The sequence below is a fragment of the Vigna umbellata genome, chromosome 4 (genome assembly GCF_029865625.1).
Source record: "Vigna umbellata cultivar VRB3 chromosome 4, Vumbellata_1.0, whole genome shotgun sequence".
NCBI classification, from domain to species: Eukaryota; Viridiplantae; Streptophyta; class Magnoliopsida; order Fabales; family Fabaceae; genus Vigna; species Vigna umbellata.
Window position 1 is genome coordinate 29406590 of NC_142168.1, and position 144179 is coordinate 29550768.

The window sequence follows — 144179 nt, forward strand, 5'->3', positions numbered from 1 at the left end:
GAAACTATTTGCAGGTATACAATGCAGTGAGTGTACACTATTTAAATAACCTCAGATTGTTCAAGTCCATTGCATTCTCCTAACAAATCAACACAATTCAAAACAGAACACATTTAAGATGGGAAACACAGAGTGAAACAACTACAACTACAAAAACAGCAGAATGCAATTGTCTGACCTAAAAACTCACCTTTGTTTGAGCTCAAATAAAGTCAAACCATAAAAGGGGACAAATCATACAAATCCCATAAATGCACACATGCAAAACCACCTTCCCCAAATATTTCAGCTTCTGGGTTTTGATCAAGATCCATTTTAACATGAAAACATGGTAAAAGAAAAATCAGATCTTTGAAGTAAAAACCAAGCAGATCAACAAAATCTAAGTTTAAAATGGAAGTGGAAAAATGGGTGAAAAAAGAGATTTTGATGTGAACCCATGCAATGATTTAAAGAAAAAATAAGAGGGCAAGAGAATGTATGAGCAGGGAGAAGGGAGCAGCACCTGTTAGGGTTCTTGGCCTCTACGAATGGAAAATGAAGAGAGCAAAGGAACAAAAATGTCTGCACGCCATCTTAAAATCTAATCTTAACATTAAAAAAAACATTTATGAGATTCTAATATTAAAGTAATATTTAAAATATTGTATTCAAATGCAAAATGTGCAAATTGCTTAGACCAATACTTAGTCAGCGCAGCATAAATAATTATTCACTTAGTTCCTCTTTCCTCTTCCTCTGCCAATTGCCCCATTTTAAATGTGTTTTTATTTCTTTTTCCATTTTAGTATACCAGACACTGTAGACATGATCATGATAACTCAATTTTCCATTTTATTTTAGTACTATGAAAATTACTGAAAAATATAATTGTAATCTGCAAGTTGTACATTTGTTACTAATTAATGAAAATTATTAACTTTAGTTACCTGTTAATATTGAGTTGTAATTCTAAGGCAACAGGAACATATATAGCATATTCTTGCAACAAATGTTTAATTTTATATCAATTTGACAAAATTGGAAGTGTAAAAAGAAGTAAACTAATGGGATTAAAAATTTAATGACTTTTTTGTGGAGTATTTAATGAATGTGAATATTTGATTATTTTATGACATGTTCAGGATGGTTATCTGTCTCTTGATATTTGATTTTCAAAAACAAATTTTAAAATAAAACATGGTTTTTAAGGAATAGTAAAATATGTTAAGAGAACGAAGTTTCAATAGTTTTTAACTTTGTTCTAAAATGCTTTTACATTCATTGTTGTATGATATATACTAATCTCTATGTATGCTCATTAAACTTTCTAAATTGATTGTTTAAATTGGAGGAGATTTGGAAGTGTTCATTAGATTTAACTAATTAAATAAGTTAGTAAGTATTTTAATAGAATTAAATCATAATTAGATTGACTTAATGAAAATCCAATGAAAAATTTATAAATACAGATCCAAAATATAATTCTTGAGAATTTTATAACACATTTAAGTACTGAATTAACTTTAATAGACATACCTGATTGGTTAAAAGAACACAGAGTAAGAAAATAAAATTGAAAAGTGAAGAAAATTGAATGAAGTAAAAAACTTGACCATACACATATTACAATAATAAAATATAAAACAATTATGAATATAATTTTTAATTTTAAAAATTGTCAACTTATTACTTTAACAATGATTTTTATTTTTCATTACTAACAAATCTATATTTATTTATATAATTTTATCATTATACTAATTATTGTCGCCTTCTTTCATATCTCCAAGCTGAGTATCGTTTATATATTGTTATGAGTAGAATTAGTATTATACTATCACAATAATATTTTTTTAGTATATTTCAACTGGATTTATTTTTAAATAAATTAATGAAAAAATATATTTTATAGCTGAAAATAAAAAAATACACATCTTTGAATATAAATTATATTTTAAATCTATAATAAATATTAATTGTCAGGACAGTTATTATACTACTTCTGTTGAGATAACTTTTATGAAAATATATATCATCCAACTCTTGTTATATATATATATATATATATAAGTAATGAACAAAATGAAGAGAAAAAATATATATTTTTTATTGAATTTATAAAGCTTTATTAATAATTTAAAATATATTGGGGATTATTGTGTGTAAATTGAACTACAAACTTCAACTTTCAAATGTCTGGAACGATGGTAAATGTTTTCATTGTGTAAATTGAACTACAAATGAACATTTGATTCTATTTTATTATTATAGTTTTAAATGTATTTTATTTTATAAGATTATTGGCATTTTATGTATCTGAAGAAAATTACATTGATAAGTGACCCACTGGCAACAGGCTGGGCTGGTTACAGCATTGGGTTGGGCTACTAACCTCATTGAATATTTCACATTTAATTCTTCTAAGTTCACAAAATATATAAAGTAAAAAATAAAAAGAAAACTGAGTTATACGTTAATTTTTATGATAATTATCTTCAAATTATTTTATAATATTTTTTTACCAAATAATAATACAGATAAACATATTAATACTATATAACCATCAAAGCATAAAAAACATGTAAAAGAATATAAATAAAACTTATTATTATATTATTTTTAGTACAAGAATTGCTCTAACGTTTTGTTTAGATGCTACAGTAAAAGCACTACAAAAAGAAATAAGAAAAATAGGAATAATAAAATAGATTCTTATATGATTTAAATTGAGATAATAAAATAAATAAGCACTGGACATAAGAAACTCCAGTGCTTATATTATTTTAGATTTTTTTTATGATAGTACCTCTGTGAGAAAAATGTAAAGAAATTATCACGTGATCATTTTGGTCTTTAACTGTTTTTATATGAATTGTATTATTATTTTATTTTTGTAAATTCATTTATGATTTTGATTTAAAAATTAAATCACTGTGTTTTAGAGATTCTCAAATTCCTACCAATCTTCTCATTTTCACTCTGTAAGACTTTGGGCTTTGGCCCAATACCCTTTTCTTTTGTTTGAATGTAGACTTTCTTTTCCCTTTTCATAATATAACTTTTTCTATTTCTACCTTTCAACCTTTTTCCTCAACAAATTATATAACAGTTTTACTCAAACTTAAAAATGAAAAATATTTCAAAAATAATGATATGAGTCTAACAATGTTATTTATATAAACTTAGTCATTTAATATGATTGGTTTGGACTTAAGAAACATTATTTACAATAATGTCTTCGGATGTTTTAGCAATTAATGTGAATTTATCTCATAATTCAGGTGTATTAGCTATGTTTTTATCTTAAACAACTTGTATTTATATATTTTAAAATGAATTTTGAATGAACGAGGACCTAATTACAATCCAACGTCTTAAACTAATCTGTAGAAATAATTTTTCTTTTGATTAGTAGTTCGGTCTCTTATCACAGCCACTGAGTCATGTTCATGGCATGACAGATAGATTGTAAGATCGATCAATCTAATATGATCGGACAGGATACAATTATTAAATAATATGAATACTTTTTTTTCTATAAAATTATTACTACTATAATGTTTTACAACTCATATTACAGTATCACTCTGCCTAATTAAAAGTTAAATAATTTTTTTGTATTTTAAAATAACATTTGAAAGCTGAGTCCTGTTCCAGTCAACATATTTTAAGCATCGAAGGCAAAGTTTGAGGTGAATTTTTCTGGATAAACAACAATCTCCCAATAGTTGATTTGTGGGCTTTATTGATCTATGTTATACAATTATTTAAACTTGAGATATGTGATTCATTATTATTCTAAGATTTTGCTTTAAACTAATCTCAACTTGAAAGTAAGTAAAGTTTAGTGAAGGATTGTGTATAAAAAAAGAGAGTAAAGTATGGTTTGAACGCTAATTATCAAAGAAAAAACACACCTTACAGTATGACATTATACCGACTAATGATAAAAGTTTATAACATTAGTGCTAAATCATTTTTATCAACTTCAGCTTCTTTTATGCTTGAGTTGGCATTGCAAGGTCAAGAATTGATAGAGAGTAGCGAAAGTGATAATTTAAATAATACAATGATATATTTTCATAGATTTTTTTATAACATTTTAACACATGTATAATTTTTTTCGTTAAATTTAAATTATGTCACCGTAATAACAAATAAATAATGAATCAATAAAAAAAATACACGTGTATTGTATAAAATTATTGTCAAAATATTTTTTCTATTTAAATAATATTTTTTTATCAGGAATTAAGTAAAGAGAATTGAATTTACAAAGTAAGATGTAAAAAAAAAAAATAAACATGAGAGCAGAATTAATAGTTGTCCTGTAGAGATTCGTGAAGCCCTGAGGATCTTATTACATACATGACTTACAACAATGATAAGGCAATGTTTGCAGACTGTGCCAGAGAAGGTGTTTGATTCTGTAAGCATAATCAAAGACTACAGTTCTGCCTTTTCCAACCAAAATGAGTCAAATGTCCCGCAACAACAGAACACTTTCGTACTTGTTTTCCTTTTTCACATGAATATGTTATTTTTCTGGAAATTAAGTTAATACTCTATAATTAGAATATTAAATTAAGAGATTGTTGTTCAACCTTTTTATAATTACTATCCAAATATATTATACTTAATCAAACATCGTTCATATCTAATATATATGCTATTTATTCTTAGCACTCACTCTTGTTTAAGTTCTGATAACACACATGGTCAAAATATGAATCAACTAAACTCTCACAAACTCTAAACACCTTTATTTTTATGTGTGTGTTCTTGAGGCTGTCTGCTTAAAATATGAGTTAAGTCAAGTTTAGGGTTAGATGCATGCAACGAATCGGTAAAATACGTTAAGCACATGCACACATGCTATTGAACCATGACAAAACATGATTTTTAATGCAAAATGAGACATAAACATGAACCACAAAACATTGTTGATTTTTTTATTGAAGACAGTGTATGTCCAAGTGAAAGGTTTCTAGATTAGAACTCTAACTTTTTTTGTGTCATCAACATCAAACAAATGATAAGGTAGAAAGAAAGCTTTGACTATATATATATATATATATATATATACCTCATACTATAAACATGGAATAAAGTGATATTGTGTTTGATTAACTTATCCTAGCCAAGAGTGACATACACTGTTGTATATTTTAATTACTCACCTACTAATTAAAAATAGAAACATAACCCAAGGTAGTTTGTCAATTTATAAACTAAAACATATCTAATATTAATTTCCTAGTAAGGAAATTTAAGGCATTCCAAATAAGCACTAATCGTAACAATGTTTTTGTTTTTCTCTAATTTCTAATTAGCACAATCTAAAAAGGTTCGAGTAATTAAGGGTATTTGAAAAAAGGCCTTACTTCACTTTCACATTTAAAGTAGGGTTTGGTAAATGGATGGAAATGAAAAAAAAAAGCATTTTCTTTCGTTCTATTTTATTTCCTTTCATTCTTTTTAATTAGCATAAAACAAAATGTATCATTGTTTTATCTCATATATTCTTTTTCATTCATCCTTTTTGAAATCATAGTAAATTCTAAAACGCACTAGTACACTAAGAGGATATGACACATGTTACTTTTGCTTATAGGCAACATTTCTACCACCGAGGCATATACCGACGAAGTAAAAAAGGGTAGGTTTTATGCCTCGGTTGTGAACTGAGTTAAAAAGGATAGGATTTATGACTCGATTTTTAGGTAACCGAGGTAGTAACGTGTTTGTTTTTTAATTTTTTCAACCTTTAGGATGTTCTTGATGTATGTTCTTATGCATAAGCAGACACCCATCTTCCACTGCCACCATCATCATTTCACCTTCCTACTTTCAGAGCTACCAACACAATAACTCAATTCTGCATTTTTAGTGAAACAAGAAGGATTCTCCATCAGCGTCTGTTCCTGGAGCTCTCAGCTCTGCCGCCACTCACCCCACCGCCCCTTCCACCCCCGGATATTCCTTCTTCTCCCGACATTCCTTTCTTCAATGAGTATCCAGCGGGGCAGCCACTGCCAGTTCATAACCTACCTCCGGTTACATCCTCCGACACCGTGATCGCGAACCCCGACGACAACACAACCGATAATACAACCAGTCATTCTTAAGATAAAATTGAACATAAGTTTGACAAAAAGAAGAAATTGAACAGGGAACAAGCAGAAACTCCATTCAGAAACCCAAAAATTGAAATAAAAAACCTATTTGATTGTCACGCCCTTGCCCTCCCGCACCCTGCCGTAAGAAAAGGAACGACCATTGCGCCCTTGTGCCTTCACAGCGCCTCCGTCTTTGGCTTGCGCGAGACCGCTGGTGGTGCTTCCCTAAAGTTGGGTCTCTCCGTGAGAAGATAATCTCGCCCCATTGTGCGCAGATCTAAATAAGGAAGAAGGTTCCTTTTTGGTTCAACAAAGAAGAGGATGAGGATGAACACCCCTTTTTGGATCTAAACAAGAAATAAGGGCCGAACCCTTTTCGGATCTAAACAAAGAAGGGGATGAGGATGAACTTTAAATCAGAAAATAAAAAAGAAAAAACCGATTTGTGTTGTGGAGGAAGAAGAAAGCTTGTGGAGGAGGAAGAAGAAATCCCTATTCGCTAGAGGAGGAAGAAAAAGACGAAGCAGCAACGCGAAGAAGAAGAACCGAAGAAGCAATGGACGGCAGCGACGACGGACGAAGCGAAGCGGCAATGCTGGTGGAGGCAGCCTTTGGGAGAACAGCGGCGACGCGAAGAGAAAGAAGAAGAAGCACAGTGCGAGAAGAAATGAACAAACTCTAGAATTTAAAGCTAATAAACGATACTACCTCGGTTGTCCAGAATAACCGAGGCAGTATAACTCTACATTATCGGTCATGAAGAAAAACCGATGCTTAAAATGAAGTCTAGATGCTTCGGTTAGGAAAGCATCGAAGCCTAAGACAGTTTTGACACCGGGTCCGTGTTCACCGAGGTGGTAGCTCAGGCTTTATGCCTCGGTTCTGTATGAAACCGAGGTAGTATCACCTGCTCAGAAATTTGTCAGCCAAAAAGCCTGAGCTCGTATCACCTTTTCAGAAAGTTGTCACTTTTTAGGCACCATTTCGGCTTCGGTTCTGCATGCAACCGAGGTCGTATCTGTGTTCTGCACCGGTTTCACATGCAACCGAGGCCTATAAGGTACGATTTATTATGAAACTGCCACCGCCTTGTGATAGGCAGCAGTTTGGTTTAAAATGGGGTATATAGTGTGAGTTTAAAAGGAAAATTTGTACTAGTGACGGGAGTTTGAATAGAGTTAAAAAAAATTTTTGCAATGAAGTGCTAGACATTATTTGTAGAGATTAAACGGTCCGTATATGACACTTAAAGTTTTTTATAAAACCTTTAGAAAAATTGATAAACATATAAGAAGGAAGAAAATTTGTTTTTATATTGATTCACTCAAACTTAGTTAAGTTCAGTTCTTCTTTAAATACTTTTAAAGAGTTTCATTAATCTTTGAAAAAATTACAAGTTTAAACATTTCTAATTTAAAAAGAATATAATCACTCCTGGTATTAAATAGTCCAATTGACTATATTGTTTAACTCCTTTTGAGTTAAACAAACAAGTATTTTAAATCACTTCTGATCATACAAAAACAACAAAGTGTTTTTATGAAAACAAGTATAAATAAAAACTCTCTTAAAGAGGATATATATTTGAGCAATGCAAGATTTATTTGAAATACTTATTACAAAGATTTTATTTTTTCTAAAGAGCTTAGACGATGTAGATGAAAGAGAGTTTTGACAGCATAAGAGCGTATGCAATTCTTGTTATCTTTCTCTTCATGCAATGTTCTTTAAATAGACATCTTCGGAAAAAAATTGTTACTCAGAAGCATTAACTTTGGCATAGGTGTATAGCCTTTTGTAATAAGTCAAATGCTATGTTGCTTTTGGAGAGGCTACTACGTTGTTTGTACGGAATGAACGGACAAAAAGACATTGAGGAAACATTCTCATAGTGTCTTCTTATCTCTTAACGTTTTTTTAAAATTAATATAAAACTTTTAAATAAAGCTTTGTCATTTGTGATATTCACGGATAAAGAGAAACAGTACAACAGATAAAGAAGTATTATTTGCACATTGCATTTAAAACGTTAAACATTCTTTAACGTTTAAGATGATACACATACTAGCGTTTATGCGATGTTTATAGTAAAGTATAGAGTTTAGGATTTGTTAACAAATATATTATGTTTATGCTATACTCTTCTCTTTAGCGTTTAGAATAGACATAGCGTTCAAGATATTATTTAATAATATTTAACATTTAACTCATTATTCTTGACCGTTCTTTTTATATATGTTATTTCGTTAAACATTTTTCTTATTAAACTTCAAAATAAAGATTCCTAAATAATCTTGTCTTTTCAACACTTTTTTCTAAAATACACATATAAATCACTAACTTAACCATGAACTTAACCATGAGACACTCTTAGCCACATTAGATATTCAAATTCTTTAATTTTGGTGATGAATTATTTAATTGCATGACTATGAATTATTATGAAGCAGAATGGCATAACAATTTCTCTAGCATCATCACCTACAAGCTTACAGCAAAGCATGTGTTCCGAAGAAGTACTTAGAGATATAACGAGGAAGAGAATAACGTAGTTTAATGCATAATAAGGAAGATGTTTAAGGTAGAAGCGACACTGGGATAATATTATAATTCCATTAATCTGAGTGAAGAAGAAAAACCTTGTAGGTTCATGAACTTGGATTTGGAAATAGTTTGACCATATTACAGTTGAAACATGGAAGAGGGTTAATGGTGGTAGACAAGGAAATATTCGTACCATGCTTGTCCCTAAAGCTTCCCTAGAAGCTAGAGTTAGCAGGGTTATCTCATTAAGAGACAGTGCTATAATTTATAATATATACATGTATGTTTAAAACAACTTGTAACGTTATCACATGTCAATCACAACTTGTAACTTTGTCAAAAAATAAACAGTGCTGCTATCTTGACATCCAAAATTAGTATAACATCATTTGATACTGATGTTTCGCTTGTAGCAAGCCCTTGTGTTCTGTTCATCTTCATCTTTTGCTTTTATTTGTACATTTAGAGTGACTTGTGTGCTGTGGTTTATTATAATTTCTTTTTTTATAGAGATATGATGATAAAAATATTCATGTTAGTAAGTTTTAATGAATAAAATTCACTATAAATAATTGACATCCATAAATATTGATTTTTGGTGATTAATAGCAGTGAATATTTCAATATTCGTTTATTTTAATACGGTATTATACTAGTATTTGCTAGTATCCATTACTTAAAAAATTTAAAATTAAAATTTAATTTTTATTTTATTAAATTTAATTTAACTAAAATTAAATTTTAATTTTAATTTATATGTTTTATAATTTTTATAATTATTTTTAAAAATTCATAATAAAATATTTCTTTTAAATACTCACGTGTATCTACGAATATCCGTAAACGTAAATTTTAAAATTCTATGAATATTTTTCAAACGGATATTTGATAAATAAACACTATTTTTACTTGTTCCAATCCGATGTACTTATATAGTGGTTAGACACTTTCAATATTATTAAGTAATTGTACTTAAAAGAGTATCACGTATTCTCACAATAGTTATTTTATATATAACTTTTGCAGCATGCAAAATTGACAAATTATACATGCAAATTGGACAAATTATACTTATTTCATCCATGTCATCAATTTCTCCAAACAGATAATTGCATTCTATTTCCAATCCAACAACATATTTTATTTCAAGGACATGTATGTAGGTGTCAAACTCGATTCAGATGCGAGTCAAATTGACTCATTACAAATTCAAGTCAATTTATTTTCAAAAAGATACAATTTTTTAAAAGGTGGGTTAAATCAAATTTGTTTCACTAACTCTAAATTAAACGAGTTTGAAGGTTTAGAAGTAGGTTGACTTATAATTATCAACAATATAAGCCTTCATTAATTTTTATTTATTTTTTATGATAATTTTTTACTATATAATTATATATATTAACAATTTTAATTTTTTAACACTATAATGTTATGTTATTTAATAATAAATTAGAAGTTTAATTTATTTGTTTATCTATTTATATAAATATACATTTTTATTTTTTTCTTACTATTTCATAATATAATACATTGTAAAATAAATTAACATTTTTATTATATTTCTATAAATAAACGTGTCAAACCAATCCATTTTAATAATAATTAAAGTGTAATAAATATATAAAATAAGTGAGTTAGTTCACTTTAAGTCACCAATGTGAAGTGACTAGAATAGAACCATATTACAAAATTTTTAACTTATATATAATGAACCAACCTTTCTAAACCTAGTTAACTCAAATTGACAATCCTACTAAAAAACAATTATTCTAAGCTTACTTAAAACCTACTAAAAAACTCATCTTAAGTTAAAATTCAACATATTTTGTAAACTATAAGAAAAAAGTTTATGAAGAGAAATTCCTTGACCACAAAAGTTGTAAGATTGTACAATTCTGAAGATAGAAAATGAAATAAAACATTGAAGAAACAATTATTATACCTTCAGCTTTTCCATCAAACTTTTGCATAAATTACAACCATGTACCAAAATTTACAACATAATTAAAAAGCAGTGAATCATTATTTCTACCACAATCATCGTAGCAAATTAGAGCAGCTTTTTTTTTTTCCCTTTCTCTGCAAGCCACAAGTTGAAACCACCCTTTTAACTTTTTCTTTTGCAACCCTTGTTACTTGTACATGTTTCGATATTTCAATTTGCAACTTGTATATTTTTTGTGATTTATTACAATTGCAACCATTGAAAGACAGAGAGACATATATGTATTAAATATAGATTTTTGTTGGAAGTCCTGAGCCAGCCGACTAAAAGTATGATGATTTCATATTTTATAAAATGAGTGTTAATTTTATCTTATAGACTGGTTTTATAAATAAATGTGCGTTAATGTCTATACTAACGAGCTTTCTTGTTTGTTTGACATATTTTGTCAGTCGTTATCGAGATATTTATTATTTGTTGAACATATTGTTTCATTATATCATATCGTTATCAGATCATCTATTAATATTTAGTTTTACACATATATAAATATTGCTAACCTGACCTTAAAAGTATACAATTGATTGTAAATCTTATTTTATAAACATATAAAACAATAAATTTCATCTTATAAATTAGTTTTATAAAGTTGAGATAAATTTAAAGTTGAGTTTTTAATAATTTTTGTAATAAAATTAAGAAGAAAGTTTAATTAGATATTGTTGTGAAGAAGTGAGAATGAATAATTGGTTGCAGCCTTAACGAAAAGAGCGAAACAGAGGAAGGTGATTGTGCAGAAAAGTGGGATCTAACTATGAGTAGGTTTGTGGGTGTTGTTGTGTACTGTAGGAAAGGTCACATAGTACAGTGACTGCACACTGAATGGAGAAAACGAAACAAAGCAGTTTGCTTCCTAAAAGACATTGAAACATTATAATTATTTTCCGACACATCAAGTGAATTTCATCCTTTGCACTCTCAATTTCCGACCCACCTATTATATTATTCACTCCACACTTCTCTACCTATTCCCCATCCCCACTCCATTCCTTCTATCACCATATCAATACTTTCACGAATAATAAATTTTTACACTCGTTTTATCTCATCTTTTATCACTTTTTACTTTTTTTCTTTTACAAATAAGTAAATTAACTTTTTTTATGACTATTTTAGTCTTACCATCACTGTCAAATGATTCTTGTACTTTTGTCAGTTTCTTTTTCTAATCAAAATTAAGTTTAAATCTTTACTTTTAACTTTACAGAATGTTATTTGTCGTTCATTTTTAAATTTAATTTAACTTTATAAAACTATTATTATTTAATGGCATGCCTTCATTGAGTTAAGGTGGTTTCGATTTTTCAATCAATCGGAAGGACATTGTATTTTTTAAGGTTTAATAACATTTTTTTCTATTTTTTCTATTTATTTTTTATTTAATGTGGTTTTTATGTAGTTTAAAACAATTCAATATAGTTTTTATATTAACTTTGTTTAAATAATTATGAACTGACATTTGCTAATACAATTTGTTTCAGGTATGAAGTTGAGGTGTATTATTAGTGTCTTAAAGGTCCAAATGCTTGTCCTAATATTATCATTTTTTATATGTTTGTCGGATCAAATTTGGATGTTACATGTAAAAGATGCTCTGATACCAAAATTAGTAAATATTTGACTGTTCAAGTAATTAATGAATATTAAATGTCATTATCTAACTCTTTTTCTCATATTTATAAATTTCAGAATGAGCTTTGGATTAACAACAATTTAATTACGACCCAATTGATTATAATAATATTTTATCTTAGATTTATTTTAGAAGTAATTTTTTTATAAACTAACCGTTCGACCTCTTATTGCAGCCACTCAGTCTTAGACTTATACACCATCATATTTGTGGTATAATTGATCCGTTTAGACCGATCGGTCAAATATGACCAAATAATTTATTAAAATGGGAAGAATTTAGTCTTAATGCTGATCTACCAAAAAGAACCACATCAAGTTTTTTAAACAAAATAAAAAGGCAATTAATTAAAAAATAAATAGAGAAAAAACATTGCACATTGATGGAGAGAGGAGGTATACTATTAAACTTTTTCTGAACAATGCATCAATGTGAGAAAGTATTGTTTTGTGAAGGAGAAGAATGGGAAGAAGGAAATTGTTAATGAATTAATGTGTTGAAAGTGCAGATAAAATGATGATAGTGGAGATCTTGATATGTAATTGAGATGTATGGGCAATTTTTGACTCTTTGGAGGGTCTAAGATGGGGCATCTATCCAATCTGTCACCCAATATATACTGATATTGATAAACACAACACAACAACAAAATTCCATAACTATAACCACCATCATGTGCATCCCTCTGCGCATCTTTTATACCCACTCTCATTCATCACGCGTCCTTTTCCCACCTTTTCCATTCATCAAAACTTTCACTTTTCATTACTTTCAACTCAATATTTACCATTCAAATTTACATTTTACATATATTTTAATTATACCATCATAAAATTTAATATTTATACAAGTTACATCCAATACGTCATTTCAATATGCATGAGATATAATACCATATAAAGTGTGTGTGAGATATAATATAATAATAATAAGAAGAAGAAAAGTTGTGGCTGAGGAGCGAAGAGCAGGATTTTATAATTTGCAAACAAACAAAATGAACACGTTTCTGGAAATGAATAGTATTTGATTGCAATTTGTGGTGAATTTGTGATGGTTGATGTGTCTGTTGATAAGGGTTTATCGGCTATTTTTGTAAAAGTAGCAAATTCAAATTTAAATTATAGGTTTGGATTACATTAGAGTTTGTCTCTAATGCTTAGGAACACAACGATGTGAAGAGGTCTTATATTAGAAAAACATATGTTTTGTCATATATTGGATATTTGTTTATGAATATGACGAATTCGTTTATATTCATAAATATTTTTATTTTTTTAAATGTTTAAATAAGACTATATTAAATTTTTTTAAATATAAACTCAAATATTATTTATTTTAAAATAAAAATTTAAATAAAATTGATTTGTAAACTATTGATACAAATGAAATTAATATTTTTAAAAATAAATTTAAACAAATTTGATACCAAAGTACGTTGATTATTAACTTATACAAATAGTCACTTAAATAGTAGCATCATGGTTTAACCAACTTATCTTTTCATGTTTACATATATCTATATATATATATATATATATATATATATATATATATATATATATATATATATATATATATATATATATATATATATATATATATATATATATATATATATATATATATATATATATATATATGTGTATGTATGTATGTATGTATATGTATGTGAGATATGAGATATGTATGTGTTATTAATTAGTGATTGAAATGCATATTTAATGAGTAAATGTGATGTGATAAACCATAATAACATTATATATTATGTAGGTACTTATGAAAGTAATTGTAGTCAATTATGATTATATAGTTTGAGTACAAAAATAAAATTATACAAATTAAAGCTAATAAAAAATATAGGTTAGATGAAAGAGTATTTCAAATTTAAATATTAAGTAGATAATAATAATTTGAATAATTTATATATATATATATATATATATATATATATATATATATATATATATATTAAATGTGGTTGATCACTATATTTTATTAACCAATTTTTATAAAATGATTTATTTGTAGCGGAAGACATATATGTTATAAAAAATTGATTGTATAGAGATTATAAATAATATTTTATTTTGTTGAATGAATCAAATTAAAATATTAAAACTTAATCTATAAAAAGTCATAATTCTGTACGTTTATTTTTTTTTCTTTCTCTTCATCTCGTTAGAAAAAAATCAAATATCAATATATTGTCCATTAATTATTTTCATTGTATAATTTTCAATTCTCACAGTAGGAACTTAGGTTAGGAAAAAAAAAGTGCAACTTTGATAATAATTCTAGCAGACTTATTTTCTGGAATTTAAATATGATTGCTTCTGATATAAAATACACGTAATTTCCACATATTTTGCAAGCAACAAATGTATTTTTTGAGGAACATATTTACCGTAACAATTTTATTAAATTTCTCTACCAGAATTCATTCACATAATGAATTTTCTGGTTTCAAAAGTGAATTATTTGGCCCACACCGTTAACGGGGCCACTGGGTTTTCTTCTTATTTTGTTGGACAAAAAGGCCCCTGTCAGTGATTGAAAATGACGATTAGGGGACTCACTTAGGGGTTACAATAAGTGAACAAGCATTCACACAAACACTGCTTTCTCTTACAAAACCAAATATATATGTTTGTGATTTTGGTAATTTGAATGACCATTTGATTCCTTAGTAGATGCATGCATGTGTCTCAAACATCTTTCAAACTCTCATTCTATTATACAAACACATGCAAATTTAATTCATTAAAATTAACAAAAAAATATTTAATTAATTAGTAATGTCATAAAACTTCTATTATTAAAATACTTATAGCATTTTAGGGGATCTTTTTAGTGATTATATTTAAGGTATTTACAATTTAATTTTTTTTTCATACTCTTGTATCTACAAAATATTGCAATAAATTTCATAAAAGAAAATTAACATTACTATATCCAAAAAAAACTGTCTCTTCTAATTAAAAAAAAAATACATTTATTTGTAGACAAAACTTAGATGTATTTCTACAATTGCCTTTGTTGTTCTTCAACACTAAAAATTCTTAATATAAATAGCCCAAACTTACAAATACTTCCTAATTACACTAAAAGTATTATTTACAGATTAGAAATTGAATTACCTACATAGATGAACTTGAATTTTTCTTTTTTTTTTTTATTTGTATCCTTATGTTCCCTACACCAATGTACCCTAATTTTGAAGGGAAGTTTTTGAACATTTTCCTTTGTTGTTTTTTTACTTTAACTAGATGTAATGTTATCTTTGAGTACATATTGTCCTATGGAAAGCTTTATGTAGATGTTGGACACATTATGGAGATGTTGCCTAGTTGTATAGGACGCTAGCATGTCCACACAACGGGGAACACTGTAAATATTCTCTCCAACCATGTCCATTCATGTCATTCTCCCACCACCTTCTCTTCGTCTGCAAATAAATACTCAACCTTCCATCCTTTCACACACACCAACAACATGGAAAACTCTTCATCATCTTCATCTTCAAACTCTATATATCGAGAGTGTCTCCGCAACCATGCAGCGAGTCTCGGTAGCTACGCTACCGATGGTTGCGGAGAATTCACTCTCGATATCGACGTCTCCTCTTCCTCCCTCCAGTGTGCAGCATGCGGTTGTCACCGCAACTTCCATCGCAAAGTGACGTGTCCCGGTGCGATGGAAGGTCTGCAGGTTGGAGGAAGCGGGGATATAATGGAATATTCTGGAGGAGACGTCGGAAGAATGGAGATGGGAGAGAGGAGCAGCAGGAAGAGGTTCAGGACTAAGTTCAGTGCTGAGCAGAAGGAGAAGATGTTGGCGTTTGCAGAGAAGCTGGGGTGGAAGCTGCAGAGGAGAGAGGTGGATGATGAGATAGAGAGGTTTTGTAAAAGTGTTGGAGTTACAAGACAGGTTTTCAAGGTGTGGATGCATAACCATAAGAACAACTCTAACTCATCTAATTCTTCTGCTAATCTTTCTTCCCTCACTCAGTGAAACTTCTTTCTGTAGTTGACACCATAGCTAGGGCTTTTGACTCTGCATTATTATGAACTCAGAATCTTCACAAGTTTGGATCCTTTGAAGGGTTGTTTTTCAATGTTATTTTCAGAAATTGATGAGTGGTAGAAGGAAGAAGATAATGAGGTAGCTGAGAGATGAGAGAGGACTGTTGTTTTATTTATTTATTTTGTTTAAGGTTTGGATGTAATAATTTTGTAATTTATATATGTTGTTGCATGTGTTAGTATAAATTTGTTTGTTTTTTTTTGGGAGTTTTTTTAGTTGAAGAAGGAGAAGATTCATGTATGGGAAGTAATATAGAGAAAAATAGAATGAAATAGCAGGTATAAAATAAATAAGACTTTTGATTACGTGAACATTTATCACTTTATTCTGTTAATTGACTGTGTCAGATAGGTAATAAAATATTGGATGTATATTATTTGAGTTAGATTTGTTTTTCAGATTTTTATGTTTGATTTATATATAAGTATGTAAATTGAATTTTACCAAAAAGAGAAATATTCTGAAATTGATTTTTATGTGTGTCTTCTCTTTAATAATACAAATTTTGTTTCTCAAAAAATTGATTTATATATAAGAAATTTGAAAAAAAAAATGTAATAAACACTGTTTATTAATATTTAAACACAGAATTCTATACAAATTACTTAACCCTTCCAGCAGTAAATTAAATTTACTTGGTTTTAACTATTTACTTACTTTTCTTTTTCTCATATTTTGCAACTAAATTCAACCCTGCATAGTAAATAATGATTTTTTTTTTTAATTCTTTACATAGTTGGCAAGAAGAATTAAATTTAAGATTTCTTTTAATTCTAAATTTAGGAAATTGTCTACTTGAAGTCCTATTTATTTTATCGTGAAAAGATGTATTAAAAAACTGAAAGATAAAAATATATTTAAACACATGATGTTATATAAATATCCAAATAACTAAGAAGATCTTCATCAATATTTTCACTTAAGATACATTATTAAAAAACGATTTTAATGTGTATAAAATGTTAATATATAAAATATTTAGTTTTTTCATCATCTCTACTCAATATAAAATTGAAATTGACATTTTAATTTTTAACATATTCACATTAAAAAAATAATTTTAGAACATAAATAAAAGTTTTTAAACAACTAACTAATCAAAATCGTCTAGATATAATATTATTTGTAAAGTAATTATGAAACAAATACTCTTATATATTTCTGTGAATGAAAAATGTATGAATTGATGCTAAGATAAATACTTTTTGCACATTGCAATGAGTACTCTGTACTTACTCATTTTGATTCTTCATACATATATGTGAAAAAAATTGAAGAGAAAGAGAGAAAGAAAGAAAGAAAAAAAGAGATTGAAGTTTTGGAGATTGAAGGAAGAAATTGAAGAGGAATGATTGAAGATGTTAACTGTTGCATTGTGTGTTGATGGCATTATTAGAATGAAGGGTGTAGGGCTTAAAATGTCAGAAGAATAGGTGGTGGTAAAGAATCTTCTACACAACTTTCATGGACCACATTCTCACCCTCTTGGATTCAATTTTTACCTTCGTTTCTACGCAAATATTTCCAAAATCAAATTCAAAGGGATGTTCATGTCCCTTTTTAAACGTACTTTATAATAACATTTAAATTATTTATCCAGTTTAACATATTTTTACTTCAATGTTAATTGATAAATACATTTAAAACATCAAATAAATTTAATAAAATTATATTAAAAGAATTAAATTCAAATAGTTTAAAAAATGAAGAATGAATTGATCTAAAATTTTGAATGAAAAATTATTACTTATTTTTGTATTGAAAGTTAAAGAGATTAAAAATATATTTAACTGGTAAAATAATTCAAATACCCTTAAAAAAATTGAGATTGAGGTTATTTTGGAGTTGATGATGAGATTGTAAAAGGCAAAAGGTATGAATGAAAATGAAATAGAAGAAGGGCATATAGAGAAGAGGAGAGTTTAGGTGAAAGGAGCTGGCATGTTGGGAGTAGTGAGGTTGTGGTGTTGTAATTAGACAGCACATGCACTTCCAAATTGCAACCTAACCACAACATCTTCAGACCTTAATTCTCACTGCATATAACCCAACTTCCATTACTGCCGCATATTGAGTAAACAAAAGAAACTCTTTATGGTGTAGTGACATGAAGAAGCCAAACTTTAATTTTGAAATACATCACTTATCATCTTTTTATCTAAAACTATTTTTCCCTCGATAAACTAGTATCCCAAGATATCATCATCATAGGATGACTCAACTTACACCTCAATTCTCACTCAAACTTGTTTCACCTACAACATATTACTGCCATTTTCTTAACCTCAACTATCGCTTTAACAACTCATTCTTTATTTTAAAGTTAAACCAATTTAATTATCTATTTCTTGATCGATTCACGTTCTCAAACTTTTAAACATCCTTTAATTAATCAAAATATTAAAATTAAATAAGTGACTTAATTAATAATCTTTTAATACATTCTAATAAAATATATTAAGAGTGCGCCAAAATATACTAAATTGAACTGTTTATGGTTTTAAATTCAGGAAAAGAAACTATGCTGAACTAATACAATCAAAATAATAATCCTAAAGAACTACACTATTTGATCGTGAAATTTAATTGAGTTGAATTTGATAAGTTTAATTGACTATTTCTATATTAAATAATTAAACTAAATTTAATATATTTATGACTTATGATAAACTAGTAAAAGTAGTTATCAATTAATTTGATTATAACTTCAAGTTTTTTTATGAAGATTAAATAACTCAGTTGAGAATCAACACTGTAAATATATAATCACAATGTTCGAAAGAAATTAAACTCCAATATAAATAAAGCTAATAAAAAATTATTTAAACGTTAAATATTATAATATATGTAGGAGCATGTGGAAACCCACAACCATTGTGCTGCACTTCCAATTCAAATTGTAAAACAGTTCAAATGCGGCACTAATCTCTCTGACTATTAGAATAGCTTGAAAACAGTATATTAGCTAAACTATGTTGAGTACAACTTGAAAAGAAAAAAAACAGCTCACTTTAGCATAGTTCAGATGCCAACTTAGTTTACAATAGTTGTGAACACTCGGAATTTATTATGCTTTCATCAATCACTTTAAATACATCAGTCCACTTAAAAACATGGTGAGGGGGTAAAAAAAGCACGTCGCCAACTCTTTCATCGTCAAATTCCTGTATAGGACATGATTCAGTGGAAAGCTTTTGACGAGTGAGTATTCATAAAAATGAAGATAGGAAGCAACCAAGCAAGCGGTAAATTTACAATTATGAGCTGAAAATGAGATAGATATTATTGTCGATTGTATAAATGAGAAAGTATAAAATTTACATCCACTTTAAAATTTGGCGTGTATAAAGGTGAGTGACTGACTGACAATGGCTCTCTCAGCTTTATGCAAAAAAGGCATAGACATAAGCGGAGAGCCTAAATGGTTGGTTACACGAGTACAAAATTCGTAACAAAACTTGGCTATATCCGCACAAACAGAAGGAGATTGTAAGAAGAGTTATGTATGTCTAGGCTTAGCTCTCATGTTTTGCCTCCACAGCTAAGGCCGCAGCTCTGAACCAAGTCGCTGCAGCCATAGCACCAGGATCAGGAACTGTTGAAAGAATCTCTCCAGAAATGTACGTTGAACGACCGGCCTGCATATGCATTGCTACCCATCAGATCCACTAATAATCACAACACCACCAACACATTAAAACATCCACAATCATTTTCATACCATTTGGATTCATACTCTGGGAAAAATGTGTCTACTCTACAGCTATGTCATATTGTACTTGATTTAATATTACAGTGATGTAAATTTACAACCATGGAGGGATCTTCGTTCCTTAAGGGCTGACTTATAACATGACACTTTAGTTGTTTATAGTCAAAAATATTTAACTCCGTATAAAAGCTTCAGTTACTACACTACAAAAGGTGGAACTCTCTGCACTCTCCCTAATAGCATAAAATATAAATAGATTAAATATAACTCTTAATTATAACGAAGAAGCTACACCACAAAAGTTCTCTCTCTTAAACCATTAATAGGCAGTCACCTGTGCTTGCATGTCTACAGTTGACTGAGCCCCAGCTAATGCAGCTTCAGAGGAGAGAATAAAAGCGGTGCATGGATCATCACCAGAATTTAATTTCTGTAATGCCAAATCCTTGTAAGTAACAGTAAACAAGATCATGAAAAAAGGGAAATGAATAGATATTACCTCTTCAAGAACCAACGATGCTGGAATAAGGGCATCTAACAATGTTCTATAACCAGCACTAGCACCCCCATATTTACTTACAGCAGCAATGGAAGCTTTAAGTGCTTCAGCCCCTGAATCAACAAAATACTCATGAGGAATGGAAACTCCAATTAAAAAGGTTTAAAAGGGGATTATTGTAATGTTCTAGCTGAAAGTAGCTTGACTTGGAGAATGTTCTCACATTGTTTTGATGTGACACCAGAATGGGAACTTGCCTTCAAATGTGAATGTGCTGCCTTAAAAAATATTGTATAACTGAAAAAATAAAATAGTGAGTGACAATAGTCAGATAGCATAAATGATTTAACTGAAGAGGCATAGGAATGGCATATTACATGATCCCACTTGTTCCTCCCATGGATCTTCCAATTGATGAACCAATTTCACCGAGAGTGTCAGCAGCATCATTTAGAGGGTAACTGAACATAGAATAGCAGTTTAGGTCAGACTGCTAAAAACCAAATAGACGTTTTTTAAGCAGCCACGTTTGCAGTTCCTCAAGAACATAAATACTTAAAATCCAATTAAGAATAACATTACAAATAGCGCATTAATCAAATGGGAGGGTTAAAAGAAACTAAACAAGAAAAACAAAAAAAATAGGCAATGCAGATCATAAACTTACTTTTTGATGTCCTCAAGAATTGCTTTTGCACCTCTAGACATCTGCAGAAGAAAAACCATACACCAAGTAAGCACATAATACATCAAAAATGAAAAATAAATAAGTAAAAGATTTATGAATAAGACTCACAGTGGATCCACAGTCACCATCACCAACTTTACCATCCCATTCGTTTAGATTGTCTTTCAGATTTATAATTGCATTTGCAGCAGCTTCAATAGCTATTTCAAGAATTTGGCCTTGCTCATTTAATTGTTGTGGTTTACTTTGTGGCTAACATAAAGCAAATTCGAATATAGATTTTATAAATTACACTAAGCCACAAGGAAACTGAATGAAAAATACAGCAAAACTAACTCATAGTACTCAATTCCCTTCAAGAGAAACAAGATATCAATTGCCATGAAGTTAAGGTCGCTTTAAGGCTCATTGTTTATGATCATAATAACAAACATCATGTTATGAAACGGGAAAAAAATTGCTATAACATGAATCAATAAAATCAACTAAACTAATAATTTGATTGGATGCTAATACTATAGTCTTGCTTCTCGGCAGATATGACTGGGCTCAACTTATTTCTTCTAGAATAAACTGGCAGTTATTGCTGACCACTATAAAACCCTTGATACCAGACTTAAATTTTGAGTTCTATCATGTTATACAAGTTTAGCTCCAATTATATGCACTTAACTATTGTAAGGTGTGTAAATAAGAACAATTATTAAACCAACAAATAGATGAAGTGCAGCTAAGCACACAGCACTAACCAAGCTAGTTTGAAATGTAACAATTAAATGCTAGTCCAAGTTCAACAGCTAAAATATCAAATCTACCAGATAATGTCATCAGGAATTTATATGATAATTTTTCATACGCTTGTTATTATTTATACCTATCTAGTCTCTTACTTATAGATCAAAGGTCACAGAACAGAAATGACATCTAAATTCCATGGATATACCTCATCAGTCTTGGCCGATCGTGATCCCGAGATTGGAACAGGAATTTTAGCAGGTGGGTGATTACCTTAAAAAAGCAAATTCAAAAGTTTAGTCAAGGAACAAATTAATTTGCTTCAATCACATTTTGAAAATGAATTTTGAAGGTAGGTAAAACCTTGTTAGTAAAAAAGTATAGATATAGTTGAAATTTTTCCATGAAATAAAATTGATTGATAAAAACAAATAAAGCAAATTACCAACCATCAGCAGCAACAGGCCAATAAGGAGCTTTAGTCGGAGCATCTAATCTCTGAAGAATGGCAGGATCAGCTTTCATGATAGAAATTGAGAAACCTATAAAAATGAAATGATGATAATCAGAATTGCTTAATGAATCACAAAAAGCTGGTCTTCATTGGCTGTGGTAACAAACCTGCCATATCAAGAGAAGTCATAAATGACCCTGTATAAACTCTATCAACAGCCAGTCCATGCTCCAGCTGCAGTTTTGGAACTGCCTTTCCAGCTGTAATCATTAGTTCCATGGTAGGAGAGCCACCTAACCTGCATATGAAGAATCATCTAAAATGTAAATAAAAATTATACTTAAAAAGGAAAAATATCTGGTAAAAAAATCCCAAACATAAAAACATCAATAAAATGATTGAAAGTATTTTCAGATATGTATTTGAAATTCCAGATTATGGTGAATGTCTGAAAATATTTAAAAAGAAAAATAATACTACAAAAACATGCATATTTTAAATATAAAGTATAAGAATTTACAAAAGCAAAAGACATTGATGATTGAAGGAGGGAGCTTAACAACCTTCAAAGAATGCACAAGAAAAAGTTAAAATTATAGAAGAATTGCTAATGCTACCTAAATAAAAGGCAATGCATTTTCAATTTGAAATACATCAAGGTTAGACAACTTTTTCAAATAAACCTCTTCGTGATAAGCAAAATCTGTTTACTTTTTTCTAAATTCTATAACGAGATCTATGGTACATACAACTTTAGTTCTCAGGCAAAGATAATATTCGTGAACCTACCCATTGACCATGAGAACCACTCTTTCTCCTCGAGTTATTGGAACAAAGTTTGTTTCCTGCAAACATTACCAAGAAAAAGGATAGTGACCCACTTCACTGGAATGATAACATCCCCAACAAGGATACAAACAGTTATTGACTTAAAACAGACCCATCGAAGAAAAAGTAAATGGATAATATGCAATTTTGTGATCAATCTGTATTATTCCCACCCAATTTCTGTCCTTTATAAGATATTGTTCTTATATTTTAACATGCAAAATAGTCCATTTTGAATCTTTATGCTACTTAGGGAATGGGTCTTTAATGGGTTTTCTGGGTTCAATATTTGTAGGGTCAGAAGCTCCAATTTTAATATATTTTCCAATTTAATTTTAATTTCTCAGTATTACTTTTGACTAAAATCAGAGAAAAGAAATGTTAAAATAATGTATTGTCCTTTTCACTCTCCTATTTATATTCTAATCTATACCAACATAACTTCACAAAATATTTGTTGGATCTCTACAGTGCCTCAATATATAAATGAACCTTACACTAAAGCTTAGACGTTAACATTAGCAGGTGACTTTTATTGAATTAGAATATTGGAAAATTTGGATACATCACCGGGACATTTTCTATATGAATACAAACGAGAAAAAAAGAACTGAAAACAGTAAAATTTATCAGTCTCAGTTGAGTGACACAAATAGAATTCTCCTTGAACAGTCAAAGGATGGGTATCAAAAGTTAGTTCGTCACACATGCCAACTCCTTTGATTTTGCAATGTGCTTGTAAAGTACATGTTAGAAGGGCGTTTTGTTCCCTATTAAGCATCATAATCCATCAAAAGATTTCCATGCAATTTCAATGCATACCGTTGACAATATTTGTTGCAGAACATGAGAAACCACCACATTTACAGGCTGAATATCAACCACCGCTGCACCAGGTTCCCCATGCTGTAAAAAGAAAAATGAGCTATCTCAAGTGCAGTGGGATGAATGCCCAAGTTAAATAACAACGCCAGAGCTTATTTCATGTTAAACATAGATTGACAGATCCACAGTACTGCAAAAAATATTCCGAGAGATTTATATATATTATTGTTGAGGGGGTATTGAACTAAAGACACTTACAATTCCAAGACCAAGTTCCATTTTTCCAGGCCCCAGACGATCTGATGCCACTTGACCAGGAATTGTGCAAACACTCAAAGCAACACCCATTGTTCCCACTATTTCAGATGCATGCTTAGCTTCGGCAGCAACATCATTAAGAGAAAGACCAGCAGCAGCAGCCGCTCCTGCAACCTGGCTCAGTCAAAACAAATTATCATTAAAGGTGTACATATATAACAACTAGGAACCATAACATAAAAATAAAGTACAAAATTGTTATGCTATAAGTAAAATTATAATGATGAATTCAAGAAATGAAATTTACTTTAATACACAGGCCAGACAGTCTCATCATGTGTTTGTATGAAAAGGTGTGGTCAGAGCCTTTATATGAATTGGCAACAAAAAGAATGCAGAAAGAAAAGTGACTTCATGTATTATTAACCTTATGAACCAGAATAGTCCCAGCCAAACCTCTTCTTCCAGCGATCCCTCGTGGCGGAGGAAGCGCACAATCATCCCCAACAATAACAGTCTACATAGAAAAATACACGTCATACTTTACCAGCATATTAAATGTTTAATTATTGGAAGTGCAATGAGAAATCAGTAGCCAGCTAGACATACCTCTACTTTATAACCTTCAGATTTTGCTAGCTCAGCAGCCAAACCAAAGTTCAAACGATCACCAGTATAGTTCTATCAACACCCAAATTCGAACACTATGAATCCAGAAACAAAAGCAAATCCTAATGACTCATCATGAACTGACCATACTAGTGCAAAGCCACACTATCTTATACGTTGATTTCATAAGAGGTAAAGTATTTTAAAAAAATGGACACATGATGCCAAGTATTATAATAAAAAGAAACGTTAATTATACTTTTATCACTACTTATTATCTAAACCACAGCAGAAAACATTTTCCATACATGCGACTCTAATATGCAAACTGACCTCAAAGACCAATGCAAAAAATCCTATATTTAGGATGGCAGAATGATAAAGAAAAAATAATAATACCTTTACAATCAACAGACATCCCTTAGGACCAGTTACAGCTCGTATTCCCTAAATTTCAGATCATAATAATAGGAGCATTAGAAGTAGAAAAAACAGTATGCTTATAACTGAAAGAGTGATATACATTTCAATTATAATACTATGAAGTAAGCATACAGCTAGAATTGAATCAACGGGTGGAGAAGAAAATATATCTCCACAAATTGCTGCTGTAAGCATTCCTTCTCCCACAAATCCAGAATGGGCAGGCTCATGCCCACTTCCTCCCCCTGTAAGGCAAATATAGATAGATGTACACAATTTTCTCAGTAAAACTTATGCAATTATTGAACAAATAAAGCTGCAAAACCATCCTAGGAAATTTCATTTTACATGTTTTCTAGGTTGAAAACTTCTATTTCCACCCACCATTTTCTGTACCCTCGGGCAACTTCATTTATCAAACCGATTTCCTAAATTAGCATAACAATGCCTACAAGCTTTGAGTAGAAAACTAATGACAGACCTCCTGAAAGAATGAACTGTAAGGCGATACAAAGCATCCAATGGATGGTCACACACCTGATATAACTGCAACCTTATCATATGTTGCGGCGGAAACATCTGCCCGTAGCACAACCTTTACCTACATTTAGAAAAAACACCAAAAGAACACTTTAAGCAACTATCACACTAATACACAAGCTATGGATGCTCTGCTCGAGGTCGTGTGATCACCTGAGGAAAGCCATCTAAATACTGCAGTCCAGGATAAGTCTCCACAAGACCTTCAATGAACTCAGTCACAACATCTGCAATCACATTTAAAATATATACATATATATTCAGTTTCCAAGACAAGATTACTACACATTTCCTGTCATATAGATAATACACGCATACATAAAAACATACACATATATATAGTCTAGATAATGTAAAATCTCGAAGAGGAAATACTACACAATCATAAATGTAGTGCTACTAAGATAAAAATACAAAAAGAAATAAAACCTAAATCGGAATACAACTCTCGAACTCGTACAGCTAGATTAGCAGAAAATCACCATAATAAAGTCTACAACGTTTCGCATCAAATTTTATGACAGAGGCAGCGATTTCTGTGAGTCAAAGACTAATGTTAAAACATTCGAGGTCCAAATAGGAAAAAAAAGTCAACACAGTGCAAAGAACACAAACAGTTAAAAACAATCGAGAGAACGATTCCGAAGGGAACCACATAAAGAACATTGAGAGCGCAACAATTTTCGATGGCGAGAGTTAAAGAGAGCGAAGATTAGCGGTGAATTTGGCAGAGAGTGGAAAATTGAGCGGGGCAAGAGGAGAGGGAGTGGGAGGAGGGGAGAGGGACGCGCACGCACCGTTAGGGTCGTCGATGAGCTTCTTCGTCGGAAATGCCATGGCTAAGCGGTCCGGAGGAGGGGAATTGAAGGGGAGAATGACGGAAACGGCAAACCCTAGAAATGGTTTTGCATGAAACAGTGGAGAGAAGAGAGAGAAAGAGAGAGGGGGGAAGAAGAGTTGTTGTTGGCTTGTTGGTTTGATGGTGGTGTGGGAGTGCCTCTTTATATACTACACAAGAGAAGGAAGGCGAGGGAGTTGATAGTTGGCTTCTTCCTGCACGGAAAATTAAAAAATTACATTAAATAATAACAAAAAAATATCTTCCTTTATCCAAATCTCCAAATCCAAATACCTTTCATTCACTGTAATAATTAGCATCTCAATTTTACATTTTTTATTTTACTAATTTTTATTAAAATATGAAGGTTAAATAATTTTAATTATTAATATAAAGTATCATAGTTGTGTAAAGTAAATAGCTTTTCTCAATCTCATTTTTTCTCTCTAAAAGAATCGACTTCAGCATCGTTTCAAACTTCACCATGTGATTATGAAATTATGAATGTTAATATATTTATTTTAAATGCATAATTTGTGATTTAGTGGGAATATAAATTATTTTGTATTATTATATAATATTTTTATTTTTCATTTTTAATTGTCAATTACATTTTTAGTGGGAAATGGTTGTAACTGAAAAAGATATTAGAATAAGCAAATTAGAAGATTGGCTTGTCAATGAAAACAAGCAAATGTCAATAGGTAAAATGATGGGTTAACAAACAACTCAATTAAAGTATAAAAAATATAATTAAATTCTAAAATTGGAAAGTTCAATAAATACAATTAAACTTACACATCAAGCCTTTTGGATTACATTTTTCTTCTAAAATAATAATAAATTATCAAAAAATATTATAATAAAAATTAATCATCATGTTGACTCGTCTACATGTAAGTAGGCTCAATTTCTCACCCAATATTTTTTGTCATCTTTAAAGAGGTTCTTAAATAAGTCAATTAAAGTTATTATTAGAAATTAAACTATTTTAGAAATAATATTAACATATTTGTTTTGATCGATAGTAAAACTCCTAGCTCTAATAAGTAATAAATATAGACATTTATTTATATTTCAAACTTAAAGTCATTAGCTAAACTTAAATGGTCTTACATTTGATCAATCCACATTTTATTAATCTCTGTAAGAATTTATGATTACTATTAGATTTAGCTGTTATTAGATTTAGCTGTCATCTAGTCGTGTAAGAAAACTTAACCTTTAAGTTTTATTTAAAACAAAAAAAATAGTTATTGTACATATTATTTTAAATTTATTTTAATCCAATAAATTTTAGATATTATAGAGGCTAAAAGGTACATGTAAAAATATAATTAATTATAAAAACTATAAATATTTCGCACTACTCTGCTCTATCTGTAACCTAACCAATAAACGAGTCAACCATAATACTTATCTAATGTAAGTGTGTTACATTTCGTTTTAAAAAGTACTCTTCTGATTTATTCATGATTTACCCTAATCATGAATACTAATCTAATGAGCCTAATCTTTTTAACATATTTTATATTTTGGAAATTTATTTTTTCTTAATTTAATAAATAACCAGGTCGAATTAATTAGTATATTTTTGCCCTAAATTGTACTTTTCACTTAGTATTACCAGTCTTTTTTGTTCCACTCACCGGCCATGGAATCCGAGTCTCTGCAACGACGCCGTTCAAGCAGTGCCACCTGCAACAATGCACCTGTCGGAGAGAAGAGGCCGAAACGCAGCGAGGTGCGTCGTTTCAGCTCTCACTCGCTTCCTCAGTTTTTTTTTTTAACGAATCCTAGAGCGTTGTTACTTACCTGGTTCCATTTTTCAGGTACTTGCCAAGAAGAAAACAGTTGAAGAACTCATCAAAGCCGCCCGTGCACAAAAGGACCACCTCGCTCCTTTTCCAGAGTTTTGCCATTTCCACGCAAAGGGTAAAGTTTCGAATTTGTTAGATTTTTGTTTAATCAAGTCAATTAGGTTAATTTGTCCAGGAGTTAGTTGCCAAGAAAATTACGAGTCACGGCTAAGGTAAAATGGTTCCTAAAAGTGTAATACTGAGTCACACTACTTGAGAGAAACCAATGAAATTTAAAATATGACTATAGACTTAATTATATATAATCATTTTAATATTTAAAATAAATATATATTATCATTTAATTTAAAAACTTTACGAAAAAACAGTGATTGACAAATTGCACTATTACTGTTTTGAATTTTCTTGTTTTCAGGATTAATGTGATAACATTGTACATTGTACATTTTTATCACCCAAATGGTGTTTTAGTCTTTCATTCATACAACAAAAGACTACATGTCGTTACCTCAAATTTTTTGTTTCCTCTTTTTCTTAATTTGTTGCATTAGTTATAGTACAAATTTCATTTCTCGAGAATTATTGGAAGGGTAAAAGTTGTATTCACAACAAACTGTAACTAGCTAAACAAGTTTTCCAACAATTTTAATGCATGTTTGGATTAATTTGTTTGATGTTCTTACAATGTACTATCTTCCCCCGAAATTTAAGCTAGATTGAACTAGCATTGATTATATAATGAGTCAATGAAAAGAGGTATTAGTGTGTGTTTGATTTTCAGTTAGAAAATTAAGTTGTGATGAAGTGGACTGGAGTAGAACAAAAATAACTATTTCAGCTTTTAAGTCAACTGGAGTTTAAGATGAATTTTGCTTCTAACTGAATCTGAAAAAGAATGTCAAACTTGTTGGCACAGTGTTCAATAGAAATTTAATGTTGGTTTAGGTGTTTCAACTTGAATCCAAAAACCTTTAGTTGATGATAACTCTTGAGATGTAAATTTGTAATTCTCAACATGGGAATTTGACAATGTTGATTCTTGGGTTTGAATATTTTTGTTGTTGTTCTAAGTGCCTATTTTAACCTGATTTATAGGTCTCTCTTTGTGTTTGAAGTCAGGACATGGCAATAAACTTTCCTCAACTGTTAAGACTTATATTCAGAGTCTCCTTAAGGTAGAAAGAATACTAAAAATTTAGAATGTGTGTTTATACCATAATGCAAAGGAGAATCTGTCATTTTTCCCTTTTGTTCAGGTGGCTTTTGTTCTGTTACAAAATGCACCTAGCCAATTCAGTGAAATAGAGAGAATATTAGTTTATTAAAACTCTGAATTTTATTTCTGTTTGTTTATGTTGTCATTCATTGATGTGGTATGCTATGAAAATCTGTCTTTTTTTTGTTATCTAGTTGAAATGAATGATCTTGTGAAAATGCTGATTTGTATATTCCCCAAACTGCAGCTAAACATGGAAGGACCGTATGGATCTGAGTGGCCAGAGGAAGAAAAGGTGAAGCGCAGAGAAATGGTTGATCATGAAGCACATTATGTATTTGTGCATGAGGTTGCCAATTCAAATGCTGATGAGATGACAACAATGCTTACTGCAGCAAAGACTTCAACTTGCTGTCTGAAGAATAGTGGTCCCTTGGTTGGATTTGTACAGTACCGCTTCGTGTTAGAAGAAGAGATACCAGTGCTTTATGTGTATGAATTACAGCTTGAGCCTCGTGTTCAGGGGAAGGGACTGGGGAAGTTTTTAATGCAACTTCTAGAGTTTATGGCGCAAAAGGTAATCCGAGTTTTTTTTCACCTCTTTCATTAATGAAAATTGAGAATCGGTGGGCCACTGCAGAGGAAACAGCTCTTAAGCTGGGAAAAGATGGTGGACTGTTGAACATTATGATCTTTCAGGGAACAATTTATTTACATTTATTATTAATGTACAGTGTCCACATTTCCATTTTGAAAGTCCCTATAGCCCTCAGTTGGATGTCTTGACAAGTGCACGACTTTTATGTTCATTGAACATGGTCTCTTATCTAATATTTTCTGTGCTAATGTCTCTTGTAGAACTGTATGGGTGCTGTCATGCTGACTGTTCAAAAGGCAAATGTATTAGCCGTGGATTTCTATATAAGTAAGCTTAGGTAACATTTTCACTTGGTATCCTGCTTTCATCAAATTATTTTCTGTTAAAAAGACGAAAATGTTAAGTTTGATAGGGATGAAAGGGAAGAAAGAATTTCCCTATCACCATTTGCTCCTGTTCTGCTACCCTTACTAATTGTATGTCAACATAAGACATTGATTCCGTGGTAAACGTAAGACATTTAACTGATAATGCATGAACGTATCTTGAAAAGAGTTATCTGAGAGCCTGAACCTCATATGTTAAAGAAAGTGAGTCATCAATTCAAAATTATTAGATATTTGCTTATAACTATGTTTCTTGCGCACATTATATAAGCCTGGTTAGAATATACTTTTCAACGTGCACTTGTAGAAAAAGAAAATAAAATTAATCAAAGCTTTCTCATTAGTTAAATTCAACTTTTGTAACCTCTTCTTGTTTAGAATCTCCCTCATTTGTTTTCTTAATATGTTGATGGATAAATTAGTTTTAATGTCTCTATTTTATGCCTTTTGAACTATCACCTTACATGGTTTTATCCCATGTTATCAATGTAAGGTGACATCCCAATTACTTTCTACGTTTTGCTAATAATATATTTCCTTTTCCCTCCCTTTTGGTTTTTGTTTTGTTGAATAATGAAACATTTACAGATACATCATATCAGCCACTTCACCTTCAAAAGTCAACCCAATGGTATATAAATTTTTCTTTCCCCTTTTCCTGTTATCTCGTGAAAACGTTCTGCTATTAAGTCCTGCTTTCCCCTTAAATGCAGATGAACAAGAGTTATGAAATTCTTTGCAAAGTATTTAATGATGAAGCCAAAACTATTTTTGGAGGTAACGCGCCAACTCAGGGCTCTGTCTGATTGATTTTCCGAAAATATGCCACTAGTCGTCACATAACACCTTTCTTTATGAGCAATTTTCTAAATCAATCGGGTTTAAGGTTTTTAACATCATACATTTTGCACTGAATTTCGTAAATCACCTTCTGCCCTTCCCCATTTATCTGCATATCTATATTAGTTATGTTCTTAAAATTCTATAATTTGAAGTTATAAGCTTTTTTTACAAATTTCTAGAATTTCAATTTCTTTAAACAAAATTATTCAAAAAATATATTTTATATATAGTAAGCATTTTAAAGTTCTCCGTAAAAATGAAATAGTATCTAAAAATTCTCTATACAAACTAACTGTTTTTTATCGCCATGACATTTTTATGCTTCACATTCTACACCCTCTGCATGATCTCAGAAGAACTGTGTTTTTTAACATGTGTCTGTTCAAGGTCTTGCCATATTTGTGCCAATGATGGTTGCTGCTAAACTAGAGCGTTTTTTTTTCTCTTGGAAGGGAGGGGATTTGCCTATATTAGTTGAACTGAAATATCTGATTGCATACTATCTTGGAGCCTGTGCTACATTTAGTTGGCGATACCATGATAAACTATTAATTGCTAGCAGAAGCTGTTCTTGAAATACAATACTTAGCATGCTGTTCTTTCTCTCCAAAAGAAAGATAGGCTGAGATTAGTGCTCCCATTCTCCCTTTATCCTTACTTTTCTCTAACCTTCACTTTGCTGAAACAGACATTAACCTCCTTTTTTTTCTTTCTTTTTTGTTTTCATCATCTTTACTTACACAGCCTCCCTTGTTTTGTTTACAGATAGAGAAGATGAATAGGTGCGCAGTTAGAGAAGGATGGCTGAAGTTGTTAGTCCCATTCTCTTTACTGGACCAATTGAGTGGCCTTCTTTATTGGGTTCTTTTGTTTTTTTGTTTTTTGTCTTTCTTCTTCTCTTCTCTGTCCATTTAGAAGAATTTTCTTTTGCCCCATTGTACACACCAGCCCCTAAAAATTTAAAAAAATAAATTTCTCAGGAAGGATGGGTTTCTACAAAACGAAAATAAGAAGAAAAATCAATGAAAAAAACCTTCCTATACGATAAAATTAATTTAAACACCAACATTTGAAAAGTTAATAGGAAAAAAACTTCAATAATTGTTAGTATATTTAGTCTATGAAAAAGAAAAGCATGTTACTTTCTTAAAAGTAGTTTTAGATAAATTTATCCTGTTGGACTCAATGGAGCCTGACTAATCCATGCCCAAATGTTGATGATTAACATAAGCTTGTTGAAACACAAATCTTCATCATTCAAAGTATGTCAGAAATTAAGCCAAAGTAAGGACGTGTGCTGACAACAGTTTTATTGGTAAATAATAGCCAAATGGTGTATGACAGGGCTGCTGCTTGTTATGTCAGAGGAAAAAACATGATTCTGTTGGATAATGTTCTTTTTATCTTAGATACTTTTTCTAGTACTTTTGGTTGTATGTGGCAGATTATATTAGTGGGAATGTAACACGACAGAATCCATTCATCACGAATGTCAGGCACTTTGCTTCTGCTTTGTGCATTGTACATTTCATCGCAAATCTCAGCTCTTAAACACTGTAATAGAAAATTTAGGAGCCCTTTAATGTGCCAGACCTTTTCATGCGAGCTAAGATGCATTGTATATTTGATGCCCCACTTTTCACATGGAAACGTTATCCAGTGTTCTACTGCATCTTCAGTTAGCGCATCTTCAATGCTCTTCGTATAAGCAATCCACTTAATGTTCTACTTGGATTATACTCTAATGTTAGCTTTTATTAACAAGTTACCTAACTTACAAATAATATACTTTTCTTCAACATTTCATATTCTTTCATAATTAACACAATACTCAATAACTTACGGAGAATAATTATTTATATAAAAAATTCTAACAAACTTTAAACACTTTAAAATAATATATGCCACAAAAATATATTAAATTTCTATTCTTGGAAAGTACTCTAAAATTTCTATTCTTGGAAAGTAATCTTAAATTGTTTTTTTTATGTAGTTTACTTCCAACTGAACAACTTTTAAAAAATAATTATGAACTCGGATGAGTTGTGTTAGATTGGTAGTATTTTATTATAAAGAAGTTGTATTTAACTGATATAATTTTCTGATTAAAAAGATAAAGTTGTGTTACTTTAATTCAAATTAATTAAAGCAAAAATTGTGTCGACTTTATGATTTTTTCAAAATGAAGTCGTCTTATCTTAACATACTTAAACTCATTTTTTTAAAACATTGTCTTCCATTTAAATAAAGTTGAAAGTAGATTGCACAGTAAAATAATCATCTTTAATTATATTAACGAAATTAAAATTAATTTTTCATCACCTATATTTAGTTGTGTAAAGTAAAAAATCTAAATTTTGACTCATAACAGTTTTAAATGTCAATTTAACAAAAAAACCACATTGAATTTATTTAAAAAGAAATGAACCAATTAAATAAAAATAAATATAAAAATTAAAACTAATCAATGATAAGAAAAAAACCAAATTTCTAATTAAACACGTTAATGATTCCATTTTAAAACCGTAGCTACAGAGACCAGACGACGTCGTCCTACGGGTTTCTCCTCCCTCCATAGTTTGAAACGCAAGCTCGCGGACTAAAGTGTTATGGTTCGAAGGAAGTCTCGTCCCGAGCCAAAAATGAAGACAGCGTTACGGCTATCTTCCTTCACGCGCCAGCTTCACTCGCGTTCTCCCCCACGCGCTGCCGCGTTCAACCGAGTCCTCGCCTCCTTTGCCAGGGCGAAGTGCTTCCCCGCCGCGATTTCTCTCTGCGCCCAAACGGAGTCCCGCGGCGACGTTATCCCTTGCCACGTCACCCTCACCATCCTCATCAACTGCTTTTGCCACGTCGGCAAAGTTGCTCTCGCCTTCTCCGTCTTCGGAAAGCTCCTCAAGCGCGGCCTCCCCTATGACGCTGTCACGCTCAACACCTTAATCAAAGGCCTCTGCCTTGACGGCGCCGTTTCTTCGGCGCTCAAGTTCTATCAGGAAATGGCGGCGGAGGGGTTTGAGTTCACCGAAGTCACCTACGGAACGTTAATTAACGGACTCTGCGATGTAGGGAAAACAGAAGCGGCTATTAGATTGTTGAGAATGATGCAAGCTTGCGATCCTAATGTTAAGCCTAATGTGATTATGTATAGTAGAATTATAGAGGGTTTGTGTAAGGAAGGACTTGTCAATGAGGCGTGTGAGTGGTGTTATGAAATGGTTGGTAACAATGTTGAGCCTAATGTGTTCACTTACAGGCCTCTTGTGAGAGCGTTGTGTGTCGCGGGACGGTTAGACGAGGCGGTTCGGATGGTGGAGGGGATGATTACGAAGGGTGTGTACATTGATATTTATGTGTTTAGTGTTTTGATAGATGCGTTGTGTAAGAAAGGAATGGTGGTGGAAGCGCAGGAGGTGTTTGATCAAATGATTAAGAGAGGTGTTGAGGTTAATGTTGTTGTGTGCACGGCCTTGATGGCGGGCTATTGTTTGAAGAACGAAGTGGATGAGGCAAGGAGGTTGTTTGATGCAGTTGTGAGACGGCCGGATGTTTGGAGTTATAATGTTTTGATGAATGGGTATTGCAAGGTTAGGAGATTGGATGATGCAATGATGTTATTGAATGAAATGTGTGGGAAGGGTGTGATTCCGAATCTTGTGACTTATAATTTGTTGGTTGATGGTTTTTGTAAATGTGGGATGGTGGCGTATGCTTGGCAAATTGTTAAGGCAATGTGTGAGAGTGGTGTCACGCCGGATGTTGTTACTCACAGTATCTTGTTGGATGGTTTGTGCAAGAGGCAACGTCTTGATCTGGCGGTTGTGATGTTTAACCAGATGCTGAAGAGGGGTGTGGCACCTGATGTTTGGAGTTATAGTATATTGATTGATGGTTGTTGCAAGAATCAGAGGATAGGTGAGGCCATGAATTTCTTGAAAGAAATGCATTTTAGGAATTTGGTTCCTCATATTGTGACTTACACTTCTCTTATTGATGGACTGTGCCAATCTGGGAGATTGTTGTCTGCGTGGAGGCTTCTGAATGAGTTGCACCATAATGGTCTACCCCCTGATATTATTGCTTACAGTACCTTGTTGAATTCTTTATGCAAAAGTGAACGTCTTGATAAAGCAATTATTTTGTTTAACCAAATGATTAGGAGGGGTTTGGCACCTGATGTTTGCAGCTATACCATCTTGATTAATGGACTATGCAAGAGTGAAAGGATAGATGAAGCCGTTAATCTCTTAAAAGAAATGCATGTAAAAAATTTGGTTCCTGATACCATAACTTATATTTCTCTTGTTGATGGCTTGTGCAGATCTGGGAGAATCTCGTATGCGTGGCAGCTTCTTAGTGAGATACATGGCAATGCTCCACCCCCTGATGTTGTCAATTACATCGATGCACTTTGCCCGCGCATGCATCTTCACAGCAAATGCCATGCTTCAACTTACTGTTGACAGAAGAGCTGGTTGTTATGTTCTTGCATAACTATACTTACCGATGGTTTGTATGAAATTGTAACGCTATATACTGCACAGAAATTTCCAAGTATCTTTTGATTAAAGGATGTTGTTCACGTGTCCAAAAATATACCACTGTGATGAATGGGCTTTGTCTGAAGAGAAAATGTTGGATGAATGGTGAACTTGCTTTAAAAGCTGGGAAAATTCTTGCTCTTCTGAAAAACAACATTAAATCAATGGAAGAGAAACTTTTACATGAAGTGGTCAATGGATGGAGGCCTTGTAAGATGATACAATAAGGTCAGTTACTCTAGTTTTTATTTGAATTATACTTAATAATGTTGAATTTGTTTGAATATTTGAGAAATGCCTGTATCGTTTTGGCCAGAGAAATAGAAACACTACAGTAAAATGTTGTTTTTCTTTAAAAATGTGTTTTAACTTCTAATGCGTTCTTATCACTAGACGATAACAATTTTTATGTTGATATGACTTTGATCCTTCCTCATTTCCGTTGTATTCTTGATATACCCGCAGACAGTGTTTATGCAACCTGAATGGTTTGTGAATAACCTATATAATAATGCAACAATTAATGTAAAACTTGACATTGTTGCATGTTGTTATTGCCAATCTAATATTTTTTTTTTGTTTATATTCTTACCAAAAATATTTTATGTTTTCTCCATACTTCCTGGAAATAAGTTAAAGAAGTCAATATCTTGATTGCATAATGGGTGTATTCCTGTATTAAAATATCCAATGTGAATTCTTATAACCTACATTATTGGCTCTAGCCATGCTGTCAGATTTGACTCTTCAAAGCCGATTGGCTACAGACCCCAAGACCCTCCAATGATTCTATCGAAGTAGTTCCAGCCACAGTATACTTATCACACAGGGAAGAAGCTCAAAAGCAGTAAGGTTAGAAAAACCATTCAATCATTTACACATTTTTTATTCACTTCATGTTTGCAGTTTGTGAACAAAATCAAGTTTCGTTTTGCAGGCGGTAATCAATAAGTAAGCCTTTGAATAACTAGTCAAAGTAGCATGTATGTAGTGACAAAGACCAGCTCTCTTCTTTCCCCACCTTCACAATTTCCACAGAAATTATACCTGTTTTGGAGTGAGAGAGATGCTAATGACGTTATTAATATGAAGATGGGAGAACACATGTGTTGCTATCAGATGTCTCAACTCAAGAAAATGGAAGAAAGATGTTGCAATGTGGATATTGTAGCTTACAGAACAATTAAATGCAATCTCTGGGAGGATAGCAAGGTATGTTAGGCTTGCAATTTGTGGTTGGAAATGACTTGTAAAGCCATTCAACCAAACCTATAGCTTATCATGGTAATAGTCTATTGTCTGTTCTGAAAGGCATCTGTGGAGAGGAAGTGTTTGGAAATCCCATCTCGTTTGCCTCGGTACTTGAGGTACGGGTTATATATTTGTTGGGCAACTTCATTTTGCTAATTGATTTTAAGATGCATTTTGACACTTTTTATGGTGTCTTTCATCAAATTTTGCGAACATTGAACCCTAATAATTGATGTAGAAGATGCAAAAATCAGGGTCCACCCCCTATGAACCATGAAACCTAGTTGTGCTTTTTGCCATAGAAAGCAGATCCTCTATGAAAAATCTGTCAACTATGGCACTAAAAGTTTGCACATCTGGCATGATTCCCTTTCTGAAAACGTTAACCAATAGAGTTGCAGCAAAATTAACCTTAAAACTAATTGACATAAAGCAAAATTGCTCAACAAGTATATTAACTCGCACCCTGAGAATTAAGGTAGATGTGAAGTTTCCAACAAAAAGTATTTCATTTAATGATTTACAAGGGCTGCTCACCAAATGTTGTAACTTACAATTCATTAATCCATTTCTTGGATGGCATGATTAATACTGGACTAAATCCTGATGTCGTCACTTGAATAACTCTTATTGGGGGTACGAAGGTGGGAAACCAGTAGCTGTAAAAAAATTTTGTACAATGCACAAGCATGAGCAACTTCCTGATCTCCAAATTTATGCCATTATATTGGATGGCCATTTAAGTGCCATTTTTAGCTGAGGCTGCATCATTGTTTAGGAAAATGGAGAAGATGAATTTGGATCTTAATATTTGTAACTTATGTTATGCTCATAGAATGCAGCCTTGGAAAGCTAAGTGATGCAATGGAACTCTTTTCTTCTCTGCCTGCTAAAGGTTTGAAAATTGATGTTACCTATAAGATAATGATTAATGATTATGTAAAAGAGGACTATTCAATGCTCCTGAAGACTTATTGATGATAGCGCACTTGTAATGTCTTTGTCCAGGGCTTGCTGGAAAATCTTGATATTTCAATATCAATAAATAACTTCAAGTGATGAAAGGCAAAGAATTTTGTGCAAATGCTACCACCAAAAAACTTGTTTATCATCTCTTTCTCGAACAATAAAGGAATTTGTTTGAACATAACCGTGTATATTCAAAATCGTGTGGCCAGCCTGTTAGTAGAGTCTGGCTCTATACACTGGGGTTTGATACAAGTTTTTTTCTTTCTCATGCCAATTACGATTATTGTTATAATATATAGTTCTTAAAGTTACTATCTCTTTGATTCCTATTTTTTCCCATGCTTGGATGGGAGTAACATCCCTCAAACTCCCAATTTCAATATCAAGGTTTCTGTCTTAAGCTAGGTCTAGAGATGCAATTGTTAGTGACTCTTCTACCATGTTTTGCATTTTATTGTTAATTGTTAATAATTACTGCTTTAGTTTCATATTTTACATGAATTTGAATGCTCAAGTATTGTTAGACAGTGAGGGAGGCAAGACAAATGACGCCTAATTTTCCTTTTATGTTGTAAGTTTTTGTCATTCAATAATTTATGCAGTTTCATCAAATGGCTTAATCTTGATGTATTCGGAAATAATTAACCGATGGGGTTTTGGGGTTGGGTGAATTTTAAATATATAACATCGGAATATTGAATTTAAAATCTTAATACCAGTTTCTTGTATGAGGTAAAATTACAACCATGGCAAATTACTATGCTTTGCATCAGCTGGTCCCCCTTTTCTCCCTCCAAAAAAATAGAGAGCAACTCTTTCTCAGGCCTCTTATGTATTCTCTAACACAAAAAGTAGGCCAAAAATAAACCAAAAATTATCAAGTCTCACAATTCACCTACCACACGCATGTCTTGGGATCCTAAAGGGTAGACCTCATTTGAGAAATGGCATAATTAGAACTGAAATCTATTGGACGAAATGCTTTTGTTATAACATTTTGAATCATGTTCAATTCACTGCCACCTTGATGTCTGCTGTGAACATTGCTCGTACAGGTCTATGATCAGAGAGTCTTGACTCACTCCTGTTGTATTGGATTTGCCTCATTCCCTTCCCAAACCATATTATTCTATCACACCTGCAATACCATCGTGTTGTTAGAGTATCCCATGCTTGCTAATAGATCATATAAAGGCATTTGAAGTGTGGCTGGCTTTGAGTGATCGCCTTGTCCTAAAGAACATGTCAATGCCATGGCATGTAAAAGTAGTAACATGGCCCACTAAAGGAAGTTTGTCTTTTATTTCTAGTGCACCATCGTGTTCTTAAGGGACCTGAGAATCTACCAAATTATTTAATGTATGCTTACCATGCTGGAGAACGCCCCCTTTTGCTTGTATGCTGCTCATCACAACCTAGATAATCTTTAGAATTTGGCCGGTATTTGTATGTAGGTGGAAACTCTATAGCTCCTTCATGCCAACCTTGGAACACATTGCCCTCCATGAGCTCCAGCTTGAGCTATACATAATTTGCGTTCAGTTTAAAAGCTTGAACTCAAAACAGTACAGTGACTAATTAATAAAAACCGTTACCTTAAACTGTTTTGAATTTGAACTCAGAAACAGTGGTAACTTTCAATTCGAAATTGGACTTAAGACCTAAGTAAACCCTAAATTTTGCAAAATTGATTTATAAAATGAGGAGTGTTGTTTTATATTTTGTGGTTTTGGACCATCAACTAGAATTATGATCAATATATAACTCTTTTACCAACATAAAATTTGGGATTAATTTCACAAAACTAACCTCTAAGTAAGGAGTATATGGTTACATTGATATGAAACTTCTGTATTAGTTTATCCAAAATATTGTCATGCAAGTAGTGAGATGAGCATTACCTGATCATATTTCAACAAGGTTTCCCACTCTCTTTTCTTGATCAGTGACTGTGTTGTAGAGCTTGGCATATAAATCCTGTAGTTCAAGTCTCCTAGCCAAACTATTCGGCTGCATGGGACCAGGTACCAATTTTAGATGAAGTTCTGTTGAATGTGTTCTACTTATATAAACTGATTATACCCCGACTACACAGGATACTTTGAATAGTGTAATGGATTACGTAAATGTTCCTCAATCAAAACCAAAGTTCGAGGAACTGGAAACAGTTACATATCTCATATAGAATGATAATATATCTGTGGTCTTAAAAAAAGTGTAAAATTTACACAATCTAGTATGCACTTACTCATGATCAATAATCTTTTGAGGCCTATCTTGCAGAGGCCCAGAGGGGAAGATTGTCCTGGACAAAATATCTGTTGCATTAAAGTTTCTTTGTCTTCGGTCTGATTCTTTTCCACCAGATGCTAGATGACTACATACAAAGCAGAAACTTGTTTCATGCAAGTAAAATCTGATTGATACCGAACCCTGTATTTTAAGATCAATAAAAGAACTAAGAATTCATATAATGTTTCAAAACTGCCATCTGCATTCTCAAACAGCTATTTATTTAGTTAAAGAAAACAAAAACATGCATTCTATTCTCTGTAACATGTCAAAACAAACCTTGTTTCCGAAGTAGCCCATGATTCCACAGCCAACAGATGAAACACTCAAGTGCCTGATTGTTTGATAGAGGTCACATCGAGCCCATATGGTTATGAACATTCCCACCATCTGCCTGCTTATGATGCACTGAAAATCTTGTTGATGTTCTCCCTCTGCACAAATATGTTCCTTCAAAGGATATATCTTCTGTGATTCAGCTATTTTATCTCCTTCAACCACCTTTGTTGGTGTTCTATTGTTAAGGGCTGCTCCAATTAGAGAATTCCATTTCGTACAAACTTTTCTGTTTTGGGGACCTAGTACATTTGCTGCATTTAGAGGTACAATTTCTTGGAACCTAGTATATCACACATGATGAAATGATAGGAATCCAGCAGTTTAGTTTCTATGCAGTTGACTCTCACGTATAATTTTAATTATCAAAAGAAAATTATTACCCCAGAACATAAATATCTGCTGAATTATTTTCTGTGTCAAGCCAGTCTTCCATATCCAAGTTCTTGGGTGGTGTAATGCCTCCAATATTCCAGGAACCAACAAAGATCCTTGTGCAAGTTAATATCCAAAATCAGAGTTGCATCAAAGGTGATATATAGCTAGAAAAGGATTAAAGTGCCATAGAAAAATCTGTTCAAGAATTTATACTACTATGACCTCATACTTTTTGGTTTGCTGATAAAAACGTTTTCTTGAGTATGCAGATGCTTGATTCAAACTAGGAGTTTCCTTTCTGGCCTCTGATGAATTCTGGTTTTCTCCTTTGAAGCTATCAATGCTTAATATCTTTCTCATAATCGTACTCTCCTTCAGCTTCAAGCCCTGCATGATCTTTGGACGAAACATATTATACACTCATCAAGCATACAAAGAAGCAAAATAGAGAGAGGGAAGAGACACTGAAAGCAACATTGGAAGAGAAATACCTTATATGATATTCTTGCCAATGGTCTTTTACTACAATTCTAGCAAAATATTGAAGTGGCATATCAACCCAGAGAAAAGAAAGAAGCCGCATCAATCATCAAGAGAAGGGTTTAGTATGGGTGGAAGAAGGGGATTTATAAGCATGCAGCTTAATCAAATTGATTAAAAAATTGGTTATGGAAAACTTCTAGCCATATGGGGACAGCAGAAAAAACCTGAGGTACCTCTCATACACAGAATTTACACTTTACATTCATTTTTATACAGACATAACATGTTTCTCTGTGTTTCTTAATATTTGATTAGGTATGTTTATGTATTCCCCCTCCCCATCCCTTACCATAACTTTTTTATGAACTTTTATTTAACTGATATTTTCTAGGAATCAATGAAATTGAAACTCTTGCATTTCTTAAACAAGTGAGATTATGAAAAATAGAAAATGTTAATTATTGTAAGGTCATGAAGTCAAACAAAAACAGTTCTTCTTTCACCACTTTCACTTTCTTTGCTAAAGGTGGTGGTAGAAATTTGTTTGTAAGTTTTTTTAAGAAGGAAAACAACTTTATAAATCAAGAAAAATAAGCATATGCAAAATTAATTTGTATAAGTTAATTTCCAGTAATTGTTCTAAAATGTTGTTTTTGACTTGGACATAAACTGGTTTTATTTTTCCTTTTAGAAATGCTTGATGAATTTCTTTCCACATATCTTAAACCAATCATACAATAAACTAAACATGATAAAATCCGTGGATAGAAATGTCCTTTGTTGGATGATTATTATTACACCTAAGGCTAGATGCATGAATAGGTTTTTGACACAACATGCATAAACGAACTATAAAATGACCTATGTTTATGTTTGGCATATGAGTATAATTGTTGGTCATTTTCATTGCACTCCTTTCAACTCTGCCCATGTGCAAACATAAACATCCTATCCTTCATTTTAAGGGACAATACCCTTTCAATCATACCTATCATATAGACTTAGTTAAAGTTATGGTTTGTTATGCCCAAAATTATCATATATTAGGCTTTTTATTTTACTGTCTAACAATCACACAACGGTGCATGCATCATAATTGATAAAAAAATTTAATTAAAGCACAATGGAAGGAATAATTGATTCCTTTATCTGCACACACAGTATAAAATTTGTATAAATATGTTTTTGAACAAACTTCTTTATAATCTTTCTTAAAAAAAATACGTAAATTAAGTTTCTTCGTAAGCTAAAACTATTTCATATACAAGTTAAAAATATAAAGTTGAAAGAAATTATACATAGAAACTTTTATAATTTAATGTGTATATATTAGTTTTGATTATAATAAAATTTAATTAATTTTTCTTAATTTTTTAGAAAAACTCATAATGATGACATTTTAAGTATGAGTTTCGTCTTACATTAAGCATAAATGAGTTTGAATAATAATATATAAGAATATCAACACATCACATTGAATATAAATGTATCCGGAGAGTAGAAATAGAGAGAGATATACAGAGTATATGTTTTAGTATTTTGATTTTTTAATTTCTAGAATTTAAAAGAACAAAATTCTATTTGATTTTCGTAGCTCAAGAATTATAAGGTTCTTATGTGGTAACTCATTTTGATTTTAGATTCTTATTGTGAAATACTCTATTATATTCTTTTTTCTTTCTGTCAAAGTATTTCTTTTAATATTATTTACACATAACACATTTAGACAGAAAGACTTTAACATGTGTTTTTTTTATTATAAGACTGTCAAAATCAAGTTTAATTGGAAAAAAAAAAGTAAAACAAACTCATTCCAAATTTAATGCACCAAAAATTGTATAAAAACCTAAAATTAAAAATTACTCCATCATTTTTTTATTAATTCCATGCACATTTATAATTTTATTCATTAGCTTTTGTTACAAAGTATGATGAGACAAATATTTTGAATTTAAGATTATATATTTATATATAATTTAATAGTAATTTGATAATAAGCAGTGTTTTTATCACATCCAATAGTTTTACATTAATTAAAAGTTATTGTCAAATACAGTTTAAATATTTCTTTCACTTTTTACTTGTTCAAGTGTCTTTTAAAATAAAATTATCACAAAATATTAATTTCAAAAACGAATAATACTTTAAATAATAAGTGATGGATTCTAATAATATCATTTTACAAATTTGAGATTGAAATATTTGAGACTTTTAGACGAACTATTAATCCTTTAATGCTTCGTATAAAAACCTTGATACGATGCCATATTAAAAAAATAAGTTTGAGTCAAATTCATTCATAAAAACTTATAAAAGAAACCTAACTCATCTTATAAAATTAAAACGTAAAATAAGATTTAGATATAAAAATTAGGCTTATATATTGAGGATCTTCAACCACACATAGCTTGAAATGGTTTGGAGTGTGAAATTGTGAAAAGATGTGAGAAAAGTTATATGAAGAGAGTTCACGGGTTTCCATTCTTTGAGAGCATAGATGATTGGTCTGATATGGTTGATGTGATTACTGTGATTCCTTCCATGTTAGGTCTAAATTATTCCTCCAAGTTTAGTAATAAATAATTTCTCACAATAAATTATTGTAACCTTTGATCCTTTCTATACTATAAAATGTTGCAAGATATACAAGTGTCAAATTTAGAGTTCCATTTTCGTATTTACCATTAAACAAAAGCAATACACCATTGAACTATGGACAGAATTTTCTTCCCAAATCATGCAAAGACAAAAGTGGGAAATGAAACAATCATTCACGCAACCCCTTTTTTCTAAACCCTATCTTTGATTTTGACATTCATCATTATTCCTGCTACCTTCAATAATGTTATAGCACTATAAACTTTCTTCATCTTTTTTTCACTATCTTGTACCTTTTTTTTTCATTGCTACATACTTAATCTGTTTTCTTGTTCTATTTAGCAAGTCAATTTCGTTCTTTTAAAGCATTGTTTTTTTAATTCGAAAAAAAATCAAAGAAAAAGGGAGAACGGTGAAGAAATAAATTGATTCTGAAAAACGTATATAATTTATGTAAAAAAAATGAAAAGGTGTCGGTTCTATACCTTTTGTTTTATTCGTAAAATTATGAAAAAAAAAATGAAGAGTGGTCGATGAGAAACTTATTTTATTTCTCACATTAATTTGTTTATTCCAAACAAAATATTAATAAAAGAATATTTATAAATATATTCTATTCTGAATAATATATAGAAAATGAAAAACAAATACTTTGTCCACTTCATTTCATTTTATATGATGTTCAAAGTTTTGACATATATATATATATATATATATATATATATATATATATATATATATATATATATATATGTATATATATATATATATATATATATATGTATATATATATATATATATGTATATATATATATATATATGTATATATATATATATATATATATATATATGTATATATATATATATATGTATATATAAATGTAAACGATATTTTTCATTTATAAAAAAGTTATATAATTTATTAATATATTTTATATCTCCGGGATTACTTTCTTATGTATATTCTTAATAATGTAGTATTGGTTATGTATAGTCCTGAAAAATATTTAATGCATTATTGGTTTTGCTAAATAATAACTAATTTTGAATATTTTTCTTTGCAAACATCATGTAAAGTGAAATAAAAGTTGTAAATAAGAAGAAAATGAGTAAGACTTTAACTAAAATTGTTTAGTATAAGAAAAAAAAAGGATGGAAAGTTTAATTCTCTTTTTTTATTGAAAATGCCGAAAGACAATCCCTTTTCTATTATTCTTCAGAAAAAGTGATTCTTTATTACATAAAAGAAGTGATTTACTGTAATTTTTTATTTTATTTTCGTGATTTTTTAACACGGGTATTTAAAAATATTTAAAATGTTTCCTTATCGTATTAAAAACAAAATATGATAGTATTTGTTGTATTAAATTTAGTATTTATTTTTTTTATATTTTTAAGAATGAAAGAATTTTACTTTTTGGTGTATGAAATTATAGAAGTTTCCCATTTTTAGTGTGTTTAAATTCTCTATAGACTTTTGCAGTTTAACTAGACATAGTATAGTTCTATAAATGCATTCATAACTTTACTCAACTTTTGTTCACACTAATTAACTATGCCCACAATAATTCACCCCTCTCCCATTTCAATTCATTCATGTGCTCCTCTGACACTGTTTTTCGTTCTTTGCTTTATTATTGTATCAAAAAATGCATTGAAATCATTATTATACCTATCATGATTAATTACATTACTTAAACGCAATCTTTCCATCTTCAAGTGCACCAACATAGTAAAATATGAAGGTTTATAATTTAGAATAAGTATTAAAATAATGGGTTAGGAATTCAAAATGGATCAGGGTCTTTTTAGGAAATATTTACTTAGAAACAATAGATATAAGTTCAACATAAATAAAAAGATAAAAGATTGACACTACATTCAATCTTAAATTCTAATCATAATTAATTAAATAACTAAAACACAATCTTTCTAAGTTTAATCGCACCAACATAATGTAAAACATTAAGGTTCAAAATTTAGAGTAATTATTAAACAATATGTTAGGAATTTAAAGTGAATTAATAATGGATCTTTTGAGAGAGGATTCACCATAAAGAACAATCCAACTTATAAGATATTAACACTCCTTTCAATCAAAAATTTAAAACAATTATAAAAAAAAATTCTTTATATGATATTTAATTTTATTATTTTTATTCAATATTGGACCTAAACTTACGTTTAGATTCTCAACCATTAATAAAAATAAATAAGATAAATATAAAATGACTCATAAATATATTGTTTTAAGATTTTGGGTTAAAAATGATATTATAATATCTTATATGAACTTATTTACGTTTCATTAGTGTTAAAAGTTCTACACCAATTAAAGATAAAATAAATTTACAATATATAAATATGTAAATCTTACTTTACAAGCCAATTTTATAAGCTTAATTTAGATTTAAAGTTTATTTTTTAACATAATAATAAAGTTTTGGATTAAAATCTATGTAAAATTTGTTATTTATTAAAACTATTGTTCCCTTAGTATCATATTATTTATTAATATTTAATTTTATGAACTTCAGTGTAAAGTTGTTAAAAGTCTTTTATCAATAAAAAAAGATGAATTAATAATATATAAGAGAATGCAATTCTTATCCTAAATCAGTTATTTGAAATTAAATTAGACTTTTTTAACTATTAATGCTGAATGACGTTGGTGTCTCTAATCTTATGGTAATGTGAATTTGTCATTGGTTAGAAAGATTAGTCCAGAAGTTGAGGTGTACAGTAACCATACCCATGTGGTAATAGGAAGCCTAGAAGCTATAGATGTGGCAGATATTTGTTAACATATATGGCTGAGACTCATCTTGATTTGTTATACTGTACTCTAAACCTAAAAACCTTATAGCTTTCATTATATCAGCAAGTGTTCATTCTCCCTACGGAAGTGAAGTGAAGTGATGTACATACCCTTCACATTCTCTGTCTGTTTGTGTCAGCTAATAACAACCACAGCCTTTACAAAGAAACTGTCAATTCTACCTTCATTGATTTGAGTTGTGAGATTATCAAGCATGTGGTATTCTTCTATTAACAAGCAAGCTTTTCTAAATAGAAAGGTTTTCCCTAAAGCGTATAAAATCAATTCATTTGAAGCTCTTCATTTTTCCTCATTTCATCTTTTCACTTTGTCAGGTTTTTTTCAGACCTTCTGGAAATAGAAGGTTGTTTAATAATGGATAGGGTTTTCCTTCAAAGAATGTAGATAGTCATATGGATTGACTTTTCCCTTCTATATGTAAAGAACAACATCCTAAATCTATATAATGAGAACAGTATCTTTACTTTTATCTAAACAATATTCTAAAAAATTAAGTTGTGATTACTTTATTTGAAGTTCATTAAAATGAGAATAAATTTACATAATTGAATCACTGGATTTTATTTATATTTTAAAACTTTAACTTTTCAACTTTCATAATTAGTTATCTAGATGTTTATATATATAATATTCACTTTATGAAAACATTAAAAAGCTGAGCTTCATTTTAAAAAACAAAGATAAAAATTATTTAAAAGCTAAAAATTGTGAGTGCCATCCGACATAATTTGAACAAAGATAAATACAACTTAATCAATATTTGAATATATATATTTTCTTGAACTAAATTATTAAAAATTAATTTATAGATATTTAAACAAAGACTTAATTGGTTTTGCTTGATAAGCAAGTTTTGTAACAGCTGACTACTTCCAATTTACAGCCAATTGATAATTGATTAGAACTTCAAAAAGTATATGTGATTGATTTCATTAACTGTGGATCGAATAAGTAAAAGTACAATTCCAGAATTTATTAATCACTTCGAGTTTTGATTTTTCACGTTTGGATAAATTTCATAACATGCTATTTACCATGAACAAAAAACCATTAATGAAGCCATGCAGTAGCAGTAGCAACTCATCTTCCAACGTCAATTAACATTTCATTGTCATACCTTACAGCAAACCCACCAACTAAACATAAATGAGAAAATTCAGCCCCAAAGAATGAAAATACTTAACACAATATTGAGATTGTATGTTACATTCTCACATAAAGGGAGATAAACTCATATTCCTATGATTAAACATTAAACATTTGAGATTATCCTAGACCTTTGAACAGAAAAATTGTAGCAATTAAGGTAGGTTCCACACAAACTAGTTTTATCTTGGGGAAAAGATAAAAAATGTAAAGATATTAAGGTACATATTACGTATGAGAGAGTGTGTGGCCCTGCAGCCATGGGTACTAACCTGTGCGCCTTCAACCCACAAGACCCTACATGGATGGAAAACTGAGCCATAAAAATGAAAGAAACAAGATCTAAGAAGAATCAAATTACTGTATCTAAGGTCGTTATCGACGTCCTCTTCTGCCATTCCCTCGTTTCCCTCTCCCTTGACCACGAAACACAGGTCTGTTGGGCTTGAGCCCCAAGGATTGTACTCCCCTCTTCTTCCTTTGTGGGACCTCTTTATCTTCCTCGTCTTCCTTATACTTAGCTTTGCTTCTCGAGGTGAAAGTGATTTCCCGTGATCCTCCTGGACCCTGCTTAACACCATTTGGAACACGAGATGATTGCTGTTCATGTTTCAGAGCTGCCACTCTGTCTCCCATAGGAAGTGCCTCCTCCCCTGCAAGTGATTTTTTGCTCCAGAATGCCTCTGCATGCTGTTCATTCTTAATTTCATACATTCTGCATTTTATGTAAAAAAGCATATCAGCAATTAATTCAGATTAAAAAGATACATAAGAAAATTTCATACACATGTAGTTTATATCTTATAAAATATCAGATAAAGAAATCTTGTTGATTACAAAAAAAAAATCATTGAATTGCTCCACATATCCTAACGGATCACCCCATCTATCTCCCACAAAGGAAAAGAAACCATAAAAAAAACTTAGTAACAGATTCTCACCTAGGAACTCGAGATTTGTCTTTCACTCCGTTTGCAGGTTCGTCATGTGATGATGTTGATGCATCAGAATCACTTAGACTTTGATCATCATCTGACATGACAGGTTCAAAATGTTCATTTAACAGGGATGTTTGCTTCTTAGAACCCATGGGATGTAAAGCCAGATATTCTTGTGAGGTATCCTTAATCTCAAAATCCTGAAACCACATAAGAAGTAATAACTGTGAGAAAGAGAATCGTCTCGAATAAAGAAATAGGAGTCATAAGTCATAACAAACAGTTACATGCATTCAAATATTTCAATGTTGCAATTGAGTTTGAAATTTGTGGTTAAAAGTTCTTGTATGCATAAATCTCCATTGAGCATCCACGAAAAAATTAAAATGATATGCTTAACTCGGATGGAAAAACCAGTACAACAATTATATATCAGTACCCCAAAATTTAATATATAAAGGAGGGCGTTAAATTCAATTAAATCCATTCAGGGTTGTGGAAAGTTATAATCTTTTAAAGGTAGCCGCTATGATACTATCTTGAAAGTAGTTATAGAATAGAAGGACCGTGGAGAGAGGATAAAAGCATTGGAAAGACTTAAACAACTGCCATATTTCATATTACAGTACCTCATCCGTAAATATTGCTTTAAATCGTTCATCTTGAAGATCTTGCATGCTAAGACCTTTCTTTTTCTTGGAGGCCTTTTTAGTTTCATCGTCATCAGCATCTCTCTTCTCATTTTCCACTTCTTCACTTTCTAGGAGGCGAGCAGCTAGGGCCCGATTAACTTTGGGTAACTTTTTCTTGACCTGCAAGGAGAGGCACGGTAATGGATTAAAAATCATTATATCATCCTACCTACGTAAAGTATGAACAGAAAAACTAAAATGATCAGTGACAAAATCAGTTTTACCGTGATTCGTGAGGCACGCTCAGCTTCCATCTTTTCTCGCTTCTGTTGTTCAATATAAGCTTCATATTCAAAAGGATCAGCCAGCGCTTTAGCCTACAAAATAATTTATGCATCATGTAATAGGACAAAACTAATACAATATACAGATGATTACTTCCTTTACCATAACTAGTCAATATAAAAATATTTAAAATATATGTATATATACACCTAAATATATCTATATATATATATACATATATATATATATATATATATATATGTATATATGTATGTATATATGTATGTATATATGTATGTATATATGTATGTATATATGTATGTATATATGTATGTATATATGTATGTATGTATGTATATATGTATGTATATATGTATGTATGTGCAAGCATGTGTGTGTATATATAAATATCTATAATAATTAGAGGGATACCAGGAAAAGTACAAACTAAGCGGAGGATCTGCTTTTCTCCAAAACGGTAAAAGTAAAACACAAAATGAAGGGAAAAAAAATGAGAAAAGACATCTAGTCTTAATGTAACTTCTTAGAAATATACGAGTCACCAAAACTTCTCCATCCAAAATCAAATTTAAGGGCCAAGAAGAGACACCATTGAAAATGTGAGAATCTGCCTTCAAATAAAAACACCATGGACATAAACCAAAAGTACTCCAAGTCCAGCAATTTCTAAGAAAAATAACCACAATATTAAGGTGATTACTGCCGCTACCATTACCATCAAGATAAAAATATTTAATATATATATATATATATAATATAATTAGAGTGAGACCAGGGAAAGTACAAACTAAGCTGAGGATCTGATATTCTCCAAAACAGAACATGCAAAACTCAATAAAGGGGGAAAAATGAGGAAAGATATCTAGTCTTTTTGCATGCAAAAAAAAGCTAACTTCCAAAGTACAAATCAGAAATAATGATCTATCAAAAATCAAATCAATGGCCAAGGGACACCCTTGAAAATGTGAGAGTCTGCCTTCAACCATAAAACACCATGGACATAAACCACAAGGCGACAATTATGTGTCCCTTTTCTACCAAAAGTGCTGCAACGAGACAAAATGGTCTTTGAACACAACAGATTATTTAGCCAATTTACAATGTAAAATTAAATATGGCTTACAAAATTAAATTGACACAGAAATGCAAGAAAAGGATCTCCATCATGAAGCTTTGCAAGTTCTTAGATGTTTGGACATGTAAGATGCCATTAAGGTAACATGTTACAATAAGCTAATATATTAACTGGTTTTCCTTTACCAATTTAACAAAATAAAAAGTTTCACAAATAACTGAAAATATTCGGTTAGGCTCGTCAAAAAAACAAAGATATTAACATTTCAATAAATCGAGAAATACATGTAAATAAGAAAATACACCAAGGACAACCCACCATTTTGTGTAATGCATGATTAACGAAGAAGCCATGCATGTAAGCTCTAATATATTACATGGTTTTCCTTTGCCAACTTAACATATAAAAAGTTCCATAAAAAACCGAAAACTCAGTTAGGCTCTCGGAAAAAACAAAGATATCAGAATCTCAACTGGAGAAATACATGTCAATAAGAAAAAACACCAAAGACGACCCACCTTTTTGTATAATGCATGATTGATAAAGAAGCCATGCATGTAAGCTCTAAGTAGATTGGTGCCAATTAGATTGGTCAAATTTAATCTCTCAAGCTCCTCCTTTGTCAAAAATTTGTAATGATCATAAATAGTTGTTTGTCCACCCATGTCTAGCTCCTCCTGTAAAAATAACTGTAATGTCACAACAAAGATAACTAGATTAAAATCCAATCATTAAAATAATAAGAACATACAGTGAAATTCTCTAGGGAAGAACACCACTTAGGCGCAGGTCCAAGTGCTGGTATGAAGTAAGATGGTATTTGACTACAGTCCAAGGCCAGCAAGATCAAACCACTGCCAGGAAATGTACACACGTCATTTATGGTTCCTGTTGTTGGCTCAATGCTGGTCAAGCCTTCTCCCTGGAAAAAGATTAATCTATTAAAACAACTCATGCTGAATAAAAATACAATCTAAATGCAGCTATTACCTAAATGTTTAGGATCAAGGGATGCTGAGCTCATTAAAAACATAAGATCTATGCATGTACAATTTAGTTTATATATTGCTAAAACATTATCAAGAAAATTGTGGATACACAAACTAACAAAAGAACCACAATATGAAGGTAATAAGTAAAATATTAATATAAATTTAAGTCACTCTTTTGGTACAAAGAAATTTGTCTATTTATCTATAACCATATACCACTCAGCAAAATTTGCAGAAAAAACACCTTAAGAACATGTTTTTAAAGTCTAACATAACACCTATCCCCAAAATATAGAATATTGTGGATGTCCTACTTATCACAATTTGATTCATGAATTTTGACCATTCTTTCTCGTGTAAATGCTGCTGAATGACCCAAATAATTAAAATAAACACTACACAGGACAATTTTATGAATAAAAACAAGAATGACCAAGGTGCACTAATCAATGAGGAGAAAAACAGTTGAACTATTAATCTGAAATATGAAAGAGCCACAAGTCCTATACCGTTTGAGGATTCCATATCCTAACAACATGATTATCACTGGTAATCAACATTGGTTGTTCATAGTTAAGAGTACGATGCCACTTAATATCCAATATTGAACTGCCATACCTGTAGAAAAAATTTTAACCAATCAATAATTAAAGAGACAATTATGTTTTTAAAACACACAAATTTCACAAATCGAAATGTCAACTTACATATGATCCTGTATCCGTAGAGGATGTGATGAACGCAGATCATAGATGAGAACCTGCACACATGATATTAAATGTATAAAATATCCATGTTAAAGAGGGAGGACAAACATGGAGATTTTGTTTAGAAAGCAAATTTGTGTTCCCACAAGGTGTTTTTTTTTCTCTTAAAAATAGTAAACATTTGTCTAATGAAAAGCATTTGTAAAAAAAAACATGAAACTAATCCATCCTCTACGCAGCCACAAGAATTATGTCCTATTTTCATCGTGTACTTTTTTTAAATTAGATATGTTCCCCTAGAGGTCTAATCATTTTAAAATAAATCATCAAGTGAAAGGTAATAACTTGTCTTCTGACTTTATGAATCTGCACATTTCTTCCTAAAAAATCCAACTGCGTTTTGGGCCCAGTCATAAACATCGTGTCAGATATATAAAACCATTCCTTGGACCTCCAATTAACAAGTTAAGCTTTTGAGACTTAGTCCGTAACATCATATCAAAGTAAGACGAAATGGTCAAGATTTTGAACCTTTCTACCCTCATTGCTCAAAACTAAATCAAATTTCAGAAAAAAGGTACAGTGAACTTGTGGATTGTCCCATCTCAAACTCAATAGGCTGTCGTGTATTACAAGGTAGCTTTGAGCCAAACACTTTCACTTTTGGGGTTTATATTATATCCATAATTCATCACATTTTTTTGGGGACATGTTCTTCAACAGAATGGTGGATTTCCTTCTTTTTTCAATTTTTTTTTTTTTGCATTATGTCTACTCTATGTCACTGAAGAGTGTAAGGAGTAAAATTATGTAGAATCCTTGCCAGATAAATAAAACCATTCATGGAACTCCACTTAATAGCTTCAGATTTTGGAATAATTATTTCTTAACATTGCCCTTATGAAATAAGCTTGTCTTGTCTTAAAATAAAAGTATACCTCCATATATGTAAAACTACAAAGGTGGGAAGAAAACAACCTTTCCTTAAATTCTATATAACATCAGATATTCCTGTGTTCAATTCAGTCACAAAGAAGGTGATATAAGTACTACAAAGTTTTCCACCAAGGTCCTAATAATGACACAAGTCACACAACCAATGATTTAAGTAGCATCATACCTTTCCTGCACTACTTCCAACAGCCATTAAGAAACCACCATCTTCATCAAACTCCAATGCAGTGACCTCCTACAAATATGGAAAGGTTAAGATGTCAATTACACAAAGAAACGTACAAACAAATCTAGAACCTCAATTTTTATTATGATATGAACAAAGGGGAAAGATAAATATTTCCTGCCAATTTGAAACTTATGCAAGTAAATAAAAGCACAGCAGGTTACATATGAGATTGTAATGCATGATACTAGCCTTACAACAACAGCTTCGGCGCATCAAATATAAAAATTTCTTGATACATTCTCACAGTATTCCTATGCCTTGAAAAGGCTACTGAGAGAGTAGATTTGCTACCTGGTCAACATCACCACTAGGTCCAACAGCATCGATTCTACCAACTGAAGATCTCACTCGCATGTCAAAGCATTCCACAGCACCATCTTCACCACCACAGGCAACCAATCCATGAACCTTGCTAAAATTTAGACAAAATTTATGTTCCAGTGATTTAATAAAATAGCAAGGTATGTAAACAATAATGTATAAAGCTTTAATAATTTCAGAAAATAAAGCATTGAACCAGCATTCAAGTTCTAGTAGTTACCTTCGACAGACTACATTCAATGCAGGGGACTGTGTGCTAAGTGAGGAGAGAAATCGGCCCTAACAATTCAGAAAAGAGAAGTTTTCCATTCAGTATTTCGCTTTTTTCAAAACTCAACCAATAGAAAAACTAAGGTATCTACGTGCTACTGTAGATGTTGCCAAAATAGAAAGCTGTAAGATAAACACCTGCTCTAGGTTTATTCTGTACAAATCTGGGGATGACGCAGCACAAAGCAAGTCACAAGACCAGCAATCATAAGTAATATCTCTCCCCATCCTACCAAATGACAACCATAAAGATCCATTTTACAGCACAAATCACACTTTAAACTCTAACAGGAATCAATACACAAAAAGCCCAGAGAAGAAACCTTGGAATCCGCAAACTGTAGTGCTTTCCATATTTCGCATGCAGGTAAACAGAGCGATCAGCACATAAAAATGCAAGTTTTGAATAGTCATCTGTCAGAACCTACACCAGCAAAAAACAAATTTACCTCAACCAACCAATCTCTCGCAAAAAATATCGATCACAATTTTTCAACACAAAGAAAAGGTTAAGTAATGTAACCACAAACAAAATGGAGCATAACTACAAATGGAATACAAACCTAACTTTTTTATTTCAATTGAAGCTATGTTGTTACCTCAACAAACTTATCCCTAATAAGCTTACAATTTACAAAGACAGAAAATATTGATGAATGTAAAAACATATTGTAAAAAAATACACCACAACAATTGGATTATAAACCTAACTTTCTATTTCAATTGAAGGTACAAAGTTTCCGCAGCCAACCAATCCCCATGTAAAAGGTTGCTTACAGTTTACAAGCAGAGAGACATAATAAAATAACAAATGAGCATAAAAATTACTGGAATACAAACCTAACTTTTTATACTTCAAATGAAGCTATGCAGTAACGGTTAGTTACCCAACCAATAACGTAAACATAGTAAAATGAACCACAACTATCAGAAGTCGAATATAAACCAAACTTCTTTATTCAATTCAAGCTAGAAGTTCCAATGTAAGAAGAGATTGATTACAATTTCCAAACACGGAAAATATTATCAAAAGTAATTAAGTAAAAATAAAACGATGTGCTTAAAAAACCTACAGGAACATACAAAACTATTTTTTTTAATTTATTTCAAATGAAATTAGCTTCACAGTTTCTCAGTACCTGAAAATCAACGATCTCAGAATCCAGGTGGCGTTCGAACTTCAGCCCTAGTTCCCTCACCTCGTACACCTTAACTTGCGGCGGATAGATGCCAGAAGCCACGATGTATTCGCCGTCGGGAGTGGCCTTGATTTTGGTGGCGGCGGTGGTGAAGCGCAAATCCTCGAGCAGTTGCAGGTTCTGCGTATAACCTGAGGGAAGCGCGTAGAGAAGAAGAAGATGAAGGAAAGAATGAATGAGAAAGGTTACACACACACACACACAGAGACAGAGAGAGTTACTTTTAACGTTGCGATGAGAGTTCTGCTTCTTAGAAGGGAGCCAGGAAGCGAGGGAAGGTTGCTGCGACGCTATGGTGTACATTTTAACACCGTTAATTGACGTCGACTTCATGCCGCCGTCACGAGTCGCCATTATTGGTTACTGTGTCAGTGATTGCTTGCTTTGGAATTCTGTTCAGTTGAAGAGAGAGTACGAAGGAAGGTCGAAGGCCGACGGCGAAGAGTGAGGAAGGAGGTCGCAACGGCGTCGCACAGAGGTTTCAAAGAAAGAGTGAGGGTTTTTAAGGCTAAGTTGAGAGAGAGAGAGAGAGAAATTCTCCCCGTATTTTTTTTTTCGTTTTTTCTCCCTCCTACAATTTCTTTTATTCACTTTTCTTTTCTATTTATTTTTATTTACTTCCTCTTTTCTAATTTTTTTTTTCTTTTTACTTGAGTTTCTTTCAATGTAAATTTTTAACAAATAAAGGAAACAAAATATGATGGTAATGTCGTTTTTTTTCGAAATAAAACAGATTGTTTTATGTATAAAAAAATTGTTCAGAAAATAAAATGAAGTTTGAAGAAATGTGTCTTATATTTTATTTCGGTTTATATTTTTTAATTAAATCATTTTTGTAACATAAAAAATAACCAATAATTTTATGTTGAAAAATAAATAATATAAAAGTTTGAAAAAAGTCAAAATTTTAAAAATTTGACTTGTATTAACCTTTAGGCTAAGTCATCTCAACATCTAGTATGAATCGACCCGACTTAATTATGAGTTCGAGTACACTTGCTTTATATTTGGTCAAAGTCATCTCTATCTATGTGTCTATGATCAGGAGTGACTAACATCAATATTTTATCCGTCGACTCAATTCAACATTTTGTCTAAGCTGACTTAACTCGATCCTTCAATTTAGGCCAACTAAGTTGGACCATTGTCTCAAGTGACATGGCTCTACTTTCAGCTCAAATCTACTCAGTTTGACCTTTGGCTTGGACCTACTTGAATTAACCTTCAACAGTGCCAAATCGTCTCAAACTTCAACAAAGATTGACTTGCCTCGGCTTAGCTTAACTTTTGGTCAATATCAACTTATCTCAACCTTCGTTCGGCTCAGGTAAACTGGTCTCAACTTATGGTTAAGTTGACTTAACTCAACCTTCTACCCAAATCAGCTCGATTAGAGCCTTCGGCTCCAGCCAATTGTGCTCGAACTTTTGCCCGAATTGACTTTACTCAACTTGAGGCTCGACCTTAACCTGGGCTTACTTGACTTGACATTCGATCCCCACTAACTCTTCTAAACCTTTATCCAGTCCAACCCATTTTGATAGTTGACTCGTCTTGATCTTCGACCAAGACCAACTTACCTCAGCCTTCAGTCAGGGTTGTTATCTTAAAGAGACTTGTGAATTTGATGAATCCATGAACCTTGAAGATTTATGTATTCATCCTTGTTAAGCCTAGAGTTATGTTTCTTATAGTTGCTTAGTCTATGAAAAAGGATGTTTAACACCTTTTTAAACTACAAAACACTTTTTGAAAATACAAACATTCATTCAACACACTTTCTCAAAGAGAATCAGAAATATTGGAATTTGTGTGACTATTCGTGAAGCTTTAGAGTTGTAATTGTCTCCATCTTGATCTTGGAAGAAGATATTTTGTGAGTTAGGAAGAGCTAATCATCCAAGTTTTGTCATTCCGTTTTTCGTTGTATTGCTTGGTGGTTCTAGTGTGATTCTAGATCTACAAGAATGTGTTTGTGTTATGTTGTGTGTTGTTCTTGTGTGAGTAAAAATATGTTGTGCTTGGTTGTATTTTTGGTCAAGTTGCATGTAAGGATCTTGAAATTCCTTGTGATAGTGGAAATTCAACCTTAGGTTATTTTAGCTAACTGGATGTAGCTTATTGTAAGTGAATCAATGGTACACTGATTTTATCTTTTCTGCAAATTTATGTTTCTAACTCAACTAATCAAGAAAGTTAGTAAATTGTATCTTTGTAAGTAAATTAACTGTAATCATTCAACAAATCTTATTATTTCTTAATATCTTAATTGATCTTTGATATAAATTACTTGAGTTTGTCATATGTTTTCTATGTGGAGAATAATTAGATATTCTACCATATTTTTAACCTATTAATTGCTCATTTTAATTGGTTAAAATGCATGATCTAATAGTGTTGCATGCTAAAGTCTTGGTCAATTTGAATCAAGTGAAAAAATTTCATAAATTTTAATTGAAAATTATTTTTTACCCGTCCAATTCAACCCCCTCCCCACTTATTGGCCTTAAACTCATTTTTTGTTTACAATGATTGACTCTTATCGACCTTCGGCTAGGATTGACTAGTCTTAACCTCTGTCTAGGATTGATTAGTATCAAACTTTGGCCAAGGCCAATTAGTCTCGTCCCTTGGTTAAGACTTACTTAGCTAGACATTCCAATTGAATCAACTCAACTTGACCATTCACCCTAGTCGACTTGGATTGACCATTAGACTCAGACTGACTTAGTGCAATATTTGATGTTGAGGTCAAGTTGAATCGGCCTGAGGCGAATGATGAGTAAAGTTGATTATGGCTCAGATCTAGACGAGTTGGTTTAGGTCAAAGGTTAAGACAAGTCAACCCACGAGAAAGGTCAAGCCAAACCAACCCGATTTAAAGGTTGAGCCAATTTCTTTTAAAATAGAATTGTATCTTATAAAAAAAATTAATCTACTTGATTAAAAAAATTTGAAATTTAAAATATTAAAATTACTGAGTCGAAATAAATTATTTAAAAAATAAAAATAATTCAACTATAAATAATTTAAATACTATATATTTCAATTTCTTAAAATTGTTAAAGTTCCTTATCCAAATACTGTAAACAAATTTAAACAGTAATTTAAGGTGCCATTGTTATTCTTCTGAAGTTTTGAGCAAGAAAACAATTTGAAGTCAAATAACCACTTCAAACAATTCTACATAGTAGTGAAAGATGTAAAGGGAGTCATTTCATAAAGTGTAATATATAATTTGAGATTTGAAGATTTTATGTGTTAAAAAAGCTTACTCTAAAAAATTATCTTATGTTTTTATGGAAAATGTAAAGGGAATATAATTTTTTTATACATTTTTAATAAATGAAAAATATATATTTACATAAATCAATTTACAAAATAAATAAATCCGTTTTAATGTATTTGTATAAAGCACTTTCAGATATAAAAGAAAATAATTTGTGGTTGAATCACTACCATTTGAAACACACCACTAAAATTTTTAAATTCATTTGTTCCTATATATATAACTTATCAAAGTTAGTTATATATATATATATATTATAATCTAATGTATTTTGTAAATTCAATAATTTCATTAAGAATTAAGATTAAAGATAATTTAAATATATATTTTTTCTAATTCTTTGAAATATTTTTTTAAGGACAAAATCATAACACAATTTTTTTAGTATTAAAAATGGACAATATAAATGATTAATTTTAACAATATTATTTCAATTAACATATATAAGAATTAAAAACTCCACTAGTCTTGAGGGAGCTTGTTCCAACCGGTCGTAATAGTTTCATGTTGTTTTTCTTTTCTAATCCCTCTTAAGTATTTAAGGATAAAATTATGATAAAAGTTTAAAGTGGATAATATTTTGAATGTGACAATTCACTCTATCAATGTTATTTCAATAAACTTAAGGTTAAAACATGTGGTGATGAAAACTCTTAGTCTTGGAGTGTGTCTTTAAACTCAATAATTTCACATTTTTTCTTTCTGAACTTTCTGAGACATTTTTTTAAAAATAAAACTATAATAGGCCTTTTAGACTTCAAAACAAACAATACCTTGAAAATAACAATTGACCTTAACAATGTTATCTAAACGAACTTAAGAATGTAACGTTAGGATCATATGTGGAGACGAAAACTCCTTAATATTTGATTAAGCCTTATTCTGGTATATCCAATAATAGTTTCATAGTTTTTTTTCTTCTAATATTTTGAAACGTAAGAAAAAATCATAATAAAAATTTCAAGCTTAAAAAAACAATACTTCCAATATAATATTTCATCTACATATTATTTTAATGAACTTAAGTCAGAACAATTTTATTTTAGGTATTCTATATTGGCAATGATTTTTCATTTTAGACCATTTTTTTTTCTCTCTAGTATCTATCCAATTAACAAATAATGAGTTTGTTCAATAAATAGTGCAGGCTGGACTGGTTTCTTTTAAGCTGTTTCATTGACGTTGTATTACTCTTTCTTAGTATAGGTTGTTACTCGAGGAAACCTTTGTTATGAATTCTGTGTCTTTTTCCATAAATATTCGGATATGCTTACTTGAGGCTAAAGGACCTTATCCTACATGTCTAACACGTAATTTGGAAGAACTTGAACACAGAAAATTTGGAAGATTTATAATTTCGAACTCATCAATGGAACACTTTTAATTGTTTATACCAATATTAATTTATCTTATGTAACTTTTAATAACCAAAGAATGGCCATAAATAGTTTATAATTCTAAGCATAACCCTGAACGTTCAATTACAGATTATGCAGTTTATTAAATAATAATGCCTAATTATAGGATTTTCATAAATCCTTTTTTCTTTTCACTCTTTTATTTGATGCTTATCTTCCTCCTTTCCATAGAAATAATACTAATAAATAGTATATGCTTTCAATCTGAATAAAGTTATTCCTTTCGTAATTTTCCTGCAGAATCAATTGTGAAGTTCTTGAATGGCCATTTAGTGATCAAGATTCACCGTTGGAGTGACATGATACTTTCTTCCTCTTTTAACAATATTATTAGGATAGAAACAAAATTTCACATTAGATAAAATAATATATATATATATATAATATCTTTAATGATAACAGATTTTTTTGAAATGATATCAAATACAAGTTTTTGAAGACTTGATTTAAAATAGACAATATTTTATCACCATGTAAATGTAATATAATTGTATTCATCTCAGTGAATAAATTTTAACTCAATTTTTTTATTTATAAATTTATAAGATATTTAACTAATTCATTTCTATTAAAGAAGAAACTTAAACATGCATGTGATTATTTGATATTGCATCTTCAAACACATTTTATTAAGGAAACTGTGATTACCTGGAAACAGGATTGTAGAATCTATTTATTATAGTATTGGAATAACATATCTGTTGTGTTCCCAGTCCAAGGGAAAAGAATAAAGAATGCGTGCAGGATTATATTGTTAAAGAAAATAATTTAAATATACTGAAATTATTCTATATACAATAATTGATAAGGTGAAACATAGAGATGAAAAAAAAATACAACAAATACTTTTCACAAATATTTATTATATGTGGATAACAGATAACAAATAGAGTAAAAAAATTTGACACACATAAATATTTTACTTTCTATTGTCTTTTTTTCTTAAAACAATACAAAAGTTTACACTTTTATGACTATTTTATTTTTATAGTATCTGTCAAATGAATGTAAAAATGTGTCATGATACCGTTACTCTAATAAATAATATTAATATTTTAATATTACCCAACCGGATACATTATTGAATAGAAATAATAATAAATAACAGATTAAAATAATTAAAAGAAAATATAATTAGGTGAAAATATTAAAAGAAAATATTTTGACAACATTCGATGGCATAGGAGAGGTTGAATTCATCCAAATAAATAATTTTAGGTTAAATTGAGGCATTTAAGAGAAAGATGGTAAGAGGCATAAAAGTCAAAAATGGAAGGAAAAGAAAGAAAGAAAAGGAAACTGAAAATGAGAAAGCAAAAGGCACCAGTTATTTAATTGATGTAAAGATGAAAGATTAGTTTGTGATGGAGCCTATGCCCTACAACACTTTTTATTTTCCATTGCTGTCAAAAGGATGTTCAAAAGAAAATGCTTTTTTTTTTTTCTCTTTTCTTTATCTTTTTCTACTCTTCAATCATACTGCAATTGATTGCAAAATCATTTCTCCTCTTCTTCTTCGTGTGTGTTGCTGCCCATATTAATTGCTTTGGACTTTGCACCCTCTTCTTGGCTTTATCACCACTACCAAATAGGAATAAAAAAAATATATTCTAACCATAAATATTCAAATGCTTATTTATGTAAATATAAAGGTTGATTAAACTAACAAATACTATAAATATGTTTGAACAAGCTTTTATATAAATATTTGTAGGATAAAAGAGTAAGAACAAGATAAAATATAAGTATTTTCTTAAGTTAAAAAAGTCGTAAGTCAAAATTGTCTTTTATATAAAATAATTTGCAAAACGATTTTATTATTTATAATTCTTCTAGGTTATGTACAAACTAGTTTTATTTAATAAAAACTATTTTTATTTTCTCTTTTAGAAGTATTAATTGATGAAAATGCTTATCCAAACATATCTTATGCAATACTATGTTCTCATTTGTAAGAACTAACTTAAATATAAGGTTTTACTCTAAAAACAGTATAACTTTAAGATAGGTCATTAGTTTGACTTGAAATTAAGTCAAACACAATTTCATGATGTTAAAATCAATTTGAATTATTTATATTTTTCATATATGAAATGTAAACTATACTTAAATCATCAAACACATATATAAATATTTTTTGTTTCACTAAATATAATTAAAGCACATTCTCACCGAGTTTAACTAATAAGGTTTTTTTCTTTTTTGAGTCACGTCAAAAAGTACACTGCACAATATTTTGTAGGTCACTGTTATCTAACACTGCAACAAAGTAACACATTTTCACTTTTAAATTCAAAAGGTATTGCAAGAAAATAGCAATTTAGGCTTTGAAAAATTCAACAGCCAATTTGTTAGAATAATATACCATTAAATACTTCAATAAATTAATTAGTGTAAGGCTGTTTGAACTTAACCATATCACTTAATTTCAAGACTGATTTACAGAATTTGTGTTAAATATTGAAAAAAAAAGTTATTGTTGACAATAGTGTTAAGTATTAAGTATTCAACTCTATAACGTTAGTCATTGCAAAGAATATTTATGTTCTATAAGAAAAAAATATATGATTATGATTTTGAAAAGACTAAATTAAGTTTTAAGTAAATTATAAATTTAATATTTTTAATTGAGTTGTTATTGAAAAATTATTGTATTGAATGTTTAAAATATATTTTAAGTTGTTTTTTATTTTATTGTCTGCAGATGTAGTTATTATTTTTGTCTTTATGCCTTCAACTTTTTAATCAACTTGTGCTTTTATTATTCAATTTATTCCAATTCACTGATCAAACAACACACATGTAAAAGGGAAGAAAAAAGTTGAGTTGGAAGAAATTAAAGAAAGAAAATAGAATTCATCTTAGAGACAAGAAGTCAGAAATAGTCATTTCCTTAGGAATCACATCAAGCAACAGAATATTTTAGAAAAAGAAATCTTTTAAACATTTAATAAAATTTAAAAATCAAATTAAAAATATTTTAAATTTGTGATACTTAAAACTTAATTAAATAATTTTTAAAAGACAAATTAAGTTTAATATAAAATTAAGAAAGATACAATATTTTTCTAACAAAAATTATATACGATTAAATAATTAATAACTGCTGATCATAATTAAGGCTTTGTTCTTTTGAGGTGATTTTGGGGAGATGATTTGAATGGATTTGAGTGGATTTAAGGGTAATATTTTTGTTGTTTTTTTGAGTGGATTTGTGGGTAATTGAGAGTAGATTTGGAAGTAAAGTTTACGAGAATTAGTGTAGGATTTGATTGATTTGACTGATTAAAAAAATTTGTATAATTGGTAGAAATGAAATATTACCAAAATGCCCATAGTCATTAAAGTTATAGAAAATGATATTTATTATTATTATATTTAAATGTTAAAATTTGTATAAAAAACTAAAATTATAAATAATTATTTAAATTATTTTATAAAAATTAAAAAATTATAATGTAAAATGAATTTATTTTTAAATGTAGTAAAAATTATAAAACTATATATTGTGGAAAATTTAAAAAGAAAAGAAAAAGTAGAATTGGGGGTGGAAAGTTTCTGATGAAGCTGGAGCAGAGAGTTTGAAAAGTGTCCCCAAAAAGAAGGAGCCCAAAAAACAACACCAAGCGTTGGAAGAAATCGATCGAGACAAATTCGCCACCGTCTTCCGCTGCTTCCACCCCTCCTCCAACCAATTCTACGCTCTCAAACTCATCAACAACTGCCTCCTCACTGACGCCACCGACCACCACTGCCTCAAAGCGGAGGCCAAGGCCATCATGACCTTCCTCTCTCCCAACCCCAACATTCTCAAAATCATCGACGCCTTCCAAGACGCCCACACCTCCACCATCGTTCTCCAGCTCTGCCAGCCTCGCACCCTCTTCCCGAGGGGCTGCATGTACAGGTTCATGGATCCCATTTTCGGCGACGCACACGACATCAAGTGATCCCATTTCGAAGTTCTTCTCCAAGCTGGAACCAGATACACTTCCTGTGTAACCGAATATGCCTCGCCTCTGCAACTCCTTCCAAAAGCTCGAACCGGTTACGCTATTCTTTGTAACCGAATACACATCCCTCTGAATGGTGTGGTTGAAATTTTAGTAATAGTACAGGGCAAAACAGTCTTTTACGCCAAAATCAACGCAAATCTTCTCAATTTAGCGAGATGTTGTAAACACTCAAATCGTCGCAAGCGAACAACACTGCTAGAGCAAATCCGTCTTCACTATTTCACGTAAACAGTGAAATACCTTCAAACAAACACAGGCTAACTATTTAACGGCTTGTTACTTTGTAGCTTTTTGTGCATATATTTATTCTTCAATTTTATAAACAATATTCATTATAGAAGAGATATGGATAGTTACGCATAAATATACTGATGGAGTTTTTAGGAGTGATGAAGTCAGATAAATTAGTGTGTTTGATTATAATACTAGTAAAAAACATTATTTAACTTCATTTAATAGTATTTGGTGATATTATTGAAAGGTTTTATTTAAGTGTTAAAAGTATAGGTTTTGGTTTAATATAGAATCAAAGGCTATACCCATATCATAAGATAAATTTATAAATTTTTACAAACAGTGAAATGTTTTGTTGTAAAATGTTTTTGCATTCTTATTCTCCTACGTTATATTTTTGTATTTTTCTCAATTATAGTTTTTTATTAATGTTCATTTTTGTCTTTATCGTTTATCTTCTTTCATATTTCTCATTTATCTCTTCTTTTTATTCTTGTTTCTCTTTTCATTCTCCTAACATTGTTTTTTTTTTCTTGTTTAGGTGTCTTCGTTGCACATTGGTGGTCATTATCATCTTTTCACATTAGGGCATCACAACATTGCATGTTCGTGTTGCTTTTGGTTTGTTGTGTTTGGATACCACAATATTGTTGTTTTCTTTATTATTGGTTCGCGTTTGAGCGGTTGGTCTTTGTCTCTCTCGCTCTCATTGTCATTGTTACTGTTTCTCTCATTTTCATTCTCCTTCGTGTTTGATTGAAACCTATTACTTTTATTTATTTATTTATTTTAATTATTTTATGCTTTAGTTGTCTTACCAATCGAAACCTATTCCTAAAGTATATGCTTTGATTAGGAATTAAACCATAAACTCCTGTTGATGACTTGGGTCTAAGCCCATCAACTATCCAAGGCCCAATGACTAAAAGAATGGTAAGAAAGCTCCAAAAGGAGTTAGAAGAGTCACCCAAAGAATCCAAGGAGCTTTTTTTTTTCTCAAATTCAATTGGCAGTTAAGGGATCCAAAAGAGTCATCCAAGCCCATGAAGATTGGAGACCTCCTTAAGCATTTAACCTGCCAATGCCCAACGCCCCTTGCCAAGTGCTCAGTGTACACGAGCTTAGCTTCCTCATTTTGCATGTGTATCTTGTGCTCTTTAATTTCAGAATGTTTTTCACACCATTCCACATTCCACGTGGCATCTGATCCGCTATTCTCAGTTGATTATCAGGCATGTAGCTAGCTCGTGCATGGGACGGGAATATCCTATAAATTCACCCTCCCCTTTTTGTAAACTCACTTTTGGAATTTATTAAAGATATGTTGTTGCATTCTAGCCAACCCTCTCTACACCGAAAGTCACTCTCATTGCTTCCTCCCCACCCCTCTAGCTTCCTTCCATAGATGGTAAGCTGTTTGAGCTAGAGCCATACCATGGAAGCAGCTCATCCACCAAAACCTCTATTATCCTTCACTTAACTGTTGCCACCTCTGTTACTCTATTTCCATCTTATGTGCTCACGATTTTCATGGCTTCCAATGTGCTGGATCAGGCCATCTCCTGTGTCTGGATATGCCTTTGTTATAGAACCAAAGCATAGTAATGGCTAAAAAATCGATGCGAGAGCCCTTTCCTACACTAGTGTAATAAAGTTTATAATTGTCAACCACACTTTATGTTACTTTAACTAGTTTCTTCTTGTGTTTTTTAGGAAAAAAAAATTCAAGCATATGAATCAACCTCATAAAAAGAAATATCAAATATTGATTCCTTAATTTATGCTTCCGTAAATTGAGAATATTGTGAACGTGTTAACGATTTTGGTTTGGAACCTTGTTCATTTGAAGTGTTTGACTTTAATACTTATTTTTATATTAAGACATCTTTAAATTTTGCTTCTTATGCAAAGCTACAAAATAAGATTAATAATTTTTTAGTTTTTATCATATGTTTCTAAATGGGTTGTGCAACAATTTCAATTTGCTTAATTTAAGTTATGAAAATAATTCTCAATTTGTTATATATAGTTTTTCATTTGACTTGATGGTTTCTTAGGTTTATAGAGGAGAAAGTTGACCGAAGATAACACCAATAAAACCTAAGTCTAATCATAGATTGTTACTCTCTCTATCAAAAACCTTAAGATAATAAGTTAATGAATTTTCATCCTTTCACATTGCTTACAAATACTATGCTTAAAATTTAAATTTCAAATCATCCATGTGATCCATATGATTAGTTTTACCACATTTTTACCAAGTTTATAGAAAACAAGAAAATTTAATTAATTAAATACACACATTCTTTTTCATTACTTAATATATACCGTTTCAATATTTTTTTTTGTGTAATTTTAAAACTGATAAGAAAAAAAAGGTTAAAATGTGTCTTAGCTTTCTCTTTTTATAACGTTTTCTAATAATTTATAAATATTTTAAACAACATTCGAGATCCCACGTGACCTAAGGAAAACAAATGATTGTATTTTAAGGATTCCTGGGTTTTCAAGAGAGAAATAAAGAGAAAAATAAGTTATGAAAAAATGTAATATTAAAATTTATTATTTTACTAATCAACTGTATATATTTTTATTTTTATTTTTCTTACTTTAACCCAAGAACATTATTTTCCTTCATTTCTCATCAATTCTTTCTTTTTTTTCTTCAATTTGCTTAATTTATTTTCTAGCAACTAAAAAAATACTTAATCAAAAGTTTTTTTTATACTCAGAATACATAAAAAAAAATTATAATACATCAAACAATGATTGAATATGAATAAAAATAATTATATATGATGGGATAAAGCTATGCATGATTAAAGAATTTGAATTGAATGATATAATGATTGTTTGTTCTTCATGGAGTTTAATCGAGGAACGATATGTTCAGTCAGGATGTTGAAGGCATAATGATTAAGCAATCCGTTTTCATGAACTGATAATAGAAAAACATCACATCTCATGTGAGTTTAATACACAAATAAATGACTATAGAAAATTACACATAAATCAATCAAAAATATTCTTGATGTGATCTATAAAGAAAATCAGAGAGATTACTTTTTGTGTGATCTATAAAGAAAATTTATATTATAAATTTGTTTAATTTACAAAAAGGTATAATAGGAGTGACGATATAAATATTTATTTTACGATCCAAAACAAAATTATGCAGCAACAGAAAAAAAAACAAATAAAAACTTTATTTATTTGTTGGATACTCAGGACAAGTCAAATAAATAAATAATTGATATCATTTAATTCTAAATTTCAAAACTTTAGAATTTTTCAAAACTTTTTAGGATTAAATATATTTTTATTTTTAATATAAAATTAATGTTAATATAATTTAGTCCAAAATTTAAAAAACAATTAAATATATATAGTTCTTATACTTTAGTTGAGTTAAATTTTTTTATTTTTAAACAATAATTTAACTAACATTTGAATTGTTTATATTATGTTCAAATTCAAATATCAATAAGAAACATTGATTAACATGTAAAAACAAGGTCATTGAATTAAAATGATTATATTTATTCTTTTTAAATTTTAAAAACAAAAATGTTTTAAAATTTGTGATAAAGACAAATTTTTATTTTGTTTTCAAATTTACATACTACAAATATATTTAACTTTTTTTTTATATGTTACGTCATTATTTTACTTATACTTTATGTATAAATTTTAACAATACTTGAATTTTTAATTTTTTTTCACAAGTATAAGTTAGGCTTTATCACACATTTACTATAATAAACACTCTAAGAAATTTCATAACTATTGATGAAAAAATATTGTTAATAACTATTAACAAAATATATCGATGGACTTTACAACTTTTATTACCAATGAATATTTTCATGTGTAAGAGACATGTTAGTACAGTTTGTCCGTAAAATGGAATTTTTATTGTTGATGTATATTTCTATCGGTTATATAAATTCTTAAAATTTTTCGATAATTAAATATTTTAAAAATAATTTGTAATTTAATTTTTAAATATTTGTTGGTAAATATGTTAGTAATTCACATTTTAAAAATACGTTGGCAATTGATTTTTTTTTACATTCGTCAATAAAATGAACGCTTTTTAATTTCTGATTTTGTTTTACCAATGAAATTTCATTATTATGAATCGATTTTATTTATAGGTAACTTTTGTTTTTTTACATTGGGAGATATTTTTCTTTCACCCATTTATTTCAATATATTTGGTTTGGTAAGATTCAAGAAAAATATTTATATGAGAAAATAAATAATAGATACTAATATATACTTAAACTATTATTATTATATAAAATATTGTTTGATAGTTTGTTTGGTTAGAAATCTTGTGTTAAAGGATAAGGTCTTGGTTCCAATTTTACTTATCATTATAACTAGTTTTGTTTTTTTATGACACATATGAAATTTAAATAATAGGTGGTTTTATTTTAATATAGATTTTGTATAGTTATTTTCATTTGATTTGTGGTTTGTAACTTTATTAAAAATATTATGAAAATAGTTAATGTATAAAAGTAATTACCTAGAATTTATGAAAAATTTGTATATATTTAATTTATTATACATAAATGTAAAGTATAATATTTTATTATATGGTTAGATAATATAACACATTTGAATTGTTTTATTATATAATTTATATACAATGAAGCATAATGATGTTTTCATATGTATCACAAATGAAAATTTATGTACAATGGTAAATTAGTATTTTATTTTCTAATAGATATTATAAAATTCGTGTATTCTAAAAGTTAACAAGTTTGGAACTGCAACTTTACTTTCCTATTATACATATGTATATAGTATAATATCTATTTTTGGGTATAAATAATCATACTTTTGATTATTTTATTTATGTTTAAAAAATATAGTTCGACAATTAATATTTCATGATGGCCTTTTGGTGTTTGAATTCATTAAGTTATATTGTGTTGAAATAAAAAAATAAATAAATTACGAATTTGGATTTTTGTTAAAATTGTAGCAGATATCATTATATTTATATAAACTTATGAATTTTAAATAATGTAAATTGAATGAACATAATTGATTATAACTAACTGGATTATTACTAATATTCATATGAGTGTGTTTTACTTTGACTAAAAATTAAACTGGTTGTAATTGTGAGATTGTATGATTTATTTTGTTATTAATGTATGATATTAGTTGATAAAAATGAGATTGATTACTTTTATTTGGTTGGAATATATACAAATATATGTATATACTATTAGAGATATTAAATAATAGGTTTAATCATTCAAGATCTAACCGTCTTTTGTTGAAAGTCTTAGATTGGTCTCTCAACCTTTTTTTGTTTCAATTGGTTTTTAATTTTGAAAAATTGATGCAATGCGACAATTGTCATTAAATTTGTAGCATCTGATTTAGGTTGAAAATGATGATATGGTAGCATTTGACTGATTTGATTCCATATCATTAATTTGTTTACAAAGTCTCACCATTGTTTTTTAAAGTTGTTCAACTAATTTAACGATAAGGGCCACATTTTTCAAAATTAGGAACCTAATTGAAACAAAGAAAATTGAGAGACCGATTTGCGACTTCCAACCAAAACCAAAAACAAGGACCTCTGTAATGATTAAACTAAATAATATTATTTTATTTTATCAAAGTTTTAGATAAAATTGGAAGCACTAAACTAAATGTTGTGGTTTGACGTTAATCACAGGAGGTGATTTATTTGAATAAAGTTAAAATTGGATTGGACACTTGATATTTATTTGTATGCATTGATGTTTTAAGTGGATAAAGTTATAATAGTTTTCTGCCTTTTCAATTTTGAAATGGTTTATTTTAAAGGTAATTGCGGTTGTGTATTTTAATTGCAATCTGGTTTAATTACTCTTTTGTGAGAGTAAATGATTTATGTAATAAATAAAATTTTGGAGGACAAATATAATATTTTGATGTTTGTTGTTAAATATATATGTCATACATTATTGTTCTATTTATATTTATATAATAATGTTGTTAATACGATTGTGTGCTAAGTTAGGGATGTTGTCCATCGCCTTAATTGTATTTTGCATGTAGTAATAATGTGAGTTTAAGTTATGTGGTTGTTTGATAATATGAGATAGAATATGTGTTATTGTGAACATAATGCCTGCATATGTGATGTGATGATGTTGGTGAGAAGTGTGCTCTCGGCCAGAGGTAAAAGGGCTTTAGGAATTGATCATGAGGGGCTTTGGGAGTTAACCTTAAGGACTCCAATTTGATCTGTAGGAGAGTAGCGGGGATTGGTGGGCTCGACGTAGTTGTACCAAAGGTGAACTTCGTCGAGAAAGCTCTTTGGAAGAGTGTTGGAAAGTGACACATGTGTATTTCGTCGGGGAAGCACTTTAAGAGAACGGTTGGAAGTTCCACCTTTGTACTTCGTCCGTAAGGCTCAAGGAGGAGTAGGGGAAGTAGGCTTTGTTCGGAGACTCTTGGTAAGTAGGAATGAAGAGTGGTTTTAGCTTTAGAAGTAAGTTGGTTTTGGATGGTAAGCTCTATGTGAGGACTATGTTGATTATTGAACCTTTTGGAGCAAGTCTACATGTGGATTCATTGTTGTTAGATGATACAACAATAATTATTATTTAATTGTGTTAGTGTATGAATTAACAAAAGATTGAATGAGACATGTTATGTGGTGTCATTATTATATATATATATATAAGTTTAACTATTATGTTTTTTTTAAGTTAGCTCACCCTTGCATGTTCGTCCTTGTGGTTTTCACTTGTGATGATCGTATGACTTGTGTTATATGTAGTAGATAAAGTTGCATATGTACAACCGTGAAAAGCATGTGGATTACTTTGAAAATGCATGTTCTTTTATTCCGGATGTATTTTGGATAAATTTTAATTATTGACTATTTTTAAATATTTTCTTATTATTTGAAATAAATTTTGTTGAGTAAAACATTTATTTAATGAAATAAATGGACATTTTAATTTTATTTTATGATACAAAATAAATACATTTAGAATAAATGTAAACCATTTCTAAGTTTTTAATAGCATCTTGAAGGGATGTTACAGGTTATTATTAGACTTTTAATATAATAATGAGACCCATTTCTCTTTATTTAAATAATACAAGAAACAAGACTTGACTTTGGTATTATTATTGAACATTTTGTTGTAATAGATACCACCAAACTTTCTTATTTATATTTAAGATAATACTTTGAGCTCATTCTTAAATTATTAAACCAAATATAGTTTTTTATGATGACTTATTATGTCAATTATAATTCACCTGACATAATAAATGACGTAGTTATAAAATTGTAAACATGATAAGATTTTTTATGACCGTTATCGTTAGAATCAACATATAAAGTGAGTACAATGACAATTTCATAATAAAGTAAATGACTTTTTATAACAGTTATACATAGAACCGACATAGAAATTAATAACGACCATAATTTCGTAGTCAAGTCAAAGATTTTCTATGTCTTATACTAAGAACTAGCATAGAAAATAAACGCGTATTGTTTTTTTAATTTAAAAAACATATATTACGTTGGTTCTTCACTATAATCGACATAAAATTTTTAATTTTCTTCTTTTCCCTTTCTCCCTCTCTGCACTTCACTGATTTGCTCACATCTCTCCTCCCTCGCATTGCTCCCCTCCCATACTGTCTCTCATCTTCTCCCTCTCGTTAGTGGCTCTAGTATTCCTACTTATGTTGCACTCGGTTGTCACTCTCATTGTGCAAGCTTCTCTCATTTTCGCTTTGGCCAATCTTGAATCCTAATATGTTGGTGTGCTATTAGGTATGTCATTGTTGTTTATTATGTTTATTTGGACAATATCATAATGTGTTTATTGTGTTCGCTATGCCCGAGCCAGAGTTTGAAACCTCCTTGGCAAAGTAGCCTACAACATGAGAGTGGTACTAGAGGCAAAAAAAAATTAGTGAAAATGCAGACTACACAAATGTGAGCGAAGATGCAGAGGAAACAGAGTAATGAGTGATTAACAATGACAATAAGTATGAGGTTGGAATAAAACATGTTGCCTGTAATAGAATTAGGATTTTATGAAGAATTTAAAAATGAAAAGATAATAAGATTTTTTTTACAATCGTAACACAATGAAAACGATATCTATAGTGACTTTAAAACTCACATAAAAAAATACTTTTTAACTACATAAAAAGTTTTTGTTGTACTAGTGTTAACATTATGAAGAATGTATAACGTTTAAAAGTGATTTTAGCAAGTATATAAAGATGTATACAAACTTCTTACTCTAATCTTGGTAAAACATATTCTATTTATTATTGATGTTGTAGTGTGGGATGCATTATTTTGAAAGATGGTGATAGAGTGAGAAGAAAATTGATAAACACTAGACAAGTTGCTAGGGGATTAGAAAGGAATATTTGGAAGGATGAAAAGGAATTAAGAAAGTTACAAAGGAATTTGAAATTATTGAGTTTAGAATGACAAATATGTGGAAGCAAACAAACAAGCCTTTAGGCCCTCTTTCTTGGTCTCTATATATGTGTCTAAGTGTCCCTTCACAAATTCAGGTCAATGCCTCCATTATTCACCATTTCCTTCATCACTATTACACCCACCCTTCTTCATTCATTGCCAATCATAAAATTACCCTAAATTCCTATCCAAATGTCATTAATTATCATCATTAGACTGACACGTGCCATCTGTTTCATAATAATATTTTAATTAAGCTTCTTAGATTATGTACCAGGCAAGTGAAAAAGGAAATAAAACATTGAAAATTATAATATCTACTTGCGTGTGCTATTAGTGGTTGCATTAAATTGTAGGGAAGAGTTTAACAAAAGATATGATAATTACGTCTTTGTAACCTACACACACCATGAAATTCAAAACATGTGAAAAGACCAACTAAACCCTTCGTCATTTCAAGAACTCATGCCCAAAAATCACGGAAAATAATTTTTTTTTCTTATGAATATAGTGATAGACAAACTTGAATTCTTTATTGGACTTTTGGTAAAGGTGAAAAAAGGAGAACATTTCAACCTATTTTCATCTAATATATATGTTTTTGATCGGTTAAAAATAAGTCAAGATAGACTAGTTCGTAAAAAAAAAAATTTATAACTCACTTCATCGATGAGTGAATTGTCAGGTTAGTCTCTCACTTTTTTAAATGTTTTATTTTTCATTTTTTTATATAAAAAATAAATATTAAAAACGTATTTAATTATATACATACTTTATAAGTTTTTAATTGATTAATTATTATTTTCTTAATTAAATAAATTAAAATATTACATTTATATGTTAAATTATCCTATTATAACTAATAATTGTAACTTAAGGGTGTGTTCTTTTTGGTGTATTTGGGGGAGATGATTTGAATGGATTTGAGTAGATTTGAGGGTAATTTTTTAGTTGTTTTTTTGAGTGGATTTGTGGTTAATTGAGAGTGGATTTGGAAGTAAAGTTTGTGAGAATCAGTGTAAGATTTGATTGATGTGATAGATTTTAAAAATTAGTTTAATTGGTAGAAAATAAAGATGATCAAAATGCCCCTAGTTATAAAAGTATTATAAAATATTATTTTGTAATGTTATATTTAATTGTAGAGATGTTTATAAAGAGAAAAAAATTATGAATAATTTATAAAATTAATGTTTAAGCTAATATGGAATAAGCTGTAACCGGTTACGTGAACCTGTAACCGAATACGCCATTAAGGCAAATTCTTCATGAAGTTGTAACCGGTTACGCCTCCGTGTAACCGAATACGTCTCCCAGTTCCAGAACCTGCAACTCTATACGTACGTAATTCAGAAAATACGTGCAGGGCATATCAGTCTTTCTATGCCATTTCATCGCAAATCCGCGCACCTAAGGCAAGATGATTTGAACAGTGTATTCTCGCAAATCAGCGCTTTTACATCCGACCAAATCCTCGCAAATCGGCCCAAAAGAACAACGATGTTCTTCTAAATCAATCATCGCTAATCCACGTGAACAGAGAAATCAATCCAAACAAACACAGCCTAAGTGTTAATGATTTAAATTATTACATTAATGTATATTTACATTTTAATAAAATATAATAACAAAAATTAATCTTTTAAATCGTTTTTAATTTAAAAAAGGTTACGAAATAGATTTTAAGTGTTAATGATTTAAATTATTTACATATTTAAATTATTTACATTTTAAGAAAATATAATAATAAAAATTAATCTTTTAAATTATTTTTAATTAAAATAATAAAAAGTTACGGAAATAGATTGACTTGTCAATTTGACAGATTAAGCGAAATGAGACAAAATCTATTAATGGATTGAAAATTTCAATCTAACCCATCATTTTGGTTAACCAGTTTGAATCGATTTTATATTGTAATTTCTTGTTTATTGTATTTTCAAAATATATTATTCACGTTAATTTTTATATTTTAAAATATATTAAACAGGATTATAACATACTACAACGTAAAAATGTATTTTAAATTTTTTAATGTTCAATAGGACAACATAAAAAAAAAAAACCCAGTTGTCGACATCAACTTAAAACAAGAACACTGAATATTGTGTAAATTTTAGTTATAGTTTTGTCTCCTTCGAATACTAGAAATCTCTGCATTAATCTATGAGTAATCTTTGGTTATGCAAAATGAACTGCTTCTTGAATGTCACAGACATGGTTTTTGTACTCAGAAAGTGATTACACATGTTGAAAGCATTAGCATATTGTTAACATCAGAATTCAACCCTAATAAATGCAATTATGATAATTATTAATTAAAGAGAAAATTGTAACACAAAACTCCATCTTAAATACTGAAAGGGATATACATGCATAATTAAAGCCCCAATAGTCAACTTTTTTTAAAATATTTTTTATATAGTACATCCACTTATTCTAGCTTAATTAAAGTTGGGTTAGGTTAAGTAAGAACATATGCTACTAAATCCGTATGTATGTCTGTGTCAGCTTTAAGCATCACGCAAATATATACAAGATTTTTCATAACGCCCAAGCTAGAAGCCAAGCCTTTAATTTCTTTTCACTTTAGTTTAATTTCTATGAACTCATCAGGTAAAATTTTACACTCTCAATTAATAAAAAAACATGATATACTTAATAATGAATTTTAAGTAGTGTTACACTGGACCAATCCAAATTCAACAAATTAAAATAAATTTAAAATTTAATCTGTTTAAATGGCCGAATTTTAATTTTAATCTAATTTAAATTACTTTAAATCCATATGATCTAACAAGAAGGAGATTCATCCGAGAGATATAAACACCAATGACATCTGAGTCCAATCATATAAAGAAGACACTACTCTCTGTCAAAAATCTTAAGATAATAAGTTAATGGATCTTTCATCTTTATATAGTGATCTATTTTCTCATTTCTATCCAATGTGAAACTTAACTCATATTTGAATTTCCAACTATTACATGTTTTAAGTGAAAATGTTAAAGAATTGAGAAATTTTCTTTTGTATAATAGTACCATCTATAGATATATAAATTAACGCTTGCAAGTTAACAAAAATTTCGTATTGCAATTTCTAATTAGTTAATCTCATAAAAACTCAAACATTTTCTGTACATGTACTGCTACTCTTTCTTCTAGATAGATGAATATGCAGTAGTCAAATATGTAATAATTTTTTTTAATTTTTTTTTATTTGAGATAATGAACGATAATCATGTTTAAGTAAAGTTATTATAGGCACATAAACCTTCTTTTAGCATTTAGATTTAGAAGACAAGCCTATTTATTTATCCAGTTTGTGTATTATGTACTGCAATGAAAAAATAATGTTATGTACGAGGATGATTTTTAGCTATTTAGAGTAAAAGTTGACAAAAATCATTACATATTATAATTTCCATTTAATTTAATATAAAATTTATTTTGTTATCCAACAAATAAGATACACGGAAACGTGTATTATTTAAAAGCATAAAAAAATATTATTATTTTGTTTAGAGTAGCAAGTATCACTGTGAAAGATAAATTATAGTTATTTTTGGTACAGAGATGATACTTTGATACACAAGTTTTTTATATTAATTTGATTTACATTTTATTATTTTTTACTTTTTTTTAAAATAATAATATTTTGACACACATAAATTTTTTACATTCATTTTATATTATCCTTTCTTATTTTATATTCACTTCTTTCTTAAAAAAAATTTACAAAAATTTATTTTTTTATGACTATTTTATATTATAGTATATGTCAAATAAATGTAAAAACATGTTACTGTATCATTACTTGGAAAGAAAAATACAAAAGTTCATTTTTTTATGAAAAAAATGATATTTTGACACACATTATTTATTTATACTCATTTTATACTACCTTTCTTTATTTTTTACTTTTTTTTTTTCGAAAAATTACAAAAGCTCACTCTTTTAAAACTATTTTATCTCGTTAAGTGTGTCAAATGAATGTTAATGTGTGTCATAATACTCTTATTCTTTTCTATAATCATTTTATTCTTATAATATACGTCAAATAAATGTAAATGTAAATATGTGTGGCTCTATTATTACTTTTTCATATATTATTGTAGGAGGAATTAATTAGAGTAATGGGAACAAAGATGATGAGAAAGAAGAGTGAGGATGTAGCAGCAGAAGGAAGAGTGGAGTTTCTTTTTTGATTACTCTCTTTAGTGTTTAATATATTTCATCCGTCCTCTTTGGAGAAAGAAAAATCAAACACAGCAAAACTTGTCCCAACTTTGCCTATGCAGTTTTTGCGTGTATTGACTACGCAGAAAAGAAAAGAAAAGCAGAGTTAATTAAATAGAAAAAAAGAAGAATGAAAAGAATTGTTGGAGTGTCACTTTCCTATATATACTCTCAACTCAAGTTAGCCAGCAAAAAACACTCTCATCTCTCTCTTTCTTTCCCATTCCTTTTACATTTTTTTGTTTATATTATATGCACCACTACACATCTTTTTCTCTCTCTCTCTCTTCATAGTTTTGTGTACCTGAGAAAGTGTCTTCTCTTTCAAAAATCTTTTTCATATATTTCATCACTTTGCAGCCCTTCAATTAATCACCTTAACTGATTCATATTCTAGCTTCCTCTTCTGTTTTTGGGGTTCTTCTCTGATAAAATATATCAAATTTCAATCTATAGTGGAAGAATAAACATATATATGTATATTTAAGCACCCTTTCTCTCCTTTCAAATTCTGAATTCTTCATTGGTTGAGTGTGTTTTTCTTTTTCTATTTTGGTTTTGTTCCCTGTGTTGTTGCTAGCACATCATATACTATAGATTGAAATCATTTCTGGGAATATAGGTGATTGATAAAATGCCCCAGAATAGCATTTTCCGAGACCAATCATCGAATCAGATTCCTGATCTTTCCCTTCACATTAGCCTCCCAAACAGTGCTCCTTCTTCAATTTACACTGGAGGGGATTCGCCCTTTGATACATGGCCACAACAAGCAGATGAAGATGACTATGCCGAAGGCTTCAAATCCCACAGTGATGGTTCAATCAAAGGTTGTAGCCCTTACCACACAGATACACAACTTTCTTTAGCAAACTCTACAACTGCTTTCACTGCTACTCCCTCTGAGGCTGACAGCACCTGGAGGAAGAGAAACTTTGTTAGACTCAGCCATCATCATGGGGTTTCTGATGGTCAAATAAGACTCATCAATGGAATCCCTCTCTACAGTAACCTTTCATCTTTGGACAACACCAGTACTGCTCCCTCAATAGAGAGAAGCCCCACCAACAAGTTTTCCTTTCCTTCTCTATATTCACTTCCACACCCTCCTTATTCTGCCAATTCTGCTCCTAACTATAGCTATAATGGTGCTGTTGGGGGTGTGGCAGCAGAACCAATCTCAAGGTTTCATGATATAACCATGGAGAATACTCCAAGGCCCCAACAGTTTCAGTACTTTGATTACCCTCAGCAGCTGCAGCAGTTTGGGAATAGTACAAATTTTGGAGCTTCTGAATTTTCTAATGGATTTGTGAGGTCAAGAATGTTGCCAAGGCAACAAAGTAGTAAGAGGAACATGAGGGCTCCGAGAATGCGTTGGACTAGTTCTCTTCACAACCGCTTTGTTCATGCTGTTGAACTACTTGGTGGCCATGAAAGTGAATCTCTCTTCCTCTTCCTTTTTACATAGATATGTGTGTGTGTGTGAGAGAGAGTTTCTGTACTGTGTTTGAAGAGTCATTAACAATAATATAAAATGGTGTTTAAAATGAAAAATTACATATCCAAGATGTGAAATTAAAGACAATAGTATTGTTCTAGGTTTTGCCGTGTTTTGAAGTGTTGTGTTTGTTGGATGTTAGGGGCTACTCCTAAGTCAGTTTTGGAACTAATGGATGTGAAAGATCTAACACTAGCTCATGTGAAGAGTCATTTGCAGGTATATATGACTTACACCTTACCATCATTTTCTTATCCTCATCTCCTTCTTCTTCCATGTAAAACAAAATCACAGAAAGAAAAAAGCTTTGTATTTGTATTTCTCTTTCTTTCCCTCTGTGTTTTGTTGCGCCTCTGTGGAGTAGGGTAGTGTGTAGACTTTGTCCAAGGTCTATCTATCCAAGGGGCCGCACAGGAACCGAGGCATGCAGTGAATGAATGAATGATGAACAGTGGAAGTTGTTGTTTGATGCAAGAGGAACATGACAAGTTCTACTTTTCATGAGAGAGAAAGGCAAAGAGATAAAAGATAGAAAGAGAAAGTAGGAAAAGTAGCCATCATTTCTCAATAATAGAAGCAATTACTTACCTTACCAAACATCAACCTCGTGGTTATTAAACAAACAAACCCACAAAAAGAAGCATCTGATTTGATTATTTTCTCCCCTTTTTTATTCTCCTTCAAAATCTTCTTCATAGACAATTCAGATTTCCCATCTATCATTGCTCTTTCTCTTTTTTAATATATATAAATTTCCATTTCTTTCTATTATATTAATCTCATCTGTCTTTTTTTGTTACTGCAGATGTATCGGACTGTTAAGAACACTGACAAACCTGCACCTTCTTCAGGTAATTCATATATAATTGTAATTCTCACCCTCGCAGCTTGCAATATTTTACCTAATGCAATTCCTTGATTTCCGCTCCAAATTTTTTAGCTCAATGTTTTCAATTCCTATGGAGATTCCCTAACACTAACACCCCTTTATGACTCAGACCCTCTTAATCTATATCCATTAACTAATAATTTCTTTGTGTGTATAACATGTATGTACAAAAGAAAGATTAATTAATAGTGTGTCTATGATGATGATGCGATTTTGAATTATATTAATGCTTGATTACATTTACATAATGCAATAAAACAGATGGGGATGAGGATTTCATGTCCATAACAGTCCCAAATAATCAAAATAAGAATTTTTTACCCAATCAGAGAGGAGCTCCAAATGCATCCATGGATCATGATATGGGCCACACTTCCAGAAATCTATGGGCTAATTCTTCTACCAGGTAATCTCTTTCTCTTTCTCTGAGCTGTATGTATGAAAATGTTTGAAAATAATGTCTCAGTGTCACTGTCTGCATGGGTGCATGGTGTTGGATTTTCACTATCTATGCAAGTGTTCATGTTTTAAGTTTTGAGTTTAATAATTGAACTTGGGGAAAATCTGAAAGTCCAATGTACACCCTTTTGTGAAACTGAAAAAGTGCTTCTCTCTGACAACTTTTGCTTTTCATTTATTTTCTCCACTTCTGCTTTCTTTCTCTCTTTCTGAAGATCAAAGCAGCGATTCCTCATTTGGTTGATACCCCTTTTTGATACAATGTCATTCACCCTCTTTAAATGTGTAGAAAGCAAAGTTTCCTGAAACTAGACGAAATTTAGTGGCTATGTGCAAGTGAAAATATACATGGAGGACCTATTCTCTCCACTGTTGAATATGTACATTTATGGATTAACATTCTACTTTTAGAACAGCATATTTCTATGCTCTACATTGACTTATGCAGTTTCTTTCTCCCTTTGGCTATTATCATGCCATCTCTTAATGCACTTGCTTTGATCACAATTCAGTAACTAACACTACTTCACAACACTATACCGTTATCCAATTAGGCTTTATTTCTATTCCAATTTTCCTTTTCCTCTTGTTCGTACATTTGGTATTTTAGCTTTATCAAAGATTGATGCTTGGTACTATAGTTTCTAATTCAAAATTTGAGTCAACTAATACGACAAAAAGGGCTAAGAACTTAGGTGTGGAAAACTCCTACTGTGAGTACTAATCACAGAAAAGACATTTCTACCGAGAATTGCAATGCAATAGGTAGAAAACAATATCCTTAGTGGAAGTGAAGGTTCAGATATACAATTCTCAAAAAGTTGTCATTCAGTGATACAACATAATAATGCCTTTATGCTATGATTAACTTCTTTTTTGGGAGGCTAAAAATGTCTAAGATTTCAGACACAGAAAATCAAGCAAAACTTCACACTATTCTGGTTTATGACAGTCCCAAATGAGTCTGCTAATTTGCCTAATACACAACTTAGTTTGTATGAGATCACATGAAATCATATTATATATATATTGATCACTTTTAGCTTCCCTAAGTCCTGAAAATGGTGGTCAAAATTTGAGTTGGATTCTAATGAATTTAGCTCTGATGTTGTCTCGGTCCTCCCGTTTGTACACTGCAAAAAAGTTCCTTCAAGTCAGAAAGATAGACAGTGAAGTTGAATTCTTTGTTTCTATTTTGCTACACAACTCATACTTAGAAGAGAAGTGCTGGTACAGGGAGGTTGAATTTTCATCACCTTTTTTTTGTAATTAATTAAGTTTTCTGAGATCTATTAAATAAGTTAAACATGTTTCTTATTTAGTAAGAATTAGAAAATAAAAAGTTGAAATTTATTTTACTGTGAAAATATACCAGCAAAATAATACATTTAAGTGCACAAATTATACATTTAGAAGAGAAACATTATAATAAGTACAATATTTTCAATTTTCCATGCTTTTTTTAAAAAAACTGTGGTATTTGAGAAGAAAAGAACTAAGTAGCAGAATTAATTAGGACTATTTTTTTATTCATATAAATTTTATATATAAAATTTCCTATGAATAAAATTGCATTATACTAGCAAATTAATATGTTTATAAATGTGCATTAGGGTGGCATTCTCATGTTCAAAGATGATTTATCAGATAACTCAAGCATCTTTAGACCAAATACATTATTGATTTAGTGTAATTAAATAAAATCAATAATTTCATTTGGAAGGATGAAAAATGAGTCATAACTGTATAAGTATTCTAGGTGATTAATTAGGATTAATTATTTTTATTTTAATCTTGATCATTCACTTAAGATTGAAATCCTACTTTTATATTCTAATTAATGTTTGTAGAATTTTTATATGACGGGGACAAATAATTAAATTAAAATTTAAAAGAAGATTCAAGTTTAAAATATAAAATCATATGACTTTTAAAAATAATCATGTTTTAACCTTAATCGTTAATTAGTTATATTAATCCTTTGTCTAAACTATTATATTGTGAACATGTGTATGTAAAGGTTATAATTGTAACTTAATATATAGTTTATTACTAGATTAGTTGATGATACGAGTCTTTAGTAGAGAAGTGTTTATAAGTTGAGTTGAAACTAATCAATTTCTTAAATCCAAATCCAACCTAACTATAGATTGAGAATGATTGTTTTACATAAACAAAGAAAAAATAATTATTGAATAAAGAATCAAACTAAATGGATATAAAAACTTTGAATTCAAATGCTACACATATTTAAGTTATGTTTTATTAATGTAAAATTAAAAAAAGAAGTTGTTTTATGATATGTATTTTTAAACAGTATTTAAAATAAATTAAATATTATATAGTATATAGTATGACATTGGTCAAACTAATTGAGATGCAAGTCAAACCCACCTGATAAGCTACAAAAGCCTAGTTAGGTTAATGGACAGCCTGTTGCACCTAGCAATATATTGTAATAAGATTAATTTCAACACAGATTTTGAAAAGAAATATTTTTTTTATATAGTAAATTTATTTTCCCATTTTAGAGAATTAGAATCTATTTTTTGTATCGACATTATAAATAAACTTAATTACCTGTGAAAGAATGAAACAGACACAATGAAAGCTTCCAAAAAAAATAATCTTCTGTTTGCTAATTTGTTAGAAAGGAAAGAACAATGAAACAAAACATAAAATAAAGTATTTTTAAAAATTAAAGTTTATTTGATTTCTAGCAATAATTAATTTGATGTCACTTTATAAAAATACAAGTAAAACGGCAAGAGATCTTCATGAGTAAATTACACACAATTAAACTTACATCACATAATAACTTAAGTTTATAATGATGTATAAACACAAGCTTAACCTTATATTAAATTAAGTTTTATATATAAACTTTCAATAATAGGGTCCTTCCCTATATTACTATATTTTACTATTTTTATCTCCAAAAACATTTTCCTTGAAATAAAAAGTTGTTTCTGAAGAATTTTGATCTTTCACTAATAAGAATATAATTTCTTAAAGGATAATATTCTTAACAAAGGTATTACTAGATATTTAATTCTCCAGTATATGACATTTTCACACAATTTTAAAAATTTGTTTCTAAAATATATATTTTTTTAAAATCATTATTAATTTTCTCCCACTATCTACATCACCTAATAGGGCTTAATCAAATCGTTCTCAGAAAAAAATATTCTCTTTCTCTCTCTTCATATAGAGATAATTAGTGGGAATTATTTGAAAACAACTATGGCAGAAAGTAAACTTAAAAAATGCTTCTCAAACCTTAAAATACACATATTATACTTTTCTCAACACTTTTTTTTACTTAAAGTGTTTGAAACTTTTATGAATACTGAACTATCTTTTAAATTTTTCCATCAAATTTAACAATAAAATTATACCAATAGTATGATTTCATTTACAAATTCAAAGTCAAGGTTTAATTAAAAGACATAATTATCAAACTACTCATATCAACACTTACAGATTTAGGTTTTGTTTAACCTATCTTTAAAAATATAAAACTAATAAAAAAGCTCCTAATTCAGAGTTAATGGAGGATATGTTCTTGAATCAAACACTGACTCACAAACACACACATATGTTCTTGACTTCCTTTTAAAAACCTAGATTCCCTGTTGTTTGGTCTTTTTTCATTATTCCTTGCCGTTTCCTGATTATTTTTCTTACCTTTTTTCTGATAAATTCTCTGCAACAGAACTTTTATATTGTATAATACAACGAAATACATCTTCAATCTATTCGTGACATAAAATGTTGTAATGCATGAACAGAAACTAAAGTTTTTAAGTGAATATACATGTACTCAAAAGCTCTTAAACTTTATAATTTCTTGTAGAAATAACTGCATGCTGATGGCTTAAATGTAAGTATAGTCCTTTCTCTGATCAGGTACGAATGAAATAAATGCACATTGACCATCACAAGTGTTTGTTTTAATGTACTATAATGTTCTAATATCAGTAAACCTAATTATAAGACTGAACTTGTAATCTTTACTTTACCAGATGAAGAATATATACCTACTTTTGAAAGTTTTAAATGGAGAAAAAAATTTAAGATTATAAGTGAAATATACTTGTTGGAACATATTATATGATACATAGAAACGATACCTTTTTAATGTTTGTGTTGTTTGCATCATATTCATTCGAATTAGATCTTACGAAAATGAAAGCATAAAGTATTTTTTTATTCAAAGCAAATGTTCTCTGTATTTTATCTTCAAAAGTTAATAAAGTAGGTAGCATGTGGTCAGTGGAGTAGAGAAGAATTAAAGCTAATTCACACTGCAGAAGAACTAAAGCTGTACGTATACATAATTTCATAGAACCATCATGTTTAAATGTTGGTAATCATGACTTCATGGTCGTAATTAATTCAGCTCTTTCACTTCTTTCACCTCAGACAACAGATTAGTACAACTTTTCTTTTACAATAATGAAAGATAAGAAAGAGAGAGAAGTGAGAGATTGAATCATACAGTAAAAGAAATGGAGAATGAAAAGAAAATATTGTTCAAAACTCATAAGAGATTATCATATCTGTCTTTTCAACTAGTAAGAATAACATTAACAAGATATTTAAAAAAATCAATGGATATATATACTTAAAATTAAAGAAAAACCAATATATAAATATATAAGCTAATCAATATATATATATATATATATATATATATATATATATAATATTGTATTTTTTTCTATGTAAATGTCTTTAAAATAAAAATTTTATATTGATTAAAGATAAAACGAATTCATACTACATTTAAACTTAGTGTTATAAAATTCAATTAGGTTTAAAATTCATTTTTTATCATGATATCAGAATATAATTTTAAATCTATTTTAATAAAATTTATCATTTATTATGATATTATCATCTATTAATATTTATTCTTGTATTCTAGATTTATATGTTTTGGTGTGAGATATGGATCGGACATTCACAGATACTTAGTCTTGTATTGTTTTTCCTTACCTCAATTTTCAGAAACTGCTATTTCTGTCTGCTTTATCCTCGTTTGTGTTCTTCACATACTGGTAGCTGCTTAGTTTTTCATATCTTAGTACTGTTATTATTTTCCTTGCAATATGTTAGAACTCACAATAACACAGTGAAATAACGAAAACAATAATTTGTCTAAAATAAAGATTGTGTCATAATTAATACGTTTGTCTGTGACATTAAACTTCTCAAAATTTGTTCCTTGAAATGACTCACAGTAGAGGAGCACGGATAGAAGCTAGTACACATGATTTGGAAGAAATCATAGCATCTCAGCATTCTGGGAAATTTTCTGAGGTTGTGACTTAATCATTTCACATCAATGATCTGTTGAGATGGATAAGAATAATATATATATATAGCCTGAGTTCATGAAAAACTACTTTGTGCAGGGAAACAACAACTACACACAAACAAGAAGCTTCAAGGATCAAAATCCAAGCTTGGAGTTCACCTTAGGGAGATCAACACAAGAATGAAAATGCCTAATTTTAACTGGTTTACATGATCACTTCATTACTAGCCAAAAATAGAAAAGATTAATGCACAGAATATAAATTAATTATAATATATAGGCAGTGCTTTTTCCAGGGCAAAGATGTAATGCACTTTCCAGAAATCTAAAGCATCTCTGTATATTCTTTTTGGGCCAAAGCTTATTAGGTTGTGTTAGTCGTTATATAAATGTTATTATAGTTAAAAGTAAAAGTTGAAGAAAAGAAGGAATCAGATGTATAATAAGGCCTTTGTTCCCTCTTTCTTTCTTTTTTCTCCTTTTTCCTTTCTTTTTTCCCTAGGTTCTTACAGATTTGTCCATGCACAACTTTTCTTCAGCCTCGTTTTGATTCTTGTTTGTGTGAAAGCTTGATATAGCTGGTATCTATCATTAGTATACTTTTGTTCTTTGGATTTTATCCTTGACTTGTGCATCATCAAAATTAAGAAAAACAGTGATGATTGTGAAAGATTTGAAGAATATATCAGTGAGTTTTCTTTCATGTGTATGCAGAAATCACATCTTTTGGTAAATCCTGCTAAAAAAAGGTGTTTGTGCTTATAAAAATTCCTGATACATGAGCTATGATTGGAAGATATCCACGTTACTTGATACTGTGATTTGCATGTTTGTGTTGTGATTGTGGCTTGCATTATGCCCCACTTATGAACTCCTTTTCGTTGATATGATATTCCACTGACTTGATGCTCTGATGGAAAAGCCAGTTGCAACAGCTGTAACCTTAAGTGAAGCATATTCAAAAAAAAGGTTACAATATGTGAGCATTTTGGTTGTTAGAGGTTTATGTTTCATCCTTTGGAGAATCACATTATAACTAATTATATATCTGTATTTTGCTGCATTAATTCAGATTATACTGTTGTTTTTGTAATTCAGATGCTGTAGTGTTTCATTTTTAAACCAATATAAAACTTAAAATTTAATTTTTATACACTTTCAGCATAGGTCGACATCTGTCTATTATTTTAAGAATACATCTTATATATGTCAATAATTTTAAACATGTTGATTTGTTAAATCTTTTAGATTATCGACATGCTTCAATTAAATTTTAAATTGAAAAATACTGTGATCAAATTAAATTTATTTCACTTATGTGTTTTTTTGGAGTGATTTATTGTAATAGGAGAGGAAAGAAATAGGCATGTCAAGGTTGTTTGAATGAAGTGATCTGAAGGACTATAGTGAGAGTTCAATCTCTTAAATTTGTTTTCCTTACATACCCAAAAGTGATTTATTGTAATAATAATAATAATAATATAAAATAATAAATCATATTTCATTTTAACATAATTTATATTTATTATGCTTTATTTTAATTTATTTTTATAATTAAATATAAAATAATAATATTTTAAATTTAATAATTAAAACATTTTTTTATCTATCAAATTCACCATCGTATCATTCACAAATATAAATAATATTTTTTTCATTTCTTATAATTTTTTTCTTAATCCAAATAACTTTATCTTTTTTTTAAGTTCAGAGATATATCGGTATGAATCATTAAAAATATCTGTAGTTTTTTTAATCATATAAAGAAAATTAAGATAACTGATGTTCTCACATTTTTTTTCTACTTAATATATTTATAGCATTTCAGTAAAATTGTTTTAAAAAAAGAGAATTAGGGTTAGTTTTAAGATATGCAGTAAAAAGAAAAAAAGATGTGGTGAAAGATAGGGCAAGTTGATGAAGATGAAAAGGTTGTGCATGATTGCATGATGAGAACATTAATTGCAGAATGTGAATGTCTGCATTATTATTTTGGCATGGAAGATGATGGAAACACAGTGAAAGGGACTGATAGCTCCACATTGATCTACACCACTCTAGGCCAAATAAATCATTCAAAATCACATATCACTACTTCAATTGGTCCACACCTTAATTAAATGCCCTTTGCCCTAGTTTCACCTAAATTTATTTATTTCATCATGCTTTTTTATACTTATTACATTCTTCAATAATTAATATATTCTTTTTTTTCTGGGTGTAGTATATTTTGAAAAAAATAATGTTTTTTGTATATACAGAAAGGATAAAAAAATAGGATAGACATAGTCAAAATCACATGCTTTAAACACAAAATTTAATTCCCTATAATTAACTTTTATCTATTTTTTTGGGTAATCTGTTTCTTTTTTCGAAATGCAAAAGTGAATTTTATGGTTTGCCATTTTTTGAAGATGGTGATTCTATTGAGAGCCTAAACCAAAAAGAAAATTGTTAAAAATATATAATTGGTATTTGTTTGGTGAGCCATTAATTTTTGTCTAATATTACATTTTCATAGTTTTTATCAGCAAATCCCTTTCAAAAAAAATTTCTAATAATTAGTCCTTTCATTTTGACAGCTATTTGACATTTTTAATTATTTTAACATTTATTAGTCAAATATTTTCGCACTCAAAAAATAATCACATTCAAATTATTCATCATCCATATTTTTTTATGCAAAATTATGATTTATACTAAACAATTCTTTAAATTATAATATAGACAGTTATTGTTGAAGGTCCAGTGATAAAATCAGTTTAAAATAGTAAATGCAACCTTATTTTACTTTTGTAAAATTGAATTAAATTTAAAATCTACTTTTTAATCATTACCAAAAAATCTAATAAACTTATTATCATATTCATGTTATACCATATGTTTGTTTTCATATAAAAAAAATCACGTTAAACTTCAAAACTCTGAAATAATACAAAATATTAGTTATGTATTTTTTTTCATCAACAAATATATGCGTGAGTAATTAAAAGATGACAATGTAATATTTTTTATTATATTTATATGCATTTTATTTCTTGATATAGTAACTTTAGAAGTGTTATGCATTACTATCAAAATGGACTCACTGTATATTAAGAAACCCGAAATTAAGTATGCAAATTTTTATATTCTTATTAAACATTTGTGTCGTTCTTAATGACGTGCCTCTTGTTTCTTGTATTAGAGGAAAAGAGAAAAATGGGCAAGAAATGAGCTTGAAGTCAGAAATTTTTAGGTCAAAAATGAAAAAAAATAATACCATATTTTATATTTTTTTATGATTTAATACAACAAGAAATCTCACATAAGTCAAGAAAAACTCCTTAAAATTTTATATATAATTATGCATTATAAAGTTGAAAAAGACTTGGTGAATTGAATGGGTTTGTGTACATAAAAACTCCTTCCACAAGTTAAAACCACTGATTTTTTTATTTTTTATTTTTCATTTAAACTTGCAAGGGTTGGACTTTGGTATGTGCATTCTAGAACCACAAATCAAGATTAAATTTAAGTAATTTGTGCAATATTTTCCACAGAATATTAATAATAATAATAATAATTTCTTTAACATAATGTCATTATCTATGTGAGAAAAATATCATGAATAGTCTCGGAAAAAATAAGGATTAAAACGTTGTAAAATTTTGTTGAAAAATTTATATTAATCAGAGATAAAATTAAATTATAATATATAAATGATTTTTTTTTTTACTTTTTCTTTATGCACCCCTCTAATTACTAACAGCACCTCCATAATTATTAAACCTCATTAATAAGGTGTTACAAAGACCAATTCCAAAAAAATTGGAGAAGAAACTTTTAAATTATAACCTATTTTAAACTGTGTAATATGAAATCTTTACAGATTGAGCAATGGGGAAGAATTAGACTTGGAGATTAAATTATACTTTAAGGATATTTTAGTCTTTTCGCTTTTAGTTGATGCAGATAGTAATTAAAGGGTGCAGATAGGAAAAGGCAACTTTTTTACCTTCCCTGTTTAGAGGCCCAGAAAGGGGAATCTACACCAAACAGCTCCTATATATTAAATATCATGGTTTCGATTTTCTACAATAAATTATATTTCAAGTTTAGAAAATAATAAAGTTGTAGCTTTCAGATTCTTCAAATAGTTTATTTTTCTTAAATATATATACTCCTATATTTTTTTATTATTAAGTCTTTTGTACAACTGCTATATTTCTTTAATATCCTGTATTTATTTCTCCCTTTTGTTCTTTCTTATCAAAAGTTTAATTGATCATTTAATTGAACTAATGACATCTTGATAAGAAATTAAGTGGTTGTATAGTATTAATCAATGTATCAGTATTGTCACATACATCTCTCACTTTTTTGCTCATTCTTTTCTTTCCAACATTCCTATGTTCTGTAGCAGAAAAATCTAAAAAGAACCTTAGCCTTAAATTATATCTCTAAAAAGTAAAAGTTATAAATAGTTATGTGGTCCAATTATAACAAAAACGTATTAAGTAAAACTACTAAATCTGATGTCAATCATATGTGTAGGATTGAATGGAAAGTAATAGCTTTTCTAACCTCAATTTGACTGTTAAAACAAGAAAAAAACATATATATTTAATACACAAAAGTTCTTCATCAATGCATTACGCTGAAACTAATACTCTCAAAGCATTAGTACAAGTGTACAAAACAATGACAACAACAATAACAACAACCTTATTTTACAAGAGATCGGTTACACTACATGGATCACAAACTGCAACAAACCAATCTTAAACCATCAGAGGGGTGAGTTTATTCCACATTGAACATCTTGTTGGCTAGATATTAGGGCCTAAAAGTGAGAGAAGAAAAGCTCTGTAGTGACCAGATGTTTCTGAGTGAACTGCATCATTCAGAGTCTTCTTGTGTTTCTTTGAATATTCTGCTTTGATATACTGCATGTCAACCTCTGTCCTTGTCACAATCACTCTTATCAGTGTGGAATCATCAGTCCCCAAACCTTTCATTGCCTTGTGCAAAACCTGCATGGTGGTCACATATTTTAAAAGCTTCCCTCATTCATATTTGAAGAATCAATTCCATTAATGTTGGCTTTGGCAAATCAAAAGGCATCATGATGAATATAAATAGCTTTAACCCATGACTCTGATATCATGTTTAGAAATAAACTTTAATATTAGTTCAATCTTACAAAACTGGTTTGCAATATGAAATCTACACTCACTTATATATTATGAATTGACCTTATCCATATAGTCGATATCCCAGATTTCCAACAAAAAGTTACAAGAATCCAAATGACTTAGCCAATACAATCTGCTTATTCTAAATGCCCTGGAGAAAATATGTTTGACAAACTTGCTCTGGAATGTCAAAAGGCGTTCTCGGTTTCTTTTTTCTAAAAATGCTGAGTTTTTAAAATGCAACCAAACAAGGTTGTTTACCCAACTGTTTAGGGCGTCTTTTAAATTCAAGGTTTTTAAACAAGGTTTTAAAACGCAACTACTGAGTTGTTACTATTTAATTGTTTAAGACATTTGCTTTGGAAACACTTTTCAAAAGTTGACAGATTAAGGATGGAAATTAAGTGCTGAGTATTATGAAATTGTTCTGTAAAAGGCTTTTAATCAAAAAGTAAGAAGGAAATCAAACAGGTACAGGTCCTAAACCTTTCAAAATAATTTCCTTCCATGTAACACAAGCACAATTTATTTTAAACAGTGAAATACATGTTCAACGTCATTGTCAAAATAATTCTTTCAATAAGCCTAGCATAAGTGTCTACAGTTAGTCATTGAACAAAAAATTGTTGAAATTGCATTGCAAGAAGCACTCATCAAAAGTTGAATACCTTAGCAAAGTACTTTCCAGGATGAATGGCACATTGGACAATTGTCAAAAGTGCAAGTTCAAACAGTCCAGATGTTTCATTCTTTATTGCCTGATAAATTCAGATTGAACAAACACAGTAAAAATATCAGAAGAAAGAGTAAATTCAATTAAAGAAATTAAAAATGATGAAGATACCTTCTTCAGAGAATGACCATACATGTCATGGTAATAAGCACTGACAGCAGCCAAATGTGCAGCACTCCGTTCACTGAATATGTGGATAAAGGACTTTTCATCAGTTCCTAGTTTCTTCTCCCCTGCTTTGTAAAGAACTTTTGCATCCTTCTGAGCAATTTCTCTGTTAACTTCAGGGCCTTCAGGACGAGGTGTGCTTATATATGCAAGCAACAGCTGAAGCAAGTTTCATACATAAAAGGTATCAATAGCAGCAGTTCCACTCTTCTAATTACTTGAAAGGAACTCATGGATTCAAACATGAAAGCAAACTAATTTGGAGAATTTTTCTGTCAGTAACATTTCTAAACTTATCTTAGCTAAAGAAGCTCATTTCGTTATTTTCTTTCAGTTTCTCTCTTAAAAAATGTTCATGCATTAATTAGTTTATCAAGGCATATCCTGAAGAACAACATCTTGGGTTGGTTTCATGAATGTTAGCAATAGAAATCTCACCTTTTGATGATCACTCCCGGGGCTGGTGTTTGCTTGAATATCATGCTCAAGATAAACACCAAACAATGAATGGTAGACCTGTTTTAAATACTGCAGCTGAGATGGAGTTCGTGAACATATAACTTCAGTAGCACCTTCAAGGCTTCGGATCTCTACCAGAGACTTCCTAATGATTGATGCATCACGTCCTGCAGGGTCTTTCAACCACATCAGAACTGCACTCTGATAAACAGACAAAAAAAAGAACGTATAAGACCAACCAGAAGTGTTGGGAAACATTTCATCCTCTATTATAAATTTTAAGACACATGATTTAGTTTTCTATACAAATATGTTTCTAGAATATGAATAATCTATCTATATGTCTATTTTTGTCTAAAACACATTTCTGCTCTTTCATCGGTTCTGTTTGGTTTCATCAGTTTATAACAACAATGAGACCTGAGCCAAATTTTAATCTAAAGTTTTAAAACAATAGATTTATGAATTTTCTTCGTTCAATATTATTATTTATTTAATGTCTGATTTAGACCTACACTTACATTCCTGACATATATGACACTTATGCATAAAGAATGTATTTTTGCTCTTTGTTTCTTACATAAGTTTATGGAAATTTTCCTCTGAACATGGTACTGTATTTTAATGATTAGTATACCTCTAACTTTCCACTAAGCTCTGAAGCTAAACGTTTGGAAAGTTCCTCAGAATACATTGTTTTGTACTCTTGTTGGATGTAGGCACGCTGTGTAGCATCACGATGAGCAAGAAGATTGATAACAGCACTGGTATCACAACCCAATCCTGTGAAAACAGCACAATTATAAAGAAATCACAGGTCTGAATAATTGAAAAAAATGTTCAAATTAGGGTTGAGAAAGTTCAGAGCAATATAAGAAAGAAACATTCAAGAGTGAAGACTCTCCTTCACAAGGCACATTTACATGCAAAACAAAAAGAAAACAACAACATTGGCAATCAGGGCTTGTTTCCAAACTTCAAAATTAAAACCAAAAATGCAAAAAGGTTAATACTGGGATATTATGTTAAAATTCACACTGACATGACATGAATTTCCAGAAATAGCATGTTCCCCAAAGGGAAGTTTCAAACGGAAAACTAGGTAGTTAATTAAAGGTGAGACTTTTAAGGTGTGTTTAAAAAAGCATAAGAAGAATTGAAAATTGAAGAGAAAAAGGGTACCCTTAAAAGCACGGTAAAGTTGCAGTGCATCATCTCTAGGAGAAGGAGGAACTGGGGGCACAGTCAAAGTAGCCATCTTGATTCCTGTGAGAAACTCTCAGAAGAGAAGTTGGAAAAATAGAGAAAAATGTTATGAGAAGATAACACCAATGGGGTTGAATTATTAGTCCACCATATTTAGAAAACATTAATTTCATCTTTCTTCAACATGTCCTACCCAACCACTTTCTTCTACCAAAGTAACTTATTGTTGTCTCCACTTCTTGTCTTGACCTGAAAAAAAGCCATTCCTTTATCAATTATAAGAATAATAATATTAATGACATGTTTTTATATTTATATGATGTTGAAAATCCACTAAAGATAATATTAATTTAAAGTATATAGATAAATATAAATTTTAATTTTTAAATTGATTATATAAAATTAAGTTAAACTTAAAGTTTATTTTTTAACTTTTTTTAACATGACATTAAATTCATAGAATTTCTACATCGATTAGGTATATAAATACATATATTATATAAAAAATATTGTCCTAGATTCTTATATAACCTACCATTACCCTTATAATAAATACGTTTATTTTGGCTTCTTTTGACTCAGTAAACCACTTGACTTTTCGAAGTCGATTCCTTAAGAAAAAAAATTATATTTATATGTTGTTATTTGATGAAAAAATATATTGTAAAATGCATCGAAAAGAAGTCCTATCCTCAATCTTCAGTGTGCTGTCATCACTTTCAAAAAACCATTATGACCTGCATTCATGCACGTGAAAAAGTTGCTTATATAAATTGGGTAAGAAAAATAATAAGCATTTAATTTAACAAAAGATTATAGTAAATTTGACATTAAATGCATCTTTAAATGAATTCTAGTTATATTTTATTGGCATAATACCTTATTTTGTCCCAGTTTCGCTCGAAAATGTCAAATTAGTCCATCCTTCAAAAAAAGCGTCAATTACGTCCTCACTTAATAAAATTTGCATCAATAAAATCCCTTCCGTTAAATCCGTACAAACGGCGTTAATTATTTTTCTCTTTCTTCTACTTCCTCAATTAACGCCGTTTGTACGGATTTAACGGAAGAGATTTCATTGATGCAAATTTTATTAAGTGAGGATGTAATTGACGCAATTTTTAAAGGATGGACTAATTTGACATTTTCGAGCGAAACTTTGGACAAAATAGGGTATTAAGCCTATTTTATTTAAAGGACAAATTTGTGTATAAGTCTTACTGTTATAATTCATAATTTATTTTATACCTTAAAAATAAAGGTTAAAAATAATTAAATAATAAAGTAATTTTAAGTTATTATATAATTATTTGATACATAAAAAATTAAAAAATAATTAAATAATAAATAATTTTAATGTTGTTTTTTTAATTATTTATCTATATTGCTAAAAATTAAAATAAAATTAAATGTAGAAAAACTTAAGTTAATAAAGAAAACTACGAAAATATAAAAAAAAATGATCCAGTATATCAACTATAAAATAATAAAGTGTTAAACATCTAAATTTTTTTATAAAATAATTAATATATGAATTTGAAACCTTATTGAATATTTTTCTTTGGCTTTTCGATAATTTTTTGCAATATTTTTTTAACTTGATAAAAGAAATAGATAATATTTTAATATCTAAAATTATTAATTTTAAAGACACAAAGTGTAACATCCCAAAAATACAGTATAAAACTATATAATAGAATAATCACATATAATAATATTACAGATCAGCCTTACAAAAGATAGGACGTACGTTTATGGTCGAACGATCTTACAGAATAACGAGAAAGTTAAAACTGTACCAATAAGCAATCTAGATCAAACGGTTTACAAAAGGCCTATATCGAACGGTCATACAAAAGAAAAAGGTAAAAGATGATCGAACGGTCATCGTACAATTAAACTGACTACTGACCGAACGGTTCTACTGTTCGGTCTTAACTTCTATCTCGACCAAACTTTCTTCTTCTAGCGCTTTTTCCAGCAGCTCTTCTCCTTCTGCTCACATCCACACGGATGATCATTGCGATAGGATAATAACCGAACATACAAAACGGATAAGACAGAAAAATAGGGTAAGCTTATGTAATTTAATTCATGTATCAGCATATATTTCACACAATCAATTAAACCCGATAAAATCATTAACTCTTTCATGCAAAGCCTAATACTAGACTCTAATTGTCCGGACTGTATGAATTCTGTGTAGTTACGACGTTCGTGCACCCGGGTGATGTAGTAACTGGGATACCCTCAACAGCTGCCACCCGAGGTTAGTCCTATCTGTCCAAATTAACCATAAGGACTAGGACCTCCTGTCGTTCCCACACATGACTTACCCTTCTCAACGTGAGAAACGAGTAATCACGGAATATTAGGATGAACTGTCAGCTTAGCTTTATCCACATTCATACTTTACCAATTTCCAATATCCATTCATGAGATATTCCTCCCCGGAATACTCTTTCATAATCAAAGTCATTTCATCCATATCATATTCCATCATCTTTCATCATTAAAACTTCAACTTAACCAATTTGAATAAAGATCCCATAGGATACCAAATACTGAATGTTAGTTTTTAACCCAGAACGAGACTGAAAACTTGGAGTGAGACCGAGATGTCTCCAACTCAAAACTAATCAAATCGAGAGAGTTACTCACTTGTTGTGAAAGGGACCGAATACAATAATACTTCTCAGAGACCAATAGAATCGAACGTTATTTTCCAAGTGAGCCAATTTAATTAACTGACTCTTGAGATTTCAAACCAAACATCGCAAAGCCTAGGCTGAGTACTAAGACTCTAGGCCGAAACCAATTAAGACAGATATTGTAGGACATCAAATAATAGCACTTGACGGAATCATATGAAGAAACCGAACGCCAATAAATACTTAGCTTCTTAATGAGTTAAACATCAGGGAAACCGAATGTAAGTCGAAGACCGGGCACTGTAGAGAGCGAACGCTATTGAGTTTGGACGAACGCTCTTATTATAAAGATAGATTATGGAAATGAGAACTAGCGCCTGGTGTAAGACCGAGCACTTACTTAGTACGAGCACTTGGTGTAAGACCGAACACTACTTAGTACGAGCGCTTGGTGTAAGACCGAGCACTACTTAATTTATAGAATAAAGGCTTGATAAATATAAGATATCATTTAACTAATGTTCAAGAACGAACGAAATATACAAATACATATAGATATATTGAAGTTTATAATCAAATACCAAGGAATGAATATCCTTGGTTGAACGCTTAAGTACAAATATTACAAAACGAAGCGAAGACGCTAGTCTTCAACTAGAACTCTCTCCAAATGAAAGAATCCAGTTCCAACCGAGTCCACAAGAAAACCGAACACTATATCGAACGAGCGCTGGTTTAATACTAAACACTTATTAAGAACGAACGCTTGTATAATTGAATGGTCAATACTGACTCTCGACAACATGGTCTAATACCAAACACTTATTAAGAACGAACGCTACTGAGGACGAACGCTTGTATAATTGAATGATCAATATTGATTCTCGACAACAGGGTCTAATACCAAACACTTATTAAGAACGAACGCTACTGAGAACGAACGCTTGTATAATTGAATGGTCAATACTGACTCTCGACAACATCCCTACCCATTTCATGGCTTTCATTAATCATCAATGCTTTTAAACAACATACCATATTTCATCATCAACCAAATCATCAAACACAATATCATTCCAGTTTCTCATCTCTTAGATTCATATACTCATACAACCAACAATGCAGTAACAACCATATTTCATATTCATTCAGCAATCAACGAACATGCATCCATTCAAAGCAACAAAATAAATCAAATTATATAAGCTTCCCTTACCTCTTAACGTGTCCGAACGCTCACAGATATGGTTATTGGTTCACCTCTACCAATCATTCTACCCTCAACGCTCGACAACTTTCGAAACTAAATCAAGTAAAGATCACAACACTATCAGAATCACTCTTTTTAGAAGAGTGATCAACACATGAAACCAGAACTTGGGTTACATGTCCAGGAAACCACACGGCTGAGGGAGAGATGAACTTACCAGCTCGAAATCGAAAACTGATCGGTTCAAACGAACACCCTCGACGTCGAGAATGCTCAGGTGTGGTCTGTTTGATGATCGAAGGAAGAAAAGAGTAAGATTTCGTAGAGAGAAGATGAAGAAATCTTAGAGAGAAGGAGGAGAAGAATGGAGTTTCAGAAGGTTGAAGAAGATGGTTGCATGAAGAGAGTTGCGTGAATTTTTGAAAACTTAGAGTTTTACTCCTACCGTCAAAACCGAACGGCCACTCCACTACTCACACCTGTCTTCCACTTTCTGTTTTCCAGCTCCTCTTCCTCGACACTTGTCTTCCACTCCATGGGGTTTTGGGTAGATTTTTAATGGGTTTGACACAAAGTTAACCATGATCATTTTATTTTTTTTAGAAGTGAACTATAAATTATTTATTGTGAAATTTTCTCAAAACAACCTTTGTAAAATTTCTGAAACATGACTTTTGGAACATAATTATCGAAATAAGTTTTCTTGAACAAATGAAATGTATTTCAAAACAAAATTTTTAGAATAGTTTTTTTTTTACATATATAATATTTTCTGAACAAATTTTCCATAACATACAAAATATGTTTTAAAACGAACTATTTAAAATACAATTTCAAGAACAATCTTTCTAAAACATAAATAATAACTTATGGAACGTGCTTTCTTGAATAAGCTCTCTTTCTCTTCTTCTTCATCTCAAAGAATGCAATAAAGAATGGAAGTCTAGAAATAGAGATTGTAGCAGCAGAAACGGTGACATGGTTCACTGAAAGAGGGTATTTTTAATATTTTTATTTCAATTAATAGAAGTGTACCTTTAGTAATAATGGAGGTGTAGAAAGAAAAATCCATATTCAAAATGGACTCACAACCCCGAAATAGGCCCAAATGGATTGTATTACTTGAATTCAAGACCAGTGGCCTATTACTTAAATTTGTTACCATTAAACGGAGTTTAGATAGTTAAATGAAATATTATCTTATGTTATATACTCAATGAGATTTCATCACTTTATAGTATTGTTATTTATTTTCCACTATGTGAAGTAGCAGTGAATAAAACTCTATTTATCACGTCATAAATACTCTTAATTAATGAGGATAATATGTTACATTACAAAAACAAAATAGATATATATCTAATTTAGAAACCGAAATATAATTTTTTTTTTAAATTAAAAAAACGTATTCAATCATTGTTTAAAAATCTAAAATATACTAAAATAGAAAAACTTACATTACATTTAATACAATAAGCTATATATTTAAATTTTCTTAAAATTGAAATGTGAAATACATTTTACACAACAATAAATAAAATGTATATTTAATGAAAAATTTCATTTAAGTGTAATTTATTTTATATTTAATTTTATCTTGTTTGTATCTGGATAACATTATAGATTTTAGTGATAACCAAATCTCCTATACCATTGAACTTATAAGTTTCAAACCAATAAAAAGAAAATTTATTTCCTTACAAAACGTAATTAAATAAAATAAAATTTGTAAAGCATAAAACAACCAATTTTTTTTACTAAATACAAAATTAAAAGCAAAAGATATTTGAACTTAATCTTGTTTTCAACATTACCTTATCTCCCATGATTCTGTCCGTTGTCTGTAGTCCTCGCAGTGATACAAAAATGAAAAAAACCTTTCTTTTTCACAGAAACTAACTCGGACCTAAGAAGATGAAGACTTTCTCCTCAATTCAACTACCCCACCATTTTTATTGTGCAAGATTCTTCTCCTACACAACCACAAGGTAGCTTTTTCCTCACTCTTTTCATGCACTTCACACTATAAAGGAATTTTCTTGCATGCCCAGTGCCAATTTGTTTCTTTTTCTGCCAAAGCCCCAAGAGGGGATCAAGAGGGAGAAGAGGAAATTCAGGGGAATGAGTTTGTGGGTGTGTGTTTGCGTTTGTGTATGTTGAATAGTAGAAGATGGGGTATCTGGGTCTATGGAAAACTTTTGCCATAAGCCAATATAAGAAATTCTGAATACGTGTTTAATAATTTTTTGTAAGAGTTTATTCACTAGGTTGGTTACTTAAGCTAAAATGAAGAGTAATGTTATACCTTCTCTTACAATTCCTCTTTCAAATATTCCTCATACTTTGCAGGGAAGTGTTAAATGAAATAAAAGGGTATTTCATACCCTAGGAAATTAAAAAATAGAGTAGCTTACATTGATATCTCTTGTGTTTTAAAAAAAATTGACTATATATTCCTCCCTTTTTTAACTTTTGAGTATACTCCTTACATGGATGCAAGATGCAATGTGTTTCTTGAGTATCAGAGAGTGTAAGGGTAATATATTCGAAACAGTTAAGGGACTCACTGTGGGAGAAAAAAAAATTATGGGCGTGTCTTGTGAATTTTTAAAAAGAAAAAAAAAGGTAGTAGTATCAATGTAATTTGCTCTGAAAAACATTATATACTTTTGATAATCAGGAAGAGGAGGATATAAGAGGATTTAAAACTATTTTAATAAGGACTTATGATAACAATTTTCCTGTGAAATCTTCTCAAAATAAGTCATATGTAGAGTCATTTTTATTAGCCCTTAGGTCCAAAGAGCTTGTTTATATTGTAGATGACTTATCTTATGAGATAATCTCTGCATGTGTTTAAGAGAACTTAGAATAGCTTATAAGATGTCCATATGCTTTTTTCGGTAAGTTCTCTAGTGTAAGTTAGGAAAGCAACTTATAACTATATGAAAACACTCAAATCCTATTCTTTATTTGATTATAAAAACAGCTTAAACATAAACACTATATACTAAGAACTTATGCAGTGGGTGCTTAATTAAGTTGTTTACTCAAACTCACCATAAATAGCCTTGGCCAGCACCCAAATATATTCTTGCTTTTATTTTCTTTTTGGTCTATCTTACTCTCTATTAGTAGATGCATGCAAGGATTTTCATTCTCTTGTATATGTTTTTTTCTTCCTCTTTATGAAATTACATGAACTTTTTTTCACTTATGAATATTTTACATCAGGACTCAACTTTCTTTTCCTGCAAAGGTCTTCATTTGCCAGGCAAAATCAGGTTAGAATTTTCTTTTTTATGTTTTACTTTTAGATGTTGAGATTGGCACAAGGTTTATGTAACATTCTAAGAAGCATAGACCATTCATGGTGGTGCTCTTTCCTCAGGTATAGATGGGTCATTGAATTTAAAAGTGGTGTCTCCCACTCTGTTAGTAGCAGAAAAGGAAGAAGCCAAGGCTGTATTGGCCTTGTTCTTGAAGAAGCAAGGTTTGAGCAATGCGGTTGCTGCTAGAACCATCAACAAGTCAGATCTTTTTATTGATCACCTTGTCTCAAAGCTTCATTCTAAACACAGATCTTGGTATCTTGCAGGTTCTGTCACCAAAATTACTCTATTTCATTTCATAATTTTCTTCTGTGTTGAATACTGCTAATCACTGTTTTATTGTCACAAACAGGAAGAGAGCTTACAACTTTGGAGATCAGGGATGCTCTTATCCCTTATCTTGAATCTCTGTTTGAAGAGCATGGTGACATTCTAGTGGATGTCGTGGAAAACTATCCAAACCCACCTGTTAAGGACAAATCTGCAGTGCCAGTTCCTCCTTCTAGTCCAGTCTTAGACTCTAAGAAGCTTAAAGCTGTGTCACTAGTGAGTGAGACAGACCCAGATGGTGGCAATCTGCGCCCTCATATTGTCTATCTCATGGAACTTGGTATGGATATTGAGCAGATTCGGAGTATCACACATCGATTCCCAGCTTTTGCCTACTATAGCTTGGAGGGTAAAGTTAAGCCAGTGGTTGAGTTTTTTCTTGAACTTGGGGTTCCAAGAGAGCACATTCCCATTATCCTCAGTAAAAGGCCACAGTTATGTGGTTTCAGTCTATCTGAAAATCTTAAACCCACCATGAAGTTCTTAGAGTCATTGGGTATTGACAAGAAGCAATGGCCAAAGCTGATCTATCGCTTCCCAGCCCTGCTAACTTATAGCAGGCAGAAAGTGATGGAAAGCATAGATTTCCTTCTTGAATTGGGCCTATCTGAAGAGAATATAGGTAAGATTTTAACTCGTTGCCCCAATATCGTTAGTTATAGTGTAGAGGACAATCTCCGACCCACAGCAAAGTACTTCCATTCTTTGGGGGCTGATGTTGGCATTCTTCTATTCAGATGCCCACAGAATTTTGGACTTAGCATTGAGGCCAACCTGAAACCTATAACAGCATTTTTCTTGGAGAGGGGATACACTTTGGAAGAAATTGGTACCATGATTTCAAGATATGGAGCCTTGTATACTTTTAGCTTGACTGAAAATTTGATTCCAAAATGGGATTTCTTTTTGACCACAGGATACCCAAACTCTGAGCTGGTTAAGTTTCCTCAGTATTTTGGATACAGTTTAGAGAAAAGGATTAAACCTAGATTTGCAATCATGAAGAAATCTGGGGTAAAGTTACTGCTGAACCAGGTTCTTTCTCTGTCAAGCAACAACTTTGACAAGGCCTTGAAAAAGAAAATGAAAAAAATGCAAGATGGTTAGGATTTTAGTTACAACAGCAAAGTTCCTCAATCCATCAGAAAAAGAAAATTGAGACTTTCAGGTAATGTTACAGGTTAGAAGCTACTGAACTTCACGGTTGTTTTGTTTTTGGAGGGATCAATGAAGTCAAAAGTTGCAGTTATACTGGAACATTATTAGTCAATAGCTAGGTCCTGAAACCAAACTCTGGTAACATCCATATTTGAAACCTTTCTTGGACGCCACAGGTGCCATTATTTGTTATTGTTAGATGTCCCTTGAAACTAGTACTGTCAACAATATGAGAAGTGCTTCTGCAATGAGTTGTCCGACAAAATCACTATCAGATAAATTCAGTTGCAGTTTTGGTGCTGCAGCATGTGTAACGGTGGATTTTTCATTGGAGTTTGGTTTATAGCAGATCATTTGCATGAATAGCCTTTTCATTGGTTAAATTATTGTAATTATATCGATTTACAGTACTCCTATGGATTTGTCTCGTAACAAATTAATGAATAATTTTCTCATTTGTTCGAAGTTAAGGTCATGATGACTCAAATCTTAGTGATTCCAATTTGTCTCCGAAATCTGGTTGTGTGGGTGTGTTGAATAATTCCAATGGAGAAAAAAAGACCTAATGTTGAGAGAACCTAAGCAATTGGAATAATGGGATGAAACACATTGATTTAACTTGAGTCATGGTTTTCTTTTTATGGTCAAAAAGTTCCTTTGTGCATTCAAGTATTTTGAAATTGTTTATTTGACTTCCTCAACCCTTTTTAGTAGTGATTTTCCTTGATAATATATGTATATCTGTGTGTGAGAGATAGAGTTTCCATCCATTAAAAGTATATGCAAATCTAAGGACTTACATCAAATCTTAATCGTTAGTTTTATGAAATCTATTAGTTCAGTTAATTTTACTTAAGTGAGTCAGTAAGGTGGTGTTTTCTTTCTTGTTGCATGGTTTTCTTTTTACCTTAAAACTTTTTCTCCACACATTTTCAAATGAACTGATATGAATCATTAGATTTGGTAAAATTGTCCATTGAAAGTTGGTGTGAGTTATTTTGGACTTACATTTAGTGTAAAGAATCTTATCTTTTTTTAGTTATGTTTTTTGAAAATCAAGCATCCAACAACATAGTTTATTCATCACATGTTTTTATTATTTATCCTATAATAAATATCTAAGATCCGAAGTGTCTGTATATATTCATCAGCGATGACTACAGCTAATCCGTTAGTAACAATCCATTGGCTCCTCAATTTAAGGAAAGTTTGTTAGTACGTCATGTCATTTTCTTGACTGCTTCAACTTAATCTAACCTTAAAACTTTCTGAAACACACGTGTAGTGCTTCAACCTCAATCTCTTCTATCCTTTTATGATACTCTGAAAATGGATGGAATGTACTATTAACTTTCTGTTTATAGACATGTGTTGTAAACATAAACTGTGATTAATATACAATTATCAACCACTTTAGATAGAATATTTTTTGTATGATTTTTAAAATAGTTATACAAGTTAATAAGCTTTCACACATAACATTTTGTTACTGTAGACATATATATCTACGCTGCATGTATTTGTTATTGCATTGTTCATCATCTTTATACATACATATATATATACATATATATATATATACATATATATATATATATACATATATATATATATACATATAGACATATATATATATATGTATATATATATGTCTATATATATGTCTATATGTATATATATATATATATATGCCATATCATCATGGCCATCCGGTTGATCATCCCGTTTTATAGGTGCTATTTTTATCATTTGCAATATCTCTGAATGTTCTCATAACAAGCAAAACCTCCCCTTCATTTCTCTTTTTTTTCTTCTTCATCTTCTTCTTTATTCTTTCATTTTTTTCAACATTTTCCGCGAGAAAAGAAGGAAAAAAAAAACGTGAGAAGATAGAGGAGTCATTAACAGCAAAAGTGTGCGTGGATTTGGAACAAAATGGCGAGAGAGGCTTTCATTTTGAAGGAAAGCGCCTTGTTATCTCTCAGAGCATTGAAGAGCTTGATGACGTTGATATGTGCGGCTGCTATGCTGATGCTGCTGCCATTCAGAGGGTCGAGGAGGGTGTCTCCGGCCGAGAAGCCTAGCAGCAAGGAGGAATGCCACCACCGGAAAGGCACAATGGTGCGCATACCGGCGAAGATGATGTCAAGGAAAAGTAGTGTTGGTGTGGTGGTGGCAAGGAGGGAATTGGCCATAAGGAGGGTGGTGGAGGATGATGATCAAAGGTGTGTGAGGGAGTATTGGATTTTGGGAACCAAAAGGGGTGACACCATTTTCACACAATGTTGGACACCAATTTATCACAAGATAAGGTAGATATCAAGAGATTTTAATACTCATTGCATCAAGAAAAGTTTAAAAGTTCATTCGGATTACAGATAATTATTTGATATACTTGTCAATCTAAATGATAGCCTCATAATCATAACCATAATGTTGATTTTGCATCTGGAGTATTGTTAACATTTCATTTCCTGAAAACAAGGTACTCAAGTTTAGTATAACATGCACAGTTTCTACTACAAACGTTTTTGCTTTCTGTTTTTAAGGAAAGGTTATGCATTTATTCCTTCAGATTATTCCCCACACCCCTTTCTGACAGAAATTGGACATCTAAAATAGGTTATACCTACTTTGTGCAGGGGAGTCGTTCTTCTTCTGCATGGTCTAAATGAACACAGGTTAGTTATTCATTATGTAAGGGTAATAATGTTCTTTCTGACACCCCCTTATGGGGTGAGTTGGGTGGAAGAAGGAGAGAGATAGAAAGGAAACAAAAAGAGAGAGTGAGATATTTATTTCTAGTTCTGAAGCCTTTCAGATTTTACATTACTTTTTTGTTTTCCTGAAGCCATTCCCATTATTCTCTGACAGTAGCAGATATAGTGATTTTGCAAAGCAGCTGAATGCTAATGGTTACAAAGTTTATGGAATGGATTGGAGTGGTAAGTATGAAACTAATTCTAATTTATGAGCATGCATGAAATGTGGAGGAATTGATAGTAATTCATGTTCTCGTCTGTGTATAACTGGCATAAGGATGATGGAACAAATTTTTTGACAGACTTTATATTCTGTTTCGTCTTATACATTATTATTTGGTATAAGGAGGATTCACCGATTTCTGCAGTTTCTACAAAAACAATTCAGTTATTGCTGTAGTGAAACTGTGAAGAAAATTTCTTGTAACAAATTTATGTCATTCTTGATATTTATATTATACCATTGGATTATAGAAGACATGTCTTCAACATGTCTTCTTTTTATTTAATACTTTAGCTGTCACCATTCTTCTTCAACATGCATGTATGTTTGGATGTTGCAGGGCTAAGTTATTTGGATGCATTTTTGTGCGATAAAGTAACATGTGAAGCTCCTGTTTATGAGTAAGCTTATTATCTGTCCGTGTTGCGTCTGGCCTTTTTAAGAATGTAATAGCTCAAACATTAAGTCAGAGTCTGAAATTAAATCACTGAATTCTTCCATGGATAGGTGTTTTTTTTCCCTTAATTTTCTTTTATTCAGATTTTGGTTGTTCATTTGAGGTACTTGTGGTCATTTTCATAAGCATGTGCATTACATCTTATATTATCAACTGCAGTTCTTTTTACCTCCAGGAATTGAATTAGATTAGGATCTGACTATAAATTAAGACTAATTACTTGCTTAAATCTTTTACTTGTTCAGTTTTTCACTGAGTTAAGTTTCCTATTGATATATCATGAAAACTTGAATTCTTTATTCTATAATCTAGTAGATTGTGTTCTACTCATATGTCTCTTTCATTTCTAATATCAGCTCAAAACCTGATTTTTTTTTCTGTTAATTCTTACACTTGTGTAGGACATGGTGGAAGTGATGGGCTACATGCATATGTCCATTCTCTTGATGATGCTGTTTCTGATATGGTATGTTGTAGAAACTATAACTATTTTGTAGGATATTGCCTGAATAAAAGAGGCTGTGGTGTATGCATTGAGTTTGAATAAATTAAGTAAGTTCTGATATACACCATTTTCTATGAACAGAAAGTATTTGTTGAGAAGATTCTCAATGAAAATCATGGGCTTCCATGTTTCTGCTATGGACACTCAACAGGTGCAGCCATTATTCTGAAGGTGGGGCTTCCATAAAGAGCTTAATTTCTGTGGTTTTCACACTGTCATCAAATATTAAATCATGTTACAAGTGATTTATAAGATAATTATTGTTAAAGTCAATGAAAGTAAAGTACTATGCATGATAATTTCTCATTGGTTATCAATGTAAAACCCTTTTACACTAATCAGTTTCACATAATATTGTATTAAATGATTCATGAAGCTTACTCTAGGAGAAAATTGATTCATCTTTTCACTGCTATATTATATATATATATATTGTAGGCACTGCTTGATCCAAAGGTTGAAGCCAGCATAGTTGGTGCTACATTCACCTCACCAGCAGTTGGAGTGGAGCCTTCTCATCCAATTTTCGTGGTTAGAACACCCTGCTTGTTGCATCCAAATTATCTGATCATAATACATACATACATAAATAAATAAATACATTCTGACATGTTCATTCACATCAGAATATGTACAGTTTAATGGTCATGCATTGACAGTATAAAACAGTTTACCATCATCAACTAACAAGAAATATCCATTGATATGACTTTTGAGTGAGGTTTTCTAAGGGGAGACACCACGAGATTTGACATCAATGAGTTCTGAACATGTTTATATAAGAGATCAAGACAACACTTCTAACAAAATTCTTAATACAATGAGTTTACGAGTCTTTTTACTTATATACTAGTCATCTTCATACTCATTTTAACTCAATGTTGGACTTCATCTCACCCTGAATGAATTCCTAACATTGTGTAGATTGTAAAAGTCAACAAACTGCCATAGATGATGGTTTGTGATCAGATAACAATGTAATTGTTCTACACTGTCAATGCATAACATATTTTCTCTATAGAAAACATGGCATGCTTGCACATACATGATTGGATAGAACCAGTCTTCATCTCTATGTTTTCTTGATGAAAGGCACTTGCACCTATACTTGCATTTTTGCTGCCAACATATCAATGCAATTCTGCATATAAGAAGGGAATACCGGTCTGTAGAGATCCAGAAGCTCTGCATGCAAAATATTCAGACCCTCTAGTATGTACTGGATCTCTGAGAATACGTACAGGCTATGAAATTCTTCGAATTACAACGTACTTGCAACAAAATGTCAGAAAACTTAGAGTTCCATTTCAAGTTCTCCACGGCACTGCTGATTCTGTTACTGATCCTGATGCTTCTCGAAAACTGTATGAACAGGCATCCTCAACAGACAAAACTATCAAACTGTATGAAGGATTCTCACATGACCTCCTCTTTGAACCTGAACGAGAGGACATCACAAGGGACATAATTCAATGGTTGAATAGTAGAATATGAAATGAGTTAGAGCAATAAGGAAACATATCAGTCAGATTTTAACCCAAGAAATTGAAAGATTAGCAGTTTAGTGATCAAGTTCTCTTGGGTTGTAAGAGGAAAAACAACTTCAAAAGCCATGCAAACATCATTTTTTGTATTGGAATCCTTAAAATCGTTTGTTCATTAGGCAATTTTTTTCAATATTCTCAATTATTTTAGTTTGATAAAAAAGCAATTGCTATCATCCTCACTAAATTTATATTTTATGTAAAGTTTTTCAAACCAGCAGAGGGCCGAAGGAGAGCATCTCTTTCATGTGTGCATTTAAAAATGAGAAGATCTTACCAAATAGACAATTACAAAAAAATCTCAATCAACAAAGTTTGGCAGCTACTTCTTACATTTCCAATTTTAATTTTTAATTTAGGATTTCGTTTTGTACATTTCAGAGACTTTCTAATGGGAAGATCCAAAATATAAATTTGTATTATATATTATATTATGAACCACCCAAAGAAAATAATAATCATTGATCTAAACTTTTTTATTTATACTTTTATGAGGACGATTTGGTTCTGATTTAATTTAAAAATCAAGATCAAATTGAATACTTTGTTATATTTAAATATAACATTATATATCTTAAGTTTATTAAACGTAATTTTAATTAAATATAATATCAAAATCCAATATATAAATGAAATATTAGTTTACAAACTAATTTTGGAAGATTTAGAATTATTCCTACTTCTAAGTGAATGTTCGCAAGTTTTTTTATGTTTTTTCGCTAAACCAAATTCACAAATTAAGTTCAATGAAGGTTTTAAAAGAAAAACCAACTCAACCAACTCCTTAATTCGAAAATAGCAAAGAGGATAATTATTTAATAGTATATTAGTTGTTGCTAGATACTTTAAAGTTTATATATATATATATATATATATATATATATATATATATATATATATATATATATATATATATATATATATATAACTCATAAATTCTCAGTTTATATTTTGCTATTGATTGCTAAATTATTATAGCCAAGGTTATATAAACAATATTTTCTTAACTATGTGTAAAATGGAAAATTCATTTCACGTATCCTTTAACACAGTTAGTTTAAATGAGATTTGAGTACTTTTTTTTTAATTTCAAAATTATATTTCAATAAAAGTAATAGTTACAAATACTGTGAATAATATTTTATGAACAATACATGTATTTACAAAAGAATATAATCCTTTGATATGATTCATCAAGTATAGTAGAATATGGATCTCTTTTATGTGCATTTATTGCAATACTTATATTTTTAATAATAATTTAAGATTTCAGTATTAGAAAGCCAAACTCTATTACAGATGTTAAATAATGAAGTAACTATAATGTATAATCTTATCCTATGTAATGAAGGATGAAAAGAACTTTATCTTTACTATTTTATTTGTGCTATTCCTTTCTAATGTAATTTTCTGATTTCCTAAACTCAAGTCTGATTCATAAATTTGCCTAACATCGAACCAATCTAGTTGATTAATTGGAACAAAATTACGTTACAAATTGGGGTAACTCTACACAAATCAACCACTTTTTGTACTTGAATTAATGACTTGTGAAGAGATTTAAACTGAACATATTGGTATCATTTTATTTAAAAGAAAAAAAAAGGTAGGGAATGAATTCCAAATGTTTTGTGCAGTGAAATTTTTCATCTGATGTGTCTCCCATGATTTTTGTTTTCTTTCATTACTTTAATAATAATATTTTATGTTATGATAAATGAATTTTGGAATGTTAGAATAATTAAAATATAAAAAGTTCTTAATAATATCTAATACACGAACTTTATCATAATTCTAGATCTTCAAAGCAATAATCACAACCACTCAGATTATGCAGATAGTTTATTTGTTGTTATGTAGTAAGATATTTATTAGATAAAATATCTTAGATATTTTAAGCGGTTAAGATATTTATGAGTAACTAACCACATTTTTAGGTAAGATTATTTTTATTTGGCTTATAAATACAATGACAGGGCAAAGGTTCAGGTACGTTCCCTCTACGTTCCATTTATGCTAGAGGAACTCTAGATAATATTCTACAGTGATAATATAATCATTTTCTTGAGAGCTGAGGCTCCATAACTCACATCTGACTTGAGCGTCGGAGTATCTTCGCAGGTACCTCCCCCTCCATTGACGAAAATAGACGAGCAGTAAGAGTTGAAGGAGCACGAACGACAACAATGAAGGAGAAGAGAGCGTTTCAGACATTTAGAAGCAACAAAGACACACCGGAAGAGATTTACACCGAAACATTTGTGATCTAGAAGAGTGTGTTATTACAGTCAATGGTACCTACCAGCAGGCTAATACTCTATCCTATGTGCTGAATGATTTTATCTTACTTTCCAGAAAAGAAAATTGTGTTAGTGTAGAAAAACTGTAGCTACAAGTTAAAATTACTTGATAAGATAACAAAAGGAGAAAAATCCACAATAGTAGTATAAAATTCTTGCTAATTTAACAGACTTGGTCATGAATTGGGTATCCTTCCATTCGTTAAAAATAGATAAAATGTACATCTAACTAAAATAAATCTTGAAGTCAGCCACTTTACATCAACCAACCTTATTATAATTGTTCCAGAACCAATCGTGATTTAAATTTTGACAGGTCTTCATGGTTGTTTGAATAAAAATCACAACAAAGGATAACCAAATGCGAAAATTATAATATATCCTTCCATTAGTGAAAAACCAGATCAACTCTCACTATGATTAAACAGGTGGAAAAAATTAGTACATCAGTCCATATATAATTTGCCATGGGATGCATGGGAATGAGCTTAACTCAGTTCAAGACAAAATGATACCTTGCGTCAACGTAGCTCTCAACATCCCACAGAAAAGAACCAAAAGTAACAGCTTCTAGAACAAGTCTCTTCAAGCTACCAAAGCTAATTTTGATGTTCTCATCCTTCGAAGAATCGATCACCCCCTCTGGTGTAACAACAATTTCGGGTCTTCCAAACAATGCTTCAGTGTGCTTCTCAATGATGCTAAGAGACTCTTTAGATCTTAGTGTTGCATATCTCTGTAATGTCTCACTATCAAAGGACATCACATAGGTACGCAACCTTGAGACTTTTGAACCGTTACCAAATCCCCCTGAGCTGATTCCACCACCAGGCCTAGCAGAAATTTCAGGATGAGACATGACATGAGAAGGGCCCTTTCCACCGCTAATTCTTGAATCATCTATAACAGTTTGTTGAATGCTATTCTCCTCTGCCATATTAGGAAGAATCTTCATTGTCTTCTCCAGCTGGAACCTTTGGACAACCCGCTTAAGAAAGTATCCATACATTATTGAAGCTGCATAGACCTGTCCTACTCTGATTTTGCTGATCTGAGCGACAGATGTTGAATCCCCTAAACGGTTGCCCAAAATGAGAGCCAAGTGGTTTTGGATCATTTCGTAGGCTTCAGGTGAATGAAGCTCCTCCAATTTTCCATCTTCACTTGGCCATGAATCAACCCGACCAGATTGGTTTGGGGTTAAGGAGGGTATGAGAGAAATGTCGGCATCCATAAACTTTTGCACCACCAATGCATACAATATCTCTTCTAAAGCCTTTTTCCTTTCTTTAGCCTTAACCTCAGCAATTCTCCTGGAAAATTTTGCAAGTCAGTACGGTGATCAATACCTCTTTTTATTGAGATAAAAACACACATCGGTCCTTCATAATTACTAAAACAATTTCAAATAGAAAACAGCAACTAAACAAAGAAACATAATTCCAAAATACTGATTTTATTGTGCTAATATAAAATTTTATGTTGGATTCAAAGTAAACACAATCACATCCAAAAATAAATCCACGCATAGCAGCTCCACAAGTAAATTCAATTCTATCAAACCATTACGCTTATTATGAGAGGAGACAGACAATATTTCTCCACCAAACAGTTACTTCAAATTATTTAGTTTAGAAATGATATATACATGAAACTCAAACTTCTCACAAGATAGAAAAGAACGCCACTTCTATGCAAACACATGCCTTACTTTCAAAAATATTTCTTGCACCAACGATTAGTGCTTCCTTAAAACATTCCCTGCCCCTCCACCAAAATAGTCTTAAAAGACAAAAATGAACATGCCAATCTAATAAAGTAAAAATTTCAAAGCAAGAGTAATTATTTTCAGTACTTTGGACATGCGAAAAGAAAGTTATAGGAGATGAGAATAGTACATCACATGGGAGTTTAAGCCTCATCGGAGAGGTAGAGGGAAAACCAAGGGCATTGAAAGAAATTACTAAAAGGAATTTTATAGTGAACAATATCCTTCAGAAATTGGCTTTTAGCCAAACCGAATGCATTGTGAAATTTACGTAGCTGATCTCATCAGAAAAATAAATTTTTTGTTATGATTATCAGATGTTATCTTCAGTAATTTTTCCAAAAGACAATCAAGTATAAAAATGGAAAAAAATGCACAGGTGCTCCAAAGGAGAAGAACAGCTAGAAAAGATTCTTATGTTGAATTCCAAACGGTGAATTACTGACATTTGGACAGAGCTAAACAAGTAAATTTACTTTAAAATATTTGTTTATCCATAGAGTAAAATGTAGCATCGATCGGTTAGGTGGGCCAAAACAATGCACGAGTGGGGAATTCTAAATTTCTGTATATAGATGGATTATGGGCTGCTTATTGTTTAAATTTTACTAAATAATAAGAAACTATCTTCCAGATTGATCATAAATATATGGTCATAAAGTACACTTAGAAGAGTATCAGATATGAAGTATAAAGCAAACCTGTACAGAACTAATTCGGTGCCTGAAGCAGAAGGCTCTCTCTTTTGATTATCACCATCAAGATCAGTTTGGAATTGCTCAAGTTGCCGCTCTACAGCAGCAGGCACAAGATGTGGATGACTAATTAAAATCTGAGAGAGAAACTGGCCGATTGGAGACTCCAGTTTTAGTGGAGCAACATTGGAACTTGGTTCAGATGACTCTGGAAACGATGATGCAGCTCTAACTACAAAACCCCTTTTACTTCCAACTCTGAGTCTCCCATGACATTGCTTGGAGATGGAGACAGATACAGAAGTGCTCAACTGCCAACCACCAAGGACACTCAGAACGCAAATAACTAATCCCCAAAACCTCTTATATGCAACAAAAATAAAACAAATAGTAATAACAATAAATATTTGACAAAAGCACATTGAACAGTATAACTCATGCAAGCCAAAAACACTTGACAAATGACAAGCTAGAGAAGAGACATCACATATTCACAATCAAACAAGAGAAAAACTCCAAATATAATTTGTGCAAGATCCAAATCAGACACAAGCGTGCTCTGTCTAACCCCTTTTAAAACCGAATCATATATCCACGATCAATAAAACATGTTGAAAACAACCAATCATTAAGAAACTATCAGAATAAACTTTCTCGAATAGTACTTGATGGAGAAGAAATTAAGAAGGAAAAAATAATTAAACTTCTCTTGTAAATTAAAATAAAGTTATGCCAGGATAAAATTAGCTTTAGAAGAATTTTTATAATATAAAAGTTGAACTGCATAAATTGATTTTAGCTCATGAGAAAAGTTTAATTTTATAATAAAAGATGAAGCACGTAAGTTGATTTTTAGCTCATAAGTCAAATTTAATTCGATTTATCTTTTCGCTTTTCAGCCACAGGATATGTTTGTCCAAACAAAACCTAAACAGCACATTCTTATAAGAAAAGCACACTACTCATATTTTCTCTTTCCCTAATGCAAGCAGAAGCCACAATACAACACATTGTATTCAAGTCAACATCATTATGAAAAACAACTAAACAAGCTAAGCTCAGAGAAACAAATAAATTGAAATGCAGGTTATGAAAATCACTACTCTAATCAACCACAACATACATCTCTAGCTAACACAAATAATTCTCCAAAAATTTAAATAAAAATTAAATAATCGATTGAATACCTTAGTGGAGAAGGCAAGATTGGAAGGGAAGGCGAGTGCGGAAGGTCCTCGGAAGAAAACCGACGGCCTAGGCGGAGCGGACGCTGGTGTAAGGACAGTTGCCGTCGCAGCCGCTTCCATTGACAGCTCTGCGAAAGCGATGAAAGACATTGAATGAAAGAAGAAAAAACCAAGAATAAATGAATATAAATGTAACAAATAAAATATAAAAGTTATATAAAATATATAAATAGAAATGAAGAAGATGAAGCATCATGACCATGCCTACCTCTGACAAAGACGAAGGGATGTAAATGGAATCCAATCCAATACAAACAAAGAGATAATAAATAATCCCATTTTTTATTGTATTGAAAATTAAAAATATGTCCATAATTTACTCTGTAATTTTTAATTAAAAAAAGACACAAAAATTCCTTAAATTGGTTTAAAGTGATCAATGAACTAAAATTGATCGTCTGAACAGTTTTATAAAAATAATCATTTTCAATTAAACATAAGATTTATGATAATTAATATAATTTTAGCCTAATGTTTTGATGACCGGTAATAGTGTAATAACCTACTATTGCTATTTTTAAAAGTAAAATAAAACATAAATAAAGTTTACATAACCACGTACATAAAATACTTACATAAGTTAATAAATATAATTACAAACAAAATATCAATTTACAAGTTACAGAGAATTTAAAAATTATGAAACTTAATAATTGTTATTGGTGTGTCATTTACCAAAAATCAAATATTTTTTAAAATACCTTTTTAGAAATGATATTTAAACACACACAAAAATATTATCTTTTTTAAAGTACAAAAATTTATTATTTTATAACTATTTTATCTTTTCAAATAAATATAAATATCTATTATCTTATTATTAATTTTTTTTACATATCTCTTTTCAATTTTTATCAGTCTCATCCATTTATATTCTTGGCATTTCTCTTTGTTTTTCACTTTCTTTCCAATTTTTAAATCTTTTATTTCATTTTGCATGCTTTCTTTGATTATGATTTATTTTCTGTATTGCTTACTTCTATTTCACATTTCTTTTAAAAGTTTTTCCAATTACGTCCTGCAAATTTATTAACTGGTGTTTTTCGTTTTTAAGATGATGTTGTTCTTTTATATTTAGATATTATTGTTATTTTTATGATTATTTATTTTATTATTAATTGAAAGATATATTTTTAGTTTATTTATAAACATAATTATAATATTATTTAATAAGAATAATTATGGATATTTTTACGAATTATACATACATACATATATATATATATATATATATATATATATATATATATTAGTATTTTATGAATAGAAAATTAATGAATTTTATTGTAATAAAACTTATTATAATATCAAAAATCCCCAAAAGATCTTCAAGAAAACTAAGACATAATTATTCGAAACAATAAGACATTATGTAAAAAATAATTGTGTACAATCTCATATTCTATTAAATTATGTGAGTCAATACAAATAGTTGACATAAGTTAATATAATAACTTTTTGAAATTTTGAATGTTTTCAAAACCAATTATCATGATAAGAATGATATTTATTTGTCTGATAAATGTGAAAATAATTGCAATCATACCAATGAGATTGTCGAATAGAAAAGATACGACAACTAAAAAAAAATATTAATTTTGGATAAAAGTTTACAGTTTGATCTCTTTTTTATGTCTCAATTAACTTACTCTTAATTTTTGTATCACAATTAATTGATGTATCAAATTGTATCCTTCATTTTACATTGTATTGTATGTAATACAAGATCAAAAGATGAGGACGTTGATTGGAAGAGGTGAAGTGACCAATGAACTTTATCTATTTTGAGGTATTCTGAAGATACATGCATTAATGTCTGATAGGGATTCGTCAATTGGTCTATGACATAAACGTTAAAAAAGATGTTAAAGTTGATCTCTAATGTGAGTCAATTTAGTATAAGCAATAATAGTAAAATTTATCATATATGTTCGTGTTAAACAACATAAGCATTATTTTTTTATTATGTGAGCATGCTCAAAGTATTAGTTTGTTGTGAATTAGGGAGACCTTATCACACTCCTTCATCTTATTGGACACAATATTAATTAAGAATTATTGATAATTATTCTTGCGCAATTTGAGTTTATTTGTTATATAATAAAACTAAAATTATGTTTATGAACTTCATTTTCTTTGTTGATAGATAATTTGATATGAAAATAAAGAAAGTACAAAGTGACAACAACACTGAGAATTTAATTATATATATGCATTATTTTTCTTTAAATAATGACAATTTGTGTGAGACATCTTTTGTGGGTATCCACAAAAAAATAAAGTGGAAAGAAAACATCAACATATTATGAATATGGCATTGACACTCATATTTCAGGATCATTTACTAATGTAGTTTTGTGGTGAATGTGTATTAACAACATGTCATTTAATTAATTGCATATTATTGGGAATCCAAGTGTGAGTCTAAGTCCCACATTGAATAGAAATGACAAAGTAAAACACTATATAAATATGAAAGACCCATTAACTCATTGCCTTAAGGTTTTGGAACATGAATTTTCTTTTGTTGGATTTCCATAAATGTTTAAGGGTGTTATGTGAAGATTGTAATGGAAATTATATGATTTGGAATTCCATAAATATTGTCTTTAAACATTGTGAAATTTTACAAAGATGAATTTCCTCTTGTTGAGTCACTAGAGAATTCTTTTTATACTCTTCACAATATTTCTAATATTGAGTATGTTGATAATGATATTGGATGGGAAATTTGCAATCTTAGAGGGGTTGTGTGGAGATTATGATGAAAATGAAAGTAAAAGTATAAATGATATGGATCGTGAGGTGATGTCTCCACACATAGTTTATGGAAATGATGTTATGGTGGCGCAAGAAGAAAATATGGAGAATCTCTGCCAAATTTCATTATGTTCTCAAAGACACTCTGATGCTCAAGTCAGTAATCTAATCAATTGGGAGTTAGAGTAAAATTTCAAATTCGCAATAAATGCAATTACCTACCTACTTACCTCAAATATGTATTTATAGGTTTCAAAATTAGCTTATGATCAGTGAAATTGTAATCACATCCCAATGTCTAATAACTAAGACTTATCGATAAACTTGATTAGAGGTTGCACTTAAGGTTACTTAGAATTACAAACCGTTTAATCTCATTGTTTCTCTGATCGGTCGTTCAAAGGCGTAGACCGTACGGACGAATGATACAACAATGATTAGGAGTTGAGACATAATATATTAAAATGGATGCGTAATGTTGCGAATGGAGAGCATTTAGGGGTTAAGGCTACTATGAATAAGGAATAAGGTAAAATTGGTGATGCATTAGAAAAGGATGCATAATGATATTAATAAATTTATCCAACAATGTTCTATTTGTCAACAATGCAAATATGACAATGCGACATCTCTGAGATTACTTCAACCACTATTAATCCCAAAACACATTTGACATATCACTATAAATTTCATTGAAGGTTTGCCTAACTTATTTGGGAGGAGAGTTATATTCGTGGTGGTAGATAATAGACTAAGTAAAGTTGCGTATTTTATGGTTCTATCTCGTACTAAAACGAGGATCAAACTTTGAAAAAATATTTGAAACTTCAACATATATAGTTTTATGATTTATGATAAGAAGAAGTTTAATTAAAGTGTTATTATGTGGGTAAAGAAGATAAAAGATACTTGAAAATTTTCATAAAGAGATTATAAAATTATACAGTTATAGAATTACTAAAATACATAATTAAAAAATTACATAATTAAAAAATTACATAATTATAAAACTATAAATACGGAATTACAAAATTAAACGTGTAAAAACTAGATAAGGTGACGACAAATATAAAAGAAAATCTACCAACAAAATTTGAAAATTTTTAAATTTTTTATAAGTGAGTATACAATAAAAATTTAATAAAAACTAATTAATTTTTTTCAAATATATAAGAAATTTAAAACTTAATGAAAAAACATATTATATTATTAATTCAAAATAAATGCATTTTTTAATTTTTAAAAAATCACACAAGCCATTGAACGAAGATCGCAAAGGATAATATTTTTGTCCAGCGTATGTGCCCTAACTCCATTGCAGAGGGTCTGTTCTGTTCCTTGTTCTCCTCTTCTCTTCAATTCAGCGTCTCAGTTTCAACAGAGCATCAACAGCGAGAAACAAAGAAAGGAACCAAACCTCGAAAGAGAAGAGAACATAAGAGATGAAGTTTCGGTACGCGATGGTGTGTTCTTCGAACCAGAACAGGAGCATGGAGGCTCATTCCCTGCTCAAGAAGCAGGGCTTCGAAGTGTCTTCTTACGGCACTGGTGCCCACGTGAAGCTCCCGGGTCCCTCGCTCAGGGAGCCCAATGTCTACGAATTCGGAACCCCCTACAAGTATATGTACGATGACCTACGTAGAAAAGACTCTGAACTGTATCCTCTTCACTCTTTTTATTCGTTTTTATTTCTGCACTTTCCCTCTCTTTACCCCAAAATCAAATCCCCAACTTGTGGGGTTGCTTCAACTAAAAAAAGATTCCATCTTTTCAGCTTCAACATTTTACTCTCATAAGTTTTCTTGTTTTCAATTTTGTCGGTAAACTTGGATTTGTGCTCTTATTTGTGTGAGTTTGATTCAAATGGCTGTAGAGGGTTTTTCTTATATTGAACTTATGATGAGTATATTGACTTTTATAATTATTACCGGTGAAGTTCTACTTGTATGATTTTTTTATTGCTTGGCAATATGAAGTTTATTTTTATGCTGACAAGACATTGGAATTAAACTTGTGTTTATTTGGGGAAATAGAAGCGAAACAAAGGAAAACCAGTTCCTTTTAATATTTATTTTGAATTAGTTGTTTTGTATTTGTTACACTAGGTGGGGATAGTTTTGATGGAGTGAGCAACTTTTATTCACCGTGATACCAAGTGGTGGGAATTTTTGTGTAGGGATTGAATGAGCAAAGGGGGTGGTATTGTTAAGTTCTTATTTGATTGTGTCGTTTGAGCAAATGGAGTAAGATATTGAGATAACCCACTAAGGTCGGTCAAATGGTGGTGGTCGGGATAGTTTGCATGGTCAGAGGTATAAGTTTCATTGTTGTCACTGTATACACAAGATAAGAGGCAAATACTGAGTTCATGGTCGCATTAATTTTTGTTATCTATATGCCTATCTGTTGTTAGACTTACATGCATGTTGGGTAATGAGTTTACTTTGCACTTGCATTCTTGTTTTTTATTCTGTGTGGTGTGGTGGATTGATGGAACCTTGACTAGAGTACAGCTATAGACGAAATGGAATCTTGGCAATGCTTAAAAGAAATGCAACAGTCAAGTTGGCACCTCAACGGTGGCAGGAAAATGCTGTTGATGGCGTCTTTGACGTGGTATTGACATTTGAAGAAAAAGTGTTTGATATGGTTATTGAAGGTTAATATTCATCCTGATTTGTTTATTCAGCTTTCTGACTGTTGATTGGTCTGTTGTTAGTGAATATAAAATGGTGTTGTAGGACATTTGAATCTGAGTAACTTTTAGATAGATTTTTATTTTGCTAGCAATACAAAGAGTCTTCTGCTTCACATTGTCTTGGTTGATAGGCCTCATTGAATAAGATGCTTGGGTTTTAAGCTGGGATGTCTGTTAGTGGTTTCAAAAGGAAGTTCCCAAGAGATATTTCTTAGCCGTGATTTGACCTTGGATTTGAACTAAAAGAGATCGGGAAAAAAAAAAGGTGTTTGTAACCCCGGTTTTTTCAAGGAGGTTGCAAATGCAGTGAAGTGCATTAATTTTCTGTGTTTCTTTTAGATTATCTTTTATGGTTGTTGGTTGATCTTAAGTTGTTTTTAGTCATTCTGGTTCTTTTTTTAGTTATTAGTAACTTTTGAAGTATGTTTTGCCTCATAAAAATGAGTGGCCAGATTATATACTGGATTACTTGATGTTTCTTACATTTTAGTTTCAACTACATTTCATAGTTTTGGCTGAAGCTATTGTTTTCTCAGTCCCTCCATGCATATTGTATTGGTATCTGTCCAGTTGGTGTGTACATGTGGAAACTCTAGCATAGATATGTGTCTGAATTGAAGACCATATTATGTCTAATGTAATGACTCTAATGCCTATTTTGATGGCTATCTAACTTAAACAATGTGCAGATCTCCATAATAGAGATCAAGTTTTATTGAAAGCTGTGCTGGTAATCAACTTAGAGGTAAAAGATAACCACGACGAAGCAGCTGTGGGAGCTAAGCATACTTTGGATCTATGTCAGGAGGTTTGTATCTCATGCAACCCATCAACATTTTCTGTTGATGGCAAAATTGAAGTGCTCTATATGAATTTATATGTTTTGAAATGGAGATGACTCTTTCAATGTTTTATTGCTTACTGTGTATGTATTTTGTGCACAGATCGAAAAAGCAGAATCATGGGAGGAATCAATTGACGAAATTATTGCTGGTTTTGAGAATAAGTATAGGAGGAAACTTTTGTACAGTGTCTCCTTCTACTAGAATATTGCAGGCTCCCTAGAAAAAGAACTGTTACACTAATGAATATTTAATTAAGCATACCATGAACACCATTTTTGTAAATTTGACAACTGATCTCATTTCAAATGAAAACAGATGTATTGGCTGTTGTGCATTAAAGTTTAAGGATCAAACCACCTAAGAATAAAAGGATCATGGACTTGTTTTGGTGAATTTTTCCAAAAGGTTATGGACTTGTTTTACAATTTACATATGAAAAACATGAAAACATGAAAAATACTATGCATTTTCTTGTTGTATTTATGCAGTAAAGTACAGTTAATCCATAGAAATTATCAGAATAAATTTTAATTTTTCTTTAGTGTTTTCTTTTCTCTATTCATGTTCAAGATTAAACTATGGTCAAGTTGTTTGAGATCCAATTATACCATTGATTTCAGAATGCCTTCAGCAAATAACAGTCTAATGGTTTAAAATGAATAATTTTCTTTATATCTTAGTATTTGACCAAGTTATGTCAGACGCCTACATAGAACGCCAAGACTGCATCAAATTTATGAAGAAGGTTCCTTGTTTGTAATGTAGCATAAAAGTATAACCTCATGTTATTATATACTGTTCTGTTTGTTTAATTATATTTGCCATTCCTCTGATTTGAATTGTGTCATTTTACTTTTCTTAAACTTTTATGTAAATAGGCTCACCTACTTTTTTTTCTGTAAAATGAAAGGTTCATATGTTTTTCTAAGCAAATATAGATTTGTCTTGTTCTTCTAGCTATTTTTTTAATTTTTAATTTTTAATCTAAAATCTCCACAGATTAAAGTGATTGTTAAGGATCTATCTGGAATAATTGCAAAATTTCAATCTGGATTTCAAATAGAATATCAAAATTAAACGTATTTAACTAAAATGGAGTTGAGTTGATTTGAAACTCTCTTTCAAAATGTTTTGCAACTGTTTTTAAAAGAAAATAGCCGTTTTAAAGAGCATTTAATTGCATATAACTTTTAATGAATTAAATATGAAAATAGCCGTTTTTAAATATTTTTTTTAAAAATTAAAATAACTTTTTTCTAATTTTATTCTTACATGATTGTTTTTTTTTTTAATTTGACCGTTTTCTTTTTTAAATTTAACTATTTTAAACTAAAATAACTATTCATAAAAATGTTTAATATTATTCATTTAGTATTAATATTATTCTAATATGTTTATGCCACATCCAATATTAATAATAATGATATTGAATATCAATAGTGCTAGTGCATTTTTTTCATTTATTACGTGTATTTGTGTTTAATATCATTATACGTCTATTAATATTTGAAAAAGATTTAAATTAAAAATTATTAGAGTTTAATATTTATACGTAAATTTATTGAAACATATACTTGTAATAATAAAAACTAATTATAACTAAATGCTAAATACTAATATTTAAGTAAAAATAAATTAAGTTATAAATATAGTCAATAAAAACAGCTTATGCATCATTTTACAAATTATTTATTCAAAAATCTTCTCTACCATTGTACAATACATTTTTTTTATAATACGTTCTTCTAAAAAAAAATTATTTCTAACAAATTAAAATAATTTCTTTATTTGATAAAATAACTACATAACTTCTCCATTTAAATTTAATTATATATTTTTAAAACGATTCATGCAAATTTTTTACCTTTTGAAAATTATATTTTTTAATAGAAAGTATAAACACATAAACGTATATGTTTCCGCGTGATAAAGGAGTTTTTTGACTTTTAAAATGATTGTCAAAAAAATATATGATTAGATATTCTTTTAATAAAATATCTTCAACAAAACCGCTAAATTTTAGTCAGAAAAGAAAACGTTTGTTCTTCAGTTTGAATTACATTTTATATTTTCATTTATTTTTTTAAATTATTTAGAGAAAGTGTGGAAGTAAATTATCATATGAAAAAACATTGATTAATCTTATCCGTTTTTGTTTAAATTCCTACTTTTAGACATTTAAAATTATTTTAAATTTAACTAAGTTTCTAAATAGTCGTTATGAAATAATAATGTAAAGATTATAGTACAAAAATCTACATGATTAAATTATATGTATACGTAAATATAAAGTCGTTTAAACTATATTTCATAATTATTTATAATAATAAGAATTACTTCCGAAAACCGGCTCTGTAAAAATTTGGCAATGATTGATGTGAGAACCTTTAAATTCATTTATAATTTCGAAAATAAGAAAGACTTTTTATTGACTTAAAAACTCAAGATAAATGTTTTGTTAGAGATTCAAAACAAAGAGAGAGAAAGAAAGAAAACTATGTATTTGTTTTATTTCATTAAAAATAAATTAATTTTAAAAATAATTTGAATTTTTTATTTAAATTAATTATATTAATACTTAGTTTGCTCATATGAATTTAACGTTGAAATAATTTTTATGAGAAGTTTTAAAATTATAAAATTAAAATAATATTTAAGTAGCCAAGATGGAGTTAACTCATGCATATGTCATAAAAATGTATTAAAAAAAATATATATGTAATCAGGATGACGTGAAATATAACGGAATATAGTGAAGAGAGACGGAGTCTGGCGTTAAAGGCCTCCGTTTACTTTCTTTCTGCCAACTGCTGCAGCTGACAACTCAACACTCACAAACTCTTTAGCTTCCTCTGATCCAAAAGACGATGGAACCTTTAGGTTGATTCCTTCGAATTCTCGCACTTTCTTTATAAATTTCCCGCACTTTCTAGCCCTCCAAACGCTCTCCGAAAACCCTAAAATGGCGTCGGAATCCACAGAAGAGGACAAATCCTGGGAGCACGTCCTCCGCCGCATGCTCCCCGCCGGCGCTCCTCTCCCGGACGAGGAGCACCTAGACTACTCTATCGCCGTCGAGTACGAAGGTCCTCCGGTTCCATACGACGTTCCCAAGGTCGATCCACTCGAAATCGGCGCCACCGCTTCCGCCGTTGCCTTACCGATTCGGACGGCTTCAATAGTCTCCGATCACAACGCGTCGGCCTCGATTCCAGTCGCCATGCCGGTGCATCCGCGGTTCTCACGGTTTGGCCGAGTCCGCAACGGCGGTTTCGACCGCGCGCCGCCGCCGCCGCCAAGAAGTCCGGTGGAGAGCCGGAGGTCGTCGTCGGTCTCCAGGTCTCAGTCGCAGTTCGATTCGCGCAGTGGCGAGGTGGTTTATCGATCCGATTATTCCGGCGAGGTTAACGACGAAGATGGACCAAGCTCCGCCTCGGAGGCGTCTGAGCAGCAGTCTCCGCCGAATTCTGCTCCGGTGCCTCGAAGCGGCGCAGGAGCTGGCAAACGTCCGACGACTGTGACGTTCCATACTCCGAGGGACTCCGAGGACGACGACGGAGACGATTTCACGTCGCCGAGGTCGGTTGCGACGGAGCCGGTGGGATCGCCGGTGGGCGCGTCGCCGTCGCGGAATAAGAAGCGGTGGATTTGTAGCAGATGTGGAAATAGTAACAGGTTGAAGGAGAAGGAAGCGTGTTTGGTGTGTGATTCAAGGTACTGCAGTAACTGTGTGCTGAAAGCGATGGGGTCTATGCCCGAGGGAAGAAAATGCGTGAGTTGCATTGGGAAGCCCATTGATGAATCGAAGAGGCCAAGTTTGGGGAAGTGTTCTAGAATGTTGTCGAAAGTGTGTAGTTCTTTGGAGATTAATCAGATTATGAAGGCCGAAAAGGAATGTCCTGCTAATCAGCTTCGGCCAGAGCAGCTTATTGTGAATGGCAGGCAGTTGAGGCAAGAGGAGTTGGCTGAGATTCTGGGCTGCCCCATCCCTCCTCAGAAGTTGAAGCCCGGGAGGTATTGGTATGATAAGGACTCTGGACTTTGGGGCAAGGTGAAAATGGAAAACTATTAACAACTTTAATGCTTCTATATGTTGTGTTTCTGTGTTTCTTTTAGTGTTTGTCCTTGGTTATATGAATAGGCTACTTTTATTGTATTGGTTTATTGTTTTGCTGAACTTGGATATGTTGGATTGATTTCAGGAGGGAGAGAAGCCTGATAAGATAATAAGTTCGAAGCTTAATATTGGAGGCAAGCTTCAGACGGATGCGAGCAATGGAAATACCAGAGTCTACATGAATGGCCGTGAAATAACAAAGATTGAGCTTAGAATGTTAAAGGTAATCAAATCAATAATCAGGTTCCTGCTTTCATCTGGGTTGGATTTGGTTCTGAATGAAATAGTTGAACATGGAAGTTAGTAAATGTACTAGAATCTAGGCTAGAATGCTAGATACCAACTTTTTTAGCTAAGCGTCAATGTTGCCTTGGCTTCAACTAAGGTTGTGCTAAGTACCACGTGGCAACCCTAATTGATTGTTGTAGTGCTTCACAAGTTTATACACATTCGGTTAACTAAGGAAAAACACAAATGAATACGGACCGTGCTATTATCAGTCAACTTATGGCCATTTCTGTTTCTAAAAATTTAGGTGTTTGGATTTTACTTAAATTCTTACCTATTACTATCGATATCAAGAATAAAAGGCATTACATAAATTACTCTATGTGCTAGGTAAAGTATTAGAGATAGTAGATATTAACCCTGGACATACAATAATTGTTTTTCAAAGCATTTCCCTTTAAAATTAATAGAAAATATTTCAAGCATATAAGCTTACCTGATTTTAATGGACCCATAATTTCTACTTGTTGACAATTTACAACTTATGAAACCCTAGGAAATTAATTTGGGTTTTTATGATGGCCCCTTCAATTTTGTTGTTGTTTTGGTTTTCATATATTTGTACCTTAAATGTCTGTTTTCACATATTGTACCTAAAATTTCTGTTTTCTCTAACTTATTTATTTTCCTGCTCTCTTATAGTTTCCTTTGTGTCTCTTTCTTATTCTGCGCATCTTTATATCTTTTGAAAAACCATGCTTGTCATAACAACTTGAGATCTTGTGAAGCCTGTCATGAAAGGGGAGGACTGCAAAGGCCTTTCAGTTGACAGTTCTTCTTTTAAATGCATTTAGGCCATATCACGTGAAATAAATCTTGATCTTGTGAAGCTTGTCTTCAAAGGAGGCTGCAAGAGCCTTTCAGTAGACAGTTCTGCTCCCTCTTTTAAATGAATTTAGACCATCTCATTGATTTATTTGTGATTTGTTGGTTATCATTTCAGTTAGCAAATGTTCAATGTCCACGAGATACCCATTTCTGGGTTTATGAAGATGGATCTTATGAAGAAGAAGGGCAAAATAATATTAAGGGGAACATATGGGGAAAGGTTCTCTCTTATCTGATAATAGCATACACTTCTGTTCAATTTAGGCTTGAAAGTGTTTCTGCTCTTAATTGGTTTTTTATACAATATTAGTTTGGTTTATGGTAGGCAGGCGTCCACTCGTTTCATTTGTTCATTATTCTCATTGCCTGTACCTCCCGCTAATCCTCCTGGGGTCAGAGATAATTCAACTAACTATTCAACAAGATCTGTGCCTGAATATTTGGAGCAAGGTAGAGTTCAGAAACTTTTGTTGTTTGGCATGGAAGGGTCTGGAACAGCCACGCTATTTAAACAGGCATGTTTATTTCCTTTATCTTTCACTTCTTCCATCTCTCTCACCCTCTGTCTCATAGTTGCATGTTTTCACACTTTTTGTGCTTATTAACTTTTAACCTGGCTGGTTTGGATTAAATATCTTTGGCTTTCCCTTTTTGATGGGTAAAGTGACAAGTAATAGTTTATGTTCTTGATTCATTGTGCAATGGAGGCTGATAGACTGACAATAATGTAGTTATAAGTTGACTCTTTTCTTAGGAGTTTAGATATAAACACGTGCTCAACCGCACTCTCACAAATATATGTCGTATAGCAATGTATTTGCTTAAGTGTGGATGATACATGCATGCATATACCATTAGTTTTATGTATTAATGTTCTGTGTGCTTGATGCCCAGATGAATACCCATTTATGCTGAATGCATACGTACTAAGAAATTAGGTGTATATTTAAACAAGTTATATGCATTGTTTATCTGTATGCACAACTTATGGATAATGGAAACGCGACCTTGACTTATTTTTATTGTAGTGATTTCTCATATGCTCATTATGGATGACTTTTTCAGTGTAAACGTGGCAGTAGATAATTTTTCAAAACTTCATCATTTTAGTTTACATGCTTATGACACATTTTGGTTGGAACAGACTTATATGCTTGTTATTGTGATTATAACACTCTTTTTATATCTATTATTTTATCTATTAACCTTGCGTTAACTGTTAATGGTGTGTTATTGGTTGTTTTGTTTTTCACATTTGATCATTTCTAATTATCTGAGATTTCATTTTTCCCATCTGTGGAACAGGCCAAGTTTTTATATGGAAACAAGTTTTCTACAGAAGAATTACAAAACATCAAGCTTATGATTCAAAGCAACATGTACAAGTATCTTAGCATTCTACTTGAAGGACGAGAGCAGTTTGAAGAGGAAGCTCTGGCAGAAAGAGAATCTACTTCATTAGAAGGTGAAGGATCTGGACAAGTACAAGGTATAATTTCACTTTCCTTCCATTTCCTTCCCTCTTTCATTGATTGATGGGACTGTTTCTCTTTAAGTTGAAGTACCACTTGCTTTCTACTATTTTGTGGCTTTTATTATCAATGTCAAGTCAATGAATATTTGTTTTTTCTGTTAGGGGTCATGAAAGAATGATATAGTAGTGAAGCTTTTCACATTTGTTCTGTATATTTAGGCATCCTATCATTTTTTCGGTCTATCATCTTTAGCTATATTTCTTTTTGTTCGATATATGTTTATTATATGATCATACAGTGATGATTAATGGTCTTAAAGTTTCCATGATGTTCGTAACATATGCAGTTGCTCTGTATTTTTCACCCACTTACCTATTTCTTATGCTCACTATATCAATTCGTTTGCCATTCTTTCTTCATGGTTTGTCTTAAATTGTTGTCCAATTGGAAAATTTAACAAAGAACGTGTAGTCCTCTTGGAGTAGAGGACAAAATAATTGCTTTGTGTTTCGCATATTTGGCCTAAAGAGGTAATTTTTTGATAAAAACATTATTTGATTCTGTCGTGATATACAAAATGTTGTCTTCAATTTTGGTCTACTGTGTAAAAAATTCATTATTTGTTATTAAGATGTTAAACTTCATCAAATATAATTTTGTATGACAATATTTAACATTTCCATAGACAATCTAACTATTTATAGCAACTAACTACCACCAAGACTCATTTCACTCCTTGGGTCAATAACGTGGATCAATTGGCACCGTTGGGGGCTCTGTCCAAAACCAATTTTTTGTCAAACCATTTAAGTATGGTCCTCTTCAATGGTTACTTGCTATCTTGGAGAGAGTTCTCTTTCCTTGTCCATTATTTGCAACAACTACAAGACTATACAACTATGTTTTGACTAGTATATTGGATCATCTGTCCTTTTAAGCAACAATTTTCAAGTTTAGATATAGTAATTTTTGATACCACATCATTTTTCCCTTTGTGGATGATAAAATTTGATAATCTTTTTTGTAACGTCTGAGGAAAAAATACAGTTCCGTGAGTGAATCTAATTGTAAATTAAATTTAGCAGAAACAGCAGCTGATGGAAATAAGCCTAGTATTTATTCAATCAATCAAAGATTCAAGCACTTTTCTGACTGGTTACTGGATATTATGGCAACGGGAGATTTGGAGGCCTTCTTCCCTGCTGCAACACGTGAGTATGCTCCTATGGTAGATGAGATCTGGAGAGATCCTGCTGTTCAGGAAACATACAAGAGGAGAGAGGAACTGCATAATCTTCCTGACGTTGCTAAATATTTCTTGGATCGGGTATGACTCTACTATTTCCTTTTTATTATTTTTTCTTCTTGGTAAGTATTTAGTGGTGTTGTTTTGTATATTTCATTGCCACTGAACTAGTAATTATGTTTAGATGGCTATTTATGTTTGTCCTTAAACATTATTTTGCCAATTCCATTCTGAAGTTAGTTCAAAGTAACTGAACATTGTCACTGCTTTCCCAAACTATTGTTTCTCCTTATATATCAATAATCTTTAAAAATATGCAAGAGGTGCAATGTAATATTTTCCGGCTGTAGAAAGAATCCTGGATTAGAAGGGTGTGTCTATCATGTTTTCTGTTCTCTTTTTTGTATTTTCCTCTACATTGTTAAATAATACAATTCCCTTGGTGGATAGGAATTGTTCCCATCATATAATCACAAATATCTGTGGAACATTAAATTGTATAGCGGAAGAGAAATTATGGAAACTATAGCGGCTGTCACATTAATTATTAAAAGCGTATATTATACTATCAAAAGATTGAGAGTGGAGTAACAAATGTTATTAGTTGATATTTTCACTTATTTATGATTTAGGTAAATATTTAATGTCTGTAGTTTTTTATGTATGTCAAGATGTCTATCTAATGAAAAAATATCCACGATTCTCTTAATGCATGAATTGATATCTCTCTCAATGTATATTTAAATACCTTCATAACAATATTGCCGCCATGGAAAACTTACAGCAAGATATTCATTATCCATCATCTTTATAGTTGCTAAAGTTTGATTGGATAGAAGACTGAGAACCGAACCTTCTAAAGAACACTTTTAAAGTACGGTGTAAAATTTAAATTATGGGGCATAACTCCTTCCTGTCCATTGAAATTTGGCTCATATAATAAATATTTGTCTTTCACTTCAGTGTGCTCTGTTATCAAGATGTCTAATCATGAGATCTTGCACACGCAATAGGAATATTATGATGTACATATTCATGTTTTAACTTCTAATTTTATTGGTCTAGATTGTGCTTTTGATTTTTCATATTTTTCTGGCTAATATAAAAAAACAATCTTAAGATATATCGACTTCCATCACGTGCTTCTGTTATCAAGATGTATAATTATGTGTGATCCTGCACAGGCAATAGAAATTTCGAGCAATGAGTATGAACCTTCTGATAAGGATGTATTATATGCCGAAGGAGTCACACAGAGCAATGGTCTGGCTTTCATGGAGTTCTCATTTGATGATAGGAGTCCAATGTCTGAGATATACAGTGAAAACCTGAATTGCCCTCCTCCCTTAACCAAGTAAATCATTCTCCTCAATCTCCTTTTCTCTTATTTTACTGAAGCTTGTGAAAATGTTCTTGACTTGTTAACACCGTTATTGACTCAGATATCAACTGATTCGCATAAATTCGAAGGGACTGCGTGATGGTTGCAAATGGTTGGAAATGTTCGAAGATGTGAGGGCAATCATATTTTGTGTTGCCCTGAGTGACTACGACCAGATGTGGCCTAGTAGCAACGGTCAGCTTCGAAACAAACTGCTGGCAAGCAAAGATCTTTTCGAGAGTCTGGTGAAGCATCCTTGTTTTAAAGATACTCCATTTGTGCTTCTCCTAAATAAATATGATGCCTTTGAAGACAAGATAAACAAAGTTTCTTTATCAACTTGTGAGTGGTTTGGGGACTTTTGCCCCGTGAGACCTCATCACAACAATCACGCGCTAGCGCACCAAGCATACTACTATGTGGCTGTGAAGTTCAAAGAGCTTTATTATTCCCTAACTGGGCAAAAGTTGTTTGTGGGACAAACTCGAGGTCGGGACCGCACGTCAGTGGATGAAGCATTCAAATACATAAGGGAAATCATAAAATGGGACGACGAGAAAGACGATGATGTATATGAAATCAACCCAGAAGAGTCTTCTTTTTACAGTACAGAAATGAGTTCTTCACCCTTCGTCAGACAGGAGTGAATTTATTTGTAGGAGCATTGCATTTGTGAAGGTCAGGGAGTGGAAGTATTTGTTTTGTTTTCGTTTTTTAGGATCTTCCCCAAACAGCTTCAGAATGATTTTTGCCCCTTCATAAATAAGCTTAAGCTAATTTGATTGAGAGGTTGTAAATTCAGAGGTGATTTGTTCTCTGTACAGCTCATGTTGACAATATTCTTCAGCTTAATTTGAAAAATAATAATAATAAATAAATCAGGTATTTTTTTCTTTAACCCTCCATTTTTTAACCACCCATTTATTACCTTGTCCGTAAAGATCCCGAAAAACCTAACTTCTTTTAACTTACAAATATCGCTTGAGTTATTAGGAAAGTAAATGAGTTAAGCGTATTGAATTTATGATTCAACTTTAGCAATTAAACAGTTTTTTTATAACTATCACGATGCCTCCGCAAGCATGAATGACTTGTTATCATTAATTAATGAATAACCTTAGAGCCAACTGAGTTCGATCTAATGAGAATTATTTTAAAAATTATAATCAGGATAGTTTCTTAATATTTTATTGCAAAGGATGAAATGAATAAATATAAATATACCACAAGAAAATTAAAAATTATACAGCTCAATTCTCTTTAAAAAAATTATATTGGTCAAACTTGTCCTAAATTAAATATACGCCTTCTTCATTTTATGAGTAAAGAAAATATTATTATTAGGACAGTAATTAAAAGAAAACAAAAAAGGCCATTGGCATGTTTCATTTCTTATTACACATTCCATTTGAACCATACTCACATAAAACGTGAGATGCTTGTTTTCTAAGTCTTTGGCTTCCATTATGTTTGCATTCTTTTAGGATTTGTTTTATTTATTTTATCACATGTTTGCACTTTATTTTTTTTCTTCTTCAAACTATATTATGTATCACATTTACTCTTCACTACAGATGCATTAATTTGTCCGAAAACACATTGATACTAGAGAATATCTTACAAATATGTAGATGGTAAAAATCACACTAATGTTAAAACATAATAAAATAAAATATTTAAATATATAAACATAATAATATTATTTATTATAAATCACAAGTACAAAATGTCAACATATTTATAATTCTCTTTTAATATGGATTTTTATCTCAAAATCCTGAATATTTGCTTACTAAAATTAATAAAATCGTGTCATCGTTAAACAATTTTCTTTTTTTGGAGAAACAAACTCAAAAAATATAACATTAAATGTTACTAAAAGATATTTTAATACGTTTGATTGGAAAATGTAAAAATATATGGGATGGTTACTCAACTATTTAATTATAAAACTAAAATATAATAATAATTTTCTTTAATAAAATTACTTAACATAATTTAATTCTTATTTTAATAAAAAAAAACAAAATCAATATTTTTTTACTCATTCCTTTCCAATCAAAAATCATTTTTTACACTCATTTTATGTCTTTCTTTTTTTTTTTCCCATTCATTTCCTCAATTTTTTCTTTCTACCAAATGACGACTTATTGTTATCAAAATTTCTAAATTCCAAAATATGGATTATCACCTAAGCATTGCACTTAAATTTTCATCTCATGGCTTAAACAATAATATCGACTCTCTAAGCCTGATCGAAGTGGCTTTTAAGACAATCGTATGATGAATTGAACTCACAATCTTATTACTTGATTGTAAAATATATTAAATGAACACAAAATTAATTGTATATATAACCATAATTGACAATTTAAGTAGATGTTTCAAATTATTCTATTTTTATTTTTTATCTTTAAAAATAAGTTCATTTCATTTAATGTCAAATTTTAATATACAAAATGAATGCAAATTTTATCTTATAAACTAGTTTTGAGTCTTAATATTATAAACATGTTATTTTAATATTTTGAGAGTTTACAAGAACTTAGAAGACTTATGAGTCTTGTTTTTTTTTTCTATACATTTAAATTAATATAGAAATACAAGTTTTTTATTTTAATATATTTTATGTATTTATCATGTTCAAAACTTTTATACTATCTTGATATCCTAAAATATTTTAAAAAAATTCGTCACTGATATGAAATTGAATATCTAATATGAATCTACCTTTCAAAAGACCCATAAGTAACAGTGTTTACAATATTTGTTTACCTATTTTAAAGCATGTATACCTAAGTAGAAATATTTTATGATAAAATAAATTTAAAAATATACGTTTCAAGTCAAAGACTATTAGAGATGTCGGTCGAAACCTAAAATAGATCTCTCTCGTTCAAGCAGGCAAATTTCATATTTTAACTCTCCAAACCTAACTTATACCATTTTGAGATGAAACCTAACTTTCCCCATCATCATGCAACACAATTCAACATTGATTATCAAATTAACAAAGCTAAATTCCCTCTTTGAATACTCAATTCAATAAATACATTATTAATTTATGGATTAAATATGTTTTTATCCTTTAACTTTAAATAAATCTTGAAATTAATCTCTTTTCGAAATTTTGAACTAATTCAGTCTTTCATCTTTAGAATCGCATAAATTTAGTTCTTTTAACCAGATTTTATTAAGTTTATTTAAGGTTTCAAATGTGTTTTTCTATTAATATTGAAAAAAATAATATAACAAATAGTTTAAACAACTCAACAAAAATGCTATCCTAAATACATTTGAAATGTCAAATAAATTTAACAAAATTTAGTTGAAAAAACTTAATTCACACTTTACTAAAATTGAGGATTAAATTAAGTCAAAATTTGAAAGAAGAACTAATTTAAATTTTTACTTAAAATTAAATATTCAAAAGCATATTTAATTCTTAATTTATATATATATATATAGGTTTGTTAACTTATGTAACATCTTAAAATGTATCATATTTTAGTTGATAAAAATATCCTCATATATTATAGATTCTAAATTTTAAAGTTAAAAATATTTGAATAATTTCTGATTTTTTTATTTTTTATTTTAAATTAAAAATAAAAATTATTAAAATATCTATGTGTTTAAAGTATGTGTTTTTTTTATGAATAGAATCTAAGTGTCACTCACTAAACTACTTACTAATTTATTTATTTATTTAAAGAAGAGGGTGGTTCCATTATCGCCGGCAGAAGAGTGATCGTATTTTTCTGACTCCATATTCATACCTAACTCCCATGCTGTACTTTCAATTCCTCATCACTCATATGTATATAAAATAAACACAAGAGAATTCAATATAGTACAATATCCTAGTCAAACCACTACCTTAAATTATTTGCCTTTGCATGTAACATAGGAGAAAAATTAAAGTATTTTTGGTCGTTAGGTATAATGTGAGAATTTAAACTGGTAACCTAGATTTTTGTTTGAGGTCGAAAGTAAATGCTAAATAGTAGAAAGTTGACAATAACATTGTTGTCTCATGTGGCTGCACCGTCTTGCTTGAGGAAATTATTGCCTCTAAGATGTCTCCTCCATGCGAGACTCAATCTGTTTTTATAACTCTGTGTTTGAAGGATAATGATACTTTGACAATATTTTTTTGACAACATTTTAATATTGTCTACGTGTCATTCTGTGATTGGTCTATGTTGGTGTTTATGATTATTTATTGATTGTGGAATAATTTTGGACCAATCACAGAATGACACATAGACAGTGTTAAAATGTTGTCAAAGTATCATTGTCCGTGTTTTAATCAACATTTACAAACTTTACTTTAATGCTTTTCATTTTATAAAATTTTTATTTTATTGAAGTTTTCTTTGAAGTGTTATAATTCTTATGTACGTGAAGTAAAAATTGTAAAATTTAGGCCTAATTCTATTATGATAAAATTTGAATAACTTTCATATTATATTAAGTTGTATAATTTAAATCAGTTTTATCATTGAATTTTTATAATACTTTTCTTTTCATGTCAAGATTGTGAGTGTAAAAATAAAAGAAGTTATTGATACGAAGATCAAAATCTCAATTAAGAAAGATATCTCACTAAAATAATAAGTTTTAATTTAATTTGATATCATACTAAAATAATGAGTTTTAGTTTAATTTAATTTTATGTATCGAATTCATAGATTTATTTTCACTTATATAAAATTGATTAACGGTAAAAAGAATTAAGTGAAACTTATAAGATGTAAATCTTTTATTATGAAAATTTTCAATCAATCATAATCATGTACACAAGTTTTATAAATTTTTTAATAAATTAATTTTAATAGTAACTCAGTCCTACGCAATCATTTTGAAAAATGAAATTTGTATATATAACTTCACAATTTTTACTGCTTAAACTCATAAAATAAAACATTATAAAATTAATAAAACTTTGTGCTAAACAAAATTAAATAATTGTAATAGTAAAATATATCTTAAAAAACTACTAATCCTTTTAATACCAAAATAATGAAATTTTACTATTTTTAAACAGCTGTAACTTCTAAAATATAATTTTCTAGATCTTTATGATATTTATTTTAAAATGACTTTAATAACATTTAAAAAAAATTAAGTACAATTTAATCTTACAAATAATCAATACTTGCATATTACAATTTTATTGAATTTTGGATTTTTAATTTTTAATTGTAGTATGATCTCTAATAAAATTATACTAAGATACTTATGAAATATAGATGATTTGAAATTATTTTGGAATAGTGTTAAATTCTCATCCCAATGCAAAAGTCACGTGCATGAGATTATTAGATTAATTTTTGTAGTCCAAAATAAAGTAACACAAGCCTTCAAAGGGTTGATTTAAATTTAGAATTATAAATAAGGGGTTTGCACGCTTGTTTTTTCAGTTGGTACATTTTAGGAATGTGTATCGGGTTTTAGTAGACAAAAATATCCCTATATATCATGGATTCTAAGTTTTAAGGTCAAGGGTATTTTAATAATTTTCATTCACAAAACTAAAAAAAAAAAAAACTCTTATCATTCCTCTCAATCCTTTCTTTTTCCTCTGTCTCATTCCAATCTTTTCTCTGTCATCCCTACAGTAGCCCTAATTGAAAAAAATCAGAAATACTTCTTACAAAAAATGATTTTATAATGAGTTTTTATTTTATAATTTTTGTCTTATCTAATTTTATCTAATTTTCACAAGCATAATGACATTGGTAATTGGCCTGGAAAAAAAATCAGAAACACTCGTTGTTAAACAATTTCTTACAAAAAATGACTTTATAATGAGTTTTCATTTTATAATTTTTGTCGTATATAATTTTATCTAATTTTCACAAGCATAATGACATCCGAAAGAATTTGTAATTGGCCTGAAAGGTTTTTTTAGAGATGATGATTCAACCTATGCAGATAAAATTAGAGAGGTTAGTGAAGATGGTGAAATTGAAGAGATCTTGAATGAACCTTTGCAAGTGTTTCTGATTTTTTCAATTGGGTTACAGTAGGAATGACAGAGAAAAGGTTGGAGTGAGAGAGATGAAAGAGAAATGATTGAGAGGAATGAGAGAGGTGAGTAAGAGTTTCGGGGGTTCTTTTTTTTTTTAAGTTTTGAGAATGAAAATTATTAAAATATCCTTAACCTTAAAACTTAGAATCCATGATATATAAAGGTATTTTTGTCTACTAAAATCCGGTACACATTGCTAAAATATACCAACTGAAAAACACACAGGCGTACGCGCGTTAGTAAACCCCTGTAAATAAATGTGAGGAAAGTTATAAGAATAAAATGGTGTTTATTGCGTCATGGACTCATTGCACACGCAAAGAGGTCAAAGATTAAGGGTTTTTGGTTTGCAATTGCAGAGTTTGAAGCTGTCAACAATGGAGTTTTATTTCTTTCGTAAAACAGATACCAACGTCTTCTTTCTTTCGACCATTCGATCACCATCACAGACAACTTTTATATATAGAAAAGGTCAAACTAATAATAGTGTTTTGTTTTTAATAAAATCAAACAAAACATAAATTATCCCTTTGTCTTCAATTTGTACGATGAAAAATCAACAATCAAATTAGTTATAAATAAAATGATTAAAAAAAGTATGATTAAAGTTTCATTTAAGATTAATTAAAACATATTTGATGCCCCAACATCACCGTTTCTATTTAACTTGATTTCTGTATATTTTTTCACAAATTGACTCCTATTACCACGCCAACTCATTTCTAATTCCTAGGACTTAGGTTTATATATTATGTCGGACTTGGACGTTCCCTAATATAAAATTATTAATCATGTATATTTTTAATTAACGATTACTAGTACATTTATTATTTATTTCAAACAACATCGAAATCTTCAGTTTTATTTTTGTAATTCTACAGAAGGATTCCAGCTTGCTACGACGGTCGATCTTTTTTGTCTTTTTGTATTTTAAGAATATTTCATTTTTAATTATCTGGCTTAATTTTGAAAATAATTTATTCATTTTTATTTGTCTTCCTGTTGTATAACTATTTTGCTATTATAATAAATATTATTTTACTTTTTAGTTATTGTAAAACAATATTAAAAGACATATAAAAATTAATGGAGAGAGTAATAATGTAGTTTTATTAATCAGAATATTTTAACTAAGAAAACCTTAGAAATTTCCATTACGATTAAAACCATGACTTAAGAAAGTACGTAGCAGGCCGAAAAGAATGGCGTTTATGTGAGAACCATGTTCATGAAAAGGGAGAAGAAAAGAAAATTATTAAAATAATTAAGAAGAACGAAAATCTAGTAAAACCTTTTTATTAAAAACTATATGGTAAGATAAATGATTATTTCACACAATTTTTTTTTCATTTAACATTATTTTTTTTTCAAAGTATAAAAATTCATTCTTTTATTATTATTTTATTTTTATACTGTATGTCAAATAAATATAAATGTGTATGAAAGAAAATTTTTTGTAAGTAAACTTAAAGGTATAAAATGATTTTTTTGTCCTTAATTATATAAAAATTTATTATCAGGGGTATGCGAAAATGAAAATTAATAAAAAAAAAGGTTAACTTCCAAATTACCCAGTGCATTTAACTTATCAACTCTTTTATATTAATTAAATTATAATTTAAACATAATATCAGCAAAACTTGTAGAGGCTTTCAAATTACCAAATGAATTTAAATTATCGACTTTTTTTTTCTATTAGTTTAATTATAATTTAAATACAATATCATCAAAACATGTAGGGCTAATATTTTGAGTCAAGGTAACGAGTTTCTAAAGCCATTTAAAAAGAAAAACACACCAAATTAATTAACTAATTAAAAATAATTTAATTTTGATTATTTCCCATATGAAAATTTAAACGTTATTTATGAATTCAATATTATTCTAAGTTTGCCAAACAACTATCATAAAACTGACATAGAGATGAAGTTCGCGTGTGTTTTTAAATACTTTGTTAGGATGAATTTTTTTTTTCTAAGAAAATAAATTTTAAATTTAACAAAATTCTACAAAATTCGTTGAGTTGAAATATAAATATGACAAAATACTATTATTATTATTATTATTATTATTATTATTATTATAATACTGTATCTATACTTTCAACTTTCAAAAGTCAACTTATGTATCTTTATGCAAATGTTGTTGTAGTAATAATAAAGAATATTCCTTTATTCTCAAATCTATTTAAATTCGATCATTCTTTTTTAAATTCATCTTAAGAAAACAGTTCCTAAATCTATTATATCCAAATTAAGACATTTTATCCTCAATTCAATATTATAAATTATAAATTATTAATTACGAAGAATCACATCATACAAAAATTAATAAAATAATCTTCACATGTTTTACTATTTTGAATTCAAGTAAAACAGGTTAATTAATTAAATTAAATGAAAAATATTATTAGATTATGAAAGCCCATGATTGAAGGTGATTGAAGGCTGACACCTTCAATGAAGATATCTTCAATATCATTAAACAATTGTAGTTTTATGGAATATTCTTCTTCCTCTGATATTACAAAGTATAAATATTACAGTTTTTTATACATTAAAATCTTAGCGAAATGCCCACACTGACATTTCTTTTAAAATTCGTCTATTTTAAGATACTAAAATCAGTATAAAGAAAAAATTTTAGTCAGCATTCAACATATTTCTCTCATTTAAAGAATCAATTTCCTTAATTACATTATCTAAGGAGCATAATTAATTTTGATACATTTTCAGAGTCAACAAATTAAAACAATAATAATTGTTAGAACTTTAATTTCAAAATTTGAGGGTATCGAAAGAAAAATAGAATTGTGAGAAAAACGTACGTGTTGTGTTTGTCTAATGTCCTAGTAGAAAACGTGTGTCACCGAGTCTACACCAAAACAAAAACAAGAACAAAAAACATTGTGTTGCTTAGGTCTTCTGTTTTCCCTTCTTTTCTTTTACCCGTTCTTCCCTTTTGACCGTTATGTCTATTCTCAATTTTTCTTCAAATCTTCAATGGTCAATATTCAAATCCTAACTCCTTCTTCCTAATATGCAACAACATACTAATTCTCTCTCTTCGGTTTGAATGCTTCTCTCTTAGAATACTATTTTCTTGGGTCTAACTTTGAACACACTGATTCCTGTGTATGAAACCAAGGACCCTGACCCTCTTCTTATATATCACAACTCACACATGAGACATGACATGCATATCTCTGTGATTCTCTATAATATATAACTACACCAACAAACCCTTTTAATATCTCATCAAATTCTTTCACCAGAAACCTCAATTCACGTTGCAGAAACAGTTTTGGCTTCTTTAATCAGGTTGCTAGAGATGGTGTTGGGATGGAGGAGGAGGAAGGGAAACAGAAAGCACAGCAAAGGTGGGAAACCCGTGATGGAGTTGGTGGTTCCGAACCACTTCAGGTGTCCAATTTCTCTTGACACGATGAAGGATCCTGTGACACTGTCAACCGGGATAACCTACGACAGGGAGAATGTGGAGAGGTGGTTTGAAGAAGGGAACATCACATGTCCGGTTACCAACCAGGTTGTGAGAAACTTTGACATGATTCCAAACCACTCTCTCAGGATGATGATCCAAGATTGGTGTGTGGAGAATAGGCAACATGGGGTGGAGAGGATTCCGACACCAAGAATTCCAATCAGCCCAATTGAGGTTGCTGAGCTTCTGATGCAAGTGAAGAACTCGGCAAGGGGTTTGGACCAATATGGCTGTCTTGAATTGGTGCAGAAAATGAAGAAATGGGGTGAGGAGAGTGAGAGGAACAAGAGGTGCATAGTGGATAATGGAGCACCTGTGGCATTGGCTTCATCGTTTGATGCATTTGCCAATGACTCGGTGGAGAGAAACGTGGTGGTTCTTGAGGAGATTCTGTCAGCTCTGAATTGGATGTTTCCACTACAACTTGAGGCACAAAAGTCCTTGGGATCTTTGGCTTCTCTAAGGTGCATGGTTTGGTTCTTGAAGCACCAAGATCTCTCAGGGAAAGAGAAGTCCATTGTGGCATTGAGAGAGCTTCTTTCGTTCGGTGATGTACAGCATGTGGAGGCTTTGTCACAGATTGAAGGGGTGAATGAGCTCTTGGTGGAGTTCATCAACAAGAGGGTCAGTCCAACCATCACAAAGGCTTCATTGAGGGTGGTTTGGTACATGGTCTCATCCTCTTCAAATTGCAGTGAGAAAATGAAATTGGCATTTGTTGAACTGGGTTTGGTTTCTTGTTTGCTTGACATTCTGATTGAGTCAGAGAAGAGCAGGTACGAGAAGGCTTTGGCCATTTTGGACTCTCTGTTCAGCTGTGAAGAAGGAAGAAACAAAGGGTGTGGGAATGATCTAACAGTTCCTCTTTTGGTGAAGAAAATTCTGAGAGTTTCACCTTTGACCACAGACTATTCTGTCTCTGCCCTTTGGAAGCTTTGCAAGTTTGGTGAAAAAGACGAAGGAAGAACCCTTCTTGAGGCCCTTCAAGTCGGTGCCTTTCAGAAGCTCTTGCTGGTTTTGCAAGTTGGTTGTGGTGATGAAACCAAGGAGAAAGCAACAGAACTTCTCAAGTTGATGAATCCTTACAGGGCTGAATTGGAATGCATAGACTCAGATTACAAGAATGTTAAGAGATCATTTTAACTTTATCAGTGTGCTTCTTATTTCTCTTTATAATTATTATCTGTAACATTTTTTTTGCCTAAAGATTGGATCTTTTCAATCTCTCTCATGGCATGGGATTCCAAGAATCCACAAGTAGATAGGAAAATAGAAATTATTCTTTTTGTATATCACAAATGAAATGATATATTTCATATATCTTACAACAATTTGTCAAAGTTGGATTCTTTCTTGTATTTTTGTGCATATTTTTTCAAAATACATTGATTGACATTGATGTGTTAAAAGATATTAAAAAGAAAATATCAATGCTTTCTTAATGTGAGCAGAGAATAATAATAAAAAATCCAATAGAAAATCTTTAGGCTTCTACTTTGTTCTATCATATTCAACAACTTCCCTACATTCTCTTATCAATTAACCAAAAGAAAATATATATACCATTTAAATTGTTGTACAATTAATAATTATACGCCTTAATTTTGCAAATATAATTTATAAATATTTAATTATTTCTTTAACTTTAAAAATGTGTGTTTGGAAAAGAAAATTAGTGACCACTTTGTTTCGAAATAACATGTGATTAGGTGGTGATGATAAGGAAGGAACAGTGGCTGAATGAAGAAATTATTGTAAAACTAGAGTAGCTATGGCATATAAAGCTAGAACAAGCCAAAACTTTAGGTATTTTTTTAGGTCATGATTGTAGGAAAGATCATTGGACTATATTCCAACACCAATAGAAAATACTATTGTATTTTGTCTTATTCTTTTATTAGTTATACTAATTGGTAATTCTTATCCCTTTCATGTTTAATTTTACTCGTCATTTTCTTAATTACAAAGTCTAATGAAATTGTATTTTGTGTATTTAAAAGATGTATAATATGATCGTTCGGTTAGTTATGAACTGAACGGACAACAATTCTTTTGATCCCATATAAAATGATCAATGGATCGATAAATCAAAATATGAACAAAATTAGTACTAAAAATAATTACATCAATCTAAGTCAAATATTATTATTTGAGTCGTAATTAGGCTAATATTAATAAAAAAACTTATTCCAAACTCTATAAATACTTGTTTAATATCTAGGTAATTGGTTATATTTTATTGTATATTTATTGCTAAAAGCATTTGAATAAACACAAGTTTTAACATCAAAATGTCTTTTTGTAAGACTGAATTATAGAAAAAAAAACCAAAAACAAAATATTAACCTAAACTTAGAAGTTAGATACCCTTAAAAAATACTTAGCATCGACCTGTAACCAAAACAAAAGATTTTTCTTAATCATAATATTTTATTTTGATGAGAGATTTTAATGTATTGTGTACTAAAAGATATCTATAATAATATCAAATATACTATTTTATCATTATCATTGTAATGCTTTAAATACAAGTCTTTCTAATAAAAAAAATGAATCTTCGACTTTGATTTTAGGTAAGATACATTTATAAATACCCTTTTTAGTCTTAATAAAATTAGAGAGACTTAAATAAAAAGTCAAATGGCTATTTTCGAGTAACACTTATTAGTATCATGATATAATGACACTTTAAAAAATTATATTTTTAAAATAAATGTTGTTTATCTATTTTAAAATAAATACTAGAGGCCACAAGTATTTATTTAAATTTTGGAGAAATGAAATAGAAAATAAATGTTTTACTATAAAAACAAAATCCACATATTGTATAGAAATATAAAATATCAATTTCAAAATTTATAAGGATATAAAAAAAACTACAAGAAACAATATAAAAAATAACTCATTTTACATAAACTAAAAACATATAAATGTTTTATTATTTTAAGTGAAAATTTTACCGCTCAACTTTCAATTTAATTAGAATTTATAATAAAAAAACTTTTGTTTTTGATGAAAAAAATTCGCATTAAGTTTTATATTCAACTTTAAAGATAAATCATTCTATTTCAAAATCAATATAGAATATAAATATAAATTACTTCGTTACAAAATCAGTTTTTATGAATATTTATTTCATATGAGGAAGAATGACAAATAAATTTGTGTTTGATGTATTATTAAATCATCATACACTTTATAGAAAACACATGGATTGATCGGGTACAAATATATATAATTAATATTTATAGGAATTTCACATCTGAGTATAAATATAAATATAAGTAATATTTATATAAATTGTTCAAATACAAAAATAAATATAAGTAATATTTTTTTAAAAAAATTATGTGTTAGTATGTTTTAAAGTTATGTAAATTGGAATTTTGTACTATTATTTTATATTAAAGAATTTTTTTTAATATGGAATTTTTAATAATATTTATTTTTATTTTGATTATAGAAATATTTAATGAATTATACCTTTTACCCGAATAAAACATAACACAAACAAAAATTTATTTCCTAATATGGAGAAGGAAAATTATATACGAAGCTTTATTTAAAAGTAGGAATTGGTATAATTTGAATTGTTTGACTTTAGCATCACTCACACGTTATCAATACTAAATAATTTAAAAAAATATTACGAACCTTTAAATTTCATCTAGATTCATGGACAATTATTACATGTATTAAAGTCACAACCATTTTGTATTGGTTTCAGTCAAAAAAACACGTAAACTCATTGTTTAAACAATTCATGCAACACAAATCTTCTAGTTTTCTTTTAACTTTGTATTATTAATAGAAATTATGGAGAATGATTCTCTATGGTGAAACTCTCCTCATTAAAAGTAAACCTTTCCTTGCAAAATTTCTATAGAAGTTTAAAAGATATGAGTTTTTTTTATTATTTACTTTCTTTATAGATTTTATTAAATTTCAGAAAATATTTATGTAAAATAATTATAAAATATGAAAAACTATGGTAATGGAGGTAGCTTATTATAATGAGGAAGCAATCGTCGTTGTTAATGACTAACATTGACTAGAGATGGAAGGGTTTTTTTAATGATGCATTTGTTACTGTATTTTTAGATCTTTTGAATTTCTTTTCATAAGAGGACTTTGAGTTTGGAATTATAAAATAAAGTTGTTCGTCATACATTTTAGAGTATGGTTTATTTTGAATTGTAAAATTCTATCACGATTTTGATCTTAAAAACGTTTCAATAAATGAAAGAAAAAATAAATATTTCTAATGTGAAAGTATTAGATATAATAAAAATAGTGGAAAATGGGAACATGTGTCTGCATTCACACTCAGAAGAGACACTAACAGATAGTATGTGTAACACAAAATTGAAATATGAACTTAGTGTGTGGTAGGATGAAAGGTGTGTCCTTGATGGAGAATGCGTGCATGACTTAGAAAATAAAATAAATGTTATGTTAAAGCTGAATAAAATAAAATAAATGTCAAGAAATGAAAATATCGAACACGTTTGACAATTTGGCGTTTGTTTGTCCAAACGCTGCTTAATAAATCATGCTGTCTAAAATTTCATTTACCAGATTTTCTGGTCTCAACTTTTTCAACCACGCGTGCTTCCTTGCTTTTGATTTTATCAATAATTGACTCACTTTGAGAACTATTTTCTAGGACTGCAGTTTAATTCTGAAAATCTAGAGTGAATATCAACTTCAAACATTCTACTTTTCATATTCTAGAATGCAATTTCAAGCATATTTAAAACCAATACAGCCTTTTTGTTAACATTAATCACTCTTGATTGTTTTATATTACAAACACATTGGCTGTCATAATCTTTTGCTGTCAGACTGAAAATAATCTCTATCAATTAAATTTACTCTGACATTCAATATCTATGAAAATTTAGCTGAAAAATAGTTTTCAAGTAAAAATCATAAAAATTAAAAATACAAAATTAAAAAAGAGATCATCTTCACTTTTACTAAAATCAAGTTTGAGAAGTGGCAAAAACAATTCTCAATTTTCCTACCGAAACCAAACACACTCTTAACATTAAAATATAGGCTAAAAACCATCAAACAACATAGTAGTCAAAAATCCATCCCAAACTGCATAATAAAGATTGGAATTTGG

At 30.3% G+C, this 144179-nt stretch overlaps 14 protein-coding genes and 2 pseudogenes across 22 annotated transcripts in view; 9 read left to right on the top strand and 7 right to left on the bottom strand.

The window, feature by feature from the left end:
- The window catches only part of LOC124821733 (protein BASIC PENTACYSTEINE2-like), a 1825-nt gene extending 1166 nt beyond the window's left edge, over nt 1-659 (bottom strand). For 2 of the 3 annotated variants that reach the window (XM_088111228.1, XM_088111230.1), the window contains exons 1-2: nt 506-659; nt 1-79 (exon numbers count right to left, since the gene is read on the bottom strand). The exon at nt 1-79 is cut by the window's left edge. The gene's annotated coding sequence lies outside the window, so the exon portion shown is untranslated. Of the gene's footprint in view, nt 80-190; nt 293-505 lie in introns of all 3 variants that reach the window. The other variant, XM_088111229.1, reaches the window with a different exon arrangement.
- Nucleotides 660-15688: 15029 nt separating this feature from the next.
- Nucleotides 15689-16751, top strand: LOC124833816 (zinc-finger homeodomain protein 11-like). Its single transcript, XM_047308377.2, has one exon. It carries the CDS (start codon nt 15776-15778, stop codon nt 16292-16294), a length of 519 nt encoding a protein of 172 aa, XP_047164333.1. The 5' UTR covers nt 15689-15775; the 3' UTR covers nt 16295-16751.
- A 2872-nt stretch (nt 16752-19623) lies between these two features.
- LOC124833994 (putative 3,4-dihydroxy-2-butanone kinase) lies at nt 19624-26924 on the bottom strand. Its single transcript, XM_047308575.2, has 20 exons — nt 26735-26924; nt 26091-26164; nt 25935-25998; nt 25530-25642; nt 25374-25421; nt 24975-25046; nt 24793-24882; nt 24366-24539; nt 24105-24188; nt 23244-23299; nt 22622-22752; nt 22450-22542; nt 22209-22273; nt 21374-21517; nt 21245-21285; nt 20955-21038; nt 20801-20874; nt 20578-20690; nt 20413-20508; nt 19624-20004 (listed from the first exon to the last, which is right to left on the bottom strand). The coding sequence occupies exons 1-20, from the start codon at nt 26772-26774 to the stop codon at nt 19882-19884; spliced, it is 1779 nt and encodes a 592-aa protein (XP_047164531.1). The 5' UTR covers nt 26775-26924; the 3' UTR covers nt 19624-19881.
- Nucleotides 26925-28265: 1341 nt separating this feature from the next.
- On the top strand, nt 28266-32621 carry LOC124833961 (Acyl-CoA N-acyltransferases (NAT) superfamily protein). Its single transcript, XM_088111899.1, is given in 9 exon segments — nt 28266-28519; nt 28608-28710; nt 29691-29770; nt 30059-30388; nt 30670-30746; nt 31384-31440; nt 31442-31481; nt 31484-31572; nt 32404-32621. Coding segments are annotated over 8 exon segments (819 nt in total). The 5' UTR covers nt 28266-28429; the 3' UTR covers nt 31526-31572; nt 32404-32621.
- A 1545-nt stretch (nt 32622-34166) lies between these two features.
- Nucleotides 34167-37253, top strand: LOC124833935 (uncharacterized). Of its 2 annotated transcripts, XM_088113214.1 has the most exons (4): nt 34169-35694; nt 35957-36404; nt 36902-37028; nt 37114-37253. In XM_088113214.1, exons 1-2 carry the CDS (start codon nt 34248-34250, stop codon nt 36127-36129), a joined length of 1620 nt encoding a protein of 539 aa, XP_087969340.1. In that variant the 5' UTR covers nt 34169-34247; the 3' UTR covers nt 36130-36404; nt 36902-37028; nt 37114-37253. The 2 variants fall into 2 exon arrangements, with proteins under 2 accessions (XP_047164473.1, XP_087969340.1); XM_047308517.2 differs by having other exon boundaries at nt 34167-36404.
- Nucleotides 37254-39394: 2141 nt separating this feature from the next.
- On the bottom strand, nt 39395-42339 carry LOC124833952 (type IV inositol polyphosphate 5-phosphatase 9-like). Of its 3 annotated transcripts, none has more exons than XM_088113216.1 (8): nt 41868-42339; nt 41632-41821; nt 41408-41515; nt 40968-41307; nt 40645-40829; nt 40298-40406; nt 39766-39917; nt 39395-39534 (listed from the first exon to the last, which is right to left on the bottom strand). In XM_088113216.1, exons 1-8 carry the CDS (start codon nt 41983-41985, stop codon nt 39405-39407), a joined length of 1332 nt encoding a protein of 443 aa, XP_087969342.1. In that variant the 5' UTR covers nt 41986-42339; the 3' UTR covers nt 39395-39404. The 3 variants fall into 3 exon arrangements, with proteins under 3 accessions (XP_087969342.1, XP_087969341.1, XP_047164489.1); XM_088113215.1 differs by having other exon boundaries at nt 41632-41798; nt 41894-42336; XM_047308533.2 differs by having other exon boundaries at nt 41632-41956.
- A 6050-nt stretch (nt 42340-48389) lies between these two features.
- On the bottom strand, nt 48390-56652 carry EDA7 (embryo sac development arrest 7). The gene is made up of 15 exons (XM_047308505.2): nt 56313-56652; nt 56032-56222; nt 55216-55316; nt 55031-55121; nt 54843-54901; nt 54593-54713; nt 54239-54307; nt 53119-53171; nt 52921-53029; nt 52171-52341; nt 51938-52096; nt 50323-50415; nt 50036-50218; nt 49410-49606; nt 48390-49183 (listed from the first exon to the last, which is right to left on the bottom strand). The coding sequence occupies exons 1-15, from the start codon at nt 56443-56445 to the stop codon at nt 48844-48846; spliced, it is 2070 nt and encodes a 689-aa protein (XP_047164461.1). The 5' UTR covers nt 56446-56652; the 3' UTR covers nt 48390-48843.
- A 21331-nt stretch (nt 56653-77983) lies between these two features.
- LOC124833904 (putative transcription factor KAN4) lies at nt 77984-86701 on the top strand (annotated as a pseudogene). The gene is made up of 6 exons (XR_015785549.1): nt 77984-79211; nt 79416-79492; nt 80079-80124; nt 80424-80568; nt 85871-85949; nt 86045-86701. The product of XR_015785549.1 is annotated as a putative transcription factor KAN4 (transcript).
- A 3850-nt stretch (nt 86702-90551) lies between these two features.
- Nucleotides 90552-93849, bottom strand: LOC124833895 (annexin D5-like). Its single transcript, XM_047308466.2, has 6 exons — nt 93667-93849; nt 93122-93267; nt 92464-92685; nt 91969-92184; nt 91793-91882; nt 90552-90962 (listed from the first exon to the last, which is right to left on the bottom strand). The coding sequence occupies exons 1-6, from the start codon at nt 93740-93742 to the stop codon at nt 90759-90761; spliced, it is 954 nt and encodes a 317-aa protein (XP_047164422.1). The 5' UTR covers nt 93743-93849; the 3' UTR covers nt 90552-90758.
- Nucleotides 93850-99379: 5530 nt separating this feature from the next.
- MDA1 (Mitochondrial transcription termination factor family protein) lies at nt 99380-102836 on the top strand. Its single transcript, XM_047308454.2, has 4 exons — nt 99380-99539; nt 100786-100835; nt 100943-101149; nt 101236-102836. Exons 1-4 carry the CDS (start codon nt 99466-99468, stop codon nt 102318-102320), a joined length of 1416 nt encoding a protein of 471 aa, XP_047164410.1. The 5' UTR covers nt 99380-99465; the 3' UTR covers nt 102321-102836.
- A 1358-nt stretch (nt 102837-104194) lies between these two features.
- On the top strand, nt 104195-107965 carry LOC124833806 (uncharacterized). Its single transcript, XM_047308368.2, has 7 exons — nt 104195-104683; nt 105014-105052; nt 105246-105316; nt 106215-106279; nt 106400-106489; nt 106757-106849; nt 107411-107965. The coding sequence occupies exons 1-7, from the start codon at nt 104307-104309 to the stop codon at nt 107810-107812; spliced, it is 1137 nt and encodes a 378-aa protein (XP_047164324.1). The 5' UTR covers nt 104195-104306; the 3' UTR covers nt 107813-107965.
- Nucleotides 107966-110417: 2452 nt separating this feature from the next.
- LOC124833870 (alanine-tRNA ligase, putative (DUF760)) lies at nt 110418-114126 on the bottom strand. Of its 2 annotated transcripts, XM_047308441.2 has the most exons (4): nt 114081-114126; nt 113813-113940; nt 112632-112936; nt 110418-111475 (listed from the first exon to the last, which is right to left on the bottom strand). In XM_047308441.2, exons 2-4 carry the CDS (start codon nt 113930-113932, stop codon nt 110656-110658), a joined length of 1245 nt encoding a protein of 414 aa, XP_047164397.1. In that variant the 5' UTR covers nt 113933-113940; nt 114081-114126; the 3' UTR covers nt 110418-110655. The 2 variants fall into 2 exon arrangements, with proteins under 2 accessions (XP_047164397.1, XP_047164389.1); XM_047308433.2 differs by lacking the exon at nt 114081-114126 and having other exon boundaries at nt 113813-114024.
- A 3762-nt stretch (nt 114127-117888) lies between these two features.
- LOC124833861 (Ssu72-like family protein) lies at nt 117889-120568 on the top strand. The gene is made up of 4 exons (XM_047308422.2): nt 117889-118289; nt 119146-119291; nt 120020-120138; nt 120275-120568. The coding sequence occupies exons 1-4, from the start codon at nt 118075-118077 to the stop codon at nt 120374-120376; spliced, it is 582 nt and encodes a 193-aa protein (XP_047164378.1). The 5' UTR covers nt 117889-118074; the 3' UTR covers nt 120377-120568.
- Nucleotides 120569-122952: 2384 nt separating this feature from the next.
- On the top strand, nt 122953-130408 carry LOC124833844 (extra-large guanine nucleotide-binding protein 3-like). 2 transcript variants are annotated; one of them, XM_047308406.2, is made up of 8 exons: nt 122953-124226; nt 124378-124515; nt 125524-125628; nt 125738-125923; nt 126714-126897; nt 127966-128210; nt 129314-129483; nt 129572-130408. In XM_047308406.2, exons 1-8 carry the CDS (start codon nt 123138-123140, stop codon nt 130155-130157), a joined length of 2703 nt encoding a protein of 900 aa, XP_047164362.1. In that variant the 5' UTR covers nt 122953-123137; the 3' UTR covers nt 130158-130408. The 2 variants fall into 2 exon arrangements, with proteins under 2 accessions (XP_047164362.1, XP_047164369.1); XM_047308413.2 differs by having other exon boundaries at nt 122954-124226; nt 127969-128210.
- A 7909-nt stretch (nt 130409-138317) lies between these two features.
- On the top strand, nt 138318-140375 carry LOC124833835 (U-box domain-containing protein 21 pseudogene; annotated as a pseudogene).
- Nucleotides 140376-144066: 3691 nt separating this feature from the next.
- The window catches only part of LOC124833826 (B-cell receptor-associated-like protein), a 3608-nt gene continuing 3495 nt past the window's right edge, over nt 144067-144179 (bottom strand). The window contains exon 4 of the mRNA XM_047308385.2: nt 144067-144179. This exon is cut by the window's right edge and continues 182 nt beyond it. The gene's annotated coding sequence lies outside the window, so the exon portion shown is untranslated.

Excerpts from the sequence above, each read along its gene's own strand:
- LOC124833816 (XM_047308377.2), top strand. The coding sequence starts at position 15,776 with ATGGAAAACTCTTCATCATCTTCATCTTCAAACTCTATATATCGAGAG.
- LOC124833994 (XM_047308575.2), bottom strand. The coding sequence starts at position 26,774 with ATGGCATTTCCGACGAAGAAGCTCATCGACGACCCTAACG. Across the intron at positions 21,039-21,244 it reads ATTCTTGAGGACATCAAAAA|TTACCCTCTAAATGATGCTG; the intron begins GTAAGTTTATGA and ends TTCTATGTTCAG. Across the intron at positions 20,005-20,412 it reads CTGTAGACATGCAAGCACAG|GCCGGTCGTTCAACGTACAT; the intron begins GTGACTGCCTAT and ends ATGCATATGCAG.
- LOC124833935 (XM_047308517.2), top strand. The coding sequence starts at position 34,248 with ATGGTTCGAAGGAAGTCTCGTCCCGAGCCAAAAATGAAGACAGCGTTA.
- LOC124833952 (XM_088113216.1), bottom strand. The coding sequence starts at position 41,985 with ATGCGGCTTCTTTCTTTTCTCTGGGTTGATATGCCACTTCAATATTTT. Across the intron at positions 41,822-41,867 it reads CTCTTCCAATGTTGCTTTCA|TGTATAATATGTTTCGTCCA; the intron begins GTGTCTCTTCCC and ends ATGCTTGATGAG. Across the intron at positions 40,830-40,967 it reads TGGGCTACTTCGGAAACAAG|GGTTCGGTATCAATCAGATT; the intron begins GTTTGTTTTGAC and ends CTTAAAATACAG.
- EDA7 (XM_047308505.2), bottom strand. The coding sequence starts at position 56,445 with ATGGCGACTCGTGACGGCGGCATGAAGTCGACGTCAATTAACGGTGTT. Across the intron at positions 50,416-51,937 it reads ATCATGCATTATACAAAAAG|GCTAAAGCGCTGGCTGATCC; the intron begins GTGGGTCGTCTT and ends ATTATTTTGTAG. Across the intron at positions 49,607-50,035 it reads AAGCAATATTTACGGATGAG|GATTTTGAGATTAAGGATAC; the intron begins GTACTGTAATAT and ends ATGTGGTTTCAG.
- LOC124833895 (XM_047308466.2), bottom strand. The coding sequence starts at position 93,742 with ATGGCTACTTTGACTGTGCCCCCAGTTCCTCCTTCTCCTAGAGATGAT. Across the intron at positions 93,268-93,666 it reads ACTTTACCGTGCTTTTAAGG|GATTGGGTTGTGATACCAGT; the intron begins GTACCCTTTTTC and ends CTGTTTTCACAG. Across the intron at positions 92,686-93,121 it reads AGCTTAGTGGAAAGTTAGAG|AGTGCAGTTCTGATGTGGTT; the intron begins GTATACTAATCA and ends TCTGTTTATCAG.
- MDA1 (XM_047308454.2), top strand. The coding sequence starts at position 99,466 with ATGAAGACTTTCTCCTCAATTCAACTACCCCACCATTTTTATTGTGCA. Across the intron at positions 100,836-100,942 it reads CATTTGCCAGGCAAAATCAG|GTATAGATGGGTCATTGAAT; the intron begins GTTAGAATTTTC and ends CTCTTTCCTCAG. Across the intron at positions 101,150-101,235 it reads CAGATCTTGGTATCTTGCAG|GAAGAGAGCTTACAACTTTG; the intron begins GTTCTGTCACCA and ends TGTCACAAACAG.
- LOC124833806 (XM_047308368.2), top strand. The coding sequence starts at position 104,307 with ATGGCGAGAGAGGCTTTCATTTTGAAGGAAAGCGCCTTGTTATCTCTC. Across the intron at positions 104,684-105,013 it reads CCAATTTATCACAAGATAAG|GGGAGTCGTTCTTCTTCTGC; the intron begins GTAGATATCAAG and ends TACTTTGTGCAG. Across the intron at positions 106,280-106,399 it reads ATGATGCTGTTTCTGATATG|AAAGTATTTGTTGAGAAGAT; the intron begins GTATGTTGTAGA and ends TTCTATGAACAG.
- LOC124833870 (XM_047308433.2), bottom strand. The coding sequence starts at position 113,962 with ATGTCTTTCATCGCTTTCGCAGAGCTGTCAATGGAAGCGGCTGCGACG. Across the intron at positions 112,937-113,812 it reads ATCTTGCCTTCTCCACTAAG|TTGAGCACTTCTGTATCTGT; the intron begins GTATTCAATCGA and ends GGTGGTTGGCAG. Across the intron at positions 111,476-112,631 it reads ACCGAATTAGTTCTGTACAG|GAGAATTGCTGAGGTTAAGG; the intron begins GTTTGCTTTATA and ends AAAATTTTCCAG.
- LOC124833861 (XM_047308422.2), top strand. The coding sequence starts at position 118,075 with ATGAAGTTTCGGTACGCGATGGTGTGTTCTTCGAACCAGAACAGGAGC. Across the intron at positions 119,292-120,019 it reads GTTTGATATGGTTATTGAAG|ATCTCCATAATAGAGATCAA; the intron begins GTTAATATTCAT and ends AACAATGTGCAG. Across the intron at positions 120,139-120,274 it reads CTTTGGATCTATGTCAGGAG|ATCGAAAAAGCAGAATCATG; the intron begins GTTTGTATCTCA and ends TTTTGTGCACAG.
- LOC124833844 (XM_047308406.2), top strand. The coding sequence starts at position 123,138 with ATGGCGTCGGAATCCACAGAAGAGGACAAATCCTGGGAGCACGTCCTC. Across the intron at positions 125,629-125,737 it reads AGGGGAACATATGGGGAAAG|GCGTCCACTCGTTTCATTTG; the intron begins GTTCTCTCTTAT and ends TATGGTAGGCAG. Across the intron at positions 125,924-126,713 it reads CAGCCACGCTATTTAAACAG|GCCAAGTTTTTATATGGAAA; the intron begins GCATGTTTATTT and ends TCTGTGGAACAG.